A 136,269-nucleotide genomic window follows, 5' to 3' on the forward strand; every position below is an offset into this window, starting at 1 on the left:
CAATAGGTGGAGTGAACAGATTGATGAAAAATTTGTATATGACTACATTTGATCAGAGTATGTGACCGTTTATGCATTTTTATAACTTTTGCGTCTTTGCTCTTGTTGTGTAATTCTGTGTGTAGCCTTCAACAGCCGTCTGTTTGTTCTGCAGGGTTTCAGTTAGAACGTTCCACCTCTCATGGCCGCTAATGGCAGGTGTACATGCCTCTGCATTAATCAGGGTGCTGTGAACCCACTGTTTAATCGCAGAGGAAGCCGAGCAGGTAATTACTTTTGAATCTCTAATTGCGCAGATGAGGAGAAAGAAAAACAGCGGGCAGGGAGGCAGCCAACCAAAATCATATGTATCCTACTGCTGACTCCTAAATTGTCCCCGAGTGTCAGACCGAGCTCTTGAAAAAGCATCCAGACACTCGGATCACTGGCTCATCGATGCAGGTATGAGAAACATGGGAGACTGAAGCTCAAGCTTGTTCTTCATGTCTTGTTGATATTCAAGGTACAAACAGATGAAATGGAAAGCACACTCAGTTCCTAACTAGATTTGTATGAGATTGCAAGCTACACGTGCAATCTAATAAAACAGTGGAATGTTTTACTAAAGTATATGTACAAGTAAACCTTTGAGGTACTTGTACTTTACTTAAACATTTCCAATATGATAGTTTAGTCCCATATTCCACTACAGAGGTAAATATTGCCCTGCATTCATCTGACAACTGCAGTTGATGTACAGCGCATACAATCTTCTCATAAAATACAATTTGTTAGCTGGTGAGCTCCACCATGACCTACAACATTAACGCTTGAGGTTGATTTTGGTTACTTTTGGCTGACCCTCTATGTATGCTTTTTTTTGTCTTTGTGCTCAGCTATGAAGTCTGAGCTATCATTCTGTCAATTCAATGGCAAAGCTGTCAGGAACCCCAAAACAAAAGAAAAATTAGATGAATACTTCCTCCATCACTGCTCTTTGGTAGAGCCTCTCACAGCTCTCTCTCTCTCTCTCTCGCTCTCTCCCTCTCTCTCTCTCTCTCTCTCTCTCTCTCTATATATATATATATATATATATATATATATATATATATATATATATATATATATACCCTACAACAAAGCTTGTGAACCCCTGTTTTACTTTGTTGTTGTCTTAATGAGTCCAATTTGCAAATATCGTCTGTCTTGTCTTTCTTGCAAAGCACAACGCAGAGTTCACACCGCATTTGTATGTTAACGATCACAAAGCAAACATCTGATAACTGCATTCCAGCCTTGTTTCAAAATGCACTGCTAAATAAAGAGACTTCTTATCGTGCGCCATAATTCGTCACAAACTCTTCCTTGTAGGCATGTGTTTGACTTCCCGCTGAGTACAACAGCTAATGGCTTGCATCTGATTCACTCATGTTCTTTTCTCAGGAGATTTATTGCACAGTGACACGCCTTACATGGACCTGGCACCGATTTTCAGCTCAAAATAAGGTCACGGTCGATATGAGTATGTGTTTGAACTTTATTGTCATATGCTACGGGTGCACACTGTGTTCCCAGTGTAATAACGCTCCTAAAATATACAGAATTTGAATAGAGAGATTAAATAAAATGTTGCAGAAAGTGACCAAACCACCATGAACAGTTGTGCAGGTGCGTGATATTGGGTCAGTCTTACCTGCATGATGTCCTGTTGTTCACTAGGTGACAGCAGTGAGTTCAACAAGAGGTTCAGAGGAGCTTTACATTCTGCAGCTCGCCTTTACAAAAGGCGTCTATGCCTTCACCACAGGACTATGCAAAATGAACCACTGGTATGGAACCGAAGCCCATGAGCCAGTGTCCGAGTCATGCAAATCTCCATATAGTTTACCAGTTCAACAGTCACTAATAGATAACCAGGGAACACATGTCGATGATGGCACATCTTGCACACTGTTGGGAACATTTGGGTATAGTTGTGCTTTTAGGAAGGATGAAATGATTCCATCTCCAGACTAGAAGCATTACAAGCGAACAACGGACACCTTCTTTGTGCTGAGTCGTGCTGAGACGGTTCGCCTTTCAGCAGCTTTGCTACACACATTTTGTGTGGGTGTTCGCCCCAATATATGTGTGAAATCAGCAAATGGAGGAGCTAATTGTTTATGTAGCTAGCACATCTATTGATTACCATTGGTGACACTACATTGAATTTAACCTAATAAACAACGGTCGTCCTGTCGTTTTACTGCAGTTTTCTTCTCGTGCTTCCGTGTGCCCATGTATGCTTTTTTTGGGGCTCATTTACTTTCTCTGATTCAGTCAGTTTGAATGTGACGCTGCTGTCAACCACTTTGCTGTGCTTAAAAAGATGTTTCAAATTCAACAAGATAAAATAATGATGAATACTAAATTAAAAGCATTACAAAAGTGACTTTAAGAATCAAGCACAGAGATATTTTACAGTATTGTATCTACAAATCTATCACTGTTGGATAGAACAGTCTCAGCATTGATAACATTGCATTTATTTTCTCTTTTTACATGAACTTATTTCTTCCTATGTGTTTGAATCTTAAGTAGTCTGATTAATAAAACTAAAAACATTATGTCGATAACGACAAGCATATTTCCTGTAAAGGCAGTTGTGTCTCTTTTGAGGAAGACACAAATAACACACACAGGTGTTAATAATTATATTAATAACAGCTTAATTCCATTCAGCTGCTTACGTTTCACGACCCTGATATTGTGCATTAACTAATGTTATTAGTTAAACCTTGATTTTTCCTACTGTGACAAGTCGAAAAGTCTGCTGACAAAAAAGGGCCTTTCTTTACTTACTCTACTAATATTTTAAAATGTTGCTGTGAGTGTGAATGTTGTGTTGGCTTAATTGTAGTTTTCTTTACTTCTTCATCATAGTATAAGCAGCCTTTTCTTCTGTTTTCACCTGATGCCATAGCGATAGCAGGTCTGCCCCCCTGTGCACCCTGACAAAGTGGCTGTTGCTTCGATCCCTGAGTCAATATTGACCAGCAGCCTGCAGGAGAAAGAAGCAGCAGCAGCAGCAGCTGGGAGGAGGACAGCCAGGAGATCATCCTCAGCTACACACACACACACACACACACACACACACTTGTGAAAACACAAAAACAGCATATATGATGTGATTATTGATTTATAATCCTCTCTTGAGGATGCATTTTCATATTCATATTTTGGAATTGAGTTGTGCAAGCTGTGTGAATTTGAGACATTCTTTTTGTAAACATAAGTAAATGGCCCTGGTCGACGGGCGCACAGTGTCAGAACTAAAAATATTTCAAATTTAAATAGATAATGTAAATAAGTAGGTAAATGACACAGGACTAAATGGCCTTGTCCATCTATTAAAATAAGCATAACTTAAAATTGATTCCTAAATATGTGAAAGCTAGGTAAAGTTAAACAATGTATCCCTGAAAGCTTCAGGGCTAAAGCTCTCTTTGAAGGCACTGGAATTATGACCTGTATTACTGTATTTTGGGATTGGGGAGAGAAAAATGTGATCAGCCAGTGTCATCATATTCCGAGTTGCATGTGTACCCAAGCAGTTGCTGCCAGTTTGGGCGGTTTTCCATACAAATGGGCAACTCTTAATCTATTAGGAAAGTACAAATATTTTAGATTCGGTTGTGAGAATTTGGGTAACTTTTTGTACCATTTAGGAAATTTCCACCAACCAACTGTTATATTCAGTCTGTTCTCATGAACTGTTTGAAGCTACCTAAGAATAATAATGTACAATATTCTATTTGTAAATATCCATCTATTTGTAACTTATCCACATAATCGTGAGTCAGAACAGGTGACATAGTAAAAACAACAACAAACAAATACTCTGGACTGTCACCCGACCACAGTCATGTCCCATGTGATACCAGCAGTCAATATTGGTTTATTTGTCACGTAACTTCCATAATTTAGTAACACCACTTTCGTAGTTATTTGAACCCAAACCACGATCTTTTCCTAAAACTAAGAAAGTAGTTGTGTGCACTGCAGGAGCTTGCACAGGCGCACTGACCATTCATGTTGCTGGACATATAGCAAAATGCGCAATAAATACATCAGCTTGGCTCAGTTACAGTAAACGGGTGGGAGTATCAAGCGGGCTGTATGATGCCAGAGGTCGTGCTGCTCTGACGAACAAAATACTGCATCACAGAGCTTCACAGGAAGGAAAATCACAAATCTGTTGAGTGTTTCTTATCAGCTTCTCTGTCATTGCAAAATAAATATTAAAAAAATCAAGAATACTACACAAGCGAAAAAGTTAAGAGGTAATCAAACAACACTGAGACAGAAACCAATTTGCCGTGCAGTGACTAACAGCCAAAACCTCAAAGCTGCTCTGATCTGACATGATTTAACAAAAGAAAAGAGGAGAAGCTCAATCCCTGACGACACACACACACACACCTTTCGCATGAAGCGCAAACACAGTCCAAAGACTTTCAAGTCTTGGGTTTGATTCAAACTCACAGAAACAATCTGTCACACACGCACACGCACACACCCTGCTGCAGAGTGTGTCGACACACTCTCACACACATCTCCAGCGCTGCAGGCTGGCAGGGCTCCCCACTTCTCCCAGTGCAGGATCATCCATAGGTCATGTTTATGAATCGGGAGGAGTGGATGGATGGATGTCAGCGCTTTCCATCACTTTCCTCTTCCTTATCCTCACTTGTATCAGTCAACTGCAAACAAAACTGTTCTCTCTGTGTGTGCAGCCATCTTCCTGTGATTCATGGGTGTGGTGACGACATCTTATTGCACTGATAGAGATCAAAGCTGCTGCTCCATCCGATGAGGAGAAACTGTGACGAAATCAAAGCGCCAGTGGAAAAGTCTGATCGCTGATGGATTTACAACAGATACACCTTTACAACCGCTGAGTATCATTAAAGTAGCCAGAGGATATGCATGATTAATGAGGTTTTGTGAGGGGAGTTGACCAAAAAAAACGATGAGAATTGGGATAGACTCTTATCTTTTATTTTCATAATAGGTTCTCCTTAGAGGATTGCCTTTTCTTGCTGAAACTTCCTGGTTGAGTCAAATGAGACAATTTCCCATACTTGGTAAAAACTAACAAGACACACTGAATGTATCTGCTGTTCCTTTTTTAGGTTCGTTTTGAAAGTTTTGTCCCGTAGTTTGTTAACAATGCCTCTCCTTGAGGAGAATTAGTTTGCCATTTTGTGCAATATGCCGTTTGTCTTTTCCTTTTTTTTCTGCAACATTTAAAGGGAGTTGGAAAATGCCCTTATTTGCTTTATTTAATTTTATTGAGAGTATGCTGAAGCTACATCCAGCAGCGGGTTAGCATATCTTAGCATAAAGAAACAGCAGAAAACAGCTGGCCTTGCTCTGTCCAAATAAAAAGGAAACAGCCACTCATCACCTCTACAGCTTACATATCGAGACGTTATTTCTAATTTTATTAATTTTGTAAAAAAACTGAAGAGTAAAAACGTTTGTCATGTGCCGGACTATTTCTTTTCAGGATGGTGTGACATAAGTGTTGTAATCACTGTAAGGTTCCAGTTACTATCCGTTATGCAGTTATATTTACCAAAGTTTTGATTATTATTATTATTTCTTAGTTTTGGCGTGCCGTCATCTGTTGGCCACCAGATTGCTGTATCTTGCCCCTGTGTTAAATTGACCTATGACCTAGCCTTCATAAGTTAGTGTCTATTTTTACATTAGAAAAGACTTCCTCAAATGTTATTGTTCATGATTATATTGGTTGTACACAACAACTTTGTCGATTGCTATTTTTTGTTTTAGGAGTGTGTGCCATGAGGTTGGATGTAGGAGATTTTGTCATTTTTTACACATTGTATTGTACGGATCAAACAAACCATTCTCACTCCCAATGCGTCCAATACCGCATTTTGGTTTCGACATCTGACACTGACACGCTGAGACATTATTTAGCGTGAGCATGCGACGCACCGGGCTTGCACTGAACTCCAATGTAACACACCCGCGTCCTTATTACACGCTCAGAGCAACTGACACAGTACGGCGGGCGGACAGCGAGATGGACGCAGGTTAAACAAACACAGCACTTTCAATCGTTGACATTTTGTCACGAGAGTCGTTCGTCAGTGAAGTTAGCTTCAACCACCATCTTTACCTCAACCTAACTAAGTTGTATTGCCTAAACCCAACTTCCTGTGAAGACGGGAATTTATTTTGAAAAAAAACGAGAAAAAAAAAGACACGCCAAAAAAAAAGACACGCCATCCCTGACGTGTCCAAAACTGACCCTATAGGTACGTAGAGGGTTATAGCTTGAATCCTAGGAACACTGACCAAGCTGCTCGTGAGCTTTAGAGGTGCTGGAAGGCTAATTTGTTTGACTGAGCCAATCAAGCTATTCCCCCTGTTTCCAATCTTTGTGCTAAGCTTAGCGTCTACTTATGGCTCTACCTTCATATTTAGCGAACAGAAATGAGTGGTGTCAATCTTTTCCTCTAATTTCTGGCAAGAAAGTAAATGACTTATTTCCAAAAATGTGGAACTATTCCTTTAAGTCAAAACTTTCAAGTTGTGTACAGAATTAAAAAAACTATTTCAACATGTTTGTCTCTTCATGCAGATACAGCTAACAGCAGGATTGGCAGCAAACAGTCATCTCCAAGTCTCTGAGGAGAGGATGAGTAGTCGGGGAGTTCAGGATGAGGGTAAGGTCCAGCTCATTCTGTGGAACGGAAAATGGTCACTGGTTTCTGATTCTCACGTACACAACTTGTAGACTTTACCCTTTTTATTTCAGTCACTTTCCAAATGTTCCAGTCAGTGCACTGACCAGGCCGTGGGGTGAGGAGCGAGAGGTCGAGAGAGGTCAGAGACACACACGCAGAGCAGCCAAGCACTCCTTGACCCAACACCAGTAACTCACAGTGAGTCCCTGAAGCTAAAGTATTCAAATGACAGGGGGAACCAGTCAACTCTGGCTGGATCCAGATTGAGAGTGTGATCATAACCAGGCCAATGAAAGAAGCACGTTTATTCAGTGTATTCTAGAAACGCAATTCAGGTATAGACTGCTTTCTTTTCCCCCTCATGTTATTCTTTTAGTGTTAAGATTTATATATAATTTATTATGTTAGATGATCTATATCATCAAGTCAAGAGAGTTGTATTTGGCCCAAATAACCCAATTTGCCTCAAGGGGCTTTATAATCAGTACAACATATTACACCCTCTGTTCTTAGACTTTTGCTTCGTATTAGATTCCCAAACTCAACGTTGGAAACCTTTGGTTTACACCAGCTTCGTGAGGACAGACCAACACGTTCTCAAGCTCCAACCTCTGGTTGGTGTTTACAGCCCGCTACTACAAAAATGGTCTCTATCGCTAATTTTCCCATTAATGAGAACTGTATGGGGATGAACTTTTATATAACTCACGTGTTTAAAATAGATTGGGGCTTAATACGCATAATTGAGGGTGTGGCGGGTGGGTGCCGTACCAGATTGGTAGCTCTCTCCTCGGCTGCGTCACCCTCGCTCGCCTCATCTCCACCAACGATGCACCTCCTTTCCCATTTTGATTAGCCTGGAGTCAGGCTGTGTCATCAGCCTGACTCCAGAGTCTTTAGAAACCTATGGGTGACATCACGGAGACTACACATTTTAAACAGTCTATGGTTCTCACTTCCAACTCGTCAAAAACTGCAACTTGGTCATCAAACGATGACGCTCTAGGTACCCCTCTCGTCAGTTTTGGACGTGTCACAGACAAGGTCTCACTTTCTACTTGTTTTCTGCATCGTCTATTTTCAAAATAAACTTCCAATTTATACTCTACTTATGCAATGGGCTTCCTCATATTAAAACAGAGATAAATAATTAATAATTTAAGGTTTCTTAAACAGGAGTAAGTTGTGCATTTGTTGGGGAATATTTTCAAATTCCTTTTTGGTTTAGGTCTTTTCGTGGGATTGTTGATCTATGCTCAGGTGGACGGACAGGTATCGTTCCAGGAAACGAGGAGACATGTCCTGGCCCCGGATGGCACCTGTTCCCCAGTTACTCAACCCGTGTGTCACCGATCTGTGTGAAAGTGTTAATAGGCAGTGCGTGTTCCACATCACGCTCCAGCGCCCAGGCCGATTTCACAACAGACGTGACGGTCTCTGTACTGGATAAACTGTTTTTTGCTGCTTGTTATTATTTGTTGTTAATGGTTGAAAGATTTTAAATGGAAACATGTGAAATTGCCAGAAAAATGTACACCAAAGTGTTGCCACCCAGAGGAGACAAGATGTATGTTTTCATGAGTTAGCGCGCGTATGTCTGCTAATGCTACTGTTGCTTGTTTAGTTATTATCTCTCAGATAAAATATCTTCTTTGATATTTTTGGGCTTGGATTTACATATTTTCTACTAGATTCAGAGTGTCAGAGTATTCAGTGTACCATCCCTTTCTTTGTTCAAATTGGTTTCATTTATGAACACTAATGTGGCAGCAAACTCAATTAATGTTACTATTTTTCAGATCATCTTTCTTTCACTATATCTAACTTTTATTTTAACACTACCTTCTCCTCTGATTGTGTGAGAAGATTTAGTGTCAGACAGCAAATGGCCCAATTTATTCTGTTATTAAGAATATCAGTCAGTTTTTTTGGGCCCTAAAAACACTTGAGTGATTAGCTTGTCAGCCGCACATGACAGGGCAGCAGACAGACTGTAATTGATGTGTTTCCACTGGGTTATTTACCCACATAAGCGTCTGTGGCTCTTAACACACTGGCTAAGGTGCACAACACAGGGAAACTTTGTACCAGAAAAGCAATCTGTGTAACGACACCAAAAGCTGCAGCTGAAAACCACTGTTTTATGATGTGTCCCAGTAGAACTAAAGTACTTTTAATAAGGCTGCACGATCACAAAATCATTAACATTCCAACAGAGAATTGTCTGTCCAGGACTCAGCAGTGATGGCTTAATGACCCTATTGAACTTTATGTTTTTATCTCTTCCTGTATTTTAACTGTTGTTATATTTATATTCTATTAGTTACATTCGGATCATCATACAAATTCCCTGCAAGGCTAAACCTCTACTAACAACACATGTTGTGTTTAAGAAAGAGTTGCTGCATATTGGCTCTGATGCTAATAGGCTGAGGGCAATCCTGTATTACTAATGATCAACCACATTGATACTACACTGAAAGATTACATGTCTAACCAATACTTTGCTACGTATCTTGTAAACCGTCATGCATATTTAAAGAGGAGGTCAGTGGCTTCTGTGTTCATGTTGTTTTTGTTTACAACAAAGATGATTTCACTTGCGTTGATATATATTTTTTTAAGAAACGACACAATTTGCCAATGCAAAGTTCTATCATCGAAGCAACGTTTACACCTTTAGTGTTTCAATTTAATGTTCCAAAACAGACCGCTTGTTGATGAAATCTGTTTACTCTGATAAATAATGCCAGAAAACCAACCTACTGGACAGAAAGCTGATCTTAACTACTGGTCTAGGTCAGTTTTTCAACTTGTATCCACCATTTACCTGACTGAAACACTGGACTACATATCATTAATCTTATGATATTTGGGATATACAGTAAATCTGAATATATGAATATTTGTAATTGCTTCAATACAATAGGAGAATTCAATCATTCCAGCATGAAAAAAATGTAACTGCAACTAATGTCGTCAAGTCAAGTCAACTCATTTGATTTTGAATATAAATCATGTTTTAAGTGTTTATGAATTTCAATAGTTAATGCAATTAATTTATAATGTAATATGATTGACCCTTATAAGCATACCTGCAGAGTGTCGATGGAAACATCTCCCCCATAGTTTGTAGAAACTGCAATGCATTGATTAATGCAATATAATGTTGTTTATGTAATGACTCCTATGTCACCTGTGGTCAGGCTGCAGCCTCACGCTGATGGAAAGGTGAAACATGCCAACACACCATGATGTACAACAGGTCTGCAACTGCATCTTTGCTTTAATGTATCTATTGTATCTGTGAACATCGCAGATAACCTCTTTCGCACGAGTCTAACTTTGATCGTGCGGTCAATTTTACCAGTAAAACCATTATAACAACACGCTCAGCCCCTCACGAGCTCATGCAGCAACTGGCTCTAATATTAATTAAAAAGTCTCCAGCTCGCCGTGAAAGATGCAGTACAGTATTGCAGATTTAAGTTTAAGGTACAAGATACATGTCACTGATACAATTTAGACCACCTTCGAATAACAACAACAACAACAACAACAACATCATCCAGACTAATATATATTAAAAACAGTTACGTATTGTGTCCTACTTTTCAGAAATTAATTTCCCTGTGATCTGCTTTACAAATATTCTATTTTGACTGTCAACCATCTCATTTAATGTTTGCAAGAAACGTTGTTTAATAAAGTTTACAAAACACATTTGAATGGGTTTACTTGGACTGTAAATCAGATTGGACACCTTCAACATCGCTGCACCTGTTTGTTGACCTCTCTGTCTTTGTCTGCTTTAACCAAGGGAGGATAAGATGAACAGCTGTATTAGTGTTTTATTTACGGAACAGTTCCACAAGGAAACAAAGGTGCAAGGTCCCTAATAACGTCGCTCTGTTCTTACATTAATGGTTGAACGTTTGTTTATTCTCTGAGTGAATTGAAGGTCTATGGGTCTTTTTCGAAATTTGCGAAGTGAGATTAAAAAAATGAGGCGTCTCATTTCGCAATTTAAGTCACCCAAATAGTGTATACCGTGTGCGGACATTGTGCGCAGATAAGAGACAATTGAGGCAATATATAACCCCCCACGTTTTCAAAGTATGGAACATTCAAATACTGTAGTTACGTCATACATTTTAAGTAAAACAATAATTATTATTATCACTGTAATACTGAAAATGGAGTCCGATTGTCTTCTCCCTGTATTAAAATGTATACGCATTTCTATCGTCTTGTGATGTGAGTCTATTTGCCTACAACGAATGCGTTTATTGGGCTTCATTAAAGGAAACACGCTGAATTAATGAGAACGACAGCTATTAACATCTATACGATTATCCCATTATATAATGAGAGCACTTGAATACCTAAAAAAGTAAAAATAAATGCACAAGAGTAACCTGTGGCTTCTACTCGCCGAACTATACTTCAAGGCCTCCAACTAGAATAAAAGATCCAGCAGTGTGAATATGTGCAGCTCGCCTTTCTTAAAAGTCTTTATGGCATATACAACAGGGTCCAAAGTCCAGTAAAGTTTTGCTGATAAGGAGAGCCAATAAAAGCAGCAGTGCAGCAGTGTAAACACATGTCTACCTCGGCCCAGAGAGGGCCTTATTCAGTGGATTTACATAAGGCTCCCATCAGCCGGCCCACTCATTACCACGTTTTATATCCCCCTGCACTCAGAAAGCATCATGACAAAGTAGCTCCATCCTCCCCTACAACAGGGAAGTGAAGCAGCTTCTCGGAGCAGGTGTCAGCAGCCGCAAACTCCCCACACCACTGGAGCAGAGAGGAAGACAGGAACTTTACTTTTTACTTTTATTATATCCTTCTGTTTCCTCCCTTTCCCCCTCTGCTGCAGCGCGCAAACAGCAGGCCTATGTTGAGTTTTTAATGTTCTCCAAAATGGTATCCAAGCTGACATCTCTGCAGCAGGAGCTCCTCAGCGCCTTGCTGGACTCTGGAGTAACCAAAGATGTTCTGATCCAGGCCCTGGATGATATGGACCCCAGTCCGCCTGGCTTTGGAGTAAAACTGGAGAGCCTGCCCATGTCCCCCACTCCGCCTCAGAGCGGCAAAATGAACGGGGTGGACGTCGACTCGAAGCCCGTCTTCCACACGCTCACCAACGGCCACAACAAGGGCAAGATGTCCGGGGACGAGGGCTCCGAGGACGGGGACGACTACGACACCCCGCCAATACTGAAGGAGCTCCAGTCGCTCAACACGGAGGAGGCCGCCGAGCAGAGGGCGGAGGTGGATCGCATGTTGGCGTGAGTCCCTATACGTTGTTTTAAAGTCTACAAACTAGTTTAAATCTATTTGAATCGCAGTATACGGGGTGAAATGATGAAGTGAAAATAAGCACTACTTTGTTTCCTGTAACTCACATCAAATGCTCTATTTCGTGCGTCGTAAAGGTTAGAAAATGAAGCTTAAAATTAAACCCATATACAAAAGGCATTTCTCTTCTTTGTTTACAATTTTAAAAATAACCCGCCGCGGTTCTGTTTTCACAATCTGGTTACTAATTATCCACATGGGTTATAGTTTCTTTACCTTTGGAAAATATCAGCTGAACTTAGATCTATGTATTATTAACTCTAGGCCGACTCCTACTCGCAATGGGCGACATGAAGAGAAAGTGAATCGAAAAAAAACTTCTGGCGGAGAATTTAGATAGAAAATATTAATAAATATGACAATACATTCGTAATAATAATAATACATTCAATGTTAGTATAAAGCTATAACTTAAAACTATGCCGTTTTATTTGTTTCCATTTATCCATGCGTCAGTAAACACATCGTGTGAAAAAAACCCGTCTTAATTGGACATCAAGCTTCTAATCCCTTTAATCCACTCAGACCACTTGATTCACTGTAAAACTAATATTTGAGATCCTAACACGGACCGGAAGAATATCAAAACTAACCCACGTGTAGTTAATTTACTATTAATTTTATTCTATAAATCATCAACTGAAAGATACACAGTGGCGTGTGATTAGAGTGAATGGAGATCTGGTTATTCATTGTCAAAAGTTATAAACTAACATCTCCCACTTAACCCGCAGACTTAAATGTAGGCCTCCACATTCTCCAAAACAAACAGATATGTGTAGATATGTGTTGCTGCAATTACCGATGTCAGCGTGTCAGGCCTGCTAATCTCGGATCCGTTTTACCTCCGAGTATATTTTTGCGATGCACTGTCCCATTGCTGCAGACATTTGAATCATTGATTAAGAATTTGAAGGGCTAATTCTTCAGGTAAGAGCATGTTTTAATTATACGTATTCATGCAATGCTCTTGTGACGACAAGAACATGCCATTTCTTTAAAACGAAAAGAAAACTACTCTTTATATATAAAAAAGTACTCTTTTCTGAATATTATTATTATGATATTAATATCTCTAATATTACAGACAAGTATACAATCCTGACCTCAAGTTTCTTTGATGATCAATTAAAGAATATCTGAAATTAGTATGCCAAATGTATTTCTGTTTTATTTTAATATAGGCTGTATACACATATATACATGATACTATATACATTATGGAGACTTATGCCAAGTATTATATTTTTTCCCAAATACTATAGGAAATATCTTTTTCCTAACTATTTTCACGTTTTAAGTTTTGTCAAGCTGTGTTAAGGTTTGTTTCACAGTTTTGGGATTCTTTTTAATAGACTTCTATGTTTTTCTATGTCTTTAAATTCACACAAACCTATGCTAAGTGTTTCCAGGCTGAAATCATACATTTAGTTAACAAATACTAGGTCAAAATTTCTCAACCTGGCTGAAACCACTTGAACCTTTGAACATATTTCCAGCCTATTGAATGGGTTGCAATAATAAACGGGTTGTCTTTGAAGGGACTTCCCCTTTTAGCTGAGGCCCAAAACTAGCTAAAGGAAAGGAACAAGTTCATGTGTGTTCCAACAGAGTATTTCCATATTTGTGTATTTTGTATTACTCATTTTAATATCAACAAATCTAACCAAATCTTCCCACTTCCATGAATAATATTAATAATAATTTCGTAATGTGTTCACATTCATTTAATAGCATGAAATAGACCGAACACTTTGCTTCAGCCGTGAGTAAATGTGTTTTTTCTCTTTACAACTTCCCTCTGAAAGCTGCAATTAGTTGGGTGGTGAAATGAGTGTTTTCTGCTCCTGTGTTTTATCTGAACCCAGAGAGGATCCATGGCGTGCTGCCCGCATGATCAAAGGTTACATGCAGCAGCACAACATCCCCCAACGGGAGGTGGTGGACGTCACAGGGCTGAACCAGTCTCACCTCTCCCAGCACCTCAACAAAGGCACGCCCATGAAAACACAGAAGCGAGCGGCCCTCTACACCTGGTATGTCAGGAAACAGCGGGAAATTCTCCGACGTAAGTTAATATTTGAGTTTCTCTCTGTGTTACCCCGCCTGTAATGTCTACTTGGAAACAGCATGGCACTTTATTTGGGCTTAAAATCTGTAGGGATATCAATTTTGGGTTGGACATTTCCTCATCATGTTGGGTAACACATACAGCACCTTCAGCGATATAGGTGCTAGATCCTAAAGTTTTTAATAATGCATCCAAAGAAAATAAATATTATGTATGGACAGAAAATGCCACTATTATGTACATAACTAACTTTTACAAATGTATATTTTCCTTTTGAATTGTGCTTTATTGGATGTTCCTCATCTTCTTTTGCAGAGTTCAACCAGGCAGTGCAAGGCTCTATGTGCAACATGACAGACAAAGGCAATCAGGATCCGGTGTTTTTTTTCCCAGAGTTTAACCCGTCCGGTCAGGGAATGGGTCAGCCAGGCGAAGAGGTCGGCAGCGAACCCTCCTGCAAAAAAATGAGACGTAACCGCTTCAAATGGGGGCCTGCGTCCCAGCAGATCCTGTACCAGGCCTACGAACGCCAGAAGAATCCCAGCAAGGAGGAGAGGGAGGCTTTGGTAGAAGAGTGCAACAGGTAGATAACCATGACACCTTCCTCGACCTTCTTTGGAAAATGTCACCCAAACACAACCAACCCCAATCTTTTCACCCTGTTCATCTCTGTCCTGCAGAGCCGAATGTCTTCAAAGAGGCGTCTCCCCCTCCAAAGCTCAGGGCCTCGGCTCTAATCTGGTCACTGAAGTGCGAGTATATAACTGGTTTGCCAACCGGCGTAAAGAGGAAGCCTTCAGACAGAAGTTGGCCATGGACTCCGTCAGCATACCGCCTCACACCATGAACCCTCTGCTGTCCCACAGCTCGCCACATCATCCCCAGACCAGCCTTTCACCTCCCAGTAAGATCCCAAGTGGCAACGCTTTGCATGCAGTTCAGCATCACAGAGAGGAGACAGGATGTGTCATGATGAAAGATTTTTCTTTAAAAGAGTACTCCACCCATTTAAGGTTGGACTCCTATAACACCGTTAGACAATCGCAAAATCTATACAGCAACCTGAGATATCATCCTTTTTATTCCACACATTCTGGCGCCTACATCAGACTTCGATGTCTTTACATTTTATGTGTGCAGATTCATCACTGATGTCGAAAAGTTTTACATGATCACACGCCGCATTGCATTTACGGTGTTTATGGCAACATTTTGCGTAATAGTGCAAAGAAGCCCATGATTTCGTTGTCTTGGGCGTGAAACTACTAAGCACAGTTGATGTGATCAGAGAGGTAGAGAAAGAGGGGACAAGTGATCAATGAGCGTGAGTGAGTGAGCTGAGCAAATGCCATTGTTATTCTGATCTTTGAAAACACACTGAGAACAATCCACATTGTACCTGCAATCTCCACTCCAAAGTCAGCATGGAGAAGCATGACACAAAGGGCAGCAACCCTGTGACAGGCCAGGGTCAGGCCAGGGTCAGGGAGGGGGGACAGACACATCCAGGTTACCTCGACATAACACCGTCATTTCCACATTTCCTCCTCCCATGCAGGTTGCTAATGACTCCACTCAGAGAGTCTCCAAAACAAGGAAAGGCTGTGCGTTATTGCTCTGACCATTTCACCCTGACCTGATGTTTGCATTTGCAGTAATTAGTATTGACTGAGTCTACCTGGTGTATACAACATAAAAACAAAGCTGATAGGCCTCGCAGGGCATTATCCTCCGCGCCATCACTCACCCTCCATAAAACTGGGATTTGAGAGTCTCACTCAGAGCCTATTGTGTTCCTCTCGTGTTCGAACACGAGTACGCTTTGAAGGGAAAACAAACTGTTTGCCCTGGCTTGCTCTTTTACCTTTGGTGATTGTCTGTTTGCTTGAGTTTTTTTGTTTTTTTTTGTTGTTGCTCAGAACACCTGACCAGGCATTGACCTCAGGTTGCCAAGCCAGAGGGTCAGCGATAAGGTTGCAGAAGGGAAGGGTCGGTGCATGGTGGAAAACAGTTTGCTCTCCCCAGAAAAAAAAAAAAACTCAGCTGGCTGCTTACAAGGTGTCCTGCTGGCATCCTGCCGACAGCATCAGCTGTTTTTCAGTGTCAGCCTCTGGCCTGACAATAATATCCCAGCAGGGCGTCTCATTGCGTTGCTAGGGCACGGCCTGTATTATGCATGCTTAATGGACAATTAAAATCCTTTGCTACTACATCTCCTAGGCCTTTGATAAGGGGCTCCTCTGACTTCTACTCTCTATACTCCGCCTCAGCAGGAGGTCCCATTGTCTGTGGTGTATTAGAAGACTGCAGTAACTGTAACCTAGGTTCATTTATCTCTGCTGGGCCTTGAGGAGGACTGATTTTAAAGCCTCCCCCCTCATCTTTATGGGCATTGGCATAGTTGCTGAGGCTGGGTGCAGACTTGGAGCAGCAGGAGCTGTCCAGTGGGGTAAAGGCCCTTTTCTGGCCAGACAGGACTGATGACCCCTTCTTTGCCTACAGAGAAACCTAGCCCCCCCCCCTCTAAACTGTCGCCACACCTTCAGTCATACGAGAGAGGTCACCGCTGGGTCGGATCAAAGAAACTCCTCTTACTTTGGGAGTTTTTATTGATTCTGTTTCAGTTCATTGATCCGTTGGTCACAACTGGATAGACAGTCAAACAGTGTGACGTGCAGTTTAGGTGGTGACCTTTTTTACTTTCAGAAATGAAACTGATCTCAGGCAGATTACATCGTTTGTCTGAAGGCATATGTGTGCACGCACCTGTGTTTTCCTTTGTAATATTTACCGACTGGTCATCCGTTAATATGTTTACTGAGCTCAAGTAATTCATATTATTTACGGCATTTTACTTTGAAGCATTTGCCTCCTCTAACAAGCTAGTTAATGTCATACATATGCAGACTAAATCATAGTATACAACTGAATATTTTCTAATGATAGATTTTCACATGAATTTTATAATTACAATCATAATTATGCATTTAACATAATAAAATAATCTAAAGAAAAGGTTGTTTGCAGTAGTGGAAAGTAACTCAGTACACGTATGCTCGTACTTATTCCATTTTATGTTAACTTTTACTCCTCTACATTTTAAAGGTACATTATTGTACTTTAAACATCACTATATGTATTTAACAGCTGAGACAAGATTTTATCTAAAAAAAAAGAATAATCTTACAAAATACCGTTCATTGTTAAGGATTAAAGTTTTCTTTCCAAACCCTTTTGCTGAACAAAAATCTGGTGTTTGGTTGGGGCCCCTTTTTCAGATGTCTTGTTGTTAGCTGCTCAAAGAGATATTTCCTGGCTGCCTCATGGCCACCGCTCTGCCCTGCTCTCATATGGTGGTTACAGCTGATAACGGCGTCCTGGCACGCCTTATAGAAGTGTAGTGCCCACCTCCGATTCCCCTGGGGCTGTTCCCAGCTGACACAATCTCATAATAAAACTATAATCATATTTCTGTCACAAGGGCCGCTTTTTTGCTTGACAAGTACTTTTACTTTTGATACTTTAAGTACATTTTGCCAATACTTAGTACTATTACTTGCATATGATTCTGAATGCAGGAGCTTAACTTGTAAGTATTTTAGATGAGTACTTCTTGCAGCACTGATCATTTAGCAGCTGAAGTCACCATGAAATGGGATCATTGCTGAGCTGCATCATTCTGCCTGTTACAAAACTAGCAGACTTTAGAAGTTCCTGATCAGACACAGTAGTTGTGGGGGGGGGGGGGATTATCCGTGGGTTGTGTTGCTTTCCGTCACCTCAGGCAAGCTTGAAACAAGACACACACTCACTCACACAGAAAATAATGGCCTAGCTCTGCACTTTCCACTGCTCTGTGACTCCCAGAGAGCCACAAAGAAGAGACTGGATACGTCCTGCAGAGACCCAGGAGGTCTGTCATATGCAGCGGCACTACAATGAGCACTGCCTGGGGTTGGGGAGGCAGGCTTTGATATAACATGGGTCACACAGGGAGCTAGAGCCTTTAAAACCTGCTGAAGATCCTTGCTACCACTCCCACTCTGAAGTTCTCGCCCTGCCCCCTGCTCTCAAAAAAGACGCCTCAGCTTTTCATGGATTGCCCATCTTGCCAGAGCAAATCTTTAGTTTTACAGAATCTCTTATAAAATTAAAATTATCTTTAAGCCTGTCTCTAAAAAACATGCTTTCTAGAAACCCAGAGTTTCTTTGTACAGATCATGGAAGTTGTCCTTACTTACTCCGAGGCTCTGTGCAGCTGGATTACTGCCGCACCCAAAGAAACAAAACTGGCCTGAATAGCATCCTCTTCTGTGTCTGACACTTTAGGAGGTCGTCCAGCACCGAGATAACTGCCTTTTTATGAGTCCTCCTCTATTGTGTGGCAATGGGGGTCATGAGTCCAATGTAGTGCTTTATTGTTCTGCGGCAGTGTTTACAAGGCACGGTGGAGAGTTGTGGGGTTGCTAGTAGGTTGCAGTAGACAATATGAAGTCTGTGGTCTGAACAAAATGGAGGACAGGTACTTTAGCGGATGAAATATGGCGCTGTGGCTTCAGACATCGCGGTATCGGTATTTTAATTGTCTGTAGTTAAAGGAATAGTTCAACAGTATGGGAAACATGCTTGTCAAATATCTTGAAGAGAGCTGACTGTCAGCATGTATGAAATGTCAAAGTATTGTTTTAAATGTGCAGAATCTTATGCAAGAGTGTTACAATAACAGCTGACATATTACGTGTTGATATTTATGAATCTGTATGCATCCAACAACTCAAAGAAAGATATGTGTGTTCCTTAGCATCTGATCTGCAAATAAATCCTGCAGCAACAAGAAAACATTGGTCACATTTAGTGTCAGTGCCTCTCCCTCCCTTTTATCTCAAAATGGCTGTATATCAATGCATCCTTACATGTCCGACCAACTTTGACAGGGCGTCCAGGCTGTCACACCTGGGTCAGGGATGAAGGGCTCGGGGAAGAAGGGAGATCTGAGGGCAAACACAGTCTGTCTCTGCACTGTCACTGAGAGAGGGAGGCTTTCTGTGTCTGTGTGAGGCTGAGACCACAGGATAAGAATGTGTTTGACATTGCTTGTAATTGTGTAATGTTTACTCTGTTGGTATCAGAAGGGGCCTACATCGGCAAACAGGCATTTGATTGTCGGTTGTGGTCGGGTGAGGCATTCCTTTGGGCCTCCAGTGAGAGACAACAAGAAGTCTAGACACAGGATTAAGTGATGGCACTAAAAGAAGAATTTAATTTTCATTGAGACCTCACTGTGATATTTACTTGAGCACTGTACTTAGAATTTTTTGTTTTTTGTTGTTTAATCTGCCACATTATCCTTCTCTACTACATATCAGAGGGAAATGTACTTTTTTCTTTAAAAATGTGAATATTTACAAAAATAAAAAAAATAAAAACAGAGATAATTTTATTCAGGCTGAGAAAGTACAATTATCTCATATTTCACCCCCCAAAAATCAAAGATTAGAGACATTTATGTTGTAGAACTTTTTTTTTGCTTTCATCTTCCCCTGACATTTATCTTGTGACCTTTTGGAGGGAGTGCGACCCCTAGGTTGGGAATCACTGAACTAAACTAACAAACTATCTCCCCCTCGAGCAACAACAGTAAAATGCTGCTTACACATTGATGCATCGGTATTACCAATCTGACAATGTAATATATAATAATATAACACACACAGAGGCCATTTTTCTGCAGAATGAGTACTTTCTACTTTTACACATTTTGTGGAAAAACACTTAAAATGCTGCGTGCTGATCAGAGAGTCTGATGGGAGTTCTGTTGTGAGCAAGTGAACACGGTGAATGGCCTTGGCTCAGCGACGCAGATAGCAGCAGACGGGTCACTGTGTTTGTTTGCTCTGGCCTCCCCCGTCTGCGTCAAAGAGCAGGTAGATTGCCGTGACAGCGGTGTTTCTCTACACTTCTGTCTCTCTGCCCTACATAGCTGTTATAGTTGTAGGACACAGCCAATGTTATAGTTGTCGGCTGCAACAAGTGAAACTAACTTTCTGTCTCTTTCTCAGTGCGTTACAGCCAAGGCCCCGGTGAGGTCACCTCCTCCACGACCATCAGCCACCACAGTAACAACGCGATGGTGACCAGCCAGTCGGTGCTCCAGCAGGTGTCTCCGGGAGGATTGGACCACAGCCACGGTCTGCTGTCACCTGACGGCAAGATGGTGAGTGAACACACCTGGGCCCTCATGGCCTCAGATTAGATAAGGCCCAGGCCTGCGTTTAGCATAAACGTACAAAGCAGGTTGCTGATCCTCCTCTCCCATGGACCCACGGGCAAGAGCCAACAATTAGTACATTGTGCTGCTCTGCTTGAAAGGTGGAGCCGGGGTGGCAGGCCATGGCTGGACTAGCACACAGCCTTCACCTGACCAGAGTGTACAGGCATCAGCCAATAAACCTGACAAAGAAACATTCTGTTCTTATTGATTAAATGCCTCGCAAAGAGGAGCCACAGGTGGAGCCCTGCTTGTTCTTCTAGAGAAATGACGCCAACATTTGATTATATCCAATGTGTTCTTTTGGTTTGTGTCTACTTCAGAGTTTCTCCCTTCTGCCCTAGTCCAATATTTGATCAGTGACAAGGAGACCTGTGCATTGACCCACAGTGTTTGAGTCGTGGTGCAACACAACTTTTGATATAAGATGTGTGATTTACCGTCAAAATAAAATATTTTTCTTTGGACCAAAATTGAATTGCCATACAGACCTAAATTCTATTATCTATCATTCTAATTATCTTGTTCAGGGTCACATAAAATATAATGTCATGTAACTGAAGTTCAATAACTTCCCTGTTAGTTCAAAATACTTCTGTCTTTTGGAGCGACATTAGGTGAAATGACCACAGCAGGTCAGAGCTGACAGTTTCTTATCTGCAGATGTGTGTTTGGCCGATCTGTCTTTTTTGGGCAGCTGGCAGTAGTCAAATAGTCGCAGCCCCACTGAGTGGGAGGATCCAGATAGCCATTACTGTAATGCATATATTTTGTTTTTTGCAAATGTTCCCGTAATCATTCACATGATCCAACACACAGGTATACAGACAGTGTCAATGTGCTACACAAACTCACGCACAGTCTTCTGCTAACATTTTTAGTACAATTCTTTTTCTTCTTGACCTTTTGTTTCTTATCAGTATTTGCTTGTGTGCTGTGTGTGAGTTACACAAGTACAGTGTTATACAAAAGAATCTGAACTAAGTCAACATTTATGTCTGTTGTTTGTTTAGCAGCCAACATCTGTTTCACTGTGAAAATACATTTATGTGAATTTACATAGCAGACGCGTTTGTTATAAAACATTATACATCAATAAATCAGACCTCTAATTGTATTGATTTCCTTCATCTTTTCCTAGATTTCCGGTTCAGGTGGAGGTCTTCCTCCAGTCAGCACACTGACCAACATCCACAGTTCCCATCACAGCCATCAGCAGACGCAGAACCTCATCATGCCTCTATCTGGAGTCATGGCCATAGCACAGAGTAAGTCCTACATCAAGAAGTGAAAGTCTTTGAATTTATTTCATCACGGCATGGTTATACGGAGGTTTCTCTGTGTCTCACTAGGTTTAAACTCATCGCAATCTCAGTCGGTGCCGGTGATCAACAGCGTGGCGGGCAGCCTAGCGGCGCTGCAACCGGTGCAGTTTTCCCAGCAGCTCCACAGCCCCCACCACCAGAGCCTGATGCAGCAGTCCCCTAGTCACATGAGTCAGCAGCCGTTCATGGCTACTGTCACGCACTCGCACAGTGAGTAACACTCATTTCGACTCTCATCTTCTTTGGATGCAAGCCTCTAGTGTGCTTTGTATATCAGTTATATCGCTGGTTAAAAGCCTTTTGGACTTGTGTGGCTTTATAAGCTACAGTCTACTCTATCTGTGAGCAGTTAAAAAGGTTTGAATTGGTTTCACTTCAATAACTCTTGAGGCCTAAGTGTGGAGGAAATATGTTTTTCATTCTCTCCTATCCTGGTAGTTATCTCGGGGCCCTTTAAGGGGTACGATTCTCAAATTGGGAACCAGTATGTAAAATAAAGCCTAAAAAATGATTCTATCATGACTTATTTCTCTTGTTCCTTTGTTATCTGCAGTTGCTTTAAACCTGGTATCAACCTTGAAACTTAGTACCTTTTAAAAACCAAATGCATGTGCGTCCAAATAAATCTTAGTATCTGTCTGACTTTCCTTTGCAGTGTATCCTCACAAGCAAGAGCCACCGCAATATTCCCACCCGTCACGTTTCCCCTCGGCCATGGTCGTCACAGACGGCAACAGCCTCAGCAGCCTCAGCACCCTCAGCTCCATGTCCTCAAACAAGACGGTCAGTCTCATCACAGAGGCCACAGCATTGTCTCACCTCTGCCTGCCTTCTACCGTTGGTTTTAGATTGAAAAAGTGAAATCTGTAATCATCTGTGTCGGGCCTCTGCATGAGAATCAATCGTAAATCTGAGATGTTTCTGCAGTTCTTGTTATAATTCTTACATTTTGCCACATATTTTGCCACATATTTGCCACTTTTGAAAAGTACTGTAACACTTGATTAGCTCACGCATCACATATTGATGCATATAAATCACCCTCACCCTAGTCTGAGTGAGAGAAATAACACAATCGAAAAGCACACACTTAGCAGCAGGAACTAGATAATGACAGGAAGAAGTGTGTGTGTGTGTGTGTGTGTGTGTGTGTGTGTGTGTGTGTGTGTGTGTGTGTGTGTGTGTGTGTGTTATGATTGTGTGTTGACCAATTTGTATTCCTCTCACATTAGGACACTGCTGTAAACAAGATGGTGCAACTCGGCGGTCTCTCCTGGGTAAATACAATTTAATCAGTTCAGTCACACACTTTAAATTAATAAAATGACCAACATAGCAAGCAGATCGAATACTGTAAGTACTGCTGTTGGGGCTGTTGCTGATGTTCACATGTTTTTATTTGCCACCAACCAAATAGACGAGGTAGATATATGGAAAGTGTACTCCTCAGAATTCCTATTTCCTCTTAAACAGAAGTCTAATCAATCACCTGCTCCCTCAGCCTGAACGCCTCTTGATTAATGCTGCCTCCTTTCACTTTCATCTCCCTGCTGAGAGTTACCTCTGTGATCAGGAAATGAACCCCGCTGTTAATCAAAGTTCTCAAGCCTGGTGTGCTGCTACTTTCCTCCATGCTACAGTGAGGCTGGAGATGAGATGGGGGTGGTGGGGTAATTACACCTCTTCCTCTTTCCTACTTCTCCCTGCTCTCAGTGATCGCTCTAGCCTGAAATGTTGTCCATGGTGCTTTCACACGCTCAATTTCCCACGCTGAGGCAGAGCCAGGCTACTGAGCGACAGATGGGATGATGGGATGATCAGAGCAGGGTATCCTCAGTGGAGGAAGGAAGGAAGTAAAACAAAACTCTCTGAGGCTTTGAAATATAGGTGCATTTTGGTCAGGGTGTTGCTCTTTCTACGGGGACGATCAGATATTTATTGATAGACTTTTGCAAAACGATTAAGGTATATGCTGTGATAAAAGCTGGACCCAAAGGTGGAAGAAGTATTCAAATTATTTAACTGTGTAAAGAAATACACACGGTATGAATTTTCCAGACATTAGGTTTTCTAAATTCTAAATCACTTTATGTGTTTGATGATATACTTTAGTTGTGATAACATACCCAAGGAATACTTAAATTCTTCAAACATTGTAAAATTACACAGATGGAGTGGTTTCAGATATTTGATCGATCGTTAATGAAAGAAATCTGGTTTATGTTCATTAAAGATTGACATGAAGAGGATGAAGGAGCCAGAAGGCACCACTGGTTTAACAATTAACAATTATTTTTCATTTCAATTATTTCAATTAAAGTGTTAAAAACATTAGAAAAGCAGTGTAAATGCCTGTGGTGACTTCATTAAGTGTCTTGCTTTGTCTGGTCAGCACTCCAAAACCTAGTACTATTACATTTACTCTAAACTGCTGTCAAGAAAAGCAGCACATTTCCCCATTTGGTAATTTTTTTAACTCATTTTCTGCTGATCAACTAATCGTCACAACTCTAATGCACTTTATTTCATAAACATCTCTCCTGTGTTTCAATTTGTCAAATTTAAATATGCCAAGTAACTGCTAACTACATCTGTCGAGTAAGTACCTCAAAATTGTACTTAAGTGCAGTACTTGAGTAGGTGTACTGGTGGTTACTTTACACCACTGGCAGCATCATACTGGCATTTCACAAACACAGTTATTTAGAGAGCAATTAGCCACTAGGATCTCCGAGGTATTTTCTTATCAGGACTTTATTTGGATGGGACAGCCTTCTTCTCGTGAGACAACCAGCATGCTCAGGCTTTATAACGATCATTGTTTACCGAGAACCCTCCATTATACCTGCGTCTGTTTCAAGCTCACCTCTGCTCGGAGCCCGGCGTCTAATGACTCAAGTCTTACCCTGCGGGTCACCTTTATCAGGTGGAGCTGTTTGCTGGACGCAGGGTCACACAAGGGTCACCTGCCTCCACCCCAGGAGAGGCAAGTGGAAAAATAAATTCCACAAACAATCCAAAAAAAGAGAGCATTTCAATGGAAACAAGGCTTTTGAGAGTCGGGAGAAAGAGGGATGAGGAATGTATTTGGTCAGGTGTGGCACATGAAGGTGCAGGGGTGATGTGTTTACCAGTGGTGGAAGAAGTATTTTAATCGTTTACTTAAGTAAAAGTACCACACTATAAAAATACTCCATTGCAAGTTAAAGTCCTGCATTCAGAATTGTATTGAAACAACGCATTGTCTTGACTGTACCCAAAGTTTGAAAAGGAAATACACATAATGTCTGTGTAATATTATTGAATCATGTAAATGGTACTTTAACATTCTAGTTTAGTCAAGATGGAGCTAATTCTACTAACTCAGAATAGTTTAACCAATAATAATGCATCTTATTTTATAAAACTATGATACGTTTAGTACAATTTTAATCTGAAGAGCAACAATATCTGTAAAATAAATGTAGTGGATTAAAAAGTGTAATACTTCCCTCTGACAATGTTGTGGCATGGAAGTATAAAGTAGCATGAAATGGAAAAACTCAAGTATAAGTACCTCAAAGCTGTACTAAGTTACTTTCCACCACTGGTATTAAGATAGGTTGAATTTGTCTCTTTCAGGAAACCTTGATGCTCTTCATACATAGGCTGCCTGTGTTACACGACAGATTGTATTTATTGTTTTATGTAACGCAGGTCTACTTTGTCTCACACTTCTCTCCTTCTCCTTTCAGTGTCCTCTTCAAGCTTGGTGAGAGCGTCCACCTGACTTCCTCGGTGCTCAGCAACGGGAGCACATTTTTCCACCCTCTCACCGTGGTAACCATGACAACTCTTAATAACCGGCAACGCCGCGCTGGATGATGAGTCAGTCAACAAAACTAGAGGAGTGCCGATGACGGCGGGCCAAGCGGTGAAAATGAGAAATGGGGACGGGAGGGGCAGGGGCAAAAAAACTAAACTCGCTGCACCTGAAAAGTGAGGAGACCGGACCCCTCCACCCCCTCTGTTGCACACACATGATCAACAAAGATGATTTTAACACAATCTTTGAAAACAGTATTCAGTTTTTTATGCCACCTCTTTTCTGACATTACCATGGAACAAAAAACCAAGCACCCCAATATGGCTCACAAGCTGTGGCGGTACAGACTTGAATGAAGGCTCTGGGACAACCGACATGACTCTGTGATTTAAGGTGGAAATATGAAGACACCCTGAAACTATAACAGAGACAGTGATTCGCCTCTGTGAAGGCTAAAAGACTCACAACAAGTTCCTGGATGCCAACACAAATTGTCTTGCACGTGAGCAGAACTGTGTGACAATCACAAAAACCCTGTACAGATCTTGAGCGTGCATTTGACATGCTTACTGGGCCTTAAAGGAGTCTTCCATATTATTCTTTCACACGCAGCTTTACTGTGCTAGCATTAGTGCCGGTAAATAATGCGAGGGATTCATCATTACAGGAGTTGTTCAACGTGTATACTGTGATTGAAAAGACTCTGACAATCTTGAAAGGACTATACAATGCGTCAAAAAGGTGTATGCAATTGTTTGAATGACAGGAGTCTGCACAGAACTCCACACACTTGAGACTGGAAATTAATAATGCACTATCAGTGAAGCCACCAACAATTAGAACATAGCTTACAGTTTATACTGTATGCTAGAGTTGCTGTTGATAAAGCTGCATGTAAAATAACAGAAAAGCAGACGGATGAATGTGTGACAAGTATGCCAAAGAATAAGCGTCCACCAGTAATGTCTACGGAGGGAGGACTGACTCACACTGTAACTGTTGCCCTTCCCGTCTGTGTTGTTTGCACACACAGGTTTAGGTGAATTTCAGGAATGGGACTCACACGTCTCCTCCTCCTCTTCCTCCTCCTCCTCCTCCTCCTCCTCCTCCTTCTCCTCCTCTTCCTCCTCCTCCTCCCACTTCCTGCCTCAATGTGAAGAGAAACCAAATTGGACAAATATTGTTAATAACTCCTCATCATACACCAGGACCCCCCGGGGTTAAAATGGAAATATTGAAACAAAACAGTGAAATTAGTCTGGTATTTTGTGAAGGAGAGAGACATGACAGAGGGCAGTGTTGTGACAGCAGCTGCTCTAATCATACAGGAATCCACAGAGACTGGGAAACGTTGGGGAGTGGAGCAGCTGCTGTGGGTACAGACACCCACACTAACTGTTTGGACGGAAGCAAACTTTCTTCGCCGCGAACGGGCCATTTGTGTTTGTTTTCCACCAAGCAGTGAAGGTAACACACAAAGTGTGATGACGTGAAGCTGTAAGCTAGCGAGCAACAGACGTGCCTGTAGTGTGTCTGCTTGTGTTTGTGATCAGCTCAGCTCCTGACGGGACTCACCAGAAACTCCTCTAACATTTTCCTCCAGTTTATACGTTTCAGAGGCAGATTCCATTGACTTTGTATGTGAAGTTCTGTCGCAACACACAGCTGAGGTTCAGTTCAGCTGAGGTTAATGAGTAGCAAGGTAGAGATGGGGACCAAATTTGGCATCAAGAATCACTATTACTGCGTATCACAAGTGTGTCAGATCCAGTCTCCGGTTCAATATTAGGTCATTACATTTGTTATTATTTTGTTGGTCGCTTGGTTTGTGACTGTTATTATAGGCACATCTACTGCCATCTGATCAGAGGGCACTCACACTTGTGACAGGATATGATTTTTTTCTCCTCCTAATGTATTATTTTTGTATAAAAATTTAAATCAATCATAAATCATTATTTATACTTTCTGAGAAAATGTTGATATTTCAAGTAAAAGTTTTTTTTCCAAAAAGAATACATGGATTTGGTTATTTTGTGTGCACGTTTAAAAAAATGTCCTTGCTGTAATATTACTAGTATTATACTTAGTCTAACTATTGTATATACTGTTGGGATGTTTTACAATACATTTATAATAATTTACCATTTGGTCTTTATCATATTGAACACATTTGGAATATTATCTTACAATACATAACTTGTATCCCAGCTAAGATAGTGTAGCAAAAAGTATAATATTTTCCCCTGAAATGCAGTGGAGTAGAAGTTTAAAATAACATAACATGGAAGTACCTTAAATGTGTACTAAAGTGCAGCGCTTGAGTTACTTTCTACCGCTCCAAAATGTTTATAACTTCTAAAGATGTTGTGGTGTTGCTGCACGATAAGACAAACAGCCTCTTTGAAGTTCATAGATCTAAAGTGCACATTACTACTCAAGCGACAAGTTCATTGAACCCGACATGTTGATAGCACAATTCATTTGAGCCTTTATCTGGTTCTGACAGAGCCCACTGTAAAAAAATATAACAGCTGTACTTACACACACCTTCATTTTAAGAGGTTTTGAAAACACAACTTCTAGACATTCTTGAAATAAGAATTATTCCTGTAATATCTGCATATGAAGTGTGATATAAGCCAGTCATTTTAATACGTTTAAGCCTGTTCTTCTTATAAAGAAAATATATTTTAGCCGCTTTAAAGACGTCCACTTTCAAACAAAATGTTGCATCATGTTAAAAAAGCTACCACTTTAAAACCTTGCGACTTATATGACCCTTAACTCTGCTTCTCTATCCCTGTGTTGACCTGCAGCCTCCATCGTGGAGCCCTGCTGTTTGAAGCCTTGTAATCCACTGATGTTGCTCTATTTGGTTTTCAATGAGGCCTTTGATTTTCAGACCCAGGAGGCCTCTAAAGATCTGACTATGTCTCTTTTACTCTTTTCTCTAAAAGAAACTGAAATACTGAAAGGCTCATTAGCATCTGTTAGAGTTTGAGATACAACACTGAACTCTCTAAACATGCCATTTAATTCAGCAGTGAATTAGAGTGTGAATACAAGCTCGATTCAGGGACACGTTCTCGTACAGCTGTTAGAAATGTGCTCCGGACTATTCTGGCTTCAAACACAGTTTATATTTGCTGACCCAGCAGCTGGCTTGTTGTTTTGTTTTACCTCCCGTGTGCTTCATTGTTAGTCTTGTTATTTGAGGGATGAGTTTATGCTTATTAATCCGGAAACAATGTGTGATTTTTTCATGGATTGCATTACCATAGCTAACTTTCTTTGAAATATAATCCACGATTTATGATCATCTGAGCCATCTGATGTTCTGATTATGCACATGGTCAAGCAGATGGACAGCTATTTTTTTTATTTTTATGTCCATCTCAATACGGATTTATTTGAATAATTCAATAATTTTGGAATAATGTGGCTTAACAAGAGGGAATAATAAACACATTACACATGGCTAATGCCAGTATATCATTATTACAATCGTTTAATAATCATTATAGTTTTGGTAAGTTTGGGAATATTTTTGACAACTAAACTGAATGTAAAAATGTCTTGTCACATTTAACAGGCCTCAGTAAATATTACCTTAAAACATTTTATACAAATGTCTTACTTAATTTTTGATCAGAATTCCCAATTTTGAGGAGCAAAACAAACTGATTCAACTCTAAAACATCACAATGAATCTGTCCATACGCAGGGCTGCTGTCATCTTCCAGGAAGCTTCAGCCAGTCTTCAGGACATTCAGTTTTACAAGATAGTCAACTTCTCCTTGGCTTTCTAATTCCGTGCTGCATCTGTCTGATCAAAGCCCAAAACTTCCAGGGAAGAGAGGATCATTGACTCTCCTTTCACCTCTTATGAGCCGACTGGCATGACTCCCAGGCAGCAGAGCGTAAAACAGGGAAGGTCATGACTGATGCTGCCTCAACTTTGACCAGACGAAGTTCATCTGGGGAAATGTTGTCAGTCAGAATATGATGTCTACTGAACTTTATCCTTTCACCTGTAATTCAAACCAGTTCATCAAATGTTAATGTCATATTAAGTTATTAACTCTGAAGCTGCTCTTCACACATTTGCACTTGGGACAAGTTCAAGTTTCTTAATCAGCATTAACACTACGAGACACATACTGTACAACTTACTGCAATAAAAACATAAATACTGCTACTGCTATCGGCGATATCAAGTATGAATGCCACTCAAATTGATTCCATTGCTATTATCATGCAAGTTTTAATACTTTGGTATGTTGATATGGAAAGTGGCTCAGGTGATTCCTATACAGAAAGGTGATCTAGAAAACAATTGGCCTATATCTAAGATGTCCTGGAGCGCACTAGGAAGGACTCCTAAAACCAGTCAGAATTTTTCACTTCTGGTTCCCTTACATGCCTGAAATTAGGTCTGTGGTTAATGCAAGCTTAAGAGATTGCAACATTTCATTCTATAATATAAAATACCTAATTTAACACCCCTCTGGTCAATTTGAAAGCTTTTACGTGTCTTTAAAAAGGGTATCAATTTGCGAAATGAGACAACTAAACGTCCGAGCCAACCGTTAGCTTTTTACTTCTGGCGATTGCATTCATGCTTCAAAAGTCATAAACGTTGTTGTTCAGTTGTAAAGAGTATCACGCTGAACAAAACATGTCAAAAGGTATCATTGATGTTTTTTTGCCACAGAGCTCATTTTCTGCAGTAATCAAGAATCATAAGGAAAAATACCATTGGCTTTTTGTCAAGGGAACCAGTGTGATGCTAACTTTTGGGTTGGCCTACAAAAATCCGTAATCCCTGATGATGATGGACGTGGACCAACAGATCTGTGCGGTCAAGGACTCGAGAGGTCAACACAAGGAGCGAGATGACACCCGGGTAACACAGGAGACGGGCAAAGAGACAGAAAGTGGAAGCTGCAGGGTGAATGTGGCCGTGTGTTTAGCAGAGCCAGAAGAAAGGATACTACATCAACTCCAGCTGGGGTCCGAGGGGTTAATGGGTAAGACTACCCAGCAGGGGTCAAGGGTCAGGAGGCCACTCTCTGCCAGGGCTAATTGGTCACTGCGACCAGAGTTAACGCCAACCTTTCTATGGAGAAATACATACACATGTATGGAGCTGCTCTGACAGAGGTCTTCCATCAAAAGGCCTCATCAAGGAGGCCTCTGTTGTGCTCTGCACAGTCATGGAGATCAGTCAGGCCTCCGTAGTAACAATCAGCACCCTTCACCGTACATCGCCACTAACACCACCTACAGTGACAGCTAGGCTGGACGCGTGAAAAGATTGGGAGCTATTGATCTCAAGTTTTTTCATTCAATTCTATTCAGCTCATTAGCATTCACTTTTTCAAAGCATTAATATGAAAGATGTATATGAGAAGTATGTTCAGTTTAGCTTAATCTGTAGTCTATACTTTAATGATTTTGAGCTTGTTTCCTGTAGTGTGTTTTAGTCAAAAAGAAAACCAATTTGGATCCTTTCCCCAATCAAATTTTCAGACATTTGAGTCCAAAACCAAATTCAAAAGCTATGAAGAGCTATTGAAATATTCATAATAATGCTGGGAACTCAGACTGAATACTAAGGTAATAGTACCTTGACTTATTTCCTAAGAGTTAACAAACTTAAACACATAAACCTAAACGCATAAAACCAAATTTCGATCATCTGCAAACACCTGAATGAGACTCACTTTGCACCCAAATCACGCAGCAAACCCAGTATTTTTTCTCCAGGATAGTTTTTGCCAACTTCAATGGCCACAGGTGGAACATCAGTTTTCATCTTCGACACTAAAGTTATTTGGCTTCTATATATATATAAGTGAGGCGACACATGATTCAAGGCCATGCCTTACAATAAAAACAACACATATTATTTGAGTGTATATACATGTAAAATAAAAACAATAGGGGGTACTGAACATTTAGCAACGGCCACTCAATGCATTTATAACAATAAATTACTAATAGCTGTCAGAAGCATGACCTCAGACTGTAATAGATCTTATGTAGACTTTAAGAGCCTGTCATGTGCTTGATGCCAGATGTATTTACCCTTTAATGAGCTTGTAAAATATTTAAATGTTTAGACAGAATTCACTTTGTCAGTATCCAAGCACTGGATACATGAGACTTGTTTATGGTTCTTTATGTGGGATTTTACCAGAAAGAAATCATCTATAATAAACCAGCATTAAACTAAATATCAGGACCACACGAGGTGTTTCAGATTGACTCTATTTGCATCTGAGGCTGAAAATCTGCAGTTTAGAGGAATCCTGATGGATTGATGTTGTCATGCTGATGCTGTCACAGGCTTGATGCTGGACAGGTTAATGATTTATGGGGAATAGTGTGATGCCCAGAATGGGACCCGGGTTAATGTTCACCTTTCTCGCCAGACCTCCTCTCTGGGGGGCTGCCCACAGCCGGTCCACATCCAACACTGGAGGGGGACGTGACTGACTGACTGAGTCAGCCGGCCTCCAGCTAAACCCGGCACACACAGCAGGGAGGGACACCGTGATCTGCTCTCAGAGAAGTGGAGGGAACAGGAAACTGACGAGGCCTAATCATCTTTTTAATGAGTTTTAATAGAAGCAATGAAGAGCAGTAGAAAATAATCCATGCAGCTGTAATGAGCTCACATAAACAAACCAAAGCACACAGGCGATAATTAAAGTCGCCCTTTCCTCAAAACGTGAATGTTTGAGCGTCACTGTGTAGGATGATGAATGTAGTTTGATACTCAAAGGCTGTTTTCACATGTATAGAAAGGTTCCCTCTCCAGCTGTGATTTGTCCCGTAAATGTCGCCACCGACACCCAGTTTATAACATTGCTTTCACCAGTGGGCCATAGGCTTAATCACCACTGTATTAACTAATTCGGTGACAGAGGGTAACTTAACAGACATTTAATCAAATTAAAATCTTTGAGATTTTTTGAGATGGCAATTATATTTTCTTTTCATTTTCATCTATGCACAACAGTGCTGTTTCAAAGCGTTAATATAACTTTTTTAAGTTAAGTTTTGATTTACCTTTCAAAGTTAATGATACTAAAGTCCAGAATTAACCTCCAACCCCCAACATGTGTAAGTGTAGAGTAAAAAAAAAGCTATTTCCTAGAGACAATGCTGAGAACATATTCAGAAGTATGGTCGATATAGGCACCACGTTTTGACAGCAGACAGAGTTCTTCGTCAAATTACTCATGTTAGACAAAACATTTTGAAATGTGACTATTCTTAAAGTCTGAACATAATGGAATCAGTCTGTAAAACATATGCCATGACTGTTTTTAAACTATAAAATGTATCCGCAAAATTCACAAAACAATTACCAAGGACACATCCTCAGTGTCCTTAATTATAGCTGCAGCTCTGTCCTGTGAGACTGGCTGTGAAGACCCGAAAGTGAAAGATGAAAAAAGATGAAATCCTTAGGAAAAAACTGTCTTCATCATGTACGTAGATTACTGTGAAAAAAAAAGTGTTTCTCTCCAATACCATCATCTTCATATGTGAAACTAAAACTGCTGTTTTTCTATTTGTTATGTGTCACTACGCAGCCTAAATGGCTACATTAGTCCCTCTGCCATGTATATGGACTCTGAATCATTGCTGTTGAATAAAGCAGAGGTATAGGAAAGCGTGAGGGCAGACCAGGTGATGGATAGCAGCCGGGCTTGTCATCGGCTCTCTTGCACTGCTCTCATTAAGCTGTAAATCTTTCACAACAGCACCCGTTATAAGACAATACAAGAGAGGCTTTTCCTTGTTGCTCTACCTTGTCATTGGTGTAACAATGAGATTGCCAAGTGAATCACTTTGTCAGGATGCACAATGGCCTCAATGCTTCAAGCAGCCGGTAAAAATGTTGGACAAGACATCAGGAGATAGACACAATAGGCGTGCGATGCAAATATCAAAATACGTATACTTATGACACATTTCAAATATATTAACTTAGAGAATAAAACATACACTTACAGAAAAACAGGTGAGGATTTATGCCTGTTTGAAGTGAAGACAGATTGCATGTTGTTTACCACTTAAAAATTATGTAATTTAAATGTAAAATGGTTGTTTGGAAATTTCACAATGCAACTGCTTTAGTCTTTGCCATTCATCATCAATTTAATATGACTTTGGCTTATATATACATGTTAAAAATTATATTTAAAAAAACATATACTGCAACACGAACTGTTGTACAATTTTGGTTTTAAATATTTTAATAACAGAAGCATCATTATCTTAAATGATGTGCTGCCAGAGTCAGAAACAGGATATATGACATCTTAGTGGTGTGTAAAATGTTTTCACTTTGAAGCTACTTCATTATAAATTGGAAATATGTGGATTTACAAGGCCGGTGTGCTGCAGGAAAATGGGCAGAGGCTCTTTAATAGCTTTCTGACTGCATTTACATGCATAACCCAATTTTCCATCATCATGCTTCTTGCCCAGAATGACAAATGATAAGTCTTTCTAGACAGACACTACATAGTCAGACTGTACATGCTGCATACATGTTTACTCATAACGAGCCTAGAGCCTGTGTGTGACTTACATGAACAAAGCTGAAAACAAGCTTAACACTGACATCTGCTGGAACATATATTTTATTGCAGCAAAATACAAAATGTTGTGTGTGGGAATTCCAAGTCCTGTGTAATGCCTCGCAGGAAGTCCAGGCGAGTATCAGTCCCTCGTCTTTCTATTAAACTCAAACTCCATCCACTATGGCTCGAGATCACATTCAGTATGCTTGGTGCTTTTTCCGGAGCAGGTTATATTCCAGACAAAAGAACATCCCGTTATTCTACTTAGTTTTCTTGTCCTGTTCTACCCTGATCTGAACTTATTCTACCCAGATTCTACGCATCATTGAAAACAGTAAATCATGATTATGTGTAAGTTGATTCTGCAGGGATAACATTGTACATTACTAAAGTTGATCTACAGGAGAATAGCTACTTGAAACCAATACAGAATGCCGGACAGCTTTCCTATATATTTTTAATTGCCACCTGCATTTTGTGTTTTCTTTTACATAAATACATTTGCATCATGAATTGATGCAGTAAAGGCACAACTTGTTGCTTAAAAAATCACTAGAATGAGAAGGGAAATTAAGGTGTTTGGTGCTCAACATTTGTATAATATATGAACCCCTTTTAAAAAACAACAACCTCTTTCCTTGAATAATTTCACAGGTATGGTAAAGCGTGGATCAGCGTTTAGCAGGAAGTGAGCTGTGCCTGGGAGACAGAACTCAGGGCAAATTACCCCTCACAGCCACCATCACTGCTGACGTCATCTCCTACTAGTGACTGCTGTTATCAAGATGGCGCTGCGGCCAGGATCAGGGGGAGGCGGCAGGTAATTTGGCATTTTAAAATCAACTCTGTCGCTACAATGTGAACAACTCGTGAACTCTCCACCTCGGAGCGCCACTCAGCAACACACTACTCGCACAGAAGGGCCTCAGAGACAGCAGTTAATAACGGTTGTTGTTGTCAGGGCGATGATGATGAGATGAGATGGCTGGTTGTCAGGTGTCAGCTAACGTTAGCTAGCCGGTTTCTGCTGTCTGTCCACGCTCCGAGGGGACCAAAACAAAGCCACATTGCTCGTTTATCAAACACATTTCACGCGTTATGTCTCGTGTAACCGTTAGTGTGCACGCAGCTCACGGTACTTCGTGTCATATCCCGATACTTACCGAAACACAAGTCCACAGTACTCTCTTTTAACTTGAGCATTGTCAGGAAAATCGCTAGCACCTGTACAGACAGGCCTCACGGTCGACTATGTCACAATCTGGCCTTATCAACTTTCTTAGTCTGCCGTGGGGGGAGGCTATTCAGTAACATGTCGGTACGTGGTTGAGTATTTAAGAAAGTGAAGCAAGAGGGAAGTGAAGATCGAGCGAAAAGCCTTCTACGTTATATTAAAAGATGTCTCTCCTCACACACAAGCTGCAAGTCCTCTTCCGCAGTCCCACTGCTCTGCTCGTTGTTTGATTAATACGGATTTACTGCATTGCATTTCTCTCATCTCTACCCAGTTCATAGCTAGTTGTAGTATATGTTGAGCTGACGTCAAGGTGTCTTTTAGAGCAGTGTGATGATGATGATGATGGTCTGCAGGAGAGATGAGAAGACCATCCTCATGATTCTTTCAAAGCTGAGCTCGAGCAGTTTGAATAATAAATAGGCTCTGGCTTCAGCCATCTCGACGAGCCAGGTGATACTGATCTGACAGGTGAAACCAAAGCCCTCATGACTGTAGAGTAGGAAAAAGCAAGTGTAATGTGAAGACCTGAAGGTAATTCTAGTTCTCTTTCATATGCTGATCACGCTGGTGATGTCTGGTGGCAGTTACTGACTTGTGCCAAATGAGTATAGAGAGCAGGAGAAAATGTCTTTATGTATTCAGTCAGACAGGAATGTGCCAGTAATAGCTCTTTTAATAGCTGCTGTGGATAAGGTGTCACCTTTAGGCACTTGTAGAGGACAATCCACAAAAAATATACATTTTTACAGTTTGTCAACACACAGTCATGTTAGCGTGTTTGTGTGTATTAGGCCGTCGTGACACTGTCTTATGCCAATATTACATTTTTAAAGGAGTTTTGTATTATGTGATGAAGGACCTTGACCTGTATCTTTTATTCATAAATAGGAATGTATATTGTACTGGAGATAGTGGATTTTATCCATATTGCTCACTCCTAAACACCAGTATAATTTTTTTTTATTTGACAGATGACTTTCTTTCAGATCCATAAAGTCTTGCATTTGGGCATATTTTATCTTCAGCATTTTTAAATCTGTTTCCATGGGAAATATAATGGATATAAATGAAGGAATTACATTTTGGATCGTGTGAGTGCAGTGTGTTTGACTGCCAGACATGATTATACAGCAATAATACATTAAAAGGTGTCAGGAGTCCCTTAGTAGAGAGCCATGAGGTGGAGCAGTAGTGCAGCTTAAAAATGATCTTGTTAGCTCAGTTTAAGCAACCTTTGTAGGTGTTTTATATCTGCTTCTATTGTTTTAGGTGATGACGGCTCCATTCATATTTCTTCAACAGCCCATGTGGTTGTCAGATGCTCTATTGTGCTTGTCGAGAGTATTGTTTTTTGGGGTGTGTTTTGCAACTGTTGACATTTCAAAGTTGGATTTATAACATAAATGTTAACTGTCCAATAATCAGTTTAGGTAGGAGAACTGGGTACATGGTTATTACAGTTAATATAATCTATGGCAGCCAGAGTTGTAATTTTATATTTTGGTTTTGGTTGGTGTAGGGCAGGGGCCTTGTCTGTTTCATTGCCTGTGGTGGCTGGTAAATAAAATACCCAACTTATTGAAGTATCTTTTGCCACTTTCTGTGTCCCTGATGAACAGGAACAAGATCAGATATTTTAAAACCAACGATTGATTATTCAGTGCACAATGATTAAAAGCAGAGACAAAGCATCAACTCCTGTCTTTTAAGTTGATGGAACCAGAGAATGAATATAAAATCATGGTATTGATTAATTCAACTATTTCTTTCCGTTTTAATAAAGGGTTCATTTACTGTCACTCAGTGTATTACCTTCCACTGTGAGAGAAGCTTCAGAATAAGCTTGAATTATTTTCATTTTACTCCTGACCCTGCCTTCTGTTTCCCAGCTTTTAAAACAGTCTGAAGAGAGCTGTCCGATGATTATGGGCCTTTTACAAGGCGCTGGCGTCCACAGCTGCTATCACTGCTTATCTCTTTCTACGTTAATCTGCCCAGCCATGACCCGTTATTTGCTGCAGGATGGTGGGCAGCAGTGCTGTAGCTCTCCTCTAAATGCTTTTAAGCTGCAAATCTTACATGTAGCAGATGTGATTCTGAAACCTTACAGTCGAGCATCATCAGGCATATTGATATATACAATGCAGACACACAATCATACACATACACTCATACAATCAAATCGTTTCAAAATATCGTTCTGTGATTGCATTACTCTACTCTCTGTTGAAAATGTCACCCCCTTTATTTAATCCTCCAGTTTTTTGTTGGCCAAATGGGGGCAGCAGTAAAGAGCTGTAAGGACAATACCTATTGCCATATTATCAGTTATAAAGTTGACTTCTTAGCATGCAGTTGCCTGTTTACACAGAGCAGACATGAAGCATTTTGAATAGTGTTTTTTAATCCACCTGATGAATGGAAGACCAACATTGACCTCTTGTGAGTCTCCACTAACTCCTGAGGAAAATATCTGGCTCCTCAGCTGCTCCATGATGTCACTATATGCACCATCTCAGTGCTAACGGTGTCTGTCTGCTGGTGGATAATAGCCTATTTGTAGTGTTTTCATCACTACAATACATCTCTTTCACAAAACACATTATTTTTTTATTATATAGCAGCTTTAAAGTGTATTTATTAACTTGATATTACTTCTGTATAATTACATTTTGCGTGTAGAATAGAGCTTGATTGATCAAAGATTTTTTTGGGATTTGATTATTTTATTGTGTAGGGATGTAGTACAAATTAAAAAAGTGTGTTGGTACCAGCTTCTCAAATGTGTGTATGTGCTGCTCTTCTCTGTTTAATATCACGATACATTTAGTATTTTTGTATTGTTGGTCCGAGAAAACAAGTGATGCAAACACATTAACGGACCATTTTTCACTTTTTGTGGCAGTTTGTAGACTAAATGGATTCATTGAAATACAATCATTAGTTGTAGCCTAAGTGTACAGTTTTTAACACTTCACTTTCATATTTTACAAAAGTACATTTTTCATGTAGAAGTGAAACGCAGGTCTAAATTATTCCTTATTTGCCACAGGGAGTTGGTAATTGCTTTGGCCAATGCTTGCACTGTCTGATGAGTTCCCTGCCTCTCTTTTGTTAGCACAGTTGTGTTGCTACTAAAGTTATCAGTATGATAATGTCACCCATTGGATTAGTGATGTTCAAATTCAGCTTGGAGTCCGTCCGGGACACGAAGGTCTTGCTGGCTCTTTCTCTTGTTTGTCTCTGCATCATCAACTTCAGCCTGAAGAACTTGGTTGTAATAAGTTATTTGACAAATAGCCGAAGGCCTGTGTGGGTTGGCTCTCCAGAGTAGTGACTTGGCCGACTTGTAGAAACTTCCTCTGATTGTTTCTTAAAGGCCGGATTCTCAGCACAGACCCAGTGAGTCCAAGTCACCTGTGGAAATGAAACTGCATCAATTGTTCTGCCTTTTGGGTATTAATGTTGAAATTGTAAAGGATCAGTGAGTAAAAATTCCTCCTGGTCTTTGTGCATGAACTAGTTTGTGGAACAAATGCTCATCGCTGATCAATGAATGCCAACAGCAAACCAATCAGATGTTGTACTTGTAGTGAAAGCAGCTTTTATGGTGGAATTAAGACTTTGCATTCAGATATGGTCCCACTCTAATGTAATGTCAAAATTTTGAAAAGCAATCAAGGCTTTCATTTATTATTTAGTTGTGTCAAATGCATACGTACCCTCTTAATTTGTTGCCACCAACAAGTACAGTACAAGCAGGCATTTGCCCAATGGAACCACATCCAATTAAATTATTTGAAGTGGAGGTTGCATTGTTTGTTGACCTTAAGCAATCCCCATATTTAGTCAAATACGGTTTGATGATATCGATGGCTAGCTTTGAATGTATTGTTTTACAGCACAAATAACAATCACAATATAGAAATGCAGTGATTTTGATTTATACTTTGCATTGTTCAAAGCTGCAGGCGATGTGATGAATGTTTCGAGCTCACCTACAAGTGTTATCTGTAGGTTTCTTGACTTATGCCTAAATTTGAATCTCATAGCCTGCCATTCTGTTTATTTTCTCCCGATAGTTTCATGTATCCTGTTGGAGGGGGCATGGGACCGCCACAAGGTGAGTCATTCTGCAGTCAATATATAATATTAGGTCTTTTCTTTCAAGCAGACTTTTGGAAAATATGTTTCATTATCAAAAGCTGGTAATTAAATGGGAAGCTTTGTCTCCCAGAATTTTAATCTGATCAGTGACATACGATTTAGCATTTTAAAGGTGACCTGTTGATCATTTTGCACACTATATATCAATATATTTGGATTTAAAAAAAAATATACTTGTGAAATAGGTCACTTCAGTTTATTGTGATATATCTATATAATTCATTAGACTTCATATTAGTCTTTCCTGGTAACAATTGGGCTTTGCCCCTTAAAATCACCAGAAGAGCTTGGACAGAATTAAATAACAGCAAGGATTCAGCCCATCAGAAAGCCTTCATACCTTTGTTACCTGTGCCCAGAGTAGTGCATTGTGGGCCACATATGTACTATCATTTAGCTGTGCGTGCATTTTTATATCTAGGTTCTTGACTTTGCCATAACACTCCTGATAAACCATCCACACACCACTGGGACAAGCATCTCTCAGGGGCCATTACATACTCCCATTAGCAATGTCATTTTAGACTAAGTACATTGTGTGTAGCCACCTAAACAAGCAACTTATTCAGCCCGTTTGAGCCGTAAAATAGGGAATCTTCTAGAGTCTCCAGTCGGAGCTGGCGGCACAGTTCTGGCTGTCAGCTCACACAGCATCTGTGAAAACAAACACAGACACTTTCCTATGTTTTTCTTTTTGCTTTCTCCTCTTGTTTTGCTCTGAGCTGTCACTGTAGTCACCAGAAAAATAGATTTGTTTGTTGCTGAGCCTGTGTCTTTTTCCAGCTATCTAGGAAATTGATTTGCAATACTGAATCATGTCCAGTCTCAAGAGGCTCTTGTTTTTCTCCGTGTAGTTTAAATTTGGCATATTCATGCTTTAAATAGTAATTAAAGACACTATTCTTTGCCATGTGTGCAGTATATTACAACAATGTTTGTGTGTATGTGTGTTTCTGCAGGCATGGTACCCATGCAGCAACAACAACAACAGCAACAACAACAACAACAGCAGCAGCAACAGCAGGGCTTCCCTATGGTTCCAGTCATGCAACCGAACATGCAGGGCATGATGGGAATGAACTTTGGGGGACAGATGCCCGCAGGAGCTATGTCTATGCAGGTGAGCTTCTTCTTGATTCTGTGTTTGTCTATTTGTTTGTTGTCAAAAGTAAAATTGTCCTTCTAATGTTTCCTTAAAGATTTAGTCTGCATCTGTCGTGTTTTTAACAAACTTGCTAATGTTTGCTTCCATTTACGAATGCATACTGAAACCCTGATGTGTTGATTTAACTGATTTCCTTCACGTTGATGCCTGGACATAAGAGCTTATCTTATTCTGAATGGCAATGCTTTCCCTCGGTGTGAGTATTTAATATCATGTGCAAGAGTGTGACAAGGCCTCATGCTAATGGTTGTCTGAGATGCTGACTGTGTTATTTGTTGTATCTCACAGGGTGGGATGGCTATTGGTATGCAGACCCCTGGGATGCAGTTCTTGGGTCAGCAACAGTTTATGGCTATGAGACCTGCTGGACCCCAATACATGCCCAATGCGGACATGCACAAACAAATGGCTGAGGAGCACCAGTAAGACATTTTTACATTAATGTCGTGGTTCTTGTTTGTGTTTATTTGTTTGTGTGTAAGCATGAATGCTCACATCTGAATAGCCAACTGAGTAACTAACACACTACATTGTTAAATAGATGGAGCATGAGAGGCTGGAATCACTGTTTTGTTCCCTAACCCCTCAACCCCTTTTAATATGGATTATTTTTTTCAAGATTTTTTTTCATTGGAGGAGTGTTATACTTGTGCTCATGTGCATCCTTGGAGTTTGACTATATCCTAATTCAAAGAGACTGTAAGGAACTTTTGGCTGGTTAGGAAAGTCTCTAAACCATAATGCTGATGCCTCTATATGGCATTTAAAAGTGAACCACCAGCGGGATGATTTGCTATTTATATATAATTATTCCTAATGCCTGTTAATTAGTGCCACCGGGTCAGATTCTGTGCGATGTTTGCTGCTGGTGGGACCACCAGTTCAACATAGAATGAAACTTATTTGTAGTATTTTTTATTTAAGATGCTGATCATAGTACACATTATACCTGCTGATGTTAGCATTTAGCTCAAGGCTCTGCTATGCCCATCTACTGCCTTGAAGAGCCGCTCGCATTGCTGTCAACTCTTAATCTTGTTAAATGGTTTCCCCGAACTAAAACTTTACTAACCTCGCCGCCGTCCCTGTCTCATGAACGCGATGTCTCAGGAACGCCTTGACGCCAACTTTGCCACAAACATCCTCTTGGACTCAATAATTCAGTGGCTAATTATGACAATTTCACATAAAAGTAAAATTTGATAGGATGATAAAGTAATTACATTTTGGACAGACAAGGGTGTAAACTGCAACTTGACTGATTTCGCGGAAGCATACGACGAGAGGCAGTAATTAAATCTACTTTTAAAATATGATGATGTGGCCCACTGAACAGACAAGCGCTCCCTGTCCGCATATGACACCATGGTCTTCTGGTTCTGGAGGCAGTCGCTTCAGATCAGCTCTGTTTTTGAGCAAGTTCTTTTGAATCATTAGTCTTTTACCAACCCATTCAAGGATATTATTTTGTTGGCTCTCCATATAATGTCTCCTCTTCATGTCTTTTAGAAAACGCCTGGGGCAGCAGCAGAAGATGCTGGAAGAGGACAGGAAAAGAAGACAATTTGAGGAGCAGAAACAGAAGCTGAGGCTGCTCAGCAGTGTCAAACCCAAGGTGAGTGTCTCTCCTGCTCATTTTGCTATTCTTATGGCATGTCGACTGCTGATCTTTGTAACCTTCTTGATCCCCTATTATTGCACACTCAGACAGCTGAAAAGAGCCGCGATGATGCTTTGGAGGCAATCAAAGGCAACCTGGATGGCTTCAGCAGAGACGCTAAGATGTACCCTAATCCATCATCACAGACCAAGAAGCCAGGTACTTCACCCCAAGGATTTTATCTGTAATCTCTGAAATTTTGTTCCTGTTGTTTCTCTATCAGGAGATCTGTTCTGAGTTGGAATGCCTTATCTAAGAATAATAGCTGGATTAGAGGCAGGTCAGCATGATGACTGCTCAGCTGGCAGCCAGGCGAACCAAAACCCTGTCAGAGTGTACGACAAAGAGGCTGATTCTGGATCACATGTCTTTTATCACATTATTTTTTTCAGTCGCTCACATCTGTACAGCTCTGAGTCTATTGTCATGAGAGATTTCCCTCACTAAAACTTCCTGAGCAAAATTGTAGTTATGCATTTAACAAACAGCCTAAAGTATTATTACAGCTGACGTTCTCAACCCGAAAAGCATTTTATGGAATCTAAGTATTAATTAAATGTTGCATGTCAAGATTTTGGTTGAATTTGCAGTTCTACAATTTCTGGATTTGCACAATACAGTCTTTATCTCACTCTTGGAATGTCCAGCCCATAATTCATACTCCATTGCAGTGTGTGTCATGTGTTGTGCCATCATCATTATTTCTTCATTTTTACAGACTCATCGCCACCACATCCTTCTGTCCCCACACGCTCCCTCCCCCCAGCTTTGTCCGAAGACAATGATGAGTTTAGTGACTTTCATGGGCCTGTAGACGCCCCTGCCTCCTTCCCTCCGCCCTCCTCCACTTCCTCCGCATCTGGCTTCTCCTCTCAGGTCCTTGACCCCGTGACAGGTTTCTCCCCGGACGATGACGAGTTTAGTGACTTTGTTCAGGGTCCTCCAAATGCGTTCCCTCCCGCCAACTTCCACCTCTCCTCTCAGGCCCAAGTCCAACCTTCATCCCCTTCCCTGAAGGCAGGATTGTCCTCTTCCTCTTCCCTACCTCAGTCCCTTCCTGCCTCTGTGTCCATTTCCACTGTCACCCAACACTCTGCTGTCAACAACAGCTCTACATTTCAAGGTAACTGTCTTTTTGCTTTATTGACACCTCCCCGCCCCTCCTCGTAGTATATACTCAACCATATACATTTTGAATGAATCTGGATGGATTTTTTTATTTTATTGCTGATGCTGACTATTTTCACCGGCACGTCTGGGTTTTGCGTTGGCCTTGGCCTGTGTTATAGCGTGAGCGCATGCAGCTAGCACAGCAGGTGGCCTGGCCTTATGACCTAAACAGCTACCAGACACTACAAACTAGGCAAACAAGGACGCAGCATCAATAAGAAACTGACCTTGCTTCGTCACTAGAAAAAGATAATTTTTCTCAGTAGGTTTTAACCATAGAGTAGCTGAATCCATCATTGATACTAAATCTGTTTGTGGTTCGATAGAAGGCTGTCATCACACTCATGTGTCATCTGCCGTCTAATCTCCCAAATGAGCAGCTGCTCTGTGACAGCTCTCAGTCTCTAGACTATGAACGACAGGACAGAGCGATCGCCTCACGTCCAGAGAAATGCAACAGCAACCCTCCATCGAGTGTCATCCCCCAGTCCTCTGACCTAGTTGTTTAGCATCTGAAATTAACAGTTTAGATATCCTCTGGCTAGCATCGCTTGCCTCTGACAAATAAGACTGTTTCAATATATTTTAGGATTTCTTTTTCAGATTATGTAGAATCAATTGCAGGTTGGATATGATGCTAGAAAAATGTTCATGGTAGAAATACATGATTGATACTGTATATTAATTTTGTAATTGAATACAACTTCAACTGCTTTGTATAGCCAGTGTGTGTGTGTGTGTGTGTGTGTTATCAAGAAACCTGTTCCTCATTCACCCCTCTAGGCCCGTCCCTGGATGAGAAGCTATTCTCCTCATGCGATTTTACTGCTGATAAGACGGCACAGGTTAGCTTTAAATCCAAGCCGATTTTGGCTGTAATGGGTCCTGGAACTAAAGTTTCAACCCAGTTTCACCCCAGTGCTAAATCAAGGAACTGGGCTGCGGGCCCTGCAGACTTGAGTTCGGTCTTCATCGCAGAAAAGCTACCTGAGGTCCCGGTGTCGGCACCCAGCGTCCCCCCATCAGCTGTTGACTCGTCTCCTCAAACCAGTAGTAACCGTGGTGAGAGATGTGCCTGTTTATTAGTCTTCATAGCTTCTTCTCTACCTTGTTTTGCTGCACACAATCAAGGCAGTACTTTTCTTTTTTCCCTTGGAAAATATTTCCACTCTTTCTAACAAACAAAAAATGATTCTGTACCTCTGGGTCATAATTGGTTTATACGAGATTCTGGGCTAGTCTCTATACTAGTGTAGCCTATGTGCTCTGAAATAATATTCTGCTGATATTTTTCTTCGCCTCTTGGATCAAATGGAGTGGCGGTGTCTTTGAGGTATCCTCCCTGGTGTCCTTACAACTGCTCTCAAGCCAAGTCTCTGCTCTTATATCTGCCAATTTCATACCTCTGTCACCTCCAGACCAAATCTTGTTAGAGGGGCTACTCATGTTGGCGCTCTCTGCACACGTTGTGGAAATGGACTGTGTCTGTTGTGGTGCTGAGGTGACTCAATAAGCTGCTGTTTGTTCCCTCGCTATGTAACACCTTCTCAGAGAACCACCTCTGGCGCATGCTGACTGCTACGGTTTAACAGGGATGCGCATGGATTGGCAGGCGCCACTGATGCCCAAACATAAGCCGAGGCTGATTGTGCATGCCACTTGGCTACTCCTTTCTGCTTTCATTGGTTTGTCTGTGTCCGTCTGTTCCATGTCATCAAGGGAAATACAGAGGCTATTCTTGGAGACCTCGGCGATTTGTAATAAGATTTGTTTAATTGCCCACTGATGGCTAATGGGATTATTATGTGCAAAGCATCTGCCTGAGTAAACAGATGTTTTGTAGACTCAATAAAATGTCTTGTACTGTCTTGGACTGAAAAGTCGCCCTAGAAAAAAAAGGTTTATCTTTTTGCAGATGTTTTTAATTTTTTTATTTAAATGTCAGCAGTTAAATTAGATTTTTAGTTATTTTTTCTTACAAGGCAGTTTCCTCTGTCTGCCCATCTTGAAGCAAGACATGTCTGACGGGGCAAGACTCGTGTGAATCAGTGCAGGAGAGCATAACATTATGCAGTCTTCCAGACATCAGATGTATGATTTATTTTATTTTTGTGGCGTGGCAAATCGTATGCCTGGGCAAGTTTTTTTTGCTATAACTACTAAGTGTGTGTGTGTGTGTGTGTGTGTGTGTGTGTGTGTGTGTGTGTGTGTGTGTGACAGCAGGTGTTGGCGTGTACCCACAACAAGAGCACATTCAGCCCATGCTGCCAGCCTGGATTTACAATGACAGCCTCATCCCAGGTAAACATTTCCTCATGTCCAGTATAATGTTTCAGACATTCATATTGGATGCTGTTTTTTGTATAAAGGAAGAACACTATACATCTCTGTTATGATTGAGATTTGAGAGAATTTAAGTAGTTTACCTCTCCATTTCTAGCATGCATGAATATTGTCCTTTCTTTTTGTCTTTCCTCAGAAATGTTCAAAAAGGTTCTTGAATTCACCATGACTCCAGCAGGGATAGACACAGCCAATCTCTACCCTATACTAATGTCATCAGGACTTCCCAGGGAAGCACTGGGGCAAATCTGGGCGACAGCCAACCGCACAACACCTGGCATGCTGACCAAAGAGGAACTCTACACTGTACTTGCACTAATTGGTGTGGCGCAGGTAAACACTGGAGTCATGACAAATTATCCCCTTAGAACGGCTTCACTAATCATCATGCATGGCTCCCACAGAGCCTCGCCATCAAGTCCACACTATAACTTTATTAAAGGATACATTATAATGTATCCTTTAATAATCCCCTTGGGGAAATTCTTCTCTGCATTTGACCCATCCTTGGTAAGGGAGGAGTGGGCTGACCTGGGGAGGTAGGGCTTCAGTGTCTTGCTCAGGGACACGTCAACATGTGAACTATGGGGGATCAAACCGACTACCTTGTGGTTACGGGACGACCACTCACCCCCCGAGCTACAGCCGCTTTAGTCAGAACATCATTTATTTCATGAATGTTTCCACATTAGCTTCCCTCATCAGTTCCTTAAAATCTGTTTCCTCTGTTTCAGAGTGGTCTCCCAGCAATGAATGTGGAAATTCTCAGTCAGTTCCCTTCTCCACCTGTGCCCAACCTGCCGGCCCTGGCTATGGCCATGGCCTCCGTCAGGCCCCAGCATCAACATCAGCAGCCCATGATGACCAAGCCCCCGGTCTCTATGTCCATGGCCATGCCCACATCAGCACCACCAGTTATGAGCATGACAACCGCAACGCAGGCTCAAGCACCCACAAACACTAACTTCATAGCCAGTTTCCCTCCTGCACAGGTAACAAGACCTTAAGTTGCCTTAAGTTCTGCATTATCCATTAGTTGATCATAATTCACACCTTACTCACTAACATGTTGTTGGCTCAGGGGCCCAAAGCTGATGACGATGACTTCCAGGATTTCCAGGAGGCTCCAAAGGCAGGAGCAGGAGACCTGTCCTTCACTGAGTTCCAGGGGGAGTCGGGTGGAAGTTTCCCCACCACCCTTGCATCGCAGCACCAAAAAAGGTAATGGCTGTGAGTGCATTGGACATGCAAAAAGCAGATTTTAATTTGAGCTTACTTAATTGTCTTGGTCAAAGTTGTAGTTGGTGATTTTCACCATCTGATATGATCCTGATGCTGACTTTACATTACAAGAAATGCATTTCCAGTTCCAGTGTTATTTCTTACATCTCTTTGCACTCTCACTAGTTCTACTTTTCTCAGGAAAATATGTCATTGTTTGTAGTGATGAGGGTCTAATATTCAGCCCTCGTTGGTTATTTATAGCTGAGCTATTCTACATAATATTTTTGCCTTCAATCGTTTATCTGGGAAACCATACCGTCAGGCACTGTCTTAATATCTTGCAATAACCTCTCTAGAATAGCAATGAGTTTGAGTCTTTTAATTAATTATTTTCAATGGACAGTAGATATAAGGCTCATTTCTTTATATTACTTTCCAAGCTCGTGCTGGGAGACTGTCTTTCTACGGAGAGGAAGCTGAAAAGTAATTATCCGTTTAAAAGACAAAAAGATAGCAGAACTTATCTTGCATCTATGTAGCCTAGGAGTTTTCTAATTTCTCCTATTTCTCCCCTGAAAACATGCACTCTGTTTCAACAATATAAGAAGAAATCCCCACTGTCTGACATTGTTTTCTAATTAATGAGAAGCTGTTGGTTTGCTAGTCTGAACTGGCAGGAATAACTTACTGTCAGATGTGATGCAGAGGAAGGGCTTTGAGGAAACTAATAGTTGCTGGAAAGTGAGCTTAATGATTTTTCAGTAAAGCTTGATTCTAGTATGTTCATTTATTTTGTTTATTTTATTTTGCACAATTCAAACAATAAAACAAAAAAATCATAACAGAAAATGAATACCAGTGCAGGAAGAGACAAAAAGCCAACTGGGCTTATTTGAAGCCTCCACCTATATAATATTTAAAATTTTACAAAATTACAAACATAAATTGAAATATGCATAAGATAGACAACAAAAGAAGAGAAAGAAAAATAATGTAATTATGTCGCGTGTGCGCGTCATGTATGTCATCTGATCAACTACACTTTCAATGAAAGCAAGATTTGTATACCTGTACAGCTTTGTTTTTGAATGTCACAGAGGCATCAGAACATAACACAAAGGGCCATCGTATATATACATGTTTATTTTCGTTATGGAAAGGGTAATGCACATTAATTAACATGAGCACTTGAGTTCATCATTCAGATGTCCCAGCTCTACCGATGAAGGCAATTTTCCTCTGTAGTCTATGACTTGTTGGCATTTAAACAACACATGCAAGAACACATAATAAGCACCAACAAAACTCATACAGTTATCACAGATAAAAGCACATAGACACAGACAATTAGTAAAACAATGACATAACATAAATACAAATGTACTGAAACAATATTTGCTTAAAAGGAAAGTTTGACAGGTTTGGGAAACATTCTTATTTACTTACTGGTGGTGAAAATGTCAAACTGTTTCTTTTTAAATTCAACTTATTCAAATTCAACTTGATACTAGGTACAGGTAGTAAAAAAAGATAAACTTCATAAAAGCAATCAAAGCACAATTGTGAATACTGCAACAGAGCTGTTTTTATTCAGCTGAATGCCATTTGGCATGAACACAACTTTAGAGAGGCCCAGTAAGCTGTGCCCAAGTTAGAAGAGCATTGTTTAAAAAAAACATCACAGATGTTTAATTAGTCAAAAATGTTTTTCTTAAAATCCGAACTGCATTATGGCCAACATTAACAGAGTGCAGTGATAATTGGACAAAACTCCAATTAAAACTAACAGCCACTCACAATTATGAATGTCGACGAATACTCATATGACCTTTGTAGCACCCTTTTTTATGTGGGATTATAGATAAAATTGCCCACGATGTCCATCATCACCACCATAATGGTTTGTTCTACATTGTATGAGAACACTTTTAAAAACCACTCACTCACTACATTTTACAGCCTGTTTATCAGTTTATGGGGATTAAACTCCTCTAACGAACCTCACTCATTCTGATGTCTGACTATAACTATTGTGTCTCCTGCAGTGCGTCTGCCATGCTGACGCCAGTGTCTGGCTCTTCGTCCGCCTCCGTCTCGTCCTCTGATAAGTACGCTGTTTTCAAGCAGCTGTCTGTGGAGCAGCCTGCAGAGCCGACACCCACTGCCTCAGGTACCTTCGCTAGTTTACTGCGAGTGGATGGTATGTTACGAATCACTGTCTGCTCTCCAGGAAACGCTCCAGTCAGTTGACTGGGAAGAAAAGATGGAGCAGATTAGGAAGGAAGAAATATAATCTTCAGATGGGATACCAATTTAGCAACATAGATAATGTCTCATCTCTCATATGGGTTTCCACACATTTCACCATGGCACAGCTGAGGAATAGCGCGGACACTATTTCTCAAGATTCTAATATATTATTCTTTTTTATCCACCTCCATGTAGCGTTTTATTACTTCTGAAATAATATTGATCCCCGAAAGTTTCCTAGTGCAATTTCAGTCTTGGACATTATTTCCAATTAGGACACCTTCAGTTTATGGACATTGTTTTTATTTTGACCCATTTTTCTTTATTTGTTCTGATCCAGATCTTGGGGACAAATACAGTGTATTCAGACAGCTTGAGCCACCTGCTGACAAGAAACCAGTCGGTAAGAAACTCAGCCACACTTTCTTAAACATTCAAGTCTCCTTCTGTTTCTAAAAAACAAGTTTCTTAAAAATAAATTTCTGGTTATTCCTAAGAATAGATCCTTTGCCCTCTTTGCCAAATAAAAAAAGAGGACCTCTTGGGCTCTGATATGGTCTCTCGTGTGAAATTCCCCCTAATTAAACATTGTATCATGACTTGGGTAAAGTTGTTTGGGCGCTACAATGCCATATTTTAATGCCATTTTTTGTTGCACTATATCTTGTTTTGCAAGCCTGCAGTGTTGATACCAGTGTGTTTCCCATCCCTGTTTCATTAGAACAGTTTCCGATGGGGACAGCTCTTACAACTCCAGTAAGTCATGCTTTGCAGTGACCTTTCCTTGGCATTGTCAGGCTCCATCTCCTTAATGAGCCCATTAGTTATCTCTTTTCCACCCTGGACCAGCAGTGTGAACAGATTCTCTGTTTCCATCCATGCATATATTATACAGCAGTGGATTAACAACCCCTGAAACTCAAGAATGCATTCAGACTTTTCTCTTTGTGTTTTTATATCAGCGGTGTATTCAAAAAGATTTGAGACAAAAATATTCTGTTCCAAATGTTTTTTCTGCTGCTCTTTTTATAGCATATATGAAGCTTTGTCATTGCAAACAACACCCATCTTAACGAGCAGTTTCCGGTTGTTCAATTTTCATTTATTTGTCAACCAAACAGTTAAACAACCTATTGTTATAGATGTTTAACTAATCTTTAACCTTCACTTTATTGTAAAGTTAAAAAACAAAAGAATATGTAGTTAAAACACCTTGCTGTTGAATTTGCTGTCCAGGATATGTTTCTACCAAACCAGTTTTAATGATGGTTTCCTAGATTGTAAAGTCAAATCTATCTTCTCCAAACCATTTTGACGTTTGTCTCAAAAGTTGCAACTTTAATTAGGGATGCATCGATTTCGGTAAAACTCAAAACTGGAAACAAATTGGTTTGACCAATTTATTGTTGTAAAAGATTTATGCTCCATTTGTAGTTCCTGTTAATTATGAAGATTTTTTTTACCAAGTTGCTGGTGTACTATATATTATTTGAGTTATAAATAACAATTCAGTAAATGTACATCTTATGTATTTATTTGTTACATTTTGTTTTGCAAAGTTAGGAAAGCCATGTTTAAGTCGAGCCTTTCACATAAAAGAATGATTACAATCACTTCCAAAGAGGCATACAGACTATTGTACCATAGTTTGGGGTAATTGCACGATTCTGATTGACTGCAGGGTATCCATTAAGTGAGAGGTAATGCCAGCGCAGGGGACAGTTGTCTCTACAAAGTCCATTAATTCCTCATAATGTACACCTTCAAGGGGATTATACTGCTTATACTATGGTAATTTGGCAAAGAGAAGAAAAACAAATGGTACCATTTATGCATTTTGTAATCCAAATCTGTGGCGACTGTAAAACACAAGCTGCTAGAAGATAGTTCCACTGCCCCTCTGAATATATAGAATATATATAAGTGAGCTTCACTTGCATCCCATATCTTTATATTATTATTGCATATATCTTATATATCTTTATATCCCTGTTGTTTTTATTCTTATCTTATTTTTTGTGTTAATGGCTGCTACTCGACACAAAATTTCCCCTTGGGGATTAATAAAGTATATATTCATTCATTCATTCATTTGCTATTCAACTTGCTTCTTCAGGCTGCGTCCGACACATGGCATCTCATTTGTTTGTGAAAATATTAGACTAGTGGAGGCAATGACATGGCTGGATAGCTTGTCTTGTTGTTAAACATAATGTCGCACTATAGTTACTGTTTGTACGCAATGGTATTGATTTTGAATCAACATTAGTTTTTTGGCTCGTAGCTGATCCAATGGGTTCTGTGAGCTGAGTGGACCCGTTGCCAAGTGATATCTGAGGTCTGTTCTATTTACTGGAGCAGTGAACAATGTTTCCATTGCATGAGAACTTTATGGGATGTTAACAATTGTTCTAGCCATCCCTCCAGGGAAATTAAGTGAATGTCTTGTGAAAAAAATCGTCTTTTTTCACAAGACGATTGGTTGCAAAACATATGAAAATTCAAACTAATGCGCTTTTTTTCTTCTTTGGCTAGGGACCATTGTACATATATACAAGATTATCTATCTCCTTCAAGGTGTCCATTATCAGGAATTCTAATGGCCCCCATGCTGTGTCGGACTGTTCTAGCCTCCAGGCCGTCTATTAATTCCTGCTCATGGAGACCTCGTTGGGCATTATCCCTTACTAAATAAAACAGTGTTATTGGATCGGTACTCTGTATCGGCCGATACCCAAAGCCCAGGTAACAATATCAGTTTCTGGATTGAAAAAGTTATTTTGGTGCGTCACTATATTTAATTTGCTCTTGCAAATGTTTAAATTAAAGTTGACCTCTATTACTTCACTGGGAGAAAGTTGAGGGATTATCAAACATAGGAAGACAACATAACTTGTTAAGATGGGCATTACTTTTGCAGAATTTCTTCATCATGTTCTGTTCCAGGTTGAACAGCTCATTGCATGGTAGTGTGAATGTCTCTAGCTTTTTTGTGCAGTGATGTGTGCTTTTGATTGGACACTCTGCAGCCCACTGTTCATCAGAAGACTGGAAGTTCACCATCAACGTTCACAAAGCGACAGAGCCACAACTAATAACTACCCGCTCCCTTTCTTGTAGGATTATAATATAACAGAATAATGGCGGCTGCAGCTGTACGTTTTCGATTATGTCTCTCTGCAATAATAAATATTTTTTAATGATCTTAAATTGTTTTCTTTGATTCGCAGGGGAAGGATTTGCAGATTTCAAGTCTGTCAGTGCTGATGATGGCTTCACAGACTTTAAAACCGCAGACAGCGTCTCTCCATTAGACCCTTCAGACCAGGCCAAGATCTTTCAACCTTCCTTCCCCTCTGCTTTCCCAACCTCTCAGTCTCTACAACATCTACCACAGCAGCAGCAACAGCCGGCAGTGTCTCTTTCTCAGCCCAAAAATCCTCTCAACATGGCCGACCTGGACCTTTTCTCTTCTATAGCTCCCTCTGTTCCTGCCCCCACTGAGACAAAACCCAGCAGCACATTCCCCTCAGTGTCTGTGCCCCCCTCTCTAGTGCTCTTACCAGGTGGAGCCAAACCTCCAGGGGGAGGTGCAGATGATTTTGGGGATTTTACCCTCTTTGGCTCATCCTCTGATGCTGCTCAGGCTTCAGCAGAGGGAGGAGCTGTGGCAGCGCCTCAGGACGACTTTGCAGATTTCATGGCGTTTGGCAGTTCTGGTGGGGAGCCGAAAGGCGAGAGCAGCAGCTTGGGTGTCCAAGGGGAGACCTTGACTCAGCAGCGACTTCAGCAGACCTCAGACAAGTATGACGTATTCAAACAGCTGTCTCTGGAGGGAGGCCTGGCCTACGATGATACTAAGGAGAGTGGCGGTGGCTCCTTCTCTTCTCTCAAGAGTGACACGGATGACTTTGCCGACTTTCAGTCCTCAAAGTTCTGCACAGCGCTCGGGGCTTCGGAAAAGACTCTGGTGGACAAGGTGGCCGCTTTCAAACAGGCCAAAGAGGACACCGCCTCTGTCAAGTCCCTCGACCTCCCGTCCATTGGGGGGAGCAGCGTAGGAAAGGACGACTCCGAAGACGCACTCTCAGTGCAGCTGGACATGAAGCTCTCGGACATGGGCGGAGACCTGAAACATGTGATGTCGGACAGCTCTCTGGATTTGCCCGGTCTCTCGGCCCACCAGCCCCCCGCTACAGGTGAGGAACTAGTGCGATTGCTCTGGTGAGGCCCCATCCAGTTACACACAGTATTAATTCCAAGGCCAGTAGTGGCCTCTTCTCCTCAGTGCCCACATGAGACCACCAAACAGAGGTCAAAGGGCAAGTAATGATGTCCTAATTGAATTGAATCTGCTCAAATACTGAAGACAGACGTAACACTACATGAATAACATATCAGATTAGATGCATCATATCTTTCATTCTACATTTCATCATTCATTTAATCTTATTTATTATTTATTTATGTATTTGAATCCTTAGTTCCCCCTTTCTTTTTATTTCCATATTCTTTTCTCCTCCCTCCAGTCCCCGCCATTCACTTATTATTATTATTATTATTATTATTATTATTATTATTGTAGTGACAGAAAGGCCCTGGCCCAAATTTCTTATTTATTTACAAATGGGGGATGCCTAGTTTTGATGTGTTTGCAGTCATAGTTCAGAGACAAGGTCCCCGGCAGCTATCTGTGAGTCGGATAAGCTCCCTATGTGTTCTGTCCACGCTGCAGCAACAGACGTGCGTCCCTTCGGTGTACCTTTTGCCTCCGCAGGCCGAACTTAAAGAGTGTGTTGTTGACGATTTGTGCAAGGCCAACAGAGTGGCTGAATTGAATACTTAAGAGTACAGATTGTTATAGTGACAATAGTCTTGTTTATTGTCATCATCGGTTTCACACAATTTACCAAAGGTGTTATCTGTAAGCCATCAATCAACTTTTTAACTGTTTTGTTTGTGCTGGGTGCATAATATAATAATTATTTGCTGAAAATTAGATTCCTTAGATTCCATACAATGTTTCCTTAACTGTGCAAGATCTGAGATTGGGAGCATTTTGATTGCCTTCCAATGGCTCTCAACATGTACACAGCGAGCCTGCGCCGCTCATAGTTTACAGAACTAACAGTACTAACTACGGCAAAAGTGCTGACCGAGCTAACAGTGTCTCCCTGAGGGGGAACCGGACGGCTGCAGTTGGTCAGGACGCTGTTGGTCAGGAAAGCGTAATAGGCTGTAAACGCCGTATGATAGCAGTGCAGAACGGTGGCCATGAATTAACACATGGGACACGCCCACATGCATTAAAAGCACATACAGCTAGCTGTATGTCAACAAAGCACAGAGAGAAGCTCGGAAAACAACATACACACAGGGAGAGCGACTTCATTCTCTGATCAGGTAGACATTACTCCACTATATCTTCACACAGCAAATAGTTGTTTGATGCTATATTAGTATGTTCAGAATGTTAAATACAGCTCCTTTTAAATAAAAAAAAAAACAGGAAACAAGCTATTTTTCTAAATAAAGCACTGAGCCACAGAAGCAGTTGAGATGTTAGGTGCATCATAGCTAGACGGCAAAACTATTTTTTCGCCAGAGGTATTTGAGCGTAAGTGCATGCTTTTTGCGTCTTTATGTGCATCAGCTATTGTATTACTCTGCAGTATTGCCGACTTGCCATGCAGTAGGTCTGTGCGGTATACCGGTTCAACCGGTATACCGGTTTTGGATTTCCATAGGGTATGAATTATATATGAAGTAGCTCTGTCCGCTGCGCCCTCAACTAGAGTGTTGAACATTAAATGCTGCTGCCTGCTGAAGAGCGACTACAGTTGTTACGGCATGCACTACCGGTATGACGGGATATGAAAAATTCATACCCCTCCATGCTTAGCTAACCCATTCTATGTACCAACAGCTCGTGGCCAGTTGTGAGCGAGTTGGCCAGTGAGCGGTGAACAACTACAGCGGCGGTCCTTTTCGGCGTCAATGAATGAATGTGATTTTTGGCCATACCGCCCAGCCCTACCATGCAGTCTTATTTGGATCAAATGGCCCTCTAATTATGAGATGTTTCCATAATAGCTGGTTGGATTTTTCTCCCCCTCCCTCACATCCATGAAAGTGGAGTCAAGGTTTACATAAAAGTAGAGCAGTGCCCGTTCATAGCGCGTACCCTTTTTGTTTGGCCCCCGGAAAGTGCTGCTTGCCACTTTGACATTGGACTTTGGTGTTCATCGCAATACACCCGAGTGTGAAGTAGATTGAAAAGTTCCCGGGTTTTGCGTAGGACGCACACATGTATAGTTTGATTAAAAGGAAATCAACCCAGTTTCGGTTGTAATCCAGTAATGTGTTCATGTCAGTGTTCCCTCTCTTTCCCTCTCCAGTGCTCATCATTTATTCATCAATCATATCACCTTCCATGCCATGGCTCATGTTTCACAAACATTGCATTCTGAATGTAATCTGAGACGGCATGCAACCGTTGTCGAGTGAAAGCCTTGCAACTCAAAACATTTGTCTTTTAAATGTTTTAACCTTTATCGAACCCTTTTCTGTGGGTTGAGAGAGAGTCGACAAAGTATTCACCTGACAATATTGATACTTTTTTTTTTTTTACTCATGCATTCAACTTTTTGCATGGACGGCAGTCTTTTCTAAACTTTATCAGTTGATCATCACTTAAATCATGATCATTTATGTATCTCGTATCATTTCACCCAAGGAATTGGTAATTCATCATCCTAATCAGAAGAAATCATGAATCCAAACATCCCCATTGCCTTATTTGAGCTTCTGTACAGTGGTCCAGCTAAAACTGGCCCCTCTATAGTGACTGAGTTAGATGATGTTTTCAAACAAAGAGTCCAAGGAGCTGCAGTAAAGAAGTCAGGCTACTCCTGATGACGGTGCCCAGTTTGAATCGACTCATTCCTAAGAAGCTTTCACACTACTGTAACAGCTGCTCTACCTTTCCCAGGCGTTCATCCTTATTCATCCGATGTTCTGTTTTCGGAGAGCTTTGGGAATAATCTGTTGTTTTAAAGTGTAGCAGGCCGAGCAGTTTGAGCACCTCACCATCAGTTGCACTGGGTTTCTGGACATGTACGTAATCTTAAAGAGACAGTATTTCTCTTGTGAGGTTCCTTTTTAGGAATCACATTTTATTTATTTATTTTTTACCGTTATCTGTGATATTGCAGCATGAATTATCATGTGTGGCTCTCTGGTCTGGCTCTCTGAGAACAATATGCCGTTAGTATTACCCTTCCTGCCTTGCTTTTTGCTGCAGTATGCCTGCCTTTTCAATTTGTGAAATTGACAAGAACATAATACAATATATCATTTTATGCATAACAGTATTGCAAGTGGTTTTTATCAAAGGAAACAAATGTATACAGATTTAATAGTGTATTTTTATTACAGGACTACAAGCTCTTATTATGAAAGACTCCTTGATCTTGGTGTGATTTGCAAACTATGTAAATTAAATGTAGCCTACAGTATTTAGTACGCTAAAAATATTTTCGGCCAACATTCCAAACTAAACATGGTTGTCTCAAGTGTGCTATTATTTAGACGATCATAAGGGTTTGTGCACATTAGCCTGCTTTGACAACAATCACTGTAGCAAGAGAAAAAGGATACTGTCTCTTTAAATCTGTTTCTGCATCTGTGGTTGGATGTAATTAAAACCCTTTCTGGGATGTCAGGTGTAAGAATGACCCTCTTTGTTTCCTGTAACCCTTTGAGTGCTTGAGCAAAATCACTTCACGCTTTTACATGCAGATTAGGAGGTTAATGCAGACATTGTGATGACCTTAATTTGTTAATCAAGTAAATCTTATTTCATATTTGTAAATGTATCAACGACAGCCTCTTAAATAGTGGCTTTTAAGTCCTCACTGCTCCTAAAATGCAGTTTGTTTTCAGCCTTTCCAAATCAACCAATTTGTCACCTCAAGTCCTCAAAGGGTTAATGCTTCCTGCCTCGAGCTTGTTCTTTGAATTATCTTTTCAACTTGGCTTTGCAAGTGTTCTGTACTCGTATCTTTTCCAAAACACCTGTTGCTTTACATCCTAGTAGTAAAACGCAATTTGTCATCTCCCCAGAATTACTGATTTTAGTCTGTGAATGTGCCTTCTCATTCTGGTTCCTGCTTCTATATCCTCAGATTATCTTTGTTTGACCTTCTCTGTTTGTTTTCTACCTTTTTCTCATGACTCTGCATGCCCTTGTATTCTATATGACTGAAATCTAATATTTTACAAGTGTTAGTTTGACAAACCTCTTGTAATGATAGACCTCTTTCACAGTACTTTGTGATCTCTCTCTCTCTTTCTCTCAACTCATGTTGTCGTAATAAATATTACTGTTGGTATTGCTGAAATGCGTACCGTCTTATTTTCTCCTTCCCTTTCTTGACAAGCCGCAAAGTGATCTGATGACACGAGGCTTACAGCACTAGGTCCTTGTCAATTTCACAAATTGCTTTTTGTATCTGAAGGGGTTATGTCATGCAAAACAGGAAGTGTTCAACAAGGTCAATATGTGCGTGTGTGTTTATGTGTTTCAGAAAAACAGAGAGAGACGTGAATCCTCAAGTGTTGTGACAAATATGTACACGGTGTGTCAGTTAGCATTGGTGATAAAGAAAGATCACAACACAGTGTAAGAAACACAACAGATGTAATGGCAGGAACGGTCTTTTATTGATGTTGTCCACGCCTTGACACAAACTTCTTCAGGTTGCATTTCGGATGTTATAAAGAGATCAACTCTGATTAATGTTAGAGCTCTTTGAGAATGAAAATAGCGAGTGGTAGCCCGTGTAGAGAGAATTGTCCGCTACAAAAACGGCAGTGTTAGTATTTATTGTGTTTCAGTAAAATGACAGCAGTCATTTTCTCCTCATAAACATAATTCAGTTCAGACATTAAAAGATTTTGTCCACCATTCGCAAGGTAATTTATTCAACAGAACTTTAAAAAATGTGGATAAGCGGATGTGTTTCCGTTACAAAAACAACAATTATTCAGGCACAAGTATTATTATGAAGAGGTCGGCATCGTAAATATGCTGAATTACGGTGTATGTGATTGCCGTGTATTGCAGAATTAGTGTTCACATCTTTTAAGGGCAATATATTTGTTTCCTTTTACAATACATCTCATTGTTGACTATGCAACACAGTTGATGCTACACAACATGCCAGAGGGTCAGTTTTCCAAAATAACAAAACAACCTGTAGTGGTGGTGATGTACTACTGTAGTTTAGCTTTTATCTGCATGTTTTTGAGATATCTGGGAGTTTTTCGCCTCCATCCCAGAACAATAGAGGTGAATGGACATGCATTTGTGGTGCTTACAGGATTGAACAATTACATTTCAAAGATTCCACAGACATAAAACAAGTATTATGGACAATGCATTGTTTTCATAGGGATTATTTCTATGGTTGAAAGTTGCTCAAACGAAAACTGTCCTAAGTGAGGTGTGGATTATCCAGGGTACCACAGGATGTTGGTTTTTAGAATAAGATGGTTCTGTTGTTTTTAGTGTAGTTCTCAATCTGGTGAGCACCACTAAAACACAAGTATTGGGGTGAAGGCAGAAATGTCAGAATGATACATCAAAACCTGGCAAAATAAAAACTGTCTTCGGGCTCGACACCACTTAAAGGAGGAAATATAATCCTTGATCTCAGTCCCTCATCCAGGCTCATTAATCTACCTCCTATCATGACAGCATCTATGCTATTCCTAGGAACCACCGGTATGTCTGTGTTGTCATTACAGAAGGAGACGACATGAAATTTGACCCCTTCGGGACGTCGGCCCTCAGCACCCTGTCCAGCTACGACTGGTCAGACCGTGAGGAATGTCTGCCTGGTGAGGTCAGGAAGCCGCAGGGCTTTGAGGGAGCTTCCCTTCCATCTCTAGTGCCAGCACAGAAGAAGGAGCTGACCTTTGGCAGCGCAGAAAACATCACAAGCGGCTCCGTAGCAAAGGTCACAACCTCCTTTCCCACTGAGGACAACTCGTCCACAGATGACAAGTTTGAAGCCTTCGCTGATTTTGGCCCCGGCGACCAGGGTTGTGTCAATGACGAGGATGACTTTGGGGACTTTGCAAGCACGGTTTCTGAAAAGTCTGACTCGCCAGCCGCCACTGCTGAGGGCGACGGCTCCGAGGGAAACCAAAGTGAGGCCTCTGATGAGTTTGGTGCCTTCCAGGGCGACAAGCCTAAGTTTGGCAAGTCTGACTTCCTCAAAGCCAGCGCTCAGACCAATGTCAAGTCCAGTGAGGAGATGATCAAGAACGAACTGGCGACCTTTGACTTGTCTGTTCAAGGTGAGTCACGATCATCATCATCATCATGTTGAACCTTCTGTGTGTGATAGAAATAGAAGTAACAGCGTCTTCATCATTAATTTTCGTTATGTATCTTTACTGTGGTTTCTGAGAACATTTGTTCTAGAATATATGATTAATTGATAATGAAAATAGTCATCACTTGCAGCCTTAAATCAGAAAGGCTCACTATGTATGTGTGTATATATACACTACATACACATAAATCACAGTTTACTAGAAACAAAGATGATGTCTTCAAATCTGTTTGTCTAAAATTATTCAGTTTACAATGATACTAAACAGAGAAAAGCAGCAATAAGTGAATGGTCTCAATTCATTTTAGGTGGATCTACTATACCTAACTAATTAGTTTTTGTTCTATACAGTGATGTAAATATCAACATTTTGACCAAACATTACAAGTTTTTAATTAAGACTGCGACTCTGTTGTCCAACTCTAAACCTGTGGCCCTAAAATGGCGCAACAGCACTCTTCTCGGGCCTCTTCTCCCAGCCCACCACCACATGTTCAGCCCCTCAGATCTGCAATAAAGCTGTCAGACATTAGATGGCAGTGTTGAGATGACAGCTCCGCTCTAGTGGCAGTGACGGGGGAGATGGATTAGCAGAGGCCAACAAATCCATGAGCACAAATTAACCGTATCCACTGAAAGGCTGTTAATTCTTGAACCGCTGTTTGCGGTTGTCATGTTCCAGGAATAATTTATCAGCTTTTCCTGCACTGTGATAAAAGCCCATTTGCCCCATAGATGTATCTCCCTGTGCTGGATTTAATTTGTGTGAGAAGGAGACCCTTCCTTTCGTCTCTGCACCCAGTGGGACAGTAATCGGATCTTGGGGGAGCTTCTGGGTTGTGGAGAGGATGACGCATGTCTCTCTGGGTGGTGGAGAAGTTTGAGGGGGGGATAGATTACCTGTGTCTGGATATATATATACACACACACGCACACACACACACACACTAACTGCCAGCCCCAATGGAATAGCCAATGTTTGTTGTCGTACCCTGCCAGGATTTGCCTGTGAGTCCCTATGAATAATTCATACCTGCATATTTGTGCCTCTGTTTTGTACGTAATTATTGTCACAAATTAAGTATTTACTCATGCTGTCCTTGTCCAGGAGGAACGAGCAGCAACAGAATGGAAGTATGACTGTGCACTAGCATACTTTAAAATGAGTCATCACCATAGATTGTTGTACTGGTAAAGAAAAACAAAACAAAAAAGGTTTGTGGTTCTCTCTTTGTCTCAGGCTCCCACAAACGCAGTCACAGTTTGGGCGACAAGGAGATTGGGCGTTCTCCCCCGTCTCCGGCTCCAGACCAGCCCTTCAGAGACCGATCCAACACCCTGAGCGAGAAGCCCGCCCTGCCCGTCATCAGGGACAAGTACAAGGACCTGACTGGGGAGGTGGAGGTGAGGGGTGCCCAGCGTTAATTGTTATCAAGCACCAGATCTCAGCATAATACTCAGGACTGTGAAAGGCTACAGAATACAGACATGTTCCTCTGTTTTCTTTTGCCTTTGTGTTCATTTGAGATGATTCTGTGCTCTGTCGCTGCAGGAGAGCGAGCGGTACGCATACGAGTGGCAAAGGTGTCTGGAAAGCGCTTTGGAGGTTTGTATTTATTTGTGTCCTACGTCTGGCCTTGTCCCAATGCCGATTTTTCATTGTGAGAATGAATATACAAATGGATGGAATAATTAAGATAAACATAAGTTGCTGAAATGTTTTTTTAACCCGAGGACACTTTTCTTATTGCGGACATATGGGACAAATCATTGTGTCCCATATGAAAACGCACCTTTTATGGTTTGGATTTAAACCAATTTGAATGTGTCCTTTTAAAAATAGACATAAAATGCATCTGCACACTTGAATATGCGACTGTCACAGGGAAACCAAACTAGCGCACGCTGGAATATTTATTAATTCATGATGTTTTAATTCAATTTTATTTGTATATCCCAATATCATTATTTATTTAAGTGCTTTGTTGGTAAGAAGTATTTCCAGCACTAATTGAGATGGCGTGTAGTTTTTTTTCAACAAGACAAATGACTACTAATCGTGATGGTGTCGATCCTAGAAAAAGTGTGTCTTGGTCCAAAACTAGCGTGTCAAATCAGAAATTGCGGTTATTTTTTCAGAAGGACATCTCAAAAGGCAAAAAAATCTTGGCAGAGGATATAATTGTGATGAAAATGTATATATGTATACAGTATCACAATGCTGGCAATAGCTCCTAAACTTTGGAACGCTCTGCCTGGACAAATACGGTTTGCTGTTTCAGTGATGTCTTTTAAAAAACAAGTCAAGACTTACCTGTTCACGCTGGCGTTTGTTAAAATACCTGATATGACCTGCTTTTTATCCGTTTTTATTCATTTATTTTCACTATTTGTTTTATTGTGTTTTTTACTCCATCTTTTAGTGTGTTTTTTAACTGTACAGCACTTTGTGATCTCTTTGTCTGTGAAATGTGCTTTAGAAATAAAATTATTATTATTATATTATTATTTTGTCTTCCCACATTAAGGTCATCATCAAAGCCAACAACATCCTAAACAGCATCAGCAGCTCCTCTGTCTGCACCGAGGTCATCCAGTCGGCTCAGGGCATGGAGTACCTGCTGGGTGAGGAATCACAAGTCACGCACACACACACACCAACAAGCAAGCCAAGACCAGCTATATAGTGTGTGTGTGTGTGTGTGTGTGTGTGTGTGTGTGGCCTTGCACTCTCTGAAGAACAGAGAGGACAAGATTAAAACAAGCTCTGGTGTGATGGCTTATGTCTGCCTGGTTTGTTCCCTCATTGTGCTTCTCTGCTTTTTAATGAGCTGCGAGTGGCAGACATATCACAGCGAGGGACTGAACACAGTGTGCCTCCCCTGAAAATTTTACAAAAACGGGCAACAAAACAGGTTTTTGTGATTTGTGCGCTTGTGTATTTTCTCTGACAGGCGTGGTGGAAGTGTATCGTGTCACCAGGCGCGTGGAGCTGGGCATCAAGGCGACGGCCGTGTGCTCCGAGAAGCTGCAGCAGCTGCTGAAGGACATCAGCCGCGTGTGGAACAACCTCATGGGCTTCATGTCGCTGGCCAAGCTTGCTGTAAGACAATAATGCACAGTAATAGTCCAGAGCACAGGACCGATACAAAGTAAAGCAACAAGACACGCACACAGATGCCGACGATGCTTTTACTGCCTTCTGTTACCACCCAGACATGTTGAAACTCTTCAAGTGCACAAATACACATAATCATAGAGCACTGTCATAAGGCTCCCAATGACATAATGACATTTTGCCCTTCGGCAGGAAGTAAAATTTGTTTGTGTGTTGTTGTTTTTTCTGTATGTAGCCTGATGAAAGCTCCCTCGATTTCGCCTCCTGTATTTTGAGGCACGGCATTAAGAATGCCAAGGAGTTGGCCTGCGGTGTGTGTCTACTCAACGTCGACGCACGCAGCAAGGTTTGTACACACACACGCACACAGAATAACCGTTAGTGAATATATTCTTTACATAAATATTGTTGTGCTCACTCACACTGGAAAACAACTGACATTTCTTTGACTTTGAAACGTTTTACAGAACAAAGAAGAAAGCACATTGGGACGTCTGTTTAAACGAGTATGAGACATTCAACTGTCAACTAAATCTCATTCCACTCTCTCCCACTGGGGGCCTTGGGGGCCTATTCTCCTCTTACCAACGAGCCCGGCGGGGGGCCAAAGTGACATAACTCACTTCTCTCCGCTGCTCCTCTCATACAAGCAAACAGTTGTCTGTATAGACACTCACAGTAACAGACTAGACATCAGCCAAAATCTCTCTTTTAAACTTAATGCCTGTCAAACCTTCTGTTTCTCACATTTGCACATATGTAGTTCGTAATGACGCTTTGACTTCAGATTGTTAAGTGTAGACGAAAGCAGCTCCTCATTTCAAACCAATGACCGATGATGCGAGCGGTCGCTGGCAGATCAGCTATTTTTTATGGCTCCTAAGACTGAATCTAATTGTGAAAGTCCCGGGCAAAGACTCAATGCTCTCATCAGCAGATCATTCATGTAAAAACGGTCTTCTTATTTATTTATTTATATATATATATATATCTCTCTCTAGAGATTTTAGTTCTTGGGAGTTTGTTCTACTATTAGCTTAGCTTGTTTGTACTGTGTACTTTTAACTTTACAAGAGAGAAAAGGCTTTTAGGATGAAGACTAACCAGTTTGGAACACTGTCTCTGGTAACTGGAGTTGCTTGAGTGTAAATTTCCCTAAATGTAATAAACAGCAGGAAAGAGCTAACATTAGCCTAATCACTGACAGCGATGATATGCTATTGTTTTAATTTAACCTGTAGTCAGTTATTTATAAGATCCTTGACTTCTAGATTACCTCTAGGTTACTTACCCCACTCTAGGTAGGGAGAAAAACACAATGTTTAATACACTCCTTACACTTTTGCGTTTTAGAAAAAAAGACACCCCCCTAAATTATTTTAATGGAGGGTAGGGTGCCTCTCTTACTAGAGACCCATGTGCACCATTTCAACATGTGAAGAAATCCAATGCTTGACAGGCCTAACATGACTCCTTACAGTTGCTAAGCTGTGATTGGACAATCGGCGTTCGGAGAACGAGCGGCCCCAGCTTTTGTACTGAAGGATGACAACACCAAAAAGACGTATTCTTGGGATAATAATGTGCACTCTTCAAATAAGTGAGAGAGGAGAGTTGTCACTTTGGCACCTCAGGGCTGGTCCTTGCACTCTGGGATTGGTTCTTCAAGGTCACGAAGGTCGTCACTTTGTCTTGGAAGGGTTTCATTTTCTACCGTCGCATCTCACACGAGGCAACTGCTCATCTTGTCACCTGCAGCTCGCAACCGCTGGTGTTTCTGATAAGTGTTCAGTCATTAACTCTGAATGAGCCGCTGTGTGCAATATTTCTGTACGTCTACCTCCTTGCCCACGGTGGCTTTGCTTTTCATCGACGTGGGCCAGTAATGGTATTCTTGGACCCTGCGGTTTAGAGGGCAGGGCGGTGGCGCAGATTGTTTCTTGCGTTCCCTCTGCTATTCAGCCAGAAACAGATGGATGGTCCAGGCAAGATATGGCTGACTGAGAGGCATCTAGGAAGCGAGCAGATGTGGCTTACACATTAGTCATAAGCAGGGAGTACAACTGACAATTAGACCTGCACATACAAACACTCACACTCACCTCTCACGTAGAAGAGGGCTGAAATTATCGCAGTTTTATTTTGTCTCTGTGTCACTAGCATTAGATTAATAACCCATCTTTTAATTGCATTTTTGTTTTTGGCAGAGCCACACAGGTAAGAAGGAATACAAGCCGAGTGAAGAATAGCATCCCCTCAGAGTATAATGAAGTGAAAGAGCAGCTTTGGCTACAGCAGACGGCACTGATTGTTGCATTGTCCTTTCGTAAAGAGGTACTGATTTGTTTTTCCACCAAGGTACTGAAGGAGGAGATGTTGATGTGGTGTCAAAGAAATGTGACCGCTGAAGAGCTTGATGGCTCCTGCTTAATCCTTGCTATGAATTTGAATCTTTCAAGAGCTTCTGTAAAATGTGGTTGATACAATTATTGACCCCAAAACCATTTTTCTCATCATGTCGCTGTTGGAGGGATACTTTTGTGAAAGTGGCAGTTTTCGGTGGCATCCTGTTCTTCTACGGGTCAGGAGGAGGGATGGGCAACTGGCCGCAGCTTCATCTCATCATAGCAGCAGCTATGTTTCATCATAAGTGATACTTTTCAGCTAATGATGCTCCAGCGCATCTCCTAAATGATAAATGTTAATTTGAGCTATTACAGGGAGAAGCACTGGAAAGGATTTTAAATTGAATAATTTAGCATATCTGGCTATTTATATGAATGCAGGTTTCTGAAGTGCCTCAAGGATTTGGATTGGTTATTCTGTGTAGCTTTTACTTGAGGAAGTCTGACAGCAGTACTGACAGAAGTTTGGATCCAAGTCTTGTCAGTTTTTTCCACAAATGTTCCCATCCTCAAAATTTGAATTTGTAAATCTGTTTTTTGGTGGCCCATCTCTGTCACAGCTTGCTGTATTGTGCCTCGGGTTAGCAAAGTTCCTACACCATTAACTAAATTCCTTAGGTAACACCAAGCCTGAAAAGTGCTGTGTGGAGGTTATTCAGAAACTGCTTATGACCAAGGGGGGAAGAATCTCCACCGTCTGGATGCAACGGTAATATTAGCTAATTAAACCCAGCTGGAATGACTTTAGTTTATGATTTGAACTACCAAACAACATAATTTCTCATTATAATCGGAAGAAATGCACATTTTTATTATGGACACAAAATATAGTAAAAGTGGAATTTATGTCAGGAAATATAGAAATGGAAACCAAACAAGCGATGGATATGCAGCGGTTCTGAAACACAAGCACTTAATGTAAATTCATCAAAGACAAATCGATTTAAGAAGCTCAATTTGTTGCTGATAGCAGCAGAAAAATGGCATTTGATGATCATGTAACGTAAAACAAACTGAAATCTTGTACATACAGTGTCATACGCAGCTTTACAAGTGAAGTGCCATCGCAGTACTCCTGAGAAACTGCAGTGATCTGCTTACCATGAGCATAATAACTTGGAGTCTTTCATGTTTTCACTCACAAATAATCTGGGAAAAGGAGCTCTCTTCTGGTAAAACAGCTGATCTGAATGTTTGCTTGCCGCTCTCGCTGTGCACACTTTGCTCTGGGCTTTGCATGAACACGCTGACTGCTCTTGTGCTTACAGGCATTGATTAAAGACACAGACAGGAGTTTATGGGTAATTATGCCTCACTTGTTTTGTTTTTTTACTATTATAGAAGAATAGAAAGCCAGATTCAGGGTAGTTTTTAATATGATCTAACCTGGTAGTGGCTCAGTCTGAATCCCTAACCTTTACATGCACCTACAAAGGTCAGCTGCAATAGAAGAGTTGTAGTTGTATCTGACCAGCTCCAGCTTGAAAGCACGAATACTCATTTGTGTTCCAAGTGGCTGCCTGTCTAAAGGCTAAATAATACACATCTGCCTGGTTAAGAAATACTGAATCGGCCCACTCTCTTAAGTGTGTAAAAATGCAGGTTTGAGAGGGAAAGGCTCCGCAGTGAAAGGAGGACACAGTGCAGCTTTGTGTGACCACCCTTTCCTTTACAACATTTTCCAGCTTTGGCAGCCGCAAGTGCAGGTTTGTGGAAACAAGTAGGCCAGGGCACCAAAGAGCTGAGAAAGGAAATTGCACTGCTTGTAAGAGAGAGAAAAAACAGAGTGAAAATGTGTCATTCAGTTTGATTGAGAAAGCCCTTCATCCTGGGCATGTTTGCTGCAGGTGGAGATGTGTGTGACGAGGATATTGTGCCGTGGTGCTGTATTTGTATGCAGTTGTTGCTTTCTGCATGCGTCTCCCCGGTCCTTCTGTGTGGGAGGCTGTGATTCACTGCACATGACTCATTCCTCTCTCACAGCTTCGGCTCCTAGTATTTCATCACGGATGCAAACTGTTAAACAGCACATTACACACATTAGCTTCTCCTGATTGCACACACGCACACAGCACTCCAATGGGCATCGGGTCGCGGCTTTTCATTTTCTTGACCGCTACATTGCATTTCGATCAGTTTTAATAATGCGTTCAAGAACTTTTCAGCTTTCAGCCACAAAAGCAAATCATATTTTGAAGCAACAGGTCCGGCTAAAAACGTTGTTGCCGCTGTGGAGATTGTTACCATTTGTTTGTGTGGCGCTAAATTAATGAATGAATTCATATCTGCTGGTAAGAAGCATGGGCAATGATAGAGACGGCATCAAGTCCTGCAACCTCGCCCTTCATGAAACAATGGCATGTGGAATAAACTTCCTACAACGTCCCAGACGTTTACATTTTGTTTTTAACCAAGTATGGAATATTTTCAGACATTTTACTTTCCGGGTGTCTTTTTGGACAAAACGTTGGTAAAAGGCAATGATATGCAGGTTCTTGGGTCAACCATGAGGTCAAGTTTGCAAGTTTAGAGAGAAGAGGGCTCTAATATTTGACGAATTTGACTGAATCAAAACTTTCATCGCTGTCATCTTGGCCTCCACACTTCCACTGAAAAGCCAGATTAGGTTGTTTAATGTCTGTAGAAACGGACAATAATCTAAATCACACTTAAACTGAATCTTGAATGTATAAGGAGATTCCTTGCACTGTACTTTTGCTTTGTGTCTCTCTTGATGCCACGTGGTGCACATTTGATGTATTCCACCGCATGACAGAAATACTCTAACTTAAAAAAAAAAGCTTAAACTTTATTTTTATTGTTGCATACAATCGTACACCGTAATGAGACGTAAACTCAGCGTTGAACCCACCCAAAGCATTACGAGAATAGGCATCTGTAAAGCAACTTGGGGTTCAGTGTCTCGCTCAAGGACACTTCGAGGAGCCGGGGATCAAACCACCAATCTTGGGATTAGAGGTCGATCCGCTTACGTCTTCCTTAAAACTGGTATTGCATATATGTCTATTGAAATGCAACCTGACTGAAAAGTACACAGAATGGCGTTAGTGGTTCTCTCAGTTCAGTCGTATTAGCAATAACTCAACGTAGAGGCATAATAACGTGTCTCCATCCTCCTGTGTGCGCAGATGGCTTTATTGTCGCTGTGACTCGGGTGTGTAACGTCTACCGTCTCTCTTTGACAGGCCTTCAACTCGGAGACGGACAACTTCAAACTGCTGTACGGGGGCCACCAGTACCACGCCAGCTGTGCCAATTTCTGGACTAACTGTGTGGAGCCCAAACCTCCCGGTCTCATCCTGCCCGACCTGCTCTGATGTCTGAGCTCCGGCTAATCACCATCAGAGAGGTAGAGCAACGCCGCACAGGCTGCCACCTTGGACTGAGAGAAGGATGTTTAAAGTCACTGGATTCCTCTGTTTATGTATTTTATCTCTTTTGTCACAACTCCGTCGTCAATCAGATCTCGTGGTTTGTTAAAAGCTTTTGTATAAATATTTACCGTGGGCGTTGTTATTGTTACCCTTTTGATCTTCCTCATAAATAACCTGAGCACAGGTCAGCTGTATAGGTCATATTTAAATCCATTTGTTTGCAATGTGTTTAACATATGGTTTCCACTGATTTTCAACTGCAGAAAAAGACAATTAATTAATATTTCCTCGTCAATAACTATTTATATTATTAGGTGTGCAATTTAGAATCTGGAGTTTTTTATGTCACTTGTTGCTTCTGATTGAGAGGATTTTTATTCATGGCTTACTTTCGTCCCACTGACCCAGAGCTGTTGAATCATAAACCTATTATTGTACTTGAATTACATTTGTGGGTCAGGTCTGTTTGATGAAACTCTGGCTGTTTTGGTTTTAATAAGAAATCTTTAACATTCAATCCGAGGCTGGCGTTTAAACATTTTCCTAAATTGTGTTGAGCTTTGAATGTTTTTGCACGGTTGAGGAGATTTCAGCGCCTCCAGGGATATTTAAAATGTATATTTTAAGGGGAAATGAGTTGTGGTTTGGGGTCCTGAAGGGAATCATGTTAACGGTCTTGTTGTGTCTTTTTTGTTGTGTGCAACTAGAGCTGAACGTCTGGATTCTGAACTGAAATTGCAGGAGCACTTTTTGTATATTACAGTGTCATACTGTAGCATTGTAATTATAACTAACTGTCATGTGAATGTGATGTAAATAAATCGGCAAACTGTTTATTTAAAGTGTCATAGGTTATTGTGTTTTTCAAAGGCTGTCTTTAAGCAATACTCGCATACGTACATCAGGTTTACCACTGTAACTGTTTGCTAACAGCGGTGATGCAATCGGCTCAGAAACGGTGCATGAGGCTGTGATGAGAAAAATGATCTGGATATTAAGAGGGTGATGGTGTTTTTATTATGTGGATGATGATGATGATAATAATAATAATAATAATAATAATAATAATAATAATAATATGACTCTAAAATAATAGAGCAAAAGTTTGTCTCCTGACGTAAGCTGCAAGTGTTGGCATGCTCGGCTAAATGGGTTCTTGGTGTTCTTTTGACCAAATGTATCGGTTCTTGCTCGTCCTCAAATCTAGTTTATTGTAGGATGTCCGCAGGGTCTTAAAAAAATAGAAGATGATTATTTAATTTAGCAACAATTAAGGCCCTTTAAAAAAAGTCTTGGAACAACCATATTTAGAGTAATTGAAATAGTTTTATGACTTATCTTGACATGTTTAATGACATACTATGACTTTATTTGCTTATGATACTGTGCCATGATATACTACACTAACTTTTATGATTACTATGTAAATACTTTTTATTGCATAGTACATTTAATATTTCTTATGACATACTATACAATGGCTTTATTATGACATACTATATTTTTACTTTTTATAGCGTGCTTTTTTATGACTTCATGACCAACTACACTGACTTTTCTTGACTTTTTATGACACTTAAAGACAAAAATATACAATGAACTCTTTGGATTTATTGTTATGATATATTATACCATGACACATTATTTGACAGTTCATGTGACAAGCTATACTGTGACTGTTTAATGATATATTTTATGGATCTTACTTTTATGACATGACTAATTCATTTGAATATATTTATTTTGTATATGGTAATTTCTCACGTTCCCTTTTAAATCAAAAAGTATTTTAACCCAGGTTGACAGTTTCCTTTACAAGGGATATTTTTTAATTAGATACTTCCAAACAATTCAACATGTATTTTCAAATGCATATCTATAAGAATAAATCGCAGCAAATCCAAATAACAGTACAGAAAATAACCAACTGATTTTTTCAAGGTCACCCAGATACTCAAATTCAGTCCATTATACATATACTTTTAATACGGTTTGTTTCTATGATACTATTTTAAGAAAATGTTTTGGTGAGATACAATACTGTCATTTTTATGACATACAATTATATGTTTCTTCCTTTTTATGACCTACTGTAATGTTTATTTTCAACATGCTATAATCTTGGTTGGTTTCCTTAACTTGCAGGTGTATTGCTTGAGTGTTCACAGTATTGCAACGGGGCTCTTCGCTAACAGTAACGTTAGCTCAAACGGAACAGCTAACAAGCTCACTTAGCATCCCCCACACTAGCATAACGAACGACAACACAACACTTCTTTACATCGGTGGCTGCGTGTCATCCTCCACCTGCTTCCAACCGGCCTGGTCAGGCAGTCAGTTTTATAGTCCCGTATGTGCATCGTGCGTATTTTCTCTGTCGCTGAAATGCGATACACAACGTTTGGTGGCTACAACTATTTTGTGCTGAAAGGGAGCTTACTATTACTATTTATAAAGTCGCAGGTACCCGTATTATAAAAGCAATAAGGTACTCGAGGCAGTACTGTGTTAATTAATGTTGGTTTTCCAAATAATTTCTCCTGAATTTTTGTTGAAGTGTGAGCGTATTACAGCATTGAAATAAGTCATTTAATTCACATTGCTTTTCATCTTATTTTGCCTGAGAAGCTTCCTCTGCCAAATGCATGAATGTTGCTTTAATTTACTGTCTCTCCGACCAGAGAGCCCTCATTTCCATCAATTCCTGACAAAATGGAATAAATTCTACTTCGACAAGCCTGCCGGGCCATTGCCGGCGGTTCAGCTCAACCAATCAAATGAGATGTCTCGCGGTTCTGTGGAACCAGTCTCATTATCGTGTCCACACTTGTGTTCAGGTGTATGCTCTCATCCATTTTATCTCTCGCTGATACCTAATTTATTTCCTGCAGAAGATGAATTCCTCTCCGTGAACAACGGAATTACAGAAAATTACAAATGCTGAAATCAATTACTGAATAAAGCCTGTAATTCAAAGTGCAGACCACCTGTGCCTGTCATCTTCACGCCTCTTGTCTGCAATGCTGAAACCATCACAGAGAGAAACCAGATTGAAGTGATGCTGACTGCTGCTCTGGGGTATTTCATGACCATGGTCAATCACATTATTGTTTAAAAACAGCTGCTTCTGCGCATGATTGCCTTAACTCTTGTGAATAGAGTTTCTCCCTGCTTTACTTTCTTCCAATAACCTTTTAATTTACCTACAGATGAAAATAATTATATGTGATAGGAAGTACTATACATTTGTAGTGGTGTCTTCTGTTCATGATAAGTAATTCAATTTAGATTTTAGAGGCCAAAAGGGATATTTGGGAGTTTGAAAATGTATTGGCGGCCCCCAACATACACATAACAAATAATGAATACAAGATAAAAAAGAATCGCCCAGTAAATCAACAGAAAATGACCAAGCATCAATTTATTTATAATCAAAATCAGTTATCAAATGTCAAACATTCACTCGTTCCAGCCTCACTTGTGTGAGTATTTTCACTGCTTTGTCGAATCGTAAATGATATACTTAGAATAATATTTTGGACTGTTGGTTGGACAAAAGATGCCACTAACAATTTCACCTCGGTCTTATTTGGATTTTCACTATTTTACATATTATACATTGTACAGACTATACGATAAATAAACAATTGCTATATGAATTGATCAAACTAATACAAAATAATCTCGATTTGAAAATGATTCTACGTGAGCTATGCATTTTACAGTAGTAAACTATTAAACTAGTCAGTGCTCTCTAGTGGACAAACTACGTAATGTTGTTCCGGTTTCTCATCACATCAAACATAGAGACATTTCTTGACTGCAATATCTTGTTATTTATCAGCCAACATTTACACTGATACCAGGTGACCACTGAGTTGTTCACCGCTAAAACAGCCCTACAATTCAACTCTTGGGGCGACTGCAAATTGTGTATTTTATATTTTTCTCATTAATTATTTATAATCATCACAAATGCTACAAAATAACCCAAACCATCTACGTGTAAGTACTTCTCTGAATGCTTTGTGACTTCCCTACCTTGTCCAAACCCATTGGATCCCACTCAACATACATCTTTCAGAAGGGGTCACACATATATAGTTTATAACATTGTGCTTTTTAATCTTCTTCAAACAGGAGCCAGTAGTGTAGTTGTGTTATTTACAGCAGCAGTACGGTGTATGTGGGATTGATTCAAAATAAAAAAGCGCAATGTCCATGTACTTCTTGGCTCATTGATGTGTTTTAATAGTTTTGGACAACAATGAAGGTCGACAATCTACAGAGGAATAATAAGATATATTGTAGGACACTCACCTGTGGGATCACCTTACTGTTGGTTTTGATCTTTTCGTGGGATTTACTGACAATAAGAAAATTACACTTTAATACTAGTTCTCTCTTTCCACCAGTAGTTCAAAGTAAGTACCGAAAGGCTAAATGTCATCATTAATGGACCTGAAATTTTGTTTTAGCCATTTTCACTGTATGTGGCCGAGAGTCTTTTGTCTCGGTGCCCACTCCATCGATCATTTCATCCAGTTGAGGCTTTACAGGCGCTGGACGGATGAGTCATTGTTTCAGCACAGAGACGACACACTCATTCAGCTGCACACTGAGGAAGAATGACTTGTTTCCCTACTGACAAAATTGTAACAGGCTACGTCTCCCACTGCGTTTCAGATGTTCCTCATTTCGACTGAGTTTTTTTTACTCTCTCTCTCTCTCTCACACTCTATGCTCATTTCTGTTATGTATTCTTTACATCACTGCTTCAATTCTATATTGTTCACGATCTAGACATGAAGAACTGTACTCTGGGACATTTATTGAGGTTTACAAGAACTGTTGGCAACCAACAATTCTGCATTCTTCATGTGGCTATTTTTTGGAACTAAGAAATGCATACTTTGAAGTACATCCAACAGCATATGACACTGTGTGGCTAAATCAGGTTGTCAAATTATAACTGAAACGAGGGCAGCCAGCCTGAAATTGAAGCAGCAGTGAAAGCAGCATGGTTAATAACTGGCTTTGTGCTTATGGTCTTGTTAAAATGGAAATGCAGGGTTTTTTTTACCTATTGGTATGGGAGCAGTGCTGTAGCTCATGGTGATTATAGTGAATTATTAAAGGCTGTATAATTTGAAGCTCAGAGAAGTCGTGATTCTGTAAGCCATTGCAGCCACAGCAGATGTTCATATTTGCTTTGAATGGTTGAAATAAAACTGGAAATGTGCAAAACTGGAATAGTGCTGAAATTATTAATTTAATTTATTAATCTAATTGTTGAGCTATATTTCTTGTACATTTTGTTTTTCTTAATGCCGTTTCACAGTCCCCTCCACACTTCAGAATACTATCACAGGAGGAAAAAATGCTCCATCCCTTCATTATATTTGGGATAATTTCCACAGTATTTGGCAACATGTGACACAGTGGTTCCAGTGTCTCACATGTGAGGATTGAAATATATCAATGTTCTGCTTTATTTCATTATGTGCATGTTGGTTAGACAAAAAACATTGGCCCTTCCACTTATTTCTGGAATTGTATAAACTAAACATTAAGTGACATGATTACATGTTGTAGATAATAGTAACACACAGCAGTTTGTTGCAGCGTACCTGTCTCTGATGCATCTTGTTGAGTTGTTGTCTTAAATGTCATCTTTAAAAACGTTATCACCGTTGTTCGTTCTGCGTGGTCTGCCCCGCCGGAGGCTCAGGGTGATGCGAATGGCTCTGCTGCAGAAGGATGTTTACTTTTAGAGCTTGACTATGCCCTGGAAACGCCATACGTGTACTCATGCACCCTCACGGGGGGCGAGGGGGCCAGGAGGAGAAGATGATTTATTTTTGCCGTGAGAAAATAGTGTGTAATTTGGGCACATCCCTTGTGCATCTCCATCGTGGTTGGCCCGTCATCAGATGCCTCGCTGGGTAACGGCATTTATTGTGGAGACCACTCTGGAGGTCCCTCAGAAAGTGTGGGCACAAGACAAATGGTCATCAATAATCTGCCTGCTGCTCTGTAGCCACAGAAAAATGAAATGAATGATAGAAGGTTTCTTTGACGTCTGAAGATGTCTCTTGGGGGGAAAACGGACATGCATAACCAAGATCAAGAGGCGTTTGGAGAGGAAGCGCTGCAATCTGTTCAGGCGAAAACATCTCAGAAATGCTGTTGTAATTATAAAAAAAACATGTTGGTCGTTATTCCAGTAAATACTCAAAATTGTTTGCATTGGAGCCGGTTTTTTTTTGTTAAATTTAAACACATTGAACAAAAACAGTGACATGAGATATTTTTTCTTATAATTATTTTAATATGACTGTCTCGGGGCATGAAATGATTAGAAGTCATATTACAGAACATCATCCTCCCACTAACAACTATTGACCCCAGACCTTGTATTCTTTTCTTTTTTTATATTATTGTAATATCACATTTAATCTAGTATGGCATTGTTGAAAAAACATTGTTGCACGGATCCCTGTGGGTTGGAAATGTCAACTGTAACATCCAACAACATGAGGGTGTGTTCTGTTACAGATGAGCACACAGAGCAGTGATGTACACTGCAGTAGTGTAGCGGTGAGAGACAAGAAGGTAACACACAATACAAAGCTAACGCGATACATTCACTGCCCACAATAACGATGGCATCACAGTTTGTCCTCTGATACATCACACACAGTCATCGGATACATCTAGTGCTGAAACAGTGAGTTGAGATTAGTCAATAGAAGGAAAATATGTATATTGATTATTGTGAACAATTTTTTAAATAATGTATCTCTGGTTTCAACTTTTAAAATGTGCTACTGAAAAGAAAAGGTGCTACTGTTGTGCAGGTTTACATCAACAACAATGGCTGTAGGTGTTTCGATGCCTGTCATATGCTGCTGGTTTGTGTTTGATTGGCATTTTTACCATTTTCTAATATCTTAATGAATCAACGAAATGTAACCTGTGAAGTGTTTGATCAGTTGTAGTACATTATTTCAAAGGTGGCCGAGCACCTGAGCCGACGCCATCTCTTTATTTATTGTGTCTTCTGCTGGTTCCTTCCAACGTCGCAGCTCCAGTTACACTGCTTACGGAAATGTTATGAAAGTAAAAATACGTAAAAACTCGGCTCTGTCAATGTGAAAGGGAGGGAGGAAATGCATTCAGCATTTTCATTTGTTAGACGCTAAGGATACACACAGTGTGTTTTGCTGCGTAAACAAACATAACTTTGGTTTGTTTACAAGAAAACTCAACGGAGTGCCTTGAGGAGGGAAATATTCCACTAAAATATGAAGAAAACATTTCAACAAGCCAAACATAATTTTTCTGTGATAACATTGGTGGCAATATCTTGGTGTGCATTGTGATTTACTGCAGTATTTTTTTTTTGTCTCACCTTTACAACAACTTAACAAGCGTGGGGACAGGATGTGCAGCAAACCAGCAGCACCAGCTCTTCTCGGCTGATTTACAAAGAGAAATAAAATGTCTTTTCTGTACTGCTATGAGTTGTTGCAACCTATGGACAAAAGGCAAACAAGTAGGATATCAAATATGTTTCCAAGCATCTATCTTAGAGCTACCAATTCCCTTGTTTGTACAGCATCAAATAGCACTACAATAACATAGTGTGGTCACGGGATGAAACAGTCAACCCTGTGGTACACAGGAGCTTTCCCGAAATCTTGACTTTTAGCTTACTTCTTCTAGATTTTCAACTTAAAGAAGGTAGATATAACAACATCTTTAAATGTTGAGTTAAAGTGTGCCATTTGTTCCCCACTATCCGCACATTCCAATAAAATAATGTTTCTGCATATATGTTTTTTGCTGTACACTTATCTTATATGCTACCATAAATTGGGAGCTTGCTGCTTCCCTTCACACTAAATATTACTGCAGAACTGACACAATACCACCACATGACACCACAGGAAAAGGACTTCAGTCACATCACTGTCAGCGATGCAACACCTTCACCGGATGCTCATCCTCCAATGGAACTGGAATATAGACACCAAAACAAGATCAGAGTGTGGAAGTTGGTGCCGTTTATCTCCATTTATCTCATTGTAGCCCTGATTGATCCGTTGGTCTGAAGGATCCTGGGTTGAAGTCGCTTTGCTCCCGCACAAAGATTACATAGAGCCAACTGGTTGGACAAAAAGCATCAACCACCAGTGTTTGGTCTCCCTTTGTTCAAACGCACCAGTACTCATTACACAAGCCTCACACAGATTACACTCACATGCATCTCACTTCGCCTGTCCTGAACATGCATTAAGCTGCAGTCAAGGAGGGCGAAAGTGCTCATCTTCACTTCCTCCTTGGTCTCCTAGATGTGGTTCCTAAAGGCCCCAGAATGGAGCCAGGCTCCTGCGGTCCCTCTCATAGACATCAGGTATGACCCCGTACGGCGTCTGCACCATCTTAACAGAGTTTCGACCAAACAGCTTCCTCTCGTACTCGATGAGCTGGCGCCAGAAGCCGCCGTTGGGCCTGATGATAGGGCGGCGGGCCTTGACCCAGGCGTGGGCCTCGGCCAGAGACACGTGGTGATATTTCATGAGGTACGCCAGGCACAGAGAGGCCGAGCGGCTCACCCCCGCCGCACAGTGCACCAGCACCGCGCCTCGCTTTCGCCCCACACTGTGGATCTTATCCGCCACGCTGTCGAAGTACAAGGAGAGGGGGGAGTGGGGCATATCCGCCAGAGGGACCTTTACATACTCCATGTGAGGCCAATTGAAGTTGGGGAGCTCAATGGTAGCGTTGACCACGCAAGTGATGCCTTTAGACAGCAGCAGGCTGCGGTTGGATGCTACGTTCCCTCTGCTGAGGAAGAGGTTGGGGGTGATTTGTGCAATGCCCCCCAGCAGGCTGCTGTTCTCGGGAAGCAGCCGCGGCACCATGGCGGGCACCATGGAGCTACGATGGTGGTGGTGGTGGTGGAAGAAACCTTGGCTGTGGGAACCCATCAAGGAATCGAATAGGCTTCAAGAAGGATGCCAATTATTATTTATTTTTTCAGCAAAACCTTCAGCAGCTCAGAGTCATAGTAGTGTAGGCCGCCAAACAGCTCCTGTAACACACAAGCATATTTCCCTTTCAGTCTAAATTCAACATTTTTCTACTTCACTCGATGACAGACATACAATCACGTCACAGAGACGAGTTACGTCATTGCTGTTTGCAAAGACTGCAGAGTGCTTTCTTTATTTTTAGGTAGCATTGTGCCGACACAGTTGTTACTAGTAAATGTTATTCTGAAGTCTTGAAACTAAAAAAAAAAAAAAAACAGAAAGATAAAACTTAAAAATCAGACAACATGCTCCTGTGACCGACTGATCCACAGTCTTCACTTCACAAGTACATCAAACGGTTCCCGTAACTCCATGGCCGGATGAATAATGTTTCCCTCTACGTGCCTCCCTCTGCCATGTGAGCGCAGACCCCCTGGAGGCATGCACGCACCTCATCTCATGTTCATCCATCCACAGCCCTCACACAGAGATTACATCTCCTATCTCTCTGGCTTTCGTGCTTTGGCACCGAATGGAAAGTAATCATATAAAATATGATCACACCAACGTCTTCTGTTAAAACACCTCATTTAAGCACCACATTTTGTTAATCTAACTACATTTCTTTTAGCAAAAAAAGATGATATTCCATTCATGAGCGCATGAAGAAAAAAGATCTTATATGAACCGTAACGTGACATTTCTGGCTGCAGTGTATAAGATGAGAACACCCTCCCGTGTAAATACTTTAGTTATCAGCAGAGAGCTCACAGCTACGGGCGCTATACTACACAGACTGTTGCACTTGTCGTGCGTCATCCACAACTTGTGCCCCAGTGTGGCCGGCAGGTCGTTTTCTTTCAGTTTCTGCTCCAGTCTGGTTAACGTAAGACACACGGGTCAACTGCTTTAAACTGGAACTCAACCTGCAGGAAGAAAACGACCACCTGATCCCCTGCAAAGAGACTGCCAACACGGATTGGGATTCTTCTCATTCACAGCCAAACACACAAGTGGAACGAGATGACTTTAAACACATCTGCATGACTGACAATACAAAGACATTTTGCTGGCAGCTTCGTTATCTAAAGACAGATTGCTGTCCCTCATCCTTTAAATCAGTTGTCATGGTGTATTATTTAACAAGATAGAAGCCAAACTAGAAATGTTTGTGCTACACAAGATTATGGATGTTTCCAGAATTAGCAAAAATCTAAATAATTACTGAATAATTAAATAATTAGGCTTCCCTGTGCCTCTAAATAACATTTCCAGATACATTTTTGTCAGCCAGGTTGGAAACCGACTTCAAATGTAACCTAGCAAAAGGCCAATATAAAGAAGATATCCAGAACAAGTAAAAATACTCGTTTTTGACATGTTAATCCTCATCTTCAGAAAGTTTCGAGCTCCAGTGTTTCATCGTCACCTTTCTCTCCATCCTCTCCTCCTATCGATCCCAGCTTTGCCACCTCAGCATGGTCTGCTTCTCTTTCCAAAAACCAACAAGAGAAAAAAGGATAAAAAGCCTAAAACAACACCCTCCTCCCTGCTCCCTAGCACAGTTTCTCCCTGTCGCCAATTACTCTGCACTTTGACTCTGAAATGGTCCACCTTCCAACACACCATCGCCAACCAATACAGCGTGCCAGACTCCGGGAAACAAGTGTGACCATTAAACCAAACCAGGAGGTGGTCAGAGATGCACTACTACACACGTCCTACATCAGTGATATGGTAGTTTGTCTTGTACAAACCTGTGTTATACACAACAAAAAGTAATCAGCAACTACTTTGATAATTAATCAAGTCAGAAATATTACATTCCCTATATTCAGAGAGGATTTGCTGCTTTTTTGTCTCATGTGACAGTACATTGAGTAAATATGTTTAAACTGTTGGTCAGAGTGTTTAAGGACATCAACATTTTTCCCTATTTCATTTTATTAACCAACCAAATAACTAATTGATTCATCTAGAAAAGGATCTTTAGGTTAATTGATTATAAATTGCAGCCAACTTAGCACTAACAGCACACATATTTGAAAAAATAAAATTCAATATAGTGTGTGTTTGATTTGTGAACAGGGTTTATCTTAATTAATTAATGCTAGATCTGAAAAGAGAAACTTCAATGATTATTTAGTTCCAGCGGGATGCACAATTGATGCATTAATTCATGGAGATAGATAACATGTACATCATCAGCTGACATAGGTACAAAGTCTGTTGCTACGGCAACCTACTGACCACTGCATAAGACAGTCAACAGAGAGATGAAGAAGATAAAGCAACAAAATAATCCCATGTCCTCTCCAAAGTGCTGATGAACCACAGCACCGGGCTTTGCTGAGATTTGCTCCATCCACATTATTTATACGACGAGCAGGGCCAGAGAGCGGAGGAGGGAGAATTATGCAAAGAGAACAATCTACTGTGATGCTGGAGATAGTGGGAATACTGCAGCTCGCTGTCAATCAAATTCACTGAGGATTGGTTGTCCAAACAAAAGAAGAAAAACATGGAGGAAGGTCATCGTTTCATAAATCAATCCGTCATGTCTTCCTCTTCTGTTGATGTTACAAAAACAACCCGGCTGTCAGTCATTCAAGGTGGATCCGTCTACAGGTGTTTCACCTCACAAATCTTCTTTTTCACATCTCCGTCTCTCTCACACTCTCTCTGTAAGGGGGGGGGGATTCCATGAGGGTCCGGTTCCACCTCCACTGACACAAATCGGAAACATGATCCACCTGCAGGAAAACTAGAGCAGCAAAACCTGACACGACCTCCCTCTTCCCGCTCTCTCTCTCTTCACAAGTATTTACAGTAAAAATCTCAACGACAACTGGATTCTGAGCGGAACCTCAGCATCAGATTCTTGCCTGACACTCCTCACACCACAGAAGAAAAACAGTGAAACAGCAGAAAAAAGGTGCACAAGCAGACACGCATCAGTATAGCTCTCAATCAAAGGCAATCCATCCATTCGTCTGGGTGATCTCTGAGAGGGACTCTGCTGCCAACAGTCTGGATAATTATCAGGAGAAAATGAGCAGCAGTGACACAGCTTCTCAAATCTATCAGAACACAACCCACAAAACCAGGCGTCTGCGGAACAAGGGTTGACTGCAAAAGGTTCAACAGAGAGCATTGGTTAACAGGAGTTTAGGGGCACATTCCTCTTGAGAACGGGGTTGGGCTTTGGCACCTTCCTGCAAACAGCAGTGACGCTCCAACCACGATGTCACACCTCAGACACCAATGCGAGAGCCGGAGACACCGGGCCAGATGTCGTGTAGTGAGAGATGGTGAGCGTGCAAATGGACTACAAATCAAATACAACGTGGCTGAAATGCCATTGCTTTCAGATATATATTACACAATGAAGCCCATTGTTTGTAGCCATAGATATCCATGTGGCTTAAAAAGCCACATTTGTAGGAACAATTGCATCCATCACTCCAGCAGATGGATGACACGTTACGTTAAACAACAACTTATTACATATGCGTAGTGCTACAAGCAATGCTGATCCAACAAAGCTGAAACGATTAATTGTAAAATTAATCTGCAACCATTTTGAAAACCGATAGGTTTAATAATTTCTAAGCAAAAATACCACATAAGACTGTACAGCTCTAGTCGTGCTGGTGAATAATCAATATGATTCATCATCTTTCAATGGAACCACATCATGATTAAATCATATATCGCAATATCATGATATGTTGTTTAACAACAAGCACATAAATCAAATATACGTATGTTGCACTCAAGTTCTTAATTAAATTAGAAATCACTTTACACTTCGAGCCCTGAGAAATTCAAATGACCATTTGATAGAGAAATGAACAACTAATTGAAGATGACAATGAGAAGATTATACTTCTGTTAATTGTTAGTTGCAGCATTAATAGCAAATATAATTCTAACTATTATGCCCGGGCCAATACACATGTTTAGTCTTAATGTACCAGACACACATTTTCATCAAATGATTATTAGCATTTCAAAGCAAAATATGTTTTACACTTCAGATTCTTCAAAGAAGATGACATCTCTGTACACTCTTGGCATGACCTCAACCAGCCAGCTTCACGAGGTGGAGCTCGAGCACATACTGTCTGAGCGAGCGCGTAAAAGCGTAAAGTTGACATCAAGACATCCTCCTCAGGAAAATAAAGGCTATTGGTGTTTTAGAGACTTTAAAACATTCACACTGCCTCTTAGTGAACGGAAGTGCGACACGGTCGTGTGTGAAAATGCGGAGCTTTAAGTGAGTTGTATTCATTAGGATTGTAGAGATGCTCCTCTGCGCACGGGCTGCTCGTCCCCGTGTGATTGCGTCAACAACAGATCATTTTTTAAGTGTAAACCAATATATTGTGGAATGTTAGTGTCCTTGTTTGAACACGACGAAACTAAGCGACATGTGTCACACAAAAGTGTGGCAGGTGCCGCTCGTTTCTTCAGTTTCACCCATCTTACATCAGAAAACTGAACCTGTCTCTAAAACATATATTCAAATATGTTAATGCTTTGTTTGAGTTTAAATTAAAACAACACCATCTTAGTCTAGGTCATGATGACAAATGGCATGATAAACTGCTTCCATCAGATGTAAAACTCAACTTACCAGTCGACTCTCAGCCGGGCAGAGATGGAGGTTATTAATTAAAGCGCCTTCACCGATGCAGCAACCCGGCGAGCTGGTCTCACACTCCGGACCTCTCTCTTCAGTCAGTCCGCTCTTACAGACGTCCAGCAGGAGGGTGAGAGGCCAGCTAGCAGGAGACCAACCACGACACTCAGCGACATCAGGTGAAAGTCACCAGAAATACGAGCCATCAGTACATCCGCCGGCTTCAACGCTGACAGCAGAGGCGTGCACCGGGCAGCTTCTGTATGAGGAGTGATCCGTGCCACGCGGAGGAGGAGGAGGAGGAGGAGGAGGAGGAGGAGGAGAAGGAGGAGGAGGAGGAGGAGGAGGAAGAGGACATGTAGAAAGACCACTGGATACAGCCTCGGAAGCAGCGCCCCGTTCATTCTTATATAAAGTTGTTCAGTGGCGCATGTAGAATAAAAGTATATAGAATTCAGATGAAAATACCCAGATTAAGCTTGGTTTATACTCTACTCACTTTCATTTCAGAGGGAAATATTGTAGTTTGTACTTCACTTCAATCATCTAACCGCTTTAGTTGGCCCTTATATGCTCACTTTATAAAATATGATACTATTCTATAATAAACTTTCCAACAGTAAATGTAAAATCTGCGCCACCTCCAGCAGCTGTAACATAAAAATGCTGCGTACACGTTAATGATTCAGGATTAATATGATTTATCTAATTATATAACTCTGTGAAATACACGATTCTGCCCAAGTACACATTTCAATACTCTACGTACATTTAGCTTTCAATACATTTGTACTTAGTGAAATCTTTAGCTACTTTTGTGAATGGGTCTTCTTCCACCACTGGGAAGCATCTTAACAAGGCTAATGGTTACAACATATACCAACATCATAACATGCTAACGCTGATGCGTCACTGACCACTAAAGGTACGGTCACAATGTTATTAATACACTGAATACGATGCCAATAAAACTCAAAAAGGAGAACACATATTACCAGTATATCAGTCATATTTATCATCAGGTATATTATTTTTAATTGTGTGGTGTTCTGAAAAGCTTATTTAGTTTATTAATGCATTGCATTTTTGATCCAGATGTGTACTGACGTCTGTACATATACTGCATACGACCTGGATTAAATTAGCTTTAAATTTAAACCAACACCATCGCTGAAGACTAAAGCAGGGGACAGATATACTGCAGGGTGCTAAACATCAACTGCAGGCGTCCACAAAGCTGTAAATTAAACTGCTTTATCAAATGTTAACCTCCGTTAGCCAAACAGCATCCTTTCCTTCTTTTCTGCTTGGACTATTATATATGAATGAGAAGTAAAAACCCTCTGTGACATAAATGTGAGTATCAGTCCAACTTCAGATTATCATTGTAAAATAAACACATTCACATTGGGTCAACAATTTAATATGCTGCTACTGAAAGATGATTGTGCAGAGTATATTCATATTTTTACTTTTGTTAAAAGATTATTTGAAAAGACAATTAATGGTAAATTAAAAGAAACTAAAGCTGTGCGATATTCGTTCCCGCCACAATGTTGTAATTGTTGTTTTTCTTTTCTTGATGAAATTATTAAACATAGATGAGTGCGAGATAACGATCCCCATATAATCTGGAGGCCATTATTTCTCTCACACACATTCTTTATCTCTCTTTTTCTCTGGCATCAATTACTCCTCATACAGAGTCGGTGGGGATCCAGCGCCAGAGCACAATGCTGAAAGCTAGAGGTGAGAATGAACTACAAACAAACTAACCTCATGTCTCTAGAATCATCACAGCCTGACTGGAAGGCAATGTTGATGGCTTTCACAATTCTGTCTCTTTCTAAACAAGAGACCATTTGTTTTCCCCAAAATGTTTCTGATGCTATTTCTCAGAAGTCAAGAATATCAGCAGGACTGTAGTATTTTAGGAATTCAGAGGTCATGAGTCCAAATGTTTCCAGCCAAAACCCACTCAACTATACAATTTTTGATTAGCTACCAACCAAACTGAGTATTTCAGGAAATCCCAAATAAAAAAATAAAAACCATCCTTAACAACCCTACAACATATGCAATATCATGTCAATAGACTTCCAAATTCTGATAACATGATCTTGTTGTCCTTCCTGATACAGTCCTGCTTACCAGTTATATTCTTTTTTGAAATAAATCAAATTGTGAATTTACTTTCTGACAGATACATTAGCAATGATTGATCAATGTGCCCCCTGTCCTCCTACCGCCGTGTTCATACCCTTCCTACTTCTGGTGCCCTTGATTAAACCTCACCCATCTTCAAACTCATTTTGATCTCAATACACACGTTAGTTGTGACAGCATCTGGCACTGTTGTGACGCCATCATGTTGACAAACTCTGTCCACACAGATGTAAATACACAGCAAGGCTCTAAAACGGTGTACGTATGCAGTCCAACAACCTGCTGTTAAAACACCAGCCCTCCCTATCACTCATGTGTAATTTGCTACAACAATCTATCGGTTGTAATCCTAAACCTTCTAGTGCACAGACAGCTGAACCTGATACGGTAGCTTCACATACAACTCTTTATTTGAATGCCTGCAGGGACCTGTGTGATCATGTTGCAGGTCTTGAACTTGAACAACCCAGAGAGCAAACTCAGAGTTGGAGATGCAATAAACAATGTAGGATCACACCCCAAAGTGGCAATATGTTTCCATTTCAGGTGTTATCTAATTGTTTCACGCACACACTCAAATGCACACATTACCAATTTAAATGTTGCTCTGGCATGGTGGGCTACAGGCAGGAATGGAAAACAAATATACTGTCCGTTATATAGGCCTGTTATTTCAAATCTCATTATGCCCTGCATGCCCTGGAGGAAACAGCTTGATATCCCTGCAGACCTCGAGACTCGTCGATGTTTCCACCATCTCTCTGCCCACAATTGGAGACCTTCAAGACTGCAGCTGGGCTGTGCAGCCCTTTGTGTACATATCCGTGTACAAAACCATAATTAGACAAGCCGTCCAAAGTCAATCCTATTTCAAAAGGCTCCTGGGGGAGATATTACACTATCCATAAACCCGTGGCCCCTGCCTCACAGTCACTCCTAATTACATTGCAAATTCAATCAACTGGAAACAAGCAGCCGCAGTACCAGGCAGCGCAAACTGGTGCAAAGGCGACTGTCTGCACAACCAGGGGAACAAACTTGACACCGATTTTTTTGACCATGTACTTAATATATAATTATGCGCTAATGTGTTGAGAAAATGGTGACGAAATGGACTGAATGAGCAATACAAATAAAATAAAATAAATGTATTCAAGAAGTGGCATGCAACCTTGAATTTGAACAGTGAAATGTGAGCGAAAGATCGATAAGATGGATCGAGGGATAAGAGTGGGAAAGATGGAGCTGCAGGCTAAAGACACAGCGACTGGGGTTGAGAGTGAAATGTCAGATGAGTCATTCTGGGAAGACGCTCCTGTTTAATATGGCTGCCATGGAGGCTGAAAATTTACAATGACACCATCACCATAATAACAAGCACCTGAAGCCCCATTCTGACAAAGCTGTCTGCTCTGAATGAAGCGGGTAGTGACATTGATTAACCCTGACCGCCTGTTACACAGAATAACTGATCGCCTCGACAGTGCAGACGGTGATTTAACCGTAAAATCCTTTGCACATCTCTCATACACACGGACATAATAACCTGTGCTGTTCAGTTTTGGCACTTTCTTAGATGCAGAAGAGATCCGTCAACCCTCAGAGTAAATTATGACTACAGCAATCCCCTTCAGGCTGCTTTTGAAAAATCTTTGAGGGAGAATGCGGAAGATAACGGCAGGCCCGAAAGCAGAAAGATACAAGTGGTATCTGGAAATATTGGCACACGCTAAGAGTCCAGATGAGCAGTGTCGTCTGCTAATGAGTTGATTATCTCTGAGAAAGTAAACCAAAGACACACTGTAGATCTCCAACATGATCCCAGCTGGCTTGGAACACCAGACCTTTATTTCAGTCTGTGCTGATGTGTGAGACTGATGGTTGGTAAGGAGAATGGAAAGTGTTCTCTGGCCAGCAGTGGTGGAGATGCTAAACCAGGATGGAGGATGTGAGATGGGGGTCTAAATAAAGTCTGCTGCTGATCCCACAGGTGGTCCCGTGGCTCCAGCTATGACGGCTGTAAATAGACATGGGATCTAAGTGTTTGCTGTGGCAACACATGAGAGCAGCGAGGTGGCTGAGAGCAGCGTGGAGCCTCCCGTCGCTCTGATCAGTGATGCTCCGACATCAAACCAACACATTTGCTGCTGTGCAAAAGGAACGAGACCCCCCCCCCCACCCCCCCCACACACACACACACAGAGGATAGGAAACACAGTGGAGGCATCTTTTCCCTATATTATATCTTATTGAGAGCTGAATGGAATGGCTTGCCTTTTATTTGCTCCCTTTCTTCCATGTTAGTGAGTCAGTGAGAAAAAGCACGTACACAGATGGGTGGGGGGACGAGGGGAGCTCTGGTTAGTCACGACTCCTCTGCCCAGCAAATGAGCAACAGGGCGAATGTCGGCCGGTACCCTCCCTCCTCTCCCTCCCTCCTCTCCCTCCCTCCTCTCCCTCCATCCTCTTCCTCCCCTCCCTCCATCCTCTTCCTCCCCTCCCTCCATCCTCTTCCTCCTCTCTCCTCTCCCAGACTTCAGCGTACCTCAGACCTGGTTGCCACGGTAACCTCTTGTGTTGATGGGTTCACCACCACCGAGCAAGAGAGGCAAATTAAGATGGGCGAGTGCGGCTCGTATAGTGTGTGTCCTTTTAAAAGAGGGCTACAACAACACAGAGCAAAGATGTGGGAGACATCTTTTACACTTTTCCCTGAATAGCAGCAACTGTAAAATAAATAACACCAGAAGAGAAGCTTTTCTAAAGGAGATGTGGCTTTTTCTCTTTAATTTCCAAAAACAGGGTGGCATATTTTTGCCATTCTTATAAATTTGAGACTATGTCTATCTTAACACCGTCACCATGCAAATCATTAAACAGAGATTATTAACATATCTTAATGGAGATCCATCATTTTCTCTGGGTTTTGTTTGCTATCCTTCTTCTTCGTGTTCTATAAGTTTAAATGAAGGCAATTATTCAATCCTGATAAATGTATGTGATCCTGATTGTCAATCTTTCTTATAAAGACATAATTATTCAGTTTCCAATGCCTATTTGCAATTACAAAACAATGACAACCGAACGAAAAGCAACAAAAGTCAAATGTTGTTTTCAGCCAATAGCAGAACAGTGTTTGAGGCAAGAGGGCTTCCTCTCCTTAAATCATCAATAAAGTATTTTTGTTTTTGGGCACATAAACACCCACAAGACATGAGGACAAATGCCAAATAAAAGGAATCATTACAAAAACATGCGTTTGAGTCTCTCTCTCCGTGTGATGTTTGTTGGACCACCATCGATACACAAGGCATCAATTTACCTTCGCAGGGCGTCTAATCAGCAGAGAGCAGGAGGCATAGAGAGCAGTGTCTGAGAAGGAGTCCGGGTGGGCGGGTTGAGAAATGTTGCATCTCTGCACACATGCAGAGCGTTGACACCAACATCTGCTCCATCTGCTGCCCCTGCCACTACAGCATGGCCTCTACCTGGCAGAGAGAGGGCCATGCTACAACATGTGCTGGTGAAGCAGGTGAGCAGTCTGCTCAGCTGGAAAGACATGAAGATATTCTGGATGGTGAATCAATATGCATCCAGTGCAGGGCGGGGGGGCTAATTAGCTTGTGACTTGATGTCTGTCTTGTTGTCTGAAAGACACCTCCTGTCATCGGCCAGTGTTGTCTGCATTCACATCCCTCCATGAGTCGGTGGAGATACAAAGCGAGTCACAGACAGAGACACACGTCCTTCAAGAAAGAAAGAAAGCTGTCGCATCTAATGTAACACTCAATGGGGCAAAAATAAATATCAAGCAAGAGCTTGTGTAAAGCATATATATATATATATATATATATATATATATATATATATATATATATATATAAAATAAAAAAGCATATATGCAGCATGTAATAATCCAAAAGACATATAACCTTTGTGTAAACAAATAATTTACTCTTGAAGTTGATGGATAGATCGAAGCGAAAATGCAACAATGAAGAGCAGGAGAGAAAATAAGAAGACATTTTTAATTTATAAATGAATAATTAATAAATCGTCTGGGTCAGAACTCAAGCAACACTTGTAGTATCAAAAGCAATATCACTGTGGACTGAAGGTGGGCTTAATCACCTCTGATAAAGCAATGCATGTGATTGGTCAAATGCAACAGGACCATGTTACAAACTCCATATCCATATATGGGTGAATGTCATTGTGCTCAGCACACTATGAGGTCACTATTGGATGCAGTCTTCGCACTGTGACTGTGCATTTGGATGGCTGCTGTGCACATAATGTATTTGGTTGGATGCCTCTGTGTTTTTCTTCTGTGAATATTTTTACGATGATACATGTCTCACCTTAACCTTATTTCTGATTTGTAGACGTGTTGCTAGAGTTTGACCCTTTAAAACATGTTTCTCTTTTCAACGCACTTTGCAAGTAAAGGGACGTTGGGCCAGAAACGCCCACTCTACTATACATGTGCTGCGAGCCTGCGACCCAATAATCAAGCAAGATGCAGCTATTGTATTATATATTCAAGATCTCTTGAAAGACTACATGGTGGCTTCATTGTCAGTGATATGGAAGAGTTCTCAGTGGAATTTCCTTTAACACAAACCGAACCCCAACCGCCACTATTTGCAGGCATAAGAATGTACGCTTTAAACAGAAAATAAAAAAGGGAGAGAGGATGGATTAAAGCCTTGGTTGTTGAGGCTGGTTGGAGCCAAGTCTTGTGGCGTGAGAGGAAACCTGTATCCTGTGAAATGAGAGAAACGAGTAATTTAACTCTGCTACTTCTCGTTTGTTGTGGCGCAGTGACTTAATAAAGAAGCTGACTGCTTCCTGCCGGTGTCAGATCCATCACAGTTCTCCCACGTCGCACCGTGCACAGATGGAAACAGAGAGGATCGAGTCACTGATGCCACTAACTGTCTGCCACTGTGGCGCATCATTCAAAAATACCGACTAAAACATCAGTTTATCAATGATCAGGCTGAATGTGATGGCTCTACAATGAGATATATAGTATATGTAATCTGGAAACCTGTAGTGGCCATTTATAGAGAGGAACACATGATACATTCATTTATTCTACTGGTGTTTACATTTAAAACCGTTAGAGCGACAGAGAATCATTATATATCTTGTGAGTCCATAAAGTTGATCCATACACATCGACTCTCCTGCTTGCTTGCATCAGCTACATTGAGATTTTAAATATTTGTATTTTGCAAACAAAGTTTGCTTTAAAAACATTTGATTTCCCAATAATGTTCTAAGATGTTTCATACAATAAGTTTTTGTCTTGGCTTTACTAACACAAATGTGTATAGTTAATAGAGTTTGATTAGTTAAGTTTATGAGCAAATGTAGATAAAGGTTCTTGATAGAACTGCTCTAGTGAAAGTAAATGTATTATTGAAAACTTTATCCACCATACATGTTAAATTGTATGACTGCAATTAAATTGACTGAAGGACTATATGATTATAATTTGAATTAATTCACAAGAAAGGTACCAGTTGAACGTCCTCTGCCTTCCTTGTAATTAGTGCACAATTACAGCATTCTTGATACAAAATACATATCGATTTACAGTTAATCTAGAGTAAATTATGGGAAACCATGGGGCCAGTAAAATAAAGTTTTCCCAGACATGTTTGTCAAAGTACAGCCATTAATTCAGTGCAAGTAAAAATATCAGAGTACGCATCTTTTTTTTCATAAACATTTTATGACAGGAGAAATAAATACATCCTCATTTAGCATGAGCCCCTGTTCTTCTGACAGAGAATTATATGAGATTTTCCATTTTAATACATTTTAGACAAAACACACCGTACAAATGTTACAAAATTTCAAAAGGAGCAGCAACTATCTGAACCTCTAACATAACACAAGTTACAATGTTACAAGATTAGAAAACACATGAAACACTAACCACAATCCACCTCCTCTGAAGTCAAATGAAAGCTTTCTAGGCTTTAGTGATGTAGCCCTCCTTGATTAAGAAGTCGTAGATTTTGCGCGTCTTGTTGACGTCGATCTTGATGAGCGCTCGGGCCTGAGCCAGCCGCAGCCCGCCCTGCCGTCTGCACTCATTCAGCAGGGCTTGCTTGTACTCCAGATAGGCCCCCGGCACCAGCCGCACAACCTGGCATAACTACAAGCACAAAACAAATACAGCGGAGTAAGAGACATTGCAAAGCATATACAATGTTTTATTTAAGGCCTCAGTATGCTTAAAAGAAAGTGCTGCGTCTGAAACCCTGCTAGAACAGCGGGAGCTTGAGACCAGAATCAGACCATTTGTATGCAGAAATAGGCCAGGTGTGTGGAAGTGTCCGCCACGTTGGTCCAGACCGAAATAACTATTGTGGTAATGACATTCTGTATTCATATTCATGATCCCCAGAGGAGGAATCGTACTGACTTCTGGTGATCCTCTTGACTTTTCAATTCGTGCCACGAGTAATTTGAATTAGTTCAATACTTTGGTTTATGAGCCAAAACAACTGCTGATGTAAGCATACTAACACACTAAATTACGATGGTGAACATGGTTAACATGATACCTTCAACACATCAGCATGGTAGCATTGTGAGCACGTTAGTATACCGATGGAACATTTAGCTCCGTGTGCAGCCTCACAGAGCTGGTAACACGGCAGTGGACAGGCTAAACGAACTATGACCCTCATTAAACCACCAGAATACATAATAAACCACTAGAATACATGATAAATATGTTAACATATCTCCCACTATTAGTTGCCTGATCCTCCCTTAAATGCATTTGGGATAAGATGCTTTGCGTACAAGTATAATCCATTTTGCTTTTAGAAGTATTCGGGCGACACATGAGACAACCTCCTTCACTTGAAGCATACTGCAGTCTTTACGTATGGCCCATTAGGCTTAGATAAGGGAAAGGCGTACCTCTTTCTCCCGCTCGTTGAGTTTCTCCGTCCCCGGCAGCCCGGTCAGATTGAGAGGAGGAGCGCTCCGCCTACCTGTTGCTGTGGAGCAGAAATTCAACAACAGTCAAACAGACAGTCAGCACCGCGGTGTTAGTCTGCACTACAAATAACATAACAGCAGACTGACTGTGTGCAGTTAATTACTCTGCTTGGAGGCGAAGAAATATTTACGATGAGCAAATTGTTTAAATATAGCCGCATGGGAGTGTGCTTCTCATTTGTGCTTTGGAGGTTAAGTAAAGGCCGCTAATGGGAAAAACTGCAAGATAAATATGCACATAGGGGCCAATGTTTAGAGTGTACTTATGGAGGAGCTTCTGCAGTAATGTGACTGTGCCTGGGGGCCATGCAGAGGCAAACGAGAGGAGGGAGTACAGACGGAAAGGCGGAGAGAAGCTGCGTACCTGACACTGTGATTGTTGTGACAGCTGGAGTGATGCCAGCGTCTCTGAAATCAGAAAGTCAAGTGATAGCATCTCTTATTTATACACACAAACGTCCCACTTACACACAGCGTCTCTGGGATCTGTTCACTATTCTCGACACACTTGAATCATCATCCAAAAAACATGAATCATCGCATACAAGATTATTATTTTTTTTATTGGTGGAATAATTAGTGGTTTCCACCCAAAGAGCAACGATCATTAAAAAGACTAAAAATACCAAAGAGACTGAGGTCTAAGGAGGCTGCACAGCAACATAAGCGTATGCTCTATTCGTCTCAGAGCGGCTGTGTGCGAGTGTGATGACGGAGGTCGGCGTCTCCGAGGAGTGTGCCTTCAGCAGCCCTTCTACTACCCGCTGAGTAACAAGCAGAGCGTCTCACATTGCAGCCTGTTTGCTGAGCCACTGCTGGCAGGCTCTGCCATCCTGGATGTACTGCAGCACGTCACACAACATGGTCCGCTTCCGCCGCTCCTCCTCCCGCATCCGCTTTGCCCGCTCGTACACCTTGGCACCTGGGAGTTGGTTACACACAGAGGTCAGCAGAGACATCAAGGGGTTCAGGGTGGTGACTAATACTCTCAAGGTGATGACGGGCCGTTTCCAGGTGGGACGACGGCTTAATTTACTGAAATCATTCATGATGTAAACGGGAATATTCAAGTCTTTTAATAATTCTGTCAGCAATTCTCTGATATCATTCAGCTGATATTGCAGCTCAAAAAACTCCAAATAAAGACATCTGCTCAAATCTGAATATAAATACACTTCCCCTGCTTACGCATGAAACTTTTAAAATTAAGTTTTGTTGAACAGAGGAATGAAAAGGTCAAACTAAACTCACTGCAGAAAGATTTGATCCCTGCCTTTCTGTACTCCTGCAGCCTGCGGATCTCTCTCCTCAGCTCAAACTCCACTGCAAGGAAAAAAAGAGAGAAAGGCAAATCTGAACATACTCTTTCAAAGATGGAGACTTGAACCACAGCTAAAGTCTCAACACTTCATACAACATCATGAATAAGCATTTTTGCTTGACTCAGATGATTCATGAGAAGTGCAAAGTCCAAGCCATCAATATGCATACATGCTTAGTGTGCATATTGTTTCAGTAAAAATAAATAAATTGGGAAACATGCTTTTTTGCTCACTGGAGCAGCCGGTTAGCTGAGCTCAGCACAGAGGCCGGTGTCCAAATGGTAACCTTCAATTTGCTAAACTCTCTCGATGGTTGAGGTGAGGCATTGACCTCAAAAGCAAAAAGTAAGGATCGGTCTTTGGGGAGTGAGTTTCGCGTTTCAGCAGATGTAGGGTGAGGGTTGTTGCAGCTTAGTGGTCAGTTTCTGCTCGTTCAGCTGTCTGCCAAACAATTTCAATGTTTGGGTTACTCTGAACACGACTTCCTCAGACACAGTTAGAGACTAGCTGGTGAACAAAGTGGAGCATTTAGCAGCTAAAGACCCAGATATTTCCCTCAAGAGTTGGTAGAGACCCGGGAATATTAGACTTTCATGTATTAGATGGAAACAGAAACAAAGCCTCAACTTGTTTTCGCAGCCTCCCAAGTGTTCAAAGAAAATACAATGATTGCAGTTTTACTCTGTATATAGAAGACCAAAATAGGAAAACAACAATTTGCCGTTCTGCAATGCTAAGCTTATCAGCTGCTGGCTGAAGCCTTATTTTAATGGACAGATATACGAGAGGTATCAATCTTTCATCCAACTATCCACTAGAAAACAATCAGGCATACATCCCAAAATGGCAAACTTTTACTTTTAGGAAAAAACTGAATAAATTAGTTCAGAAACATAATTCTTTAACGGATGTGTTCGACAGCACTCTTCACCAGCATCAAAACTCCAAATGAAAGAATATCTTGTTAAAAAAAGTCTACAACAATTGAAGCTGTTCTGGTGATAGTGGAACATCATCTTACTCAGACACTTCATGTTGGTTTTTCCCTCTATTCTGTCACCATTGTACATAAAACTATACTGGGAATCTATGAAGCGAAATGGGCACTTTGAAAAGGACTGGTTAAATGACTTCTGTGTTTGTGCCTTTCAGAGCCCATCCATGTGTACTCGGCCAGATACTAACGTGCATGACTTTCAATGAATTTGTCGTGTTCAATGGGTCCAACCACTCTGGCGAATCGTCTCATGACGTCATACAGCTCCTGCACCTCCTTTGGGTAACATCGCTCCAGCACTGAGAGAGAGAGGGAGGAAAGAAGTGAGTGGGCAGAAGACACAAACAAATATAACAGGAATAATGAAAGAAAAATCCATCCGCTTAGATACTTTTGCACATCGCTGGTTGATGCGATTTATTTGTGCATTTGAGGAAGTGCAGCAATTTAATTTTTGTTTGCCTGATTTCACACAAACTGCACCGTCTACTTTATCACCTGAATCAACACTGGATTTAAATGCATGTAAATAATATTTAACTAGTATCTATTATCAAAGTCATGCTGTGGCTGAACTCATAATGATCTTGTGAAGCTGCCGTGTGGAGATGTACAGAACAGACTGTATGGATCTGTACATTTTAGTTTCCTCCTGGTATCATTGCACACTATGCACTGTACAAATAACACATCACACAGAACTCCACTTCCTCTGTAAACTCTGCTGTATACATTGTTGTTAAGCCAACGGCTATTGACTCGCCTTAGCTGTCTGTCAGCGCATCAGACTGCATGTCTGGGTTATGACCAGACGGCACAGAGCAGGATGCTGGTCGACTGACAGCTCACTCTTTAACAGAAAAAAACTGCAATCCTCCTTTTAACAAAAGTATTCAGCCATGCTGTAAGTAGAGTGCAGTTTTGAGCAAAATGTCAACATGCTCAAACCCTGTTCATTAGTATATGAACACGTCATCTTTATACCCATTTGTTTCTATTGAACACCTTTAATTCTAACCTAATTTACATTGATTTATTTTGATGTACTGAAACCTGCACCAAAGCAAAATCCATGTCAACACATACTTAGTAAATCAAATTTGTTTCTAAAGATGTGATTTCTTATTGAACAATTATTGAACATTGGTACAGAATGGAATCTCTAAATAAAACACTGCTGTTGGACTCTCATCTTGATATATGAAATCATCAAGTTATCCAACAGAAATTCAAGCTTCATTGATAATTGCTGCCATTTAGTCAGAGTGTTGGTCAGAGCCAAGGTTTCTAAATTAAGTTTTGTTTGAGATTTTTTTTCTTCTCCTTTTACTAATTCAAAGCCTGATTTAAGAGCACAACAAGAACAAGTATTAAACCCACAGATCAAATCAACCTCACTGCTTTAAAAAAGCAACGGGTAACTGACCATTTGACGCTACACTCATACTGTACACTTTCTCTGAAGAGCTTGTTGTGTTTGTCTCAAAGTGTTGCTGAGTAAAGTGTCAGAGCCAGTGTGCGTGCATGCAAGTCACGACCTGACACAAAACAGTGGACACACAGAACAATGTTGGAGACACCAAGCCCAGACTTCTGGACGCAAAAACACTGACTGCAAACAGGACAACACCGACTTGAAGCATTTACTGTAACACGCCCACACAGGACATCAGACAGGCCGCTGCCCTAAACACAACAAAAGTGCTCCATCTGCCCCCAGCACTTACTGAGACACGATACCGTGAGCCTCCAGGGCTTGGATACTGCCTCCATTATCGCATGCGACACACACACACACACACACACACACTCTTTGACAGTCTCCATGACAACCAGTCTGCAGCTCTACAGCTACTCTGACTTCCCCTTTGTCTTGAAAGACTGGGGAGATAAGGGACTGGAGGGAGGAAACCAGGGAGGAGGGCTAACTGGAGGGCGCATAAATATAACATGAGGGGAGAACTCTTCTGCTCCCAAACCACAGACAATTTCACAGAGCAACACGTGGAGATGTAACGATGGGCTGTATGGTCGGACGTAGTCAGAAAGAAACAAATATAGGCCCTTTGCTTTCCATCTGACCTCTGGTGCAAATACTGAGCTTGCAGTTTAAATCCAACCTTTGACAAGTGGATCAATAAAAGAAGAGCCCTGCATTTCATTCATTATGGCAGCAGTGGTCACCACACAGGGATCTATTCTTAGCGAAGCAATCATGCCGAGGCACACGGGCAAGCAGGCTATTTGCAACCTCGATCATAAATACAAACTTCATCAGTTGCCACACTTAAGCTCGGTGGGGGGCCACAGAGGTTAACGGTGGTTATTACGCTGCAGTTGTTTGGATGCAGCCATAGAAACCGTAAGCAGCGATTTGGCCGCTAGATATCAGATGCCTCCCTGAGTTGCTATGAATACAGCCGAGAGTTTCACAAGAGGACTTACTCTGGAATTTCCGCAGGTTGATCAGTCCGTGGTCTCGGATAACCCTGCAGGAAATCAAAATGTAAATTTATTATTTTTGCAAGTTAATATTTTGATTGCTGTGTCTCTGCGACATCTAGCCTGGCATTTACCCATATGCAATAATCTTGGCTGGTACGGTCTATTAAGTCATCGTGGCATTGAAGACCCGAAAAATACACCCGTCTTGTACACAGCAGTTCGGTGACACGTGTTCAATAAGAGGAACGAGGAGGGCGCTATAACACACGCCATTCCACCGTGCTTGGCGAGCACAAACTCGTTAAAGGTTATTTAGTGATGATCCATTACAGCGAGGATTGCTTGCGGATGTCAAAGAATAACAGCTAATAGGCTGAAGGAGGAGATTCTCTAGAAAGAGTACCAACTGACTAAGACCTTCAAATGCAAATGATTTATTTCATAGAAAACTAACAAGGCCACTGGGGGTGCAACTACCCATTACTTTTCATCACTCCTCTTCAAACTGTATTTTTTGTTTGGCCAACTGTCCAAAACCTATGCTAATTAACAACACCATCAGGTACACTTGACAAAACCTTTTGCAGTCCAATACAACAGGCTTTCAATAATATTCCTTCATGAAGGTTATAATGTTCAGTATTTGATTAAACTAAACTGAAATTAAACTGTATGATTGTTTTGAAGGACGTATTTTGTGGTGCTGTTGAGATGGAACATGTTTTACTGTTCCATTATTTAGTCTACCCTTATTGATATAAATGTGATTTTTTTTTTCTTTGATCAACTAATTGTTTCAGATCTGAAGACAAATGCACGCGAGAGCAAAAGGTGTCATATAAAGTCACTAAAGGCATTTTAGAGTCTTATAGGCAGGCATTAGTGTTTCTCTGAAATCATACATATTCTGTGGGTTTTTAAACATTTAACAAACATTTGCAGTGAGGACAAAAGCTGAACAAAATGTCAGTTTGACATGCACGGCATTCACTGGAAAACAGACACATTTCCAAAGACATTCCAGCTTTGAATAGAAGTAAACCTTAAGAAGAGGGTTGAGTCTTTTGACACTACAAGCATCACATCAACGCTGCCGTGCGATGCCTTTGCCATCATAATGAACACCGGTGACGTGAGACCTTTCTGCTTGCACCAGAATGACTCCCTGAAGCTTGTAATGATAGCCTGAAAATATAATATAGCTTAAATATGCAATTAGAATCACTCGGCTGAATAATTCCAGTCTCCCAGGACTCGTGTCTTTAAAGCGCTTATAACAAAATCATAATACAGTTTAGAAATTATGAATATTTTAGCATTTGAATTAATAAGAAGAAGGTACAGATAGCAGTTCAAAATTGTTTGCCTTGTACGTTTTAATTTAGTATGAAATGCATTCATTCAGCCTGAAAGCATACAAATAATCTGGAGGGAATGAGGCTTCAAAAAGGTCAGTGTAGATAGAAGCTTAAAGTGCCATCTACTGACAGACAGGGGTCATTACATAATGCCAAACACATAAATACTGATTATTCATCATTTAATGGAGAGAAAAATGACCTACTTTTTCCTTCGCTGTCTCTCTCTTAGTCTTGAATGATAAATATCAACAACTGAAAGCTTGAGTGCTGAAATAAAACAATACACATGAGTAAAAGTTCACCTTCAATTTCCAAAATGAAAAACAAGTTCATAAAAAAGATCTCTATTTAGATTCTACACACCACGTAGGATGTCTGAATCATCATCCACAAAGTCGATGTCTTTCAAGTCCCATTCTGCATAGTTGTCAAACTCCTACCAGGACAGTGAAAAAATAATTTTCATAAGCTAGAGGTTTGAACTCAATGATCAATGAAGCAATGATCCCAGGTGTGCTCATATTCAAAAACAATTTATGAGCTAAAGCAAACGTGGGGAGACAACAATAAGAGCATGAGTCACGGTTTCAATATCATTGTAATGAGCCATCTCGTGGCCATTTCTGTTCTTTATTCATGTTGACAGGCTATGTTAGCACATAGATGATAAAGCACAATACGACTGTATCCCCTCTTACCTCCATGAAGTCTGCTCTGGCGGGCATGTATCCGGCCATATCTCGAGACAGCACAGAGTCAAATGTAGGCCGTGGAGGATCATCAGTGGCTGGAAAATCAGAGCGATACAGTACATGCAACATTTGAGCATTTCCTTTGTGTTGTGTATGAAAACAAGAAATCCGCCTCCTGCAAACTCCTTAGAAGACTTGATTTTTGAATACGTAGCAGTCATAAGAAATATCAGAAATGTGAAGAGACAGTGAAATGTTTGTTGAGCTCCCAAACGTTGTGACATATGGAGACCTTGAGACCTTGAGAAACTGAGACAAGTTCCTGACTCACCAACTCCTTCTGTCCAACTGGTCAGTAGGTATCAGACTTCCAATTTTTGTCATCTCTTTTCAGTTACTAAATGAAAATCATTATTCTGGCTGATCTGAAGGCTATCCATATATAGCTTAATATTAAAAGGCATACAGGGCTAATGGCTGGGAGGTGGCAACACATAACTAAACAGACTAATATTAAATGTCGGTTACTGAACTAGTCTGATTTTGTTGCGTCTTATTCTTGCTGCAACATTAGTGAAGACAACAACAAAGAAGGCAGATAATGTGGATACTGACGTTTGAATGGAATGGCGCCCTCTGCAAAGCGCGAGTCTTTTGTCTTCCGGAGGCTGAGCAAGGTGGAGGAGAATAGCGGATTATGGATGAAATTCTTCATATAGTGGCTCTCGCATTCCTCCTTGGTTTTAGTGCGCATCTGATATGCCACATCCTGCCTGCAGGAGACAAATAGCACAAATAAAAAATATTGTGTGCAACAATAGCTCAAAGAAAGGTATATGCCTAAATCCACCAATATTATATACGCGTCACACAGTACAGTACGGTTGAAATATGTTTTAGTCATCCAAATAAAAACCGGAAAGGCTTTTCTCTCGAGGTTTCAAAGAATGGAATCCAGCCCAATAAATCCTTGTTTTCATGAAAAGCCCATCACGCTCTACAGACTTATTGTACCTAAACAGCATTTGTTCAAAGACCAATTTCATGATGAAAAGTCTCGAAGGATTATCATTTGCTAGCTTTTCAATCGGGAGCAGCTAACAGGAATCGAAAATTCACATTTTGGCCCAAAAGCTAAACATTATATATTCCACGTCAGCGAACAGCTGTAGTTGCAAATGTCCCTGCTTTGGGACTAATAAAGGATTATCTTATCTTATCAAGCCACATGATAACAATATGCAAGTGATTGTCTCCACATGGTGAAATATCTTACATTACATCAAACAAGTCATACAAAAAACAGTCTTAAAATTCAGTCACAATTTGAGTACAATACAACTTAAAATTGGGGGGAAATATGAGGGAGGATTGAATATCCAGACAAACATAGACTGTTAGGTAAAGATACCTTTCAGCCTCAACAAGCCTTTATCTTGGTATCAACACTTTGACCAACATCCCGACTTACAAGCTCCAAGTGACAAATCTCTCACCAGTTTCCAAAGCCACAGTCCATGACTGCTTCCAGCAGGGCCATCTCTTCCTGTGCCGTCCACCCAGGATCCAGCACAGGGAAGTCCGATGTCTGTATAGGGAGGAAAGAGTGAGAACAAATATTGAGTGCGTGTCTGAATGTGCAAAATCTACTTTTATTTTACTCACCATGATTTCATATTTGTGATCACTCTCGTGCTTCTTGTATTCAAATCCTTTGGTGAAACACTGAAATAAAAATAAATAAAAATGTAATTTCATTCTGTGAATAAACAAGAGCACTAACAACATGTACGTACATTTGGCATGTGCTCACCTGGAGGCAGAGTAAAAAAGGCGACGGTCCACATTCTGCACACTTTATGTAAGGCTCAGTTAGAAAAGACGAGCAGCCTCTGCATGGTGGTTTATCAAAAGGATCATCTGAAACGAACACGATTAGTCTTTAATCACCACGACTAACAAGACAAACACCAGCTACCTGCTCACCTCCAGACTAGACAAGGCTGCTAGTGCAGTGGTTAAACTAACTAAACCTCACCACCTCCAGACTAGACGAGGCTGTTAATGGTCAAACTAACTACACCTGATCACCTCTTCGGCTGTAAACAAACGGTACAGTTAGCCTTCATGCTAGCTGTGCTGACGCTGCTTATGAAGCTAAACTAGTTTGGTTTAACGATCTCAGCTTCATATCTATCGTGTCTGGAAGTTAACCGACAGTACATCACACGATACATGTTGTTATTGCAACAACGTGTATTCAAAGACTGGCAAGTGTGCTGAAATGTAAACACAGCTATATGTGCTAATGCTAGCGAGGCGATGCTAGCTACAGTGCAGCCGATGCACTAATCCTCAAATAAGAGACATTTTCCGAGAAAAGCTGCAGCAGTTACACTCAGATAGAATAATACTATCCATACTTACTCCCAAAAGATGCCAGGCGGTCCATAAGACAACAGTTTTAACAAAACTAATACCACAATGAATGTTTTCTTCTTTTTCTTCTTCTTTTTCTTTCAATTTAAAGGTAGCTGATGTCCTCAGTGTTACATCACTGCCACCTGGAGGAAGTGAATTGTGCCGTTCACATTGCTGTGTCCTATATTCTTTATTTAGTTATTACCTCGCTTTTCTATTTCTTCTCACAGTACCCCCTCTATTTAAATGTAAATGGATCCCCCTCTTCTGATCCCAGCACAGTGGCCACAATCTATTTTGCCCTTATTTATCATAATCATCAAAAATGATAATAAAAAGTCAAGTTTCCTTCTTTTGAAAATGGTCATATTCATAATTCAGAATAGTATAGGATTTACCACGTTAGGTCCTACTTTTACCTCTCTCTCAGGCTAAATACACAGTACTACGTTTCCGCTTTGAACGGTATATCTTTTGCTATGTGTTTGCCTAGCGTCCACACTACTCCGGAGTTTTAGAGTCCCTAAAATTAAGTCAATGTGTTCTGTTTTTTTATTTCCCAACATTCAGGAGAAAACAATTTGTGAGCCTCTGTTGCAGTGTCACACTCCTTTATTAAAGTAGGATTCCATCAAATTACTGCAGGACCTTATACTAATATAATAGTGTGCTTTTTAAATGCTTCTGTTCTGTCGTTTTAGTATATTTAGAAAAAGTAATATAAATTCAAAAACTTGAGCTTAAAAAACGGTAAATTTTAATTGAATTGTGTGAAGTTTATTATGTCAATCTTAATTCAACATATAAAGAGACGGTGGCCTTTCTCCATTCTACCACAAGGTGTTGATCTTGCACTGTTTCTGTTAAGAAAACAATAAATGCCTTGAAAGTCTCCCTTTGTCTTTCTCTGAGCACAGACCACCACCTGAGCCTTCTACAGGCCAATGCATGTTAAATTGAATAATGGACAAACAGATTTTTTCCCCATCCTGAAATCCACCCCATTACAGAATGACTTGCCTTGAAAAAAGTTCACTCTGATGTAATAAATATCTGATTCCTGATATTTCCCAGTGCCTTCATGGGTCCAGCTTTGGCCCCTGAATCAAATACAACTCCTAATCCTCAATGACACACATGGTGACTGCATATCAGGGGACCTGGCAAAACACTAACATCAATGAATGAAATGCCCTTTAGATTCAGTAGAGATGTGACATTTGCAACTAGCTGGAAACCATAAAAAAAAAAAAAAAAGTAATGGCAATGTTACACTATAGACCAATCACTTTACAAACAAAGGTGCAACTTAATACATTTAGGGGGTGATTTTATTATAACTGATGGCAAAAAATGTGAAAATTACTCTATATTTCTTGCAAATAATAGTAAGAGCTGAAAAAGGGGGCAGAGTGTGGCTACTAAAATGCAGATGCTCTCTTTTCGTCTCTTTACCCCAAGCCATCTCTGTGAGGACGATCTTCAGTGACAAGTGCGTTCAGTTGCAGCGTACCCTGCGTCTCGTCTCCGGACCCTCTAGGGTTGCCTTAGACCTCCAGGGGCAGTCTCAGTCATCATGCCCTAAGCAACACACAGATCCATGAGTAACGGCAAAGTGGCCTCCTCCTGACAGAGTTTGCACAATAAAGAGACCGTTGTACTTTCCCTCTCTGTGGAATTTCCATCTAACTGCCAGAACGCAGTTTGTTTAACAATCCCGTGGGAGTGTTATCATTTATTTATCTTGAAAAGAGGAACATCTCTTTTTGTGTGTGACAGTTTCACCCTAAACAACCCTCTCTGATGCTCACAACAACTGTATTTAAACATGAAAATGCTACGAACACCCAAACATTAATCCCCATTTGAGACTTCTGAACATCTCAATCCAAAATAGTGGGCGTCAACATGCAGATATAACACTCTACTCTCCTGAGAAGACAAGAAGATTTTGCCCCCTGGCTGCAGGGATTTGCTCCCATTCAGTCACAAGAGCATTAGTGAAGTCCAACACTGATGTCGGGCGATAAGGCCTGGCTCTGCTTTCAATGTTCCAGTTCATTCTGAAGGTGTGGGATAGGTGTTGAGTCAGACTAGTAAAGTTCTTCCACAGAAAGCCCCTTAAAGAAAACCATTTCCTTGCCTTGTCATGTTGAAACAAGAACGGGTCTTCACCAAACTGTTGCCACAAAGTGGGAAGCATGCTGTTGTCTAAACTATCGTTGTATTCTGCAGCATTATGATTTCCCTGAATTGGAACTAAGGGGTCCAGACAAAAAGTGCGTACACAGTGGGTTAATACAATTCCTGCTACGGTGGTGTTCTGACATTATGTGACCTTTATGTCCCTGATTTAAATCCGAGGACCCTCTCTACTGTTAACAATATAAAAAAGGTAAAAATGCCAAATATAATCTGGAAATAATTGCTAGGAAACTGATGTTTGCTGCAGACCGATTTGTATGAGGACAGTCCTGAAGCCTCTATATGAATTTAATAAAACACAATTCTCAGCGCCAGCCAATTTGAAATGCCAGGGTCAGCATATGTGGGAGCACACTGTTTAAAATCACATCTTGGCAGTGAATGCGGGTAGAAACCATTATCAACATGGAGACTAACAAAGAAAATAATGTCAGCCTCACAGAGTGACATGTGTGCTCCCTCACGGCAGCCCCTGCTGCAGCATCGCTGCCTGTGGGCAGACAACCTGCTGTCTCTCCAGCCACATGCCCCCCCTGCCTACCCACAGTGCCTCTCTCTCCTATGCCGTCACTGCCAATGAGTGAAATCCCTGAAAGGCCAGGCAAACCCCCAGCCTGCAGGCCTCACACTGCTAATGTGGATCAAAGACTGAGAGCCCTGGGGTTTCTCTGCTATAGACGTGTGCCAGATTATACACCGGCCAAACAAACTCACACCCCCACCCCATTACATCCTTAAAAACTCCCCCAGTCTCTGCCCACTCCTTTGCCTCTTACCAAAGCACTTCCCAGCTGCTGTGATTTGAATATGAGGGCCCCTCTGAAGAAAAGAGGGCATCTGGCACACGCCTTAGAGGCGAAGAAAAAGTGTTAAACTGCTCCTGTCATGGAAATGTTCTGAAACAAGATTAAGCCTCTTTAAAAAAGCAAAGAGGTAAAATGGACACACGCTCTTAAATAAGCTCAGACAAAAGGCAACATGTGGAGACACCTGGATAATGTCGATATCCTCACAATCGAGTGGTTGCTTGGAGTGGCCGTACACATTGAGAGCTTTGCTTTGTAAATTGGATTTGTGAGTGAAGTTCAGCACAGAAAATTACATTTATTTAGTTATAAACTATGTGAGTGGTAATGTTGGTCATCATTTGAGTCATTACGCTATACCTGTCCCCATCTCGGCTCTACCTCTCATTAACATACAGTTGCTGTGTTCACAGGAAAATGTCCACTTACTGAATAGAAATACTTCAGTCTGTTTATGTTTGTACAGTAAGTGTTCAGGTATTGTATTAGGTCTACTGGTATAGAATTTTTATTACTGTTAATACATTGAATAGATACACAATTAAATGGGTTTCAAGTTAAGGTAATCACAATGAAGTGAATAGAACATGCCTGAAACCTTATGTTAAAACTTGTTTGTAACTCAATAAACTGAACAAAAAAAAAAAAGGGGCTCTCCTCCCACTTGGTGCTCAATGATAGTGCCTAAAAACAAGCAGACATGTAATTAAACCCAAATTAACATGATAGAACACGAGATGCTATTGAGTTGCATCATGGGAATTGTAGGATCCAGAGGTTTTGGAGCTTTACCTGAATTAGGGAGTAAAAGTCAGGATAATTGGACCATTTATTCTTTCTCTCTCTCTTTCTTGAAAATGCTCAAACTTTACAGAAGTGCAAGACTAAATCACATCAGTATTTCTTAAATATGTCAGTTCTTGACCTTTGGTAAGCCTTGTTTCCTCCATCTCTCATGTGACACAAATGGCACAAGTTCCATTTTATGAACACCTGCAGGGTTTACAATCAGTTGAGATTCTGCTGTTAATCATAAACTAATATTTGCTGTGTGAGAAGATTATCATGATACCAAACCCAACGTGAGTCACACAGAGAAGTTAACGTACAATCAGAGTCCTACATGGTGACTCAGGGCAGAACTATGTGTCTTTAAACAGAAAGCTCATGAGGAAACACTAGATAAGTATCACATTTTTGTCATTGTTAGGCGCAGCTCTTTATTTTCCTCTTGTACACGTTTGCTTTCATCCAGGTTTTGTCGTAAGTGGAGAGTTTTCAGTTGGGTTCAAATGGCTCTTGAAACGCAGCACTTGACACTGCTGATTTTTATGCAAGCACGAGCCGTGAGGTGTTGGAGAAACTAAGATGACTGTGTTATATACATGTCAATAACAATCCACAATGACTTCCCTCCATATCTGCAAAGTACTCAAGCAATGCTAGTTGTGAATAAATTAATGAAAACAGATGCCTCCCACACAAATGTGTCATCATTTTATTTTTACTGGACGAGAGATTCCCACTACATATGTTCGTCCTCTCCGTGAGCTCGGTGGACATCCTCTCCCTACGGCCAAGGTAACACCGAGGAATCAGCACAGCGAGAGTTCAGGGAGGTCAACAAGTGGGTGTGGAATGCAAGTGTTTCCCACGCGGCGTACCTCGACACACGAGCCCTGAGAAAACACGTGTCCGGCCTCAGCACAGCAAACTGCAAATCTACAAAGTCTACTTGGAAGTTTTATCCAAAGGGCAACAGCGTTTGAGGAGCCGTCAGGTTAATTCAAACACCCTGGGGAGCAGGACAACAGTGGTGGAGGAAGCACTCAGATCTTTTACTTAAATCAAGTTAATAAAAGACATAATTGCAAATAAAAAAAAGTCCTGCATTTAAAATCCCACTCCAGAGGCAGTAGCCAGATGTACTTTAAGCATCAAAAGTACAACCTTCCCCTTAAATGTTGAGCAAAAGTACCATCACAGCAGCAAAAATATAGATGTGGCCAGAGTGGGAAATGTCGAGACTCCACTGAGGCCGAGGTGTGGATGGAAACAGAGCTCCCCATGTGAACCGCACTGTGTTTCCTATGTACCTCTTACGGCCGAGCGGCTCTACCACAACACTGTCAGAACACATCAGCTGCTGGAGCCTTGATAGTTTCCACACTGGGGCTCTCCCAGTGGCGCCCTGGAGAGACACCACAGGCCTGTTGCTTTAGTCCTGCCCCTGCAGCCCGTTCTGCCTGCCTGGGTCTCGGCACATTGCAGAGGGCTCCCTAACACAACATCGCCATTCTTCCCCCAGATCAAGCCGGGGGGGCTTGATCTGGGGGAAGAATGATAGAATGGCGATGTGCATTATGCATTATCTATGGTGGGGTTTCGGAGAATGGACAGAAATAACAGGGAGAGTTCACACAGGACAATGTAAAAAATTTTTTTTATAAAATGCTGATCTGTTGTAGCTGGAGCATAAATGGCCTTGAGCTCTAGAGCCTCTATGAGAAGAATAATATCCTCATAGCGTGACCGGATGACCTCATTCGATACTAAAGAGAGGGTCAAGTTAATGTATAATATCTTCTTTCTATAGGGTGGCTAAAAATGTGTCACGTCATCACTACAGTCTCCTCTCACAGTGGTATGCAGCCTGTCAGTAGAGTGAAAGTATTCTCGGTTCTCACCTGCTCTGTTAGAAGTGAATGTGTGCTGAAGTGAGTAATGCATGTCCACAGCAGGAATGCAATGACAACAGGATGAGAGAGGCAGAGAGATATAGACACAAGCATGGTGGTTAGACATCACCAGTCTTGCCACACGACCGCCAGTTCTGGGTTACGGCCTGTCTGCTTTCCACTCCAGCAGAAACATATCTATAAACTCTGCCTCGGTGTCCACTGTGGGTTTTCTGTGGGACCAGATCACAGGGGTTAGCCAGCTGTTGGGTGGGGGATTTTGAAGTTTTGTTGTGCCTATTTAACAGTTCAGAAGAGTACGGAATGTGCTATTGACGGTCTGATTGTGATCAATGGACCCAGTGTAGCGACACCAAACAGCAGAGGGACACAGATGACATGCTGTTGCCAACTGACAGACATCACAGCCCAGAGACGGGCAAATGGGGTAAACAGTTTGTGAGAAGGTGTGATAGGTCAGCCAAGACCCAGGAAGTGACTTAACTCTAAAAGGGATGTTTTGGAAATAAAATAAAAATGATTTCTGTGCTGATTCGGAATTTTTTTTGACAAATGTTCTGTTGTTTTGTGTACTATTTAGGGCTTCAAATAATGATGTTTTTTTTTCTGGTATTAATTTAGTCTAAGGTAAAAGAAGATCACAAATGCCTGTCACAAGTTCTCAGTGATCTTCAAGTTGTTTAAATATGAAAAAAAAACAGATCTGGAAATACAGAATGCCTGGGATTTGACCTTAATGTCCTGTTTTCCACTTTTAATTGTCTCTAAAGTTAGAAAAATTATGTTATTCCACACTGTCTGGCAGACTTATGTGTATTTCCTCTGCTTGTTGCAACTCTACATTGCAACTACATGATGTTACAGAGTGAATATTCAAAGCCAAGCAATGTTTTTTTTATGACTAAACTATTTTACAAAATGGAAATATTCCAGATGTCTTGTGCATCATTTTATACACATTTTCTTAAAATACAATGCAATATATTTTGGTATCTTTGAAAAGTTTGGGAAATCCAATAGCGTTTTAAATAAACATCTCTGTAAAGGGGCAATAATCAATTTGTTTGAATAATAACATGTTAACATGGCAAATGTTTTGGGAATGGGTGTGAAAGGAGACACTTGTAGAGATGAACCTATACAGAGAATACAGAGCTCTATGGCAAATGTCTGCTCATTGTTTAGCTGTTTGGCTGCAACTTTGCTGTTTTGATTCACTTGGTTTCTTATTGTTTTGGCCACAGCCGGCAGCGGTTTCAGCAAATAAATCTCTAAAAACCCACTGTACACTACCCGCTCAGCACCAATCAGAAAATACTAACACAGTTACCGACAAGCCAGTGAACATATCGAGCATTTAGCAGCTAAAGAGCCAGATATTTCCCTGAGGAGTTGATGGATACCAAAAACAGAGCTAAGAGAGAATGAAGAGTGGACTTAAATTCATCAGGTGGAAATATAAACTTGACTACAAATGAATAATGATGTTGCTCTTTGTCTTATCCTTAACTTTCAGCAGTGGCAGGGCCTGCTAAGCCTTCTCTGCTGGTCTAAACAGAATCACAAAGTTATAGCTATTTTATAATTACATTTTGTAATTAAAAAATATATATAATTAAAAGTTATCTATTTTATAATGTAATTGTTTTTCACAAATTAACTACATGTATTATAATTGTTTTTCTCCCTATTAGCTTATTTTCTCATTGCACAGCTCCTGTCTCCTGTGTTCATTCTGCCTGTCTGTCTGTGTCTGGTGTGGCCAGCGAGCTGGTCCACCTCAAGCGTGCTCCTTAACGCTCTTTATCCAATCAGATCTCACCTCTGTTTCTCTCTATATTTCTCTCTCTTCTCTCGCCGGTTAAACACATGGTGACGGCCAGCGAGGGGGCCCTGTACTGTGATTCCTCACAGAGACAGCAAAGCAAAGCGTATTTATGTATACAATATCAGACAGCAAGCCTAGGTATAGAATGCACGGCTCCCACTGACTTTCAATATTGTCTTAATATCTTAATTGCTCAAAGGCTTGCTGATGTTTAAGAAACATCCTGAAACAATGGCAGACGAAAATGTATTTACACCCCAACTATTTAACACATCAGCCGATTTGATGCAGTATCACAACACAATGTGTTTGGGAGAGCTGCTTGAAAAAGTTGAATGAATACAGAGCCATTGTTTGCAAGCTTGGGAACTGGGATCCCGCGGGACAAGATATGAATGAAAACAGGGACTGGGATCAGGGCATTAGGGTTTAAACTGGCATGTGGTTCTCGTTGCTGCTGCAGAGTGAGTGATCGTTGTGTACTGGTGCTTTAACTGGCCTCGGCCTTGCAAGTGAGCCGATCAAAACCACATGTTCCAGTGTGATTGTGTCCATGGGTTTGTAAAGATGGAGCACACGCAGCCATAAAGGAGCACTCTTTGCATGTTAAAAACATCTTTTCCGTCACTCTATTGGCTGATGGATAACGTCCACATGGAGTGTATTTTCACTGACTAAGGGGTTTGGGAGCTGATTTATAGTACAGTACTGTTGTTGAAATTAATCTAGAGGAGAGGGGCTTGGTTTTTCTGAAAGCCCAACTTGAGTTGACAGTCCAACAGCAATGAGGGAAGAATGGAAGATATTAAAAGTGCATTACAGTCCAAGCCATGAGGAAAGATGACTTCCTCATAATTGTTTAAATATTGGTACTGTAGTGTCATTTGTGGTAACAAATATATATATCTGGCTTACATTTCCTTAACTTTTTGCTCTGTATAGATTTTTTGTTTGCTCATTGTTTGCTGTTATTACAAAGGCAAACGTTAGTGTACATTATAGTGGAAAATTAAGGTTTATAAGATTACATATTTCAAAAGGGATTATTCTTTCTTTTCTTCCTGTGATTGTCAGGTGATTGACAGGAAGCTCCACGTAACATAATATGCACTGACATGGAGACATACAACTCGGGTGCACAGAAACTGACAAAATTAGATTAAGCCTTCATGTCTCCTGTGATGGATTGTATACTGCATGGCCATTCTGATGAGGGAAACCTGGCAACACAAATCCTGATATATCCAGGATTTACTGACTGTGTACTGACACAAACAGGAATTATTAAAAGAAAATGAACAACCTAGATCAGATTCCCAACCGTCTTTGTCAACCTGATACCCTTTTATCCTCATCAGATGAACTCAAGTAACCCCTCATAGACTCCACATGTTTTAATGTCTTCATTTGATATTGAATACATCAAAGTAGATATTGTTGCTGTAATTGTTCTCCACAGTTGAACTGTCAATGTACACTTAGGTCAGTTTTTATTTTGTACCACCACCTGGAGTGGCAGCAGAGTGGCAGACAAGCTAATCATTTAAAATGCGTGTCCCTAACTTTTAGCTTATTATTAGCTTATATTATTGTTAGCTGTTGGCTGCTGGATCGCTTGCTAATTAATTTGTATGCACTTTCATCGCAGCTGACTTAATGTGTGTATGTATATATTTTAATCAAATCATTATTTCTAGATTTTCAAATTGGCTGAGCTACTCCACAACCTCTCCACATACCCACTGGCAACTGCAGGAGTACCCTGTGGCGTGCCCCCGGTTGCTAATCACTGACCTAGATGACTGATTCAAACTAAAAAGTTATTTTTGTCTTTTGAAAGGGTTTTCAGTAATTACTACGTACAGCAAAGATGTTAGAGTGGTAAAATGTGTTGGATAATGATGGTGGAGAGGTAAAATAGTGCCCGGCAGAAGAGTCCACAGTGGTGTTGCTGGTGTAGATGCTTTGCCCTGAAGTCTCCTGGCAGAAAGCCAGCCGCAGCCTCACACTGTGTCACTGTGCCTTATCTCCAGCAGCCAGGATGCTGATTACAGGGAGACTGTACAGGCATGCACTGTGTCAGAGACAGCATGGCTGTGCATCTACCTCCACACCACCGCAGATATGCTCAAAGTCATTATTATGCCACTCACTGGAATAAGATACTGGACCGACTCGTGCTGCAGTATTGTTCAATGAATACTGCTTTCTTGGACAATAATGGCAACTGGTCATCTGAACAAAATTATATTTGACCACTGAAGAGCTGTCATATGTGTAACAAACCCTTTACTTGTTCATATAATCAGCCAAACAATTGTTGCTTTGAATCTACATTGAAACAAAAACAAGTCAGCAGATCTATCTCTCGAAGTCTCAAACCTCTGAGAGCATTTCAGCAGCAGTTTGCCATGTTAAGGCGTTGGGATTCTAAAGGTCCAAAGTGTCTTTGGTGTCATTGTGTCAGTTGTGAGTCGGGCTGCTGCCTCTGAACCTCTGCAGCTGTAGCAGAAAAGTAAGTTGAACTTTTGTGTCAGCTATATCAGTTTCAGGGGAATGCAACACCAGAGGCAGGGTAAGTAAAACAGAGGGATGAATCTGACCTTTGAACTCTCTGGCTGAGGGTAAAGAAGCCCTGCCATGGAGGAGCACTGCTCAAGGAGTTCATCAGCTACACTGACAGAAAGCTCAAGCACAGGTGTCTGCCTGTAGGCTGGAGAAACAGACTTGATTTTGCGGCATGTGCGTCTCTCTCTTCTCGACAAATTGCACTGCAAAAGTATAAATACATAAATACAATGAACGTCAAGGGATGAAGAAATGTGTACAAATACAAATGTATGCATTTGACATTAAACAGGATGAAAGCTCCGCTGTTATCGAGGGCCTCCAGCCACCCCCAGGCTTTCTGTTTGTCTCATCAGCAGGTTTGGCTCAGTTATTGATCCTCTGAAACAGAGCTCACGAAGCTGCATTTTAATAATCAGCCCACTATTCAGATGTCTGCTCTCATTTCAGTCTCACAGAAGGCACATTTAATTGTATCCTGAATGAATCACAAACAATCAACTCTGTGAAATTGAGAAGAAGCTGTCTGGCACACGGATTGCATCATTTAGTGTTTCATTTAATGATGAAGGTTTTTTTGTTTAACCAGAAAACAAAAGTAGGGGTGGATGAGGAAGTGGAGGGGATTAGATAATTACATCTGGATGATAATTAAACAAGCTTTAAATTTCATCCCAGATGATTACAAAAGGTACTGGCTAGTTAAATATTCTTTCCGATTTTAGTTTAATATAGTTTAATAGTTTGGATTCAATATAACTGCATTACTGAGGTGGGAAAATGCATTCATGAAAATTAAGTTGATTGTTTCCTAAACAAAATAAGTTGGTTAAGATAAACGTCCCCTGTTTAAAAATATGCTTTCTTTGCTAGGAGGTCCTTTCTAAATATTAAATATTAAACTTGTTCAATGTTTGGTTAAATTGAGATATATTTTGACATAAAAACAGATTGTGGATCAATATTCCAAAATCTTTACCCCTCTTAATTAATTTGAGGACGGCTGCAGCAGATGGACCAGGATGAGAACAATGTGGCAGCACCTGTCTCTGCTGCAGTACCGGGGGTCACGACTCCGAGACCACCAGGAACTGCAAACAGTAGTAGAAGTCCTGCAGTATGTCCTCCTCTTCTGTCACTTCTTTATATTGTAGCATCTCAATTTCTTCATTCCAAAGACGGCTACAGCAAGGACAAAAACAAGAGGCACTTTTTCTTTGCTAATACAGCTCTTTAAGAAAAAGAACAAAATTCCCGATTCAATGAATGATCAAAAAAAATACTCTTAAAGTTTCATATAAAACATAAAATAAAGAACTTCATGAAATTACCCTGTGACCACCAGACTCAACCACATAAATTATTTTCCCCACATCGCAACAACACAACAGCTTTCTAACAACTCGACCATGTGCTGAAGCGATTGAGGAAGTCTTGAGCGCTTCCTGTCTCCGCTGGAACAAAACCTGAAATCCAACACTCACTTCCTGTTTGCACTCCAGCTCAGTTTACATGCTTCCTGTATGAGCCAAAGAAACTTGCCTCACAACACTCACAATAGCACCGAATCTCTCAACGGTCTCCTTATCTGCTCGTCACACAGTGACACAAATGTGGGCTCGCTGGTGGGCACACACAGGCACATGCCAACAATAACGCTTCTTGTCAATCATTTACAAAACAAAACAATAAATGTGTAACTTAAAGCAATTCTACTCACCAATACTGGTCTACAAATGCATGTCATGAGAAACGAGTCCAAATTAAGTTTATGGCCCCTCATTCCTAAAGATTCAGTTTGATTTATTGACCAACTGCCAACTCCAGATGAGGGAAGGTCTGAGTTGATTAAAAATGTTTAAATGATCTGTGCAACTTGTGAGGAATCTAATGAGTACTGAAAAAAAAGTTACCAACTCACTTCTACATTTTTGAGAAAACTAAATAAATAGTTTAGCTCAGTTACAGATAATTCTCTTAAAGAGACGCTATAAGGATAACCAATAAAAGTAATCCAGTAAAAGACGTTATTGAGTTATTGAGTTTAAAGGTTCATGGGGTTAAGAAGTGTATTATAATGCAGCAATTTATGCATCTTTTTTCCGTTAACATTATTATAGAAAGAAAATAACCATTTTAATCATCATGTATTCTTGCTTGATGCTATGTTTTTATGTAAAATGACAAAATAACATTTCTAAATGATGAACAAACGCCCTAGTGTACTATTTTCTGTACATGTACATGTACAAAAATGTACATTGGACGAATTTGTTGCGCTTGTCGTTCTTCCCCCACCTTATGAGAGCAATTCCTGTATCTAATGACACTGACATACGACCACCGCGTTGACAGAGCGCTCCTTGTTTGGGCTGCAGGTTTGTCTCCTGTTTACTTCTCCTCTTCAACCCCTCAGCGACCGTTTGCTATCTTTGGGACCCCCGGGTTTTTGGCCCATCAGGAAATCACCGGCGGCACCTCCACCACAGCAAAGTCAGTCTGGCAAACTCAAACAGCAAGACAAAGAGAGAAAGAAAGTGTGCCAAAAGTTAGCCTTGGTATAAAAAGTGCTGATCTTGTGTGTTAATCGGGAGGAAGAAGTGCTGAGGCTGCTCATAATGCCTAATGTTTCAAATCACCCTTAGGATGCACTACAGTGGGTTATAAATAGTGAAGTTGGTGAGATGATGCAACTAAAGTACGATGTGTAACTTTAAGGTTTTGAGAGTCTTGTAAAGACAGACCCAGCTCTGCCTCTACTGCTGTGGGGATCAAGGTAACACTCCCTCTGGGCTTTGATGGCACAATGTTTAATTCATGAAGAGGCCACGTCTCCCGCTGATGCTTTACCGCTGAAGTTGCTTTTTCTTCCTCTAATACATTTGTATTAGAGGAAGAAAAAGCAACTCCCCTACGATATGACTACGTGCCAAAATGTGTCCAACTTAAATATTTAACACTGGAGGTCAGTGACATAAGTGCAGCACAAAAAAAGCATTTTGAGAAGAAAAAAAAAGGCAGCTGTAGACATGAAGGCATGAGGGTTTTTGGGTGAAAGCTTGTCTGTGATACTTTCTGCTGATACTTTCTTTCTGCTGTCATCCACGACTGGTGATGTTATTCAGCGAAAGCCGACGCACTTTGCCTGAGTGCATGTGAAGTGGTGCTTCACACAGAGAGGTAATCGTGCAGCTTCAGGTCCTCATAAACCTCACAGAGAGATTACCAATACACACTTTCAGGAGGGGATATGGTCAGTCTGGGAATCACCGGATTACTTATCCGTTAACTATCATGGTATTTGGGACACTTCAATTCTGAAAGCGACTCTAATTGATTTATACCAATGTGATACAGAATAAGTTGTCTAACTGTGGGCATTTAAAATGTGTTTTAATAAAAGACGTCTTCATCCAATGGAGACTTATTTGGTTAGAAATAATATTGCAAACAGTCCAGTTTTCCATAACCAGGTCCTATTGTTGTGCAACAAGCTAATTATTTCAAATTGCTTTCATCAATATGTAAATTATGTCAGTGTACCGGTACATAGTTGGGTCATAAATGTTCATGTTGATAAATTAGACCCACACAATAAAAAATCTTCTGGTTTAGTTCTTATTTGTGAAGACTATTATGTAATTATATTAATAACATGATGACCTGCAACATTTCCGTGATGATTTTAGGATCAGAGCTCTTGAAAATGTTCCCAATATAAACATTGAGCTGCTGCTGCAACAAGCAGTAAGGTAGTGGAGTTAGATGTTAAACTGTAAGCGCAAACATCACTTTGTATCAACGATAGTTTCCTTAATCCATTATCTGTGGCGATGTCAGGCTGCACATCTGAAATGTAGACGCGTGTTCCCAGCTTTGACAAATACCTAAATCAGGCCGATCAGGGCTGCATGACGTGACTTTCTGCATTGAGACAAATAGTGTTGCACTGATTAAACATATAACAGATAGCAGAGTGTTCATGCGCTGACACAAAACTGCAGCTCCACATTTTAACCAGGATTTCAAAATTGCAGGTGGGGATTACAGTATTATCTCTTCAATCCCAACCCCGTTGTTCAATATTTGACCCACAGATTACAGGCACACATGGCCCACGTGAGTCTTTCAGTTAAATGTATTTGTCAGCAGAGGTCAGCGCTACTGAACTGCCCCTCAGTAAATCTTATTCACATTTGACACACAATGTAAATCTCTTCAGAAATAATCAATAATTTCCTGACTGAAGCAGATGAACACGTGAGATGTTCCCTGTTTGGGTGGGGGCTTAAAAGACATATGGCTGTTTCCCCCGATGAAAGACTTTTTCATTATGCTGTTAAACCAGCAGCAGGGAGAAACCCCTCCCTACAAGAATAGCCATCCAGCTGGGGTCAAAGGTCAGGGCCCTCCCTGTTGGTCAGAGAGAGGAGAGGAGTGTTAACAGACAACTGTGTCCATCTGCAAGCTGAAATCAAACCTACAGCTTTGGTTTCGACTCTTCATCCTCTGTCACTGGTTTCTAGTGTTTAAACATGGCTGCTTGATCGCAGTGCAAGTCCTCATTGTAAAATGTTTCCACTATGTCTCTGGCGGCTATTTTTGCCTGCAAAGAGGCAATACAAGTTAACTCTCTTTTTTTTGTTGTTGATCGACTGGCTCCCAGGCAGAGGAGAGAGACACCTATTGTACCGAACATCTATCTTCATTTCATCTGTCGTCACAAAGTTCATAACGACAGTTCATGACCTTCAGACCTCGACTCCTTCACCCTGTGTTGTCTTGATAGGCTCAGCTGACTAAGATGTAAACCCACTCAAGGCCGTTACAATGTTATCGCCCAAATTTCTCTCCAGCTTCTGACATAATACTTGTTTGATTAGTGAGTTGCTGAGCGTGTGCAGCTCACCCCTCTTAAGCCACAAACTAGTTTCAAGACTGTTTCAGGAGATTCCTTGTTTGAGTTGGAGAGGGTGTCCCTTTCCCTTGTGGCTTTAAGACATGTAATATATCTGGAAGAGGATGTCTTTACATTTCACGTTAAATGCAATGTGAAACAGTTACCCTACCGTTCAGAAGTTTGGGGTCACTTAGAAATGTTCTTATTTTTCAAAGAAAAGCACTGTTTTTTTCAATGAAAATAACATTAAATTAATCCGAAATAATGTGGTAAATGACTATTCTAGGTGGAAACGTCTGGTTTTTAATGAAATATCTACATAGGTGTGTAGAGGCCCATTTCCAGCAACTATCACTGGTAATCAATATACTTTAACAAAGCATACAGTTGTCTAATAATCTACACAAATTACAGCAAAAATCTATTTTCTCACAAACCTCTTGTAGAAACAGCTCTTTGGTTTTATCTGCTGAGGTTTTGATGTATCTGCCTCCACCCAGTTTTAGCTCATTGAATTGAAGAAATGGCATTAAAATAATTCACACACAACATCTCTTTTCTGTGGATTATCCCAAGTAATTAGGATACATATTTCTTTTTGGAAAGACAAGTCCCTGTTAAATTTTTATGTCAGAGGCCTATTTTAGGCCTGCAAACGCCACAAATGAGAGTCTGTTCACTTCCATGGTGGAGGAAGAACCCTCGCAGGTATCCCAAAATTGGTGCCAGTGAATTCAAAACAATGTGTAAGACTGGATACATTTGGTTGAGCCGATACTGTACTTTAGCAGACGAAAAGACTCAGAGATGTGAATGACCTCATCTTCATGTGTACTTTCCAGACTAAAGATAACCGTCTCTGAGTCACTCATGAGCATGTGTCAAAGCTCCCACGCCTGCCCCAAGTATTATCTGAAATAATCCTTCACAGTGTGACCCTGTTACAGACGTATATGACTTGATAAGACAGCGTTAATATTAACAGAGAAGAGCGAAGCTGCATCTAAAGGAACATGATGGAAACAGGAGACTTCCAGGCTGATGTTTTCTTCAGGGCAGTGGCAGCGTTACATACTGTACAGCCTCAGCGACTGAGATAACACATCGTGATCTATTTTCAGTCGGCTGAACTGAGTCTATGCTGTTATTATATATGCAGTGTGGAGACGTGGAGGGTTATAGACAGGAAAGAGACAAAGACACAATTTTCATCCTTGAGGCGCTACAGCAGTGTTTTTCAACCACATTTTTTACAATAAAAAAATCCTGCGGCACACCAACAACCCAAAAAGTTACAAAATGCCACATTGTAGCATAATAAATTGCTTTGCAGGCAAGTAGTATTAATGCCTCTGCCACGGTGTGTGGCTTTTTGATACGATGGTACAAACTGACACAGTTAGCAAGTAGATGGTGAACAGAGTAGAGAATTTAAAAGCTAAAGAGACAGATATAGCCTTCAGGAATTGGGAGAGACCAAAAACAGAGCTAAAAGGTCAATAAATATTAGCCAGATTTATTACTCCAATTAAATGTTAATGTTACTACGTGTCTGCCGGATGTATAAATAGGCAACTGTTTGCTAAGATGGTTGCCATTAGCTTTATAATGTGATAACATGACATATTTTCAGCTTGTAGAGCTGCCCCATTTGGCGAAAACAAAATAAAACGTCCTAAATCGAATGTATTTGCAGTGTGCTTGGATTAGCTGTATTTGAAAAAACCTGAACTACATTACAAAAGTAGATGCTCAACATGTAAGCTAGCGTTTACTTTTTATGATATGACTCTTCTTTTCAACAATAAGGGCCAAATTCCAGCAACATTCCTCAGACGGCTTTACAACAGTGACCTCAGCTGCAGTAAATGGGCCCCATCCTGCAACAACAAGTCTTAAATGTACATTGTGTTTATAGAGAAAACAAGGCAGGACCTCCTAACAAACCAGCCGCTGCTTAGTCAGGGTGTGGTGGACGTCGCCCCGGTAAAGTGCCACATATACTTAATTTGCTCCATGTGTTTGAAATCCGACACACTGACCGAGAGCGGATGGCCTTGTCAGTGATGGAGGGCTCCCTGGTGACCCATCAATGTAGAAACAGCACTGCCTAATGATCATATTCTTCATCTTCCATCGGCCCAAGACCTGTAGCCTGGTCTGCTCCAGCATGTAGGATTCAGCCAGGATCCATAAAGCCAGAGACCACAGGGGCCACAGTCCTGGCATCAATAGATCACATGTTTAAATCATATTTTCACCAGTTTCCTAATATGAATGATTGGATTTTAAACAAACAAACATTTTCTCCCAAAGTTAGAACAGCTATGGTGCTTCACATGAAATGTTTGTTTTTTATATAGATCTTTTTCCCTGCTTTTCTCACTGGTTTGAAGTGGGAGTGTCTCAGCATGGGAAAAGGGAGTTGTCACGTGCACCGCTCAGAGTGTTGCAACATTTGAATTGAGTTACTTCAAACAAACCACATCTACACAGTCCTGACAAAACAGATTAACAGAGTTTTTGAGTGTTATAGTCTCAATAACTAGATTCTAATTTAAATTCATAAATACGCAGCTGCTCAGTAAGGCATGACTATTTAATGTTGAGAAGACCAAGTTTTCAGGAGCTTTAAGTTGAAAATAAAAGTTAAATAAACTTGATTGTTGTTTGCTTTCAGAAAAGAAAAACAACATTATACAGTTAGATGAGTACACCCGTGTACTGTATGAAGGTGAACACTGACTGGACAATTGTTATCAGTCAGTATATTTAGATGAAGAAATATGTAAACTTAAGCTATATTCTTTTTTCTCTACCTCTGAAAGAGTGATAACTCAGGTAGACCTTGCGTTAACCTACGCTAGAAAATGTAGACATCGTCCCTGAACATAGACATCCCGTGAAAGTAGAAGACTACAGTTTTAAGTTTTTAAGCTAACTAAAACTAAATATTCCCTCAGAAAAGAAAAAATCAACCAATCCTGATCTCTCTGTTGCCCGCCTTTTCCACAGATGTAATTACCCAGCTGTATTTGGCATGTATTACTTTCATTCAGCTGAGAAAATGAGCAATAATCACAACTTTGAGCATGACAGCAAAGTTTCAGCCAGGCAATTAAGACAATAGCGTTGGATCCCATCATCCCAGAAAAAATGTACCACAGATCCCTCTTTCAGCATCTCTCGTCCCACGTGGCTGATTCTTAATCAGAAACAGGCAGACTGGATCAGGTCCCACATGAGGAAGACTGGATTATAAAAGCTGTGAACAATTAACATGCATGAGGGTCTGCCCTGCCTCAATGAGGAGGGAATGGTGTCTGCTTATGTTAATTTCTCAGGATTAATTTAAGACGCTTTTAAGGGCACTTCAGTGGGAGGGATTTTCAAAGTAGAGTGACTCTTTTTCCTGCTTTGTCGAGTCACGTAAAAAAACCTTGCATGACTCAAACAACATACTTCAGATCTTCTGTATGGATACATAATGAGTTAAGTGTGCGCTGCAAACTCTCTGGTGCCACCACACAACAACATTTTGGGACAAACAGTAACGAGTGTGTGTTTCTGCGTGTGTGTCTCTGTGGTGTTGGCTCAGCGCTGGGCTGGCGCCATGTTTGGCCCCATGACTGCGGCTCCAGATGTGAACGACTGCTCAACACACCCCAAGGAGGAGGAGTAGGAGGAAGAGTCCGCAGCAGGGTTGAGAGGAAGGAGGGACCGCTGACTGGAAACTGAAATGTGACCCCGTCGTCCTCAGCGCCTCCTGAACCGCCCTGTGTGACACATAACTCATCCTGAGGAGTCTGAGCTTTCAAGGGAATGTAGCAGCATTATTTATGTATGGAGGGGGGCTGAAATCTATGTTTATGTCACTTGTTTAAAAAAGCAAGCCCCTGCAGTGTTATTACATAATTTTCTTTGGAACAATCAGCTGACTGAGGGCGTTCACACTTTTCAGTTCGACCGGTTCGATTTGCCACAATCTCTGTGAGGGAATCATCTCACTGCTGTCAAACTGTGAAACGTTTTCCTTTCTCTGTCAGTTCTCAATGCAGTGGCCGATCAATGTGACCCACCTCCATTATGTTACCCCGCACTCTCGTGACGCAATATAGGGGATTTTACTGTACATATTTAGCAACCGCCCATATATAATAATGAATTATCGTGGGGTCTAATTGCCTCAGATATCTCTGAAACTATGTCATGAATTCAAAGACTTTTTTTCAATTAGTCTCTCGTGATTAGATTTAAGATTGTGTACACCACTTTATATCTTAATAATGACCAACACAAATAGACACTTCTTCAATTATTTTGTCAACAACAATGACGATAAAATATTTTTTCTGATTACCTTTTTTTCACAACGACAAGAAGATTAGAATTAAATAAAAAAATGAAAGGAGCCTTTGATATGAAAATGAGCACTAATTGGTAATACAAGTGAACTGACTATTTTAATGCAGATTCAACAACTTGCATGCATCTGATGGGCCACACGTTGCCCTTAATAAGAAGAAAATATGCTCTTTCATCAGACGCCCATCCTTTAAACAAACAAAATCACAAATTGCAATACCCTCCCTCTTTTCTGGCCCCTCTTCCCTCCCTTACATTTTTCATACCAAAACAAAGTCAATGAAATAGTCTCTTCTGATGGATACAGTGCAAAGTTGAACAGATCCTTGTTGTCTGCTTCCACCTCCACCAGTGGACGCCTGCCAGTCCCGCTGTAAATCAACCATAGTGGACGAATTCCTTTTATCGCATTAACTCTCCCCTCTTGTTAGGGGGCAAATATTGCTGATTTACATATGCAATTAGCGGAGCTGAAGGGGCAAATTTCAGCCTCACAATAGTTGTCATGGTCCAAAAGAGTAATGCAATTAGAGACAATTGTTTAGGCACGCCCGCCTAAATCAATTACTCACGTGCTGCTGACAATCAGTGTCTGGCTGTTGGAGATGCATGACTAATGAATGACATCAGGACATGCTGCCACCTTGCATTACTGCACGCCTGACTTTCCACAGACACTCGTCAAAATAACACCAGATTCCTTTTAAGTAGAGAAATCTTTTCTCGTCAGCATAAAATATCCCAATAAATGATGCGTTACACAAAAAGACTCACAAATTCTTTGATGTTTTTGAGGTGGCTGTAATGTTCCTGTGTGTAACATGATCAAGTAAACAAGATCAGAAGTTTAATTTGAAGTTAGATTCAAAGGGCTTTTATCATCAACTTCTTTAGTTTTACACTGCAAGAAGGAAATACAAGTCGTATCCCCAACTTATTAAAAGGAGGTAATAAAAAGTAAGAATACTTAGAAGAGGCTGAGACCTCCATGCAGCATGCTGAGCTCACTGTTTTTCATCAGAAAGTTCAGAAAGTTCATGTCGCTCAGCTTCAAACAGCCTGAAATCATAGAGGGATGGTATTTTAATAAAAGCAGGGAGGATCTGTTTGTATGAACTGCTCATTTAATAAAGTATGTAAATAATTCCTAAATCTAATATTACAAGCCTGAAGTGTACATGTAGTTTGACATATTCATCTGAATTTGAAGGTAATCTAATATTAACAATAAATATGATCTGCATTCACATAATCCTGCAATGGTGCGAATGTTATAATAGTATTCATACAAGCAATGGCTGCTTATCTCAAGGTTTGTGTGTGTGTATATGCCACATGAGCTGCAGACTTAGATTTTGTATTTGGCTTGCAGCCCTCTGTAATCAATACTCAGGTGGGTACAGTTTTATTTTGCTACTAGAGACAGTGGCTGCTGGTTCAACTGGAAAAACAACACTTGACATTTTTTAATGTTCTATTTTGACAGTTTTTTCCTTCCTGCCTGACATTGTCTAAGAATATCAATGCAGAAGAACAGCCATCCTCTGACGTTTGAGGCACTTTATTAAGTAGGCCTCTTAAATGATCATATTGTGTACATATATATTATATTGAATTATTTTTACTATTTTAATGTTAAATTGTGAAGTAAGTCTTTATTCAGGAAAACAATAAACCCATCAAACAGCACAAATGACCACATGTGTGAGCCATTATTTAAGTGTCACCTTTTTAAACCTGATGAGCAACCTTGTTGCCGATAAATGTCAGGTTTGTGCCAGGACAGCTTGGCCCGGCAACAAACATCAATTGTTTCCAATTGGCAGAATTCCCTTCCCTCAGCCGTGGCGTCGGCCAATCAGAGGCCGGCTTGGTGGAATGGAGCACGTTCACCGTGGCAACCGCTCCACTCTACCTCTGCTCACTGACACTCCTCTTAAACACTCCTCACACTGTCCTCTACGTCTCCGTCAGATGGTCAAAAAAACAGCCACCGGAGAGGTGAAACTGACCGTTCCTGCAGCTCGGGAGGAGGTTAATCCTGACCGAGCAGAGGAGGGGGGCTGTGTATGTTTTACATTCTACATCCTGCTTTCTGGAAAACCATTTTCCAAATAAAGCAGAGTTAATGTTCCACTCTAGGAGGTGAGGTTATCACAGGGGTTGAGGGGTGGTGTCTCCAAATGAGCGAGACGTGAGACAATCCGCGAGCTTGTGCAAGGCGGTGTCCTCCGCCTGTAGCAGCAGCTTGTGGGGGGAGGCGGTGATATTTGAGCCACAGCACAGATGTGGGAATAAAGCTAAAGACAAGTGTGGGTGGTGCTGTGTGTTTCAATACAGCTGGGCTTAAAGACAAAACACACTTATTTGAGTAACCCTTCCCTGACCGCGTTATGGCAAACACACAAAGATACTAAACATGCGGACCCCCAGTGGAGGGACCTGCTTGACACAGAGCTGAATGTGTTTACTCCACGACTTCTTTGAAACGACAGTGTTGCCATTGGGGGCTCAGAGAGACTGGGAAGCCATGTTCAGAGGATAATCTTGGCCGGACCATCTGGTCAAGATTTTCTCTCTTTTTTCTGGATTTCTGATTTCCTTTTTTTCACCATGAAAGGATGAAATCATTTTTTTCTTTCTTTTTCAGTCTTGAAATGCAACTGAAGAGTCACATGGATTTGATTTCACTGCTTCAACTGGATAATTGAGAGACGTGTAGCAGAAAAGGCAAAGGCAAAGGCTTGTGCTGCATCCAAAGCCAGTGGTGAACGATATAATCTATACTTATACTATTACTGATCACTTCCAGTTGCCTCTGTCCATCTGGATGCTTCAGCAATCCCATTGCCGTCCCAGTATAATCGCTGTTGAAATTTAATCTAGATATCTTGGTGATGATGAAAGTGGTTGTAATAGGATTAAACTGGGCTTGACAGGAGTGTGACATCGCTACTGCCGGGCTTTACTCCATGAGTATAACATTGAATTATACTGTTGGTAGTATGCAACCTACTGGATATTTACCATGTTCCCAGGACTGAAGAAAAGCATCGATTCATAAATCATAAAAAAAAGGAAAGACATGTATATTTTACCGAATTAAACATAAAAACATTTGTTATGAAATGCATACCAGAGTATCTGCAGGTTTAAGATACTTAACTACAAATCATGTATACTTTTACCATTTTTAAATGCAAGCTTTATTGGTTTAGATTTTTCACAGTATTTTACCCACACATAGCTTTCCACTGACCTCCATTGAGCTTAAAAATAACAAGTGTCCCTTAAATGTGCTCATGTTGTAAAATCCATCTCGGTGATATCAAGTTTGCATCACTGATACTATTACATTATTGTTGCGTGATAATGCAGTTCAAGAACTGATTCATTTGAGAAGTTTGTGACACATTATAATAACATTGTATTTGGTATTTAATTATTGATGCAATCTCATGGTTTCCTATCTTAAGTTGTGAATATTTTTTATCTTTATACAATTTATGTTTGTATATAGTATGCAATACCTTTTTTATACATACATTGGTGTATAGTAAACATACATCATGCATTCTGCTACAAATCTGTTCTTGCATTTCTGCTGCAGATCAAAAAGGTTGAAACAATGCACATGTACTAATGGATTACACAATTTAAGCAAGTTTAAGAGTCTTTAAGAGTCTAGTAGAATTTCATACTGAAGAGAAATGAATGTAACTGAACTCATTTACATTAATTTCTCTTCAGTATGCATGCCTTGAACAAAAGGAAAAACCTGTCAACATGTCTAAGACACAGTAGCACGGTTTGTAAAAAGATTAGTTGTCGAGCTTCTTGTGGTAAAAGGCAAACATGCCATAATTCTGGTATTCTGGTATTCTTTAAATGTGTTTAAATGGTAAATATACATTAATGGGAAAAAATGTGGGTATATGTTTTAATAATGCCCTCTTTTCTGTAATGTTTGGAAAATCTTTAGTTCTGGAGGCTTTTAGTCATATGAACAAATCTGTTTGGGGGGGGGGTAAAGTCAAATTCAGCCAGACTCAATAGCTCATTATTTGTATTGGCTTTGTATTGTATTGGCTTTACTGTCCATACGTTTATTTTCCTAATCATATGCCTCATCTGTGGGGTAAGAGGTTTAGGATGAATGGATGTGTAAAACAACAGCTTCATCCAGTGTTAAAAAAAGATCTTATATGCCACTTTTAACTAGCCGATACCCGCTAGTTGTCTTACAAAAATGTAGTTTGAACCCAGAAATAGGCCATAAAAATAGGCCAAAAAAAAAGGGATATTTTAGTCTTTTGCTCTGCTCATGTATCTGCCATGTGGCATTTTACCATACTGCCAGATTATGGGTTGCATGGTTGGGGTAACAGAAAGCCATTACTTAGGGGCTAAAGGCTGGAGTTAAGATTATCTGCAGTACTTCAGACCAAAGATGTGTGTTTCCACACAAAACTCAAAACACAACACTGTGTTTAGTAATGAGAGGTTTCTGAGGTGACAAAGGTTAAATCCAAGATCAAGATATAATTTAATTCTGGTTGATGAGTATTTTAGTTGAGTTTCTTTGGAAATTGTACTTCATCTGTGAAGTCTTTGGGTTGAAAATGTGATTGCATCTTTTTTATACCTTTGGTACTTTTGTAGCTATCAAATGTTTAAATAATGGAGATTAAATTGTTAAAACATGTGTTATTGAAAAAGTATCAAGTATCAATACAACCTTTCCGGGGGAGAAGCCCTTCTAGAGGCCTTAGTGAGGTCTGTTCAAGTAGTCGTATGAACCCCAAATGAGTGCTAATACTTATTTTATATCATTTTTTTCAGAATTTATTTGTGAAAAAAATTATATTTTCAAAAAAATCACTTGTATATATATATTTTGATCATAACTATGAACATCCAGCATGATATGAGCAAGATTTCCCAAAAATGCCACCCCAAGTTTTTCCAGATGCATGTTTCAAGGCCTAAACAACAACCTACATAGTTGTAAGACCCTTCTTTGTAACAATAATGACCCAAATAATCGGAATCTGCAAGAAGACTCACAATAAAACAAATCCTTGGGGTGTTATCAAGGAGTTTCTGTCAAAAAACTGTGTTGTTCGGTTAAAAAATGTAAAAGTTATAACCTTTATGCCTAAACACCAATGGTTTGGGGCATGCTGGGTATTATTCTTTGCATAAATTATCGCTTAAGACGTGTGACGTTTTAAGAAACCTCCCACGATCACGGAACCCTCCAGAGTGGAATAAGTCGGTGCGAGTAGAAGAAAAAAACCAGCCTGGCTGCATTTGGACTTTTCATATTACACACAAGGATCTAACATACTTTATTAGACTCATACAAGCTCGTAGGGTTACGAAGAAGTGTCTTTTATCCGACTTTGTAAAGTGTACTTATTAACAATCTAGTGAAACGTTACGGTTTCGGTTAAGTGACGGCGAGGTTACGGGGTTTATGTAATTACATAAACTTAACGGTAAGTTTAATTTTTTCTGTTTAGATAGAACTCTTCCCACAAGGCTGTACTGTATTTCAGCAATTTAAATGAAGTTAATCAATGTTGTGGTTCCGGAGGTCCTTTAGGAAATGTCACTTAGGAAATGTCCTCTTTCCTTGTCCGATAATGGGCGCCTCGGGGCGCAGGGCCAAAAATGTTAAAGAAAGCTTGTTGTCACGATACCGATCAGAAATGCCTCTAATACAGGCTTACATGCCGTATTGGCAAGTACGCCTGTCAATGCATCGATACCATATCACATTATCATTTCATTTATCAATTAATTTACGCTACACAGGAACAACAACACGTGTCCCCTGATTGGTGCTGCACATTTTCAAACTAGTACAGCACACCTGAGGTTTAACACTCTTGTACACCCTATTTATTCCCTTGATAATGCTATTGTGAGCAACAAATATCTGAAGAAATCTGCAGAAGAAAAGCTAGTTAACATTAGCTGTCAGCCATTGGTGCTGCTTCGCTAAATAAAGGAGCGAACAAAGGGCTCCTTGAGTTACATTATGATGCGTTCAAGGTCCACTTCTAAAACAAGGGTAAATTATTAGGTTATCATGATGTGAGAATGCTAACTTAAAACCACATAATGAGTATTTATATTGATCTAGTTTAGGTTGAGTTATAAGCAGAGGGGGTGCTTTTCACTTTGGATGTGACTGAAATTGAAGATCTGCCTTGGTAGCAGGGGAATTTGTCAAATAAAGTAGAGGTTAGCAAGCCACAGGGACACCCAGTACAGTCAGAGTGACATTATTTAACAGAGGTTTTGATGTTGATGACCAGGAAGCCTCCAGAGGTTCACACACTGCTGGAATGATTTGTCATCGTGAATGTCGACTCATGTAAGTAACGGTCACCGAAGGCCTTTTCAGGTTCACCGCCTCAAACTGCAAACATCCTGTGTATACACTGCACACACAGCCATCCAAGTTAAATATGCATATATATTCGTGAGAAGGTGCTTATTAAAATGCCAAACACTGCGAGTGAGTTTTATTCTGAGATGTAGACAGAGAAAATAGCTTTGAAAAAAATGTATTCACATGCTGCATGGATGTAATCTTATGTAATGCATGACACGACATGATCTTTGGCAACATTCTGAGCATTAATTTCCTCCCTGTAGTAATTTGTTAAATTGCAAAGTGCAGTCAGGGAGACATATTGGGATGGACATCAGGGACTTAAAAAAGAAATCTTGCTGATTAGAATAAACAAAAAGTACTAAATACATTTTTTTTATCAACAGAGAACTGTCTGTGAAATGTTTGCTATTGTCGCCTATTTTGACGTTTATAATTTATTGTTTAAAATCTTAATTTCACACAGTCACAGTGCTGTGCTCTATCTGCAAGATTTAAGGCACTTAAACCTAATAACACAGGCGTGTTTGTGAATGCAGTCACAAAGAATATAATTATTTTGAATCACATACACATATCAGGAAGCAACAGATTTCCAGAAACCACAACTCAAAAACACACTTTTCTCACCCGCAGTATACAAACAGAGGCTGACAGAGTCACACTTCTCTGGAAGTTTGCATATTAGCTGTCAGAGAATAATCACAGAGGTGTCAAACACGGCCTGTTTTTGTCTTTTTGTTTAAAAACTTGCTTAAAATATCATGTTGGGTCTGAAATGCTTTTGCGAGCCCGATATTAGACTTTAGTTGTGTCTTATTAATCAAGGGAGAAGAAAGGAACATTAGCTGGGGTTGGTGTTTCTAGCTGAGGTGAGAACCATAATAAACACAAATATAACACAAATATGATGACGACATATAACTGTGCACCCAGTAGCATAGGCAGAACAACTCTAACAGACTTGAATATTTCTTTTATGTATCAATATGAATTCCAGATCATCAGCACTGGGTTCTAACATGCACTCGGCAGGCATAACTGTTGTATAAGATTTACAACAAAGGAAAGGAAACTCAACCAGAGCATCAAGCAGTTAACAGAATTATCGGGGTCGGGTGCTATGTAGACCGGGCGGCGGGCCAGGCAGGAGACCTGGACAAGCCGATCGCCGGCAGCATAGGCTAGCTCTAGGGACGTGGAATGTCACCTCGCTAGCGAGGAAAGAGCCGGAGCTGGTGCAGGAGGTGGAGCGGAACCAGCTAGATATAGTTGGGCTCACCTCCACGCACAGCATGGGCTCTGGAACCAAGCTCCTTGAGAAGGGTTGGACTTTGTCCTTTTCTGGAGTTGACCAGGGTGAGAGGCGCCGGGCGGGAGTGGGGATACTCACGAGCCCCCGGCTGAGCGCCACTTTGTGGGAGTTTTCCCCGGAGAACGAGAGGGCCGTCTCCCTGCGCCTGTGGTTTGCGGGGAGTAAGGCTCTGACTGTTGTTTGTGCTTATGCACCGAACAGCATTTTTAGAGTATCCAGCCTTCTTGGAGTCGGTGGGAGGGGTCCTGGAAAGGGCGCCGCCCGCCGACTCCATAGTTCTCCTGGGGGACTTCAACGCTCACGTGGGTAATGACAGAGAAACCTGGCAGGGGGTAATTGGGAGGAACGGCTTGCCCGATCTGAACCCGAATGGTGTTTTGTTGTTGGACTTCTGTGCTAGCCACAGTTTTCCATAACGAACACCATGTTCGAGCATAATGTGGCTCATGAGTGTACCTGGTACTAGAACACCTTAGGCCGGAGATCAATGATCGACTTTGTAATCGTATCATTTGATCTGCGGCCGTATGTCTTGGACACTCGGGTGAAGAGAGGAGCAGAGCTGTCAACTGATCACCACCTGGTGGTGAGTTGGATCAGATGGTGGGGGAACCGGCTAGAAAGGACTGCTGACCCGGACTGGGGACATCGTCGGGCGGTGGAAAGAGCACTTTGAGGAACTCCTAAACTTGGCCAACATCTCCCCTGGAGAGGGGGCAGCGCCTGAAGACCCTGGGGTGGTTGCACCCATATCCCTGGCAGAGGTCGCTAAGGTAGTCAAAAAGCTCCTTGGTGGCAAGGCGCCGGGGGTGGATGAGATCCGCCCTGAGATGCTGAAAGCGCTGGACATTGTTGGGCTGTCTTGGTTGACACGCCTTTTCAGTGTCGCATGGGGGTCGGGAACAGTGCCCATGGACTGGCAGACCGGGGTGGTGGTTCCCATCTTCAAGAAAGAGACCGGGGAAGACCGAGGACATGCTGGAGGGATTATATCTCCCGGCTGGCTTTGGAACGCCTCGGGATCCTCCAGAATGAGCTGGAAAGTGTTGCGGGTGAGAGGGAAGCCTGGGTCAGCCTGTTGAACCTGCTGCCACCGCGACCCGACCCCGGATAAGCGGCTGATAATGGATGGATGGATGGATACCACACTGTGGAAATACTCCAAGCCACTGTGGCTCAGTGGTTACCACGCCTGTCTTTCAATCGGAGGATCGGTGGTCTGAGCCCCAGCTCCGCTAGTCCATGTTGATGTGTCCTTGAGCAAGACACTTAACCCTGAATTGCTCCCCGTTGCTGTATCTATGGTGTAGCTAAATGTAGTGTGTCTCATTAATAACAAAATCTGATTGAATGTTTTAGCTTTTCACGCTGGATTTACTTTTCCATTGTTACTCCTTCTGTTTAGTAGAATCAACCACACAGTATTTGTAGCACATTCATCATGATCAATCAGAGATTTCATCGATGTGTATGGGCGAGCGTATGGCCTGTGGACGCCTCCAGGTTCTCTCCCCTCGGGGCTGGTGTGTTATTCCAGTAATCCAGGCCGGTGATTGATCCGAGCATCGAGGCATCATGCTGCTGGCAGGTAGCCACGGTGGGTCTGACTGACCTTTGGCCCCAGTTCATTGCCTGTGGTCTTACTTGACTGATTTTCAAAAGCTTGCTGGATGGATGTACATCAGAGGGAATGCATAAATCAATATGCAGGAGAGGTTGTCTTTTTCTTTCCAAATAACAAATCCTCCAGCTGTATTTTATGATTCTGTGCACTCTAGTTGTTGCGTCATGAGAAGCCAACCGGTCAGTGGGGTCAGCGTGAGCAGACAACCTTATCATATAAAGGTGCCCACTACAACTCTTTGTGCTCCAGTCTGTGATCCAAGACAGAGATGCTCGGGAACACAGATGGGAGAATTAAGAGAAATCAAGCCTTTGTCTGTAATATCTGTTGTCTCCAAGCTTTTTTAAAATCAATCTAAACATGAAGCCTCTCATTGATATATCATCTACTCCTGCAGTAGAGTGCATCAAGCAGGCCTCTCATTTATTTGATGAGTAAATTGTGGTTAGGTCTTTCTTTTTTGTATTTACTCAACTGATGTCACAATATAAACAAATTATTTTACATTCTTTGCAGCTGTTCCAGTTTGTTGCAGGTAAGTTGATTTATACCAATGACTCACAGCTAATGCCTTTTGCTTTGGAGGGCTGGGTGGAGCTGCTTGTGAGTAGTAGAAGATTAGATTTGGGATGATATGAGACTGAATATACGAGAAGGTCGAGCAGTTTAATGCTCAACCAGAGCTTGTTGTCAGATGATTTTGTGTTGAAGTGTTGATTGTAGAATGTAATGTTATTCGGCTCAGGAATGGAGCTGTGCAGCTCAGATGTTTCCCACACCTGAGTGTTTTTTTCACTGCTGTTGGACAGAGATTCACCAACTCACTCACATACAGTACGTCCCTGCTTTAGTTCCTGCACTGAGAGGCAGAGCTGTTTAACTTCATAAACCACAGCTGCTCTTTGATGTGTTATTTTTCATGGGCAAGGAAAGCCTCATGGGTTGGGCCTTTCTCCGCCTTTACCACCATCTCCTCCTTCTCCACCTCCTCCTTTAACCCGGCTGCCATCTGACTTGCAGCACACGTTGACTAAGGAGCTCACTAAGCAGGAACGACACTAGTGTGTTTGAGAACGACACTGTACCTGCAAATCATTTACCAAGCGAGCGGAGGGTCATTTGAAAGAGAGCAAAGCCAAAGGTCAGCGCTGAGCTGCATGTGACTCTGCTCTGCATGGTAAACATGGAGCTTGCTAACATGTAATTAGCTGTTACTATTTTCATTCTGCATTGCCCTGAAGCAGCACAGGGCTGTTGGTTGTTGGTTGCGCCAGGAAAGTTTGAGGCTGGCTTTTGAGTCTTTTACTCTTCAACTTCATCTATGAACTTTCTGTATTGGTCTGAGGAGAGGCAGAGGGGACTGTCCTGCCCAGAGGACCCCTCCCTGAAATGAATGATCTCTCTCACAGAAGGGAAACTTAAAAACAGCGATCCTGAATGAAAAACAAGCTCAGGTTTTTTCAAGGATCTTGGCAATATCCTCAAAAAGGAAGACTTTACACAGAAGCAAAGAAAAGTCCTGCAGTATTTCTAAAGCAGATGTTGTTTTCATGCTGAAGAAGTATTAGACTGAGAGAGTTCATATTTTTACGTTTTAGGAAGGCTTTGGCCAGCCATTGTGCGCTAAGTGGAAAACAGGACTGTCCTCCCGAGGGACCTCTCAGTGACTCCAACGTTAAAAGCTCATTTTTCTCTTCCCTAAATCCTGCTGCACCGAACATCATCCACACTGCAAGCTTATGCAAACTCTTGGCACCGCTTCAAAGCAGGTCTGGGGTCTGCCTCACTTCCTCTGCCCCCTTTTCTCTGCTCCTTTTCTTCCATCCCAAGCAGTGTTGGAGCAAAAACTACTAAAGAACTCTAACCTAGATCACTGAGTGATGGAATGGAAATGAAACCGATTGGCACATGTAGATTCATCAGATAGTATGTACAGTCCAGAATAAAAGGAGTGCCTCTTTTAGGACAAAATACTGATGCTAACAAACACAATCCTATACATGGAGAAGGCAGGACAAGAGGAGTCAGAGGGCAAAGAAGCCCTTTGGAGGAACAACTTGGGTACGCCGAACGTGCATCTTCAGATGAACTTTTAAGTATTTTAGAATCATTAAGAATTAATGTTGATAATAAATTACATAAATAATTCAAATGGTGTTTTATGTATGTACGTTTTCCCGCTATGACCCACAATATATGACCGAGACCAGGCCCTAAGGTATAATAATAAGGTCTGATGAACTTCATGAGCTTTGGCTACACAACGTAAACATAGCCTGTAGGCTATGGCTGCAAATGTAAATTATAGATCAAGAGGCTTCATTATCAGCGGCCCATTCAAACTGCCCCAAATATAAAACACTTGATGGTAATTGTTTGCTGAGAGATGTGCATGCACATTGCCCATCATGTCCAGACAATTAACATTGTATATTCAATATGTAATCAATAGTCCATGTCAGTGCATTCATTTCAAATTTTCATTGGTCCAGAGTTTTAACTAAATCTTGACTAAGAGATGATCATTATCTTGTTTAGAACCTTTTAAGCCCCGCATGGACCTATATAGGTCCTTTTTTTAAAAATTTAATTAAACTGTGTAAAACATTACAATAATCATTAACAAATATATTGATGCCATACATCAAATTAAACAAGAGAACCTGGGCTACAATAATTAGTCAGCAATTTCAACACAACTCAAACACCAACTAAAATAATTATTAAAATAAAATAGTTATAATTTTGTCACGAGTCAGCCCACTCTGCATGTTTCTGGAACTAGCAGCCCGTAGCTTGGTGCTATCAGAAAAAGACAAATAGCAAAAAGCAAGACAATTCCACACAGATTCCAAATCTATTCACCAAATCCCTCTGCTGCAAAGCATCACCGAGATACGAACCAAAGAACACAGCAACATAAATCGCTGAGTCAGCACATTTTGAAACTTTATTTTTTTTTTGTTGAAAAAATGCATTTCCCCCAGCAGTAAATCCACACTGATACAAGTTTATTTAACACCATAAGTCATATGAAAGTGAAATATAAGGTTTGCTACAAAAATTCAAATGTCACAGATGCGCGAAAATATGCGCAAATGTGCCGAAATGCAAATTTTGGAAACCTCGCCTGAATTCTCTCTGTACTTTACCCAATCTGACTTTGTTCTGCTTCACTTTTTCAAGTGAAAACAGTGCAGAGAGACTGTTCACATATTGTGCTATGATTTGGGAGAGCCTCAGGGCTTAGTGAAGCATCATTTCAAGGAGATAATCATCTTGAAAGTGCTTTTTTCTATAGGCGGACCTGGAACTTCTATTTGTTCTGTGTTTCAATCTTTATTTACTCTTAGCCAGCAACATATGTACTAATATTTACACATCTGACCAAAAGCTCACAAGGGTTGCCTTTATTATAACACCATAATTATTCAAATAGCCCTTGTGGTTGCAGAGATACACCCTTTTTAGTTTGGGTATGCTATTTCGAGCTAAATCCTAAAAAATGCCTTGGTGCTTAACGGGGCATTAAAGGTTAAAAATGATGTGCACCTGATAGAGAAGTTCAAGCCAAGCAATCAATCATCGCACAGCAATTCTGCTGACAACAAACTTTTGCAGAGGAGCACACTTTACCTGGTTGCTGTTGCCGCACTTCACTCTGATTGTGTTTGTTTCTTTTCCTGGAAAGTTCAACTTCATCCTCTCATCATTCACTCTGATTGTGTTTTTTTCTTTTCCTAGAAAATTCCACTTCATCCTCTCATCAACTTCGTAAACATCGACACGAGGGGTGGGCGTGGCCTTTGGATAATTTGCAAGATTTGGAGAAGGGGGTTTCATTAGGAAACAAGCTATATTTAACTAAATAACAACAATATTGTTAAGTTGTATTGCATCTAGTTTGAGGTATGTGTGAGCGCATTTTGGGTTGGGTCTAAATTAATGATGCATCGATACCTTCTTCCAGTCTTTGATCGATACCGGTATCAAAATACAATGCACACTGGAAGTCATGACCAATTTGTTTCTGCATTGAAGAGGTTTGCACTTGAGTTGAATTGAGATTTTTAACCAAGTCGTTGCTTTACGATTTATCATTTTAGCAATAAGTAATAATTCAGTAAATTTACACCTATGTATTTATTTATTAAATATAGTTTTACAGTTCGGAAAGCAATGTTTCAGTCAAGCCTAATTGATGTTGCTTACACATAGACAAATGATCCAATTCCCTTCCACACGGTGAGGAATACAGCTTATTAATTAAACACTGGTATTGGATCGGTACGGCATCGGGCCCATACCCAAAGCCTTTGGTATCGGTATCTGTATCAGCACTGAAAAAGGTGGATTAGTGCACAAATACTGTATGTTTATTCACATTAGGTCTGACTTGAATCTTTTTGTCCCTTTTGAAAATGAATTTGTTTAAATTGGGTTTATGTTCATCGGATCTTCTTTAGATTTTGTGATTATGTAAATTTGGCATACTTACTTTGCCTATGAAAACACATAGTGACATCAACTGAGTATTCATTTAGGCTTAGGGACTACAGGTTTTTAACAGAAAACTTGAGTTACAAACTTGGTTATGTGGAATTTGAAAGAGGTTCATTCATCAAGCAGTGAAGTTCTAACGGAAGACTCGAAAACAGCATCATGGGAAATGTAGTATCCAGGCTTTTTGGAGCTTGACTTGGATGAAAATTCAGGTGTCTTAACCTGTGCCGCTTTGATTTTTACCACTTTTAATAATCTGACCCTGAACATTATGCAAGTACAATACTAAATCAACATAGCTCCCCTTAAACACAATTCAGCAGCAAGCCGTCATCATAACCAGTTTAGTACTAAGTTCCCGACACTTATTGTGTTCCAGGCAATATGTGACATTATGTACGACAATATGACTAGAAATATAAAAGAACGTTGTTATGAAGTTGTAAGGATTTTAAAAAGTGAGCACAGGAGATCAACAGTGTGCTTTTTTTTTTTTTTTTTTTTTACCAGAGTCTGAACTGTATGAAACACAAATAGGTAAAACAACTATAATATATGATATTTTATTTCAATTAAGAAATATGACAAGCACTCATTGATCAACATATTAAAACGTTTGTGCCATCTGTTCAAACTCACACGACGGCTGCTTAAAATAAATACTTTTAAGAGGAAATAATACAGACAGAATATGTGAGGCTCAAACCACAAGTACAAACAAATTATCCAAATGTCCAAAGAGACGAAAGGGTCGGAAAATTCCCAAAGTCAACCCCGACTCTCCAACGAAAAGTGTTTGTATAAAACAGCTAAGTATTTTAAAAAATACAGAATCTTACAAAAAAGTTTTTATCTTCTCACCTCTTTAAATCACTGTAAAATATCAGCTGGCATTATGACAATAAATCAGGAGTTTTTTTCATGTATAATAATAAAAAGACAGAATGTATTCACATACGTCATGAGTGTACTGTATCATCAAAGTCCTCCACCCCTGTGATGGTGCTGTGATGGAGACAGGTGCATCGCTCATCCCTCCAGCTGTTCCCCATCACAACATTGTGTGCCGAGCTGAAGATGGACACCGGTGATGATGGCAACAACAAAAGGTGTAGTCAGTCCCGAGACACCCACTTATTTGCAGAGACCATGTCATTAACCATCTTTTCAAACAGTACCGACCACCCATGCCGAGGCCATGTAAAACAATACACTTCACAGCCAAGTGTTCATGTCTTATAGGTTATTACCGACAGCGTTCACATTTTCTGTATATAAAAAAACAACAACAAAAAAACATTTGTCACCTTTCAAACGGTCCAAAAAAAGAGACAAAATAGCCATAAACGGGAGAGGACTTCAAGAATACAGGTTACAGTACAAAAATGTGGTCCAGATGGTAGCACATGAAGCATGCATGTGTTTATGTTGCCCTGCTCACCCCTAAATCCCTCATGCGAAGACATACTGTATAAAAAGGCCACATGGCTTTTTCTTCACTATTAAATGCACGTGTCCAACAACTGGCCTCTTTGTCTGCTCTGCTCATCTTAAGACCGACGAAAGGTGCTTTTTTCCCGTATTGGTGAACTCCACAATAGACACGGAGCCTCGTAGGGTCTCTATGAAGTGTGTGTTTGGTACATGAGCATGCTCCAGAAGCTATTTACGACTGGGTCGCACTACTGACAAACACAAGTCACAGACAGTTACTGTGATGGGAGCAGGTAACTAGAGGAGACAGATTTGTAGCTTCAACGTTGTCAGGTAAAAAACTTGTCCATTTAAAAGAAAAAGAAAAGAAATAGAGAAAATAGCTTGGTTGATCTTGACAGTTTTCATTTAATTTTTTAAAAGCCCCAAACTTGTAGGACTTTCTCAGTATTATTTGTTTATTTGTTGTTTTTGCTGTGTTAGATGATTGATACAAATATCATGAATTTCGATAGCAGCCAGTTAGCTTAGCCTAGCATTAAGACTATAATAAGGAGGAAACAGCTGGTCTGGCCCTGACCAACAATGTTTGTATGGATTCAACAAATGAGACATAAAGTGTCTAATGAGCGAGCTTTACAGGTGCTGGTAGGTGGATTTTGTTCACTTTGGATAGAGCTCGGCTGGCTGTTTCCACATGTTTCTCATCTTTACGCTAAGCTGAGCTACTTGGCTGTACACGAAAACTACCAAGATTGAAGCTGCAAGTTTCTCACTTGAA

At 40.8% G+C, this 136,269-nt stretch overlaps 4 protein-coding genes across 5 annotated transcripts; 2 read left to right on the forward strand and 2 right to left on the reverse strand.

Annotated features, from left to right (window-relative positions):
* Nucleotides 1-11,654: 11,654 nt before the first annotated feature.
* Nucleotides 11,655-25,523, forward strand: hnf1ba (HNF1 homeobox Ba; the record flags this gene model as incomplete). 2 transcript variants are annotated; one of them, XM_079224403.1, is made up of 10 exons in its annotated part: nucleotides 11,655-12,034; nucleotides 13,973-14,172; nucleotides 14,491-14,758; nucleotides 14,856-15,091; nucleotides 20,235-20,389; nucleotides 21,585-21,711; nucleotides 21,796-21,978; nucleotides 22,424-22,551; nucleotides 23,001-23,045; nucleotides 25,503-25,523. In XM_079224403.1, 10 exons carry the CDS (start codon nucleotides 11,655-11,657, stop codon nucleotides 25,521-25,523), a joined length of 1,743 nt encoding a protein of 580 aa, XP_079080529.1. The 2 variants fall into 2 exon arrangements, with proteins under 2 accessions (XP_079080529.1, XP_079080530.1); XM_079224404.1 differs by having other exon boundaries at nucleotides 14,856-15,079.
* Nucleotides 25,524-34,964: 9,441 nt separating this feature from the next.
* synrg (synergin, gamma) lies at nucleotides 34,965-69,550 on the forward strand (the record flags this gene model as incomplete). Its single annotated transcript, XM_079225358.1, has 24 exons — nucleotides 34,965-34,999; nucleotides 39,499-39,539; nucleotides 40,543-40,703; nucleotides 41,037-41,170; nucleotides 42,258-42,363; nucleotides 42,456-42,567; nucleotides 43,127-43,531; nucleotides 44,362-44,640; nucleotides 45,799-45,879; nucleotides 46,058-46,254; nucleotides 46,656-46,913; nucleotides 47,003-47,142; nucleotides 49,191-49,315; nucleotides 49,736-49,798; nucleotides 52,626-53,594; nucleotides 59,206-59,760; nucleotides 61,039-61,202; nucleotides 61,351-61,404; nucleotides 62,327-62,423; nucleotides 62,753-62,901; nucleotides 63,152-63,262; nucleotides 63,384-63,422; nucleotides 66,590-66,622; nucleotides 68,528-69,550. The coding sequence occupies 24 exons, from the start codon at nucleotides 34,965-34,967 to the stop codon at nucleotides 68,657-68,659; spliced, it is 4,440 nt and encodes a 1,479-aa protein (XP_079081484.1). The 3' UTR covers nucleotides 68,660-69,550.
* Nucleotides 69,551-77,082: 7,532 nt separating this feature from the next.
* dusp14 (dual specificity phosphatase 14) lies at nucleotides 77,083-77,715 on the reverse strand (the record flags this gene model as incomplete). The annotated part of the gene is made up of 1 exon (XM_079225384.1): nucleotides 77,083-77,715. The coding sequence occupies exon 1, from the start codon at nucleotides 77,710-77,712 to the stop codon at nucleotides 77,083-77,085; it is 630 nt and encodes a 209-aa protein (XP_079081510.1). The 5' UTR covers nucleotides 77,713-77,715.
* A 12,641-nt stretch (nucleotides 77,716-90,356) lies between these two features.
* Nucleotides 90,357-100,966, reverse strand: tada2a (transcriptional adaptor 2A). Its single transcript, XM_079224585.1, has 15 exons — nucleotides 100,842-100,966; nucleotides 100,228-100,334; nucleotides 100,080-100,139; nucleotides 99,911-100,002; nucleotides 99,030-99,187; nucleotides 98,421-98,509; nucleotides 98,086-98,158; nucleotides 97,926-97,989; nucleotides 96,362-96,405; nucleotides 94,105-94,215; nucleotides 92,849-92,920; nucleotides 92,387-92,519; nucleotides 91,962-92,005; nucleotides 91,517-91,596; nucleotides 90,357-90,740 (listed from the first exon to the last, which is right to left on the reverse strand). The coding sequence occupies exons 1-15, from the start codon at nucleotides 100,864-100,866 to the stop codon at nucleotides 90,555-90,557; spliced, it is 1,338 nt and encodes a 445-aa protein (XP_079080711.1). The 5' UTR covers nucleotides 100,867-100,966; the 3' UTR covers nucleotides 90,357-90,554.
* Between the last annotated feature and the right edge of the window lie 35,303 nt (nucleotides 100,967-136,269).

The sequence above is a fragment of the Taurulus bubalis genome, assembly GCF_910589615.1.
Source record: "Taurulus bubalis genome assembly, chromosome: 10".
Lineage (NCBI taxonomy): Eukaryota > Metazoa > Chordata > Actinopteri > Perciformes > Cottidae > Taurulus > Taurulus bubalis.

Coding starts and splice junctions, on each gene's coding strand:
- tada2a (XM_079224585.1), bottom strand. CDS start 100,866: ATGGACCGCCTGGCATCTTTTGGGA. Junction 98,159..98,420: donor CCAGAGCAGACTTCATGGAG/GTAAGAGGGGAT, acceptor CTGTCCTGGTAG/GAGTTTGACAACTATGCAGA. Junction 92,921..94,104: donor ATTCATTGAAAGTCATGCAC/GTTAGTATCTGG, acceptor TTTTCCTTGCAG/TGGAGTTTGAGCTGAGGAGA.